Source organism: Gymnodraco acuticeps, unplaced genomic scaffold (assembly GCF_902827175.1).
Source record: "Gymnodraco acuticeps unplaced genomic scaffold, fGymAcu1.1, whole genome shotgun sequence".
Taxonomy (NCBI): domain Eukaryota; kingdom Metazoa; phylum Chordata; class Actinopteri; order Perciformes; family Bathydraconidae; genus Gymnodraco; species Gymnodraco acuticeps.
This window is the reverse complement of record NW_022990700.1, coordinates 1,771,701-1,913,524: the sequence shown is the minus strand read 5'-3', so window position 1 is coordinate 1,913,524 and position 141,824 is coordinate 1,771,701. Positions and strand designations below refer to the sequence as shown.

Here is a 141,824-nt window from a genome sequence, read left to right as displayed (position 1 = left end):
CAGCGTAAACTAGAGCTGTGTAGGTTGTCCGATTGCCCTTACAGACTGCCTACAGATGTATGGAAAAACGACTCTCGAAAGTGGCCTTCGGTCAATTTTGGCAGCATCTACGTCTATCTTCTGGAAACACCAGGTGAATACCCCACTTGTCACAATAATATTATCATGCCAATGCATATATGTGGTATTTTAGAGTTGACTATATTGATTAAGGCAATAGACTATGATATTCTGCTTGCACCTCGCGTGAAATGGCGGATACCGGAAGTACGGTGTCGCCCTCGGCCCAAAACCCGTATGTGTGTGTGAAAGAATATGGGACGGAAAACTTTTTCCAACTACCTGGAGAAAGAATATACAAAAATGGAAAGCCAGCTAATATCGATGCAATCCAGATTGCATATAATGCATGTCAAGTTGATCAACAGATTGTATTATTCTCCAATGCAATAACAGTACTGAAATGAAGGCTATTAGGGCATTAATGGGAGCCCTTTTTGTAAGTAACGAAAAAGTTACTTTTCACAGTAACGCATTACTTTTGGTGTAAGTAATCAGTAAAGTCACTCAGTTACTTTTGAAATGAAGTAACTAGTAATGGTAACTAGTTACTGGTTTTCAGTAACTAGCACAACACTGATCAAAACTAATCGGACAACAAACGGAGCCAGAAGGACTTCAAAAATCTTGTCCCGTTGCCAACAGTTAGTAAACCTTTTATTTATTTATTTTAAAGAGTACTTTATTAAAACGGGTTGCCGAAATTCAGCCTTGTTTAAAAATGGCAACTCTCAGTCAAACTCTGATGTTTCTAAAATCATCTTTGTAGTCACCTTAAAATGAAGGATTTGTAGAACTGGCTATTTCATTGGACTTTATTGTGCCTGTGGGAGAGGTTAAAGTCAATGTATATATCAAACAATAAACAGCTTCACATAGGCATTTTAAAATAAACGCTATTGGCCTTCACCGGTCCAGCACATAAAACACCTAAACAGTAGTTTTCATAAAGCACTCTGACTTCTCCTGCGTCAAAATAACTGACAATTATCTGCGGAGGTCAAGGTCCAAGGGTTCACTTCCAGTTTGCTCTGCTGCCAAACACTAACTCTATTAGTTCACACCTTGTAGTGCAATGAAACATGCTTGTGCTAGTTTTACGGGTTTTGGCCAATGGTGCTCTGTGTCCACACTGACCAGTAAAAGTCTCAGAGTGCACAGTGGAAAGACAAGGTAGTTGGCCCCGGTGTGCAATCAGACAAAGACAGCCGGGATGGGAGAGATACAGGCTCTCACAGCTCACAATAATGTCACACAGCGGAAAAATGAATCCATGGAAAAGACACATAATCCTCATTACAAAGGGTTTGGCGTGTCCTTTTATGACACATGTGACTGGCGAACAATTATGTATTCTCTAATCCCATCATCCAGTCAGAAGCCAGCCTTCTGGAGGCTTAACCTTTGCGGTAATAATGGAATCTCCCGATCAAAACAAGAACATGTCAGGTTCCTCTCTCTTGCTCCTGCTCACACCCGCTCCCCTTATTACGTTACATCAAGCAGCAGTCTGGCAAATTAGCACATGCATAGACCAGTACGTGGGGAACAATTCACGTGTCTATGTGAGTGCTCTACAACAGGATAATAGCGCTTTTCTTTTAAGCGCTTTGAGCACCAGGAAAAATGCTTTATAAATGTAATTGTAGCAGGATAGACTGTTCAGCCCTATCACCACACGGGGCAACCTTTATAAAGAGGGGTCAGTGTCGCTCTTGCTCCCTCTTGCTCCCTCTTGCTCTTTGGCACGAAGGCCACTTCCGGGTTCCGCTGACCTGCTTTCTCCGCTGGCACCGGTGAGTTTGCAGTGGCTGCCGTTTGTTGTACACCTAGCATGACAATTAGCCTAAATACTAAATGTTAGTGATGGTAAGATGAAGCTTTGAAGCTTTCCAGCCAATTGGTTCGCAAAAGGGTTCATCTCATGAGGCTTCATCATGGGCTTCATTTGAACACAAACCCCCCTGTTGGTCAAAGTGTGTAAAACAGGCAGATTGGACATCTCAACAGTGTGCTCTACTATCTCATACCGAGTTCTCATTGAGTAAAGCCTTAGAATACCTCTAAACAACGAACATAAAATCATATTTTCATGTTAACAATATTGTATTTATTCCAGTTTAATGATTGTGATTGAAAAGCCTAAGGAGGCTGGTAAACATTGCAAAGAGGGATTTGTATTCCTTAATAATATTCATAAACTTAACCATGTTGTAGCCTGAGAAAGGCTAAACCATATCAAAGAATACATTTATTAACTACATTATCTAATTTAGCTGTAGCTTTTATAAACAACAAAAAATACGTATTGTTCAGTCGTTGAACCAGGGACCCTGCGGTCATGAGTCAACTGCTTTCCAGCTGAGCCACAGCACACACACTAAAGCTCCCTGAAAACACTGCAACATATTTATTCCTGTATTTATTTGTTCATGTTTTTATTTCTACATTTATTTATGCTTGTATCTATTCATACTTATGACATGTTCCGACCTCTATATAAGTGAGGGTCTGAGCTCTCTTGATTCCATCGTGTCACCGGGCCCGGGTACAGGAGGGGTAATATGATTCTTATGGCGCATTTCCACTGCAGCGGGTAGCCCCGTTTAAGCGTCCTTAACCGTCCTCAAGCGGCCAGGTCAGTTTTTGGTGGCCTTTTCATATAGCCTAGCACCGGCTGGCGGGTACTTTTTCCCTCTTTTTCCGGCCCCATAAAATCGTGGTTCTATCAGGCCAGGCCAGGGCTGAACTAGTGACGTCAACACTCTCGACTGCTGATTGGTCAGAGAGAATCGTCACAAGATCGCGCGCGAGATCATCCCTAGCGTCGCATATATATCTAGACGCAAGCTTACAGCATTTTTATAAACAGCATTTTGTAAACGGAGGAGCTAAAAAAATGGCAACGTCGAAGAAAAGCACACCGTGGTCGACCGAAGAGGTGACGACGTTCCTTAATCTCATTGGGGATGATAAAATCCAGCGGGAGCTCGACCGAACAACGCGAAATGTGAAAGTGTTCCAGGATGTCTCTGCACAGATGTCCGAACGCGGATTTTCCTGCAGTGTAGGGAAAAACTCAAAAAGATGAAGAGTGAATATCGCCAAGTAAAGGACAACAATAACACGAGTGGTGCGGGTAGGAAACAATGGAAGTGGTTCGACTTGTTGGACCAGATTTACGGCCATAGACCGGCCAACGTTGGGAGGGAGGCCTGGACTCTGCAACGGCTTTACTGGAGTCCCTGCAAGGTACGCTCACTTCTAACAAAGAAGTCTATTTTATCCTTACATTAATGTTCGACAACCCATGCTTTTATGGAGCCCCGAAGAGCTACATAGCTAGCTAAGGCAAATAGCCTTAGCTAGAGCTTTTGTTTGCTAACACCATATGTGCCATTGTTTACGTTCAGTTTTTCTTTTCTATAGTTGTTGTTGCTATTTAGTATTGTGCTGCAGTAGTTTGTGGAATTAACAAGTCATTTTGCTGTTCTAGATGATTACATTGGGACTAGTGAGGAGGAACATTTCCGAACAACGGGTGATGGCAGTGTTCCGTCCACAACATCGTCATCGAATCCAGAACGGACCACAGACACCAGCCGAAGAACCGACACCAACTCAACCACCAACGCCGAGTGCCATCACGACACCGCAGCGTGTGGTTCTAGGTAAGAAATAGAAAAGGCAAAACGACTGGAATTGTGTTTTGTTTTTTTAAACCTTGGATCATCCATCGTCAGTAATTAAAATAAGCTATACCACTGTGTGGAAATGCTCTGTTACAAGTAAAGTCTTAGCTAGTAAGCAGCTAGTACAGTTGTGTGTGACATCCTATCATATACATATATTTATATTCATTATCAACAGGCTGGACATAATTTAATTCACTTTCACAATCATTGTAAACATCTAGGGCCAGAACTTTAGTTCACCTTACTGTTGTTCTGTTTATACATGTTATTCTTATATCCTTGTGTGACCCGTACCTGTCCTGTGTTTTTTCCTTATTGCTAATTATTATCTTATTGTCACCCAGGCAACAGGAAACGAGGAGGAGAGGATCGGGCCCAGCAGGAACGGCACCATGAACAGCACATGGCCCAGCAGGAACGGCACTTGGACTGGGCCAAAGCGTCTGCTGAGCGGAGATGGGAGTTGGATGCGGCCTTGAGAAGGGAGGAGGCCGTCTTGAGAAGGGAGGAGGCCGCTCAAGCAGAGACCTTCAACCTAGCCTTCCTGCGCACTCTTGGCGAGGTGCTAGGGGGACTGGGCAGCCGTGGCCCGTCTCCTCCGTGATACTTAAAATAACCTTAATAGTTATTGTACATATTATATTTTTTTTATCTAGTTAATTTTTAAATCCAACATTTGTACTTTCTTGTTTATTTATTTTCTTTAAAATGTTCATTTTATTTTTATTTTTACAATGCCATGTATATTTATGCTGGCTGCAATACAGTTTTACATTTTTTTATTTGTATTGTTTAATGGCATGCCTTTTTGATACAACATTTTTTTTGTATTTCTATACTGCCATCAATAAAGTACTTATTTTACTTATCTTATCTCTTGTTGATAATGAATTGCACCCAACAGAAAAAAATCAGATTCACATAATCTTGATTTAGAGAAGATATAAACATACATGAATTTATAAAGCAATAACAAACACCATCAGTTAGGAAAAAGCCCATAAGATAAGTTAGTTTTAAGAGATTTAAAGCAATAAATTGAGTTCGCTAGCTTGAGGTCCTCCTCTAAAACATTATTACATGTTTATTTTGTAATAGTATTAAGAATACATGATGAATACATAATACATGTAGAAATTGCTCAATTGTAATACCCTCGTTCTACTAGACTCAAACAACACATTCCTTATATATTTCAATGGTGGCTACCATTAGCAGCTAACTTTTGCTCTGCGATATTTACATAAAAATGGAATTATGGATTATAAATTAAATCATTTTTTTATACAGAGACGTTAAAAACCTATGGATTAACCGATTCAGCCGCGTTTTTTCTTTCTCGTTTTAATGCCATTGAACACGTCTTTTGATCAGATTGACAGCTACGGTGAGACATCTCCCCTCGAAGCTACGTAAAGGTACGTGTTGTGATGTCTGTGTTTGCTTCCCCTGTCCGAGTTCAGATCACTCAGTGATGATACTATATACCTAAATAATCTGTGGAACCTCAGCTTTAATCGGATATCTTGTAAGTGCAGCTACGATAAGTAATAATAAGGGTACTTTTATCTTGAGATCTGTGCCAAAGTGCGTTAGCATTTTTCGCTCAGGGGTCATTTAGATGCTTCTTATGAGACTTGTGTTTTGTTTTGGTATAAAATGGTTTGTATAGTCAGTTAGCTGAGATTATTTACGTTAATCTGGTATAACACATTAATAGGTTCTTAAATATTATGATCCCCTGAGACACTGTCGTGAAAAAAAAAAGTAAAGTACCCGCCGGGACTTTGGGGTTTAACAGGTTAAAAAAAACGCAATATATACCGCAGGGGGGGGAAAAACCGCGATGTCAGTTTTTTTCAATACCGTGCAGCCCTAATTCTTAGTATACATCCATGGGTATTATGAGCGTTGTGGTTCAACGGTTCAACCGATCTGAATGGCTTCCTGAAGCAGTCACGTGGTATCGACAGGCAGCGAGGCTTCGTTTGTCATCGATGACGTCACTGGCCCAAAACGATACAAGCCTCGATACATGCTTCACAAAAAGCTTCGGGGATTACTCGACACACGCTCCGACGCCTCGGCGCAATACGTAACATCACTACTAAATGTATCGCTGGTTATAGACCCTTGCAGGGATCCTGCAGCCCATGTCTGCTGCCGCTGTAAATGAAGCTCTCCTGCTGTTTGTCTGAACTTGGCCTGATCGGTAGGTAGAACTTCTGCTAGTATCCTTCTTCCTGAATGTTCTTAACCTAGTATTGTTATCGTAACATCACCTTAAACTTAATGTCTGCTAGGCTCTGCGCTGGAAGCGTGATAAAGGACTGCTGTTTTGCCTCCACGTCTGTTTTGCTAGTGATGGCAAAATGAAGCTTTGAATGAAGCATCGAACCACTTGGACAATTGTGTCGGAAATAGGTTCATTTCTCGAAGCTTCGGTTACAGCGATCTCTCCTGGCGAAGGGCAAGGCTGCAGTGGGTTTAACGTATCTTTGTCTTGAAAAATATTCGATGCACACACACACACTAAGACTGAATATCATGTTCTATTTGCAATTAAAGATTGATAATTGTGTGTATTGGGTTATTGAGAAGAGACTAGAGAGTGATGGAAATGTTTTTGGGAGGAGAGGGCCTTTTATCAGTTACTAAAGTATTAAAGTTGAAAAGCAATGATTAAAAGTACATCCATTCCGGGCTTTGAACCAGCTGCGCGGAGGACATCGCCGCATTCGGGCCGCCGGCTCTACCCACTGGGCTATCTATTCCTTAAAATATTGGACTGTTTTTATATTACTGATAATTGTCTTTTTGATAACAACTTCTCCACATTTCGAAGTGTTTCCCGAGCCAGAACGACCTATCGTTCTTCCTGGCTTGCTCTATAATGATACTACAATTCAAATGCAATACCAACAACAACTCAACAGCAACAACGCAAACTACGACAACAACCCACACATTGCGCATTGTTTAGAGCGGTCATAAAGTGTTGAAGCACTCAAATTTGAAACTGTTTCAACCTGTCACCTGTCAGAATCGAGACGAGGCAGTGCATTGAATCGCGTGAATGGACCGTGAACCAGTAGTGATTAATTCAGGAAATGAAGCAGTTGCTGGTTCGGACGTCACATGTCACGTGATTTGAAGCAGTTGCTGCTTCTGACGTCATATGTCACGTGATTTGAAGTAAGCTTCGAAGCACTGCTTCTATGAAATAGGAAGTCCAGGGTTGAAGCTCCGTTCGAAGCTTCAGTGTCAAACTGCCATCACTACCTTCTGCTAGTATCATTCTTCCTGAATGTTCTTAACCTAGTATTGTTATCGTAACATCACCTTAAACTTAATGTCTGCTAGGCTCTGCGCTGGAAGCGTGATAAAGGACTGCTGTTTTGCCTCCACGTCTGTTTTGCCTCCACGTCTGTTTTGCCTCTCCACGTCTGTTTTGCCTCCACGTCTGTGTTGCATCCATGACTGCTCTAAGTCTACGAGTGTCTTGCCTGCCTGACTGTTGCCTGGACGGCTGGTCTGCCCTCACGGCTGTGTCTGTCTGCACAGCCGGCTTGCCTGCCCTACTGTGCTTCACCGCTACACTACTGTCTGGCGGGTGTTGCTCTTGGCCTACATTGTCTGTACCAGCCTCTTGGTATCACTGTGCCTTTGCTCTTGATTACAGGGCCATATTTTAAACATTGTTATCGCGGACTGTTCGATTAATTTCTGTTCATGATTAGTTATTTCATTGAGTTAAGTTTGTTTTGTTTATTTAATTCAAAATTAAGTTGATTTTCGTTTCTTTGGTTTAGTTTTTGACCCTGTTTCTTTAAATTTGTTTTGTTTAATTCAGTTACTTGAAATCAGTATTTTGTAGTATTCTTGACTTTTTATTGTCTTATACTTATCTTATGTGTTGGTCTGTGTATTAATTTGTGTTTACTGTTTATCCCAGTAATTGTTTCTTGTTTGCCCCTCTTAGTTGCTGAGAGCCAAAGGTGTGGTGCTGTTGTCCCCGGTGGTGGCTTTCCCCTTTGTGTGTCGTGCTCCCCCCTGATTTGTGTTCCTTCGTGTGAGTGTGTAGTGATCACGGGTGCCTTAATTTACTTTGTTGGGATCCCTCTCACCCCTCGTCACCTCCATCCACTGGTAAGCCTCAGCATTCCTGAATTAAGAGTTCCCCCCTTTATTTTCAGTGTGTATAATGATCTTATGGTGTTTTTAATGATATTTTAATGCCAGAAATAAAACATTTGATAAATTGGAACCACGTCTCCTGCCCCTCAGTATCACGAACCTGAGTGCCTTGTTGGTACTTGGAATAATTATTTCCTTGGGTGCAATTCCCAAGGTGGCGTTGTCTGGCTTTTAGTTGAATAGGATTTCCAACAAACACCCCCCACGTGCCGCCACAAACTGGCGTTGTCGGCAGGATTTACTGTTTGAGGGCCGAGACGTGTGTTCCAATCTTCTTTGTTTTCTCCTATTATGGCCATTGCTAAAAACTATTGTTAGGCAGGCAGTAATTGTTTTATATTGTGTTCAGAGGCAAAACAGCAGTTGGTTTCTTGTGAATCTGTAGTGAGTTACATTGTTTTCCTGTCCACACTCATAGCCTTTTCTCCACTTTTATTGGTAAAGGTGTAGCTATGGAGGGAGAAATGCAAGAATTGAGGGATTTAGTCGCTCAATTGAGAGCAGACAATGAGAGGATGCGGCATGAACAGGCTGCGGCCGTGCCTGGCACTAGTGCTGCTCCTCTCCCTGCTGCTCTGCCACCTTCTGATCCTTCCAGTGCTAGTGCCCCTTTAGCGGAGAGACTGGTTTTTGTGCCCCGAGACCGAAAATGTCCCATGTTTAGGGGGAGGTCAGGCATAGGTTTGAATGATTGGATTGATGAAATTCAGGTTTGCATGAGAGCGCGCCGTTTGTCTGCCACCGATCAGGCCTTTTTCTTATTTGACCATCTTGAGGGAGAGGCGCGGGACGAGATAAAATATCGTTATAGTGCAGAGAGGGAAGCCCCAGATAAGATCATATCTGTGTTACAAGAGCTCTATGGCTGTTCTGAGTCCTATGTAGCCTTACAGGAAGCTTTCTTCTCTAGACGGCAGCAGGAGGGCGAGACCTTGCAGGAGTTCTCCCTGGCGTTGATGATACTCATGATGTCAGTAAAGCAACGTGCACCTAGTGACATGCAGAACGCTGAGGTTTTGCTGCGCGACCAATTTGTCGAGCATGTTATTGATGGTGCACTGCGTCGTGAGATTAAACAGGTTGTACGGCGACAGCCTACTGCTACGATACTTGAGGTCAGGGCGGAGGCAGTCCGGTGGGAACGGGAGGATCTGCCAGTGGGTGGGAGGGCGCGGAGTCACTCTGTCCCTTCGATTCTTGGTCTTCAGTATGGAGTCAAAAGTGGTCCTCCGGTGGTGACTAGTTCACCTCCAGTATCTGAGTGGAGCGAGATGAGAGAGATGTTAAAGCTCCAGCAAGAGCAGCTAAACCAACTGACCCAAAGCATTTCCCATTTACAGAGCTCTCAGTCTCATCAGCGTAGTTGGCGCCCTCGTAGTGGCCCCGTAATATGTAGACGTTGCCAGCAACCCGGTCATTTTGCCAAAGAGTGCAATGGGGTACTTACTGCTCCACATGATCGGCCCTCTTCCCCTGCTCAACACTTTAGCAGGCAGAATCGCTCTGATCTACCATCGGAAAACTAGCGCCCGCCGAATTGCAGAGCCATAGTTCGGAGGGTGTAGTCACAGGCTCATGGTTGGTTTCAGGCTATGCAGGAGAAGCATCGAAGCTCATATTTTCCTGTCCCCACTTCGATGTGAACATGTGTGGAGTCAACATTCCTTGCTTGGTAGACACCGGGTCCATGGTGTCTACAGTCACTGAAAGTTTCTTTACTCAGCATTTTGAGCCTCGGGGTCAAAAGAAACTCCAATCTTGCCATTGGTTGCAGCTCAGAGCAGCCAATGGGTTGGCCATTCCCTACGTCGGTTACTTGGAGCTAGACATTGAGCTCTGTGGAAAGAGGATGGCAAGCTGCAGGGTCATGGTGGTCAAGGACCCTCCTCATGGTGCCTCCGCTGCTGTCCCTGGTATCTTGGGGATGAATGTAATCCGCAGATGTTATCAGGAGCTCTTTGGCCAGCATGGTTTAGCCTTGTTCTCCTTGCCTCCTGTATCAGGTGCTCCAGAATCTATCATTCACGCGCTTCAAAAGTGCCACCAGGCCAGTGTGCAGGCCCCTCCTTATGTTGCTGGTAAGGTCAAAGTGCGTGGCCGGAAGGCTTGCCGAATTCCTGGTGGCATGATGAAAATGGCCACATGCTCACAACAGTACTCTAATGGCACTGTATTGTTCGAGCCCTTGGACTCAGGCCTTCTGGCTGGATTGCTCGCCTCTCCTGCTCTGGTTCGGGTGGAAGGAGGCACCGCATACATCCCCATTGTGAATGTAGGCTCCACAGATGTGTTGCTCTACTCCCGCACCGTGGTAGGCACCTTGGATGAGGTTAAGGTGGTGAACTTACCTGCTGGTGTCACAGAAGTTCCTTCAGTGGTGGCTACAGTGGCATCACAGGCTCTGTCTACGTCTGCACAGGACCATATAGATGACATGGACCTATCTGCCTTGCCTGCTGAGGAGCAGTTAGAGGTGTGGTCTCTCCTGACCAGGCACACCTCCATCTTTTCTGCCCACGATGGGGACTTGGGTTGCACCAACCAGATGGCTCATGACATTCCTCTCCTTGACGACATCCCAGTGAGGCAACGCTATAGGCGCATTCCTCCGTCTGAGTATGAGGTGGTCAAAGATCACATCAACCAACTCCTTGAAGCACAGGTCATAAGGGAGAGTAGCAGCCCCTATGCGTCCCCCATCGTGCTTGTTAAAAAGAAGGATGGCAGTATGCGCATGTGTGTGGACTACAGACAGCTGAACAACAAGACCAGGAAGGACGCTTTTCCTCTTCCTCGCATTGAGGAGTCTCTTGATGCACTGACCGGTGCCCGCTGGTTTTCCACTATGGATCTAGCCAGTGGGTATAACCAGGTTCCAGTTTCCGAGGCAGACCGGCCCAAAACTGCATTCTGCACTCCATTTGGCCTCTTTGAATGGAATCGAATGCCCTTTGGACTCTGCAATGCCCCCAGCACCTTCCAGAGGTTGATGCAGCGGATTTTTGGCGACCAACAATGCCAATCCCTGCTTCTGTATCTTGATGACATTGTGGTCTTCTCCTCTACTGTCAAACAACATCTAGAGAGGTTGGAGGTGGTGCTGGGGAGGCTGAAGCAGGAAGGTCTTAAGGCAAAGCTTTCAAAGTGTGCTTTCTTCCAACGAGAAGTGCTTTATTTGGGTTATGTGATTTCTGACCAGGGAGTCTCCACCGATCCCAGTAAGATAGAGGTGGTAGTCAATTGGCCGCCCCCCACTACCGTTTCCAGGCTGCGGTCATTTCTTGGCTTCGCCAGTTACTACCGGCGGTTTGTGGAGGGTTTTGCCAAATTGGCGGCCCCTCTACACAAACTGGTGGCTGAATTGGGAGGCACCAAGACAAGAAAGACGTCAGAGCGCCTCATTGATGAGAACTGGACTGAGGAGTGTCATGGGAGCTTTGAGGCACTCAAAAACAAGCTCACCACAGCACCTGTGCTTGCGTACGCCGACTTCTCCCTTCCTTTTATCTTGGAGGTGGACGCGAGCCACTGCGGCTTGGGGGAAGTCTTGTCACAGGAGCAGGGTGGTAAAGTGAGGCCCATCGCTTATGCCAGCCGAGGTCTGAGGCCCACGGAGCGCAACATGACTAACTACAGCTCCATGAAGTTGGAATTCTTGGTGCTTAAGTGGGCCATGACAGAAAAATTCAGGGAGTATCTCCTTGGCCAGAAGTGCGTAGTCTTTACAGACAACAATCCACTCAGCCACTTGTCATCTGCAAAGCTTGGGGCCACAGAACAACGTTGGGCATCCCAACTTGCCTCATTTGACTTTGAAATAAAGTATCGCTCCGGGAAAAGCAATGTTAATGCTGATGCCTTGTCCCGTCAGCTCCCGTCTGGGGTGCAAGACCTGGAAGCTATGCTCCTTAGTAGTCAATCCCCAGACCTCTACAGCAAGCACTGCTAGTGCCGCTGGGCAGAGCCACACAAATGACGGTCACAGCCTTGCCTCATCATACGCCATCAGACATCGGAGCACTCCAGCAAGCGGACCCTGTCCTCGAGGAGCTCTTGGTGTTCTGGAGGCGTAGGCAGCGCCCGAACCGCGATGAACGCAAGCAGATGTCTCGACCAGCCTTGGCACTTCTTCGTCAATGGGACCGACTAACTGAGACTAATGGGGTCCTCTATCGCCAGGTCTTCCGCCCTGATGGTGCTGAGACAGTGTTGCAGTTGCTTGTACCTGCTTCTCTGAGGGAGCAGGTGCTCACTGAAGTACATCAGAGGCATGGCCACCAAGGTGTTGAAAGAACCTTGGAGCTACTCAGGCAGCGGTGTTACTGGCCCGGCATGTCCTCAGAGGTTGTGCAATGGTGCCAGTCCTGGGAGAGGTGCCAGGTTGCCAAGGACAACCAATCAGGGTCTCGTGCTCTCATGGGACACTTGCTTGCTTCTCGACCCAATGAGATTCTAGCCATTGATTACACAGTTTTGGAACCCACTAGTCATGGATTAGAAAATGTTCTTGTGATGACTGATGTGTTTAGTAAATACACGTTAGCTTTCGCCACCCGTGATCAACGAGCTGCTACTGTGGCTCAAGTTTTGGTCACAGAATGGTTCTCAAAGTTCGGTGTCCCAGGCCGGATACATTTCGACCAGGGCCGAAACTTTGAGATTACACTGATTCAGCAGTTGTGTGGCCTCTATGGCATTGAAAAGTCCCGCACAACTCCATACCACCCAGCGGGCAACGGTCAATGTGAGCGGTTTAACCGGACCCTTCATAACCTGCTGCGTACTCTGCCTGTATCCCGGAAGCGGGAATGGAACTCCTGCTTGCCACATGTACTGTACTCTTATAACACCACCCCCCATCAGTCGACTGGGGAATCTCCATTCTTCTTGATGTTTGGGCAGGAACCGAGGCTCCCTGTTGACTTCCTGTCGGGCAGAGTCCAGGATCCAGTTGGTGGTACCGTCCATGAATGGATTCAGGAGCACCAGACCCACTTGCAGATTGCCTTCGAAGGGGCCAGAGAGAGGCTAAGAGTCGCAGCAGAGCGCAGAAAAAGGAGCCATGACCAACATGTCCGAGACACCCCATTGAAGGAGAGCCAGCTGGTGTTGTTGCGAGACTACAGTGCGAGAGGTCTCCATAAGATAAGGGATATTTGGAGCTCTGTCGTGTACAGAGTACTAAAACCACCAAAAGAGGGAGGCTGTGTGTACACAATTGCACCTGCAGATGACTTGAACAAAGTCAAACAGGTCCACCGAATGCTGTTAAAGGCACTGGTTGGAGCAGCCCCCTCAAGTAGTTATTCCCGCCCCGTCCCAACTCCTCATGACCAACCACTGTCAGAGGACGAGCTGTTATGCAATAGTGACCTGTTGGTATTGATGCCTTCACCCACCAGTACAGCGGTGCTCACCCGAAACACCCCTCGGTTGCCTGTCCCACCATCATATCCGGAAGTTGCTGAGGCCGTCCCTTCAGGGGTTCCTGCTGCAGTTCCAGAGTTACCATCTACCCGCTTGTCTTTTCCAGCAGCCTCTTACCCTGACGCTACCGAAGTGACAATACGACATACAACACGGTCAACCGCTGGTCAGCATCCCAATGTATATCATCTTCCAATGCCTCTAGGAGGTTTGGCACCTGCGGCTCGAAACCCTCCTGGTCCAACATCTAATGCGGTTTCTGTTATTTTTAGACCTTGGAACTAGGTTTGGTACATTTAGCACTAATTGGTCCATCGTCGGGGCGTCGATGCAAACAAGGGGGGTAGATTGTAGCAGGAGAGACTGTTCAGCCCTATCACCACACGGGGCAACCTTTATAAAGAGGGGTCAGTGTCGCTCTTGCTCCCTCTTGCTCTTTGGCACGAAGGCCACTTCCGGGTTCCGCTGACGTGCTTTCTCCGCTGGCACCGGTGAGTTTGCAGTGGCTGCCGTTTGTTGTACACCTAGCATGACAATTAGCCTAAATACTAGGGATGCACGATATTGTTTTTTTGAAACCGATACCGATAACTTCCTGCTTCTCAAGACCGATACGGATACCGATAACCGATAATAATATAATATATATATATTAAATGTACCTGTAGTTTTTGCACACCTGGTGGTAAAAAAAAGACTAGTAGTGAGCAAATGACATGAGCATTACTACTATGAACAAAACAAAGCCAAGAACAGTTTTGACTCTTCAAAGTGACCATATTTATTTTCCCAAATAAATATAATTGAGTATTTTTTTGAGTATTGCCTTTTTCAAAAGCCTCGTCGATAGGTAAAAGCCCCAGTGCCTTTGCAGCTGGCTTTGGATTCGCCGCTAGTTTAGCAGCGCAGGCGTCTTCGTACGCTTTTAACACACCATCGTAGCGATGGCGATGTTTCAGGTGACTAATCAGGTTGGAAGTATTATAGCTCGTTGCCTTTTTCCCTCCTCGTGGAACTTCTGCATTGCATTTGTTAATACAAATAGCAAGCGAACTATCTAACTCTGAAACTTTGAAATAGTCCCATACTACCGACGACATGTTTGTTTACTGTCCTGGCTTCACGGCTCAATTATCGGACCGATAATTATCGGGCCGATAATTATCGTGCACCACTACTAAATACTAAATGTATCGCTGGTTGTAGACCCTTGCAGGGATCCTGCAGCCCTTGTCTGCTGCCGCTGTAAATGAAGCTGTCCTACTGTGTGTTTGTCTGAACTTGGCCTGATCGGTAGGTAGACCTTCTGCTAGTATCATTCTTCCTGAATGTTCTTAACCTAGTATTGTTATCGTAACATCACCTTAAACTTAATGTCTGCTAGGCTCTGCGCTGGAAGCGTGATAAAGGACTGCTGTTTTGCCTCCACGTCTGTTTTGCCTCCACGTCTGTTTTGCCTCTCCACGTCTGTTTTGCCTCCACGTCTGTGTTGCATCCACGACTGCTCTAAGTCTAAGAGTGTCTTGCCTGCCTGACTGTTGCCTGGACGGCTGGTCTGCCCTCACGGCTGTGTCTGTCTGCACAGCCGGCTTGCCTGCCCTACTGTGCTTCACCGCTACACTACTGCCTGGCGGGTGTTGCTCTTGGCCTACATTGTCTGTACCAGCCTCTTGGTATCACTGTGCCTTTGCTCTTCATTACAGGGCCATATTTTAAACATTGTTATCGCGGACTGTTCGATTAATTTCTGTTCATGATTAGTTATTTCATTGAGTTAAGTTTGTTTTGTTTATTTAATTCAAGATTAAGTAGACTGTTAGGTTGATTTTCGTTTCTTTGGTTTAGTTTTCGACCCTGTTGCTTTAAATTTGTTTTGTTTAATTCAGTTACTTGAAATCAGTATTTTGTAGTATTCTTGACTTTTTATTGTCTTATACTTATCTTATGTGTTGGTCTGTGTATTAATTTGTGTTAACTGTTTATCCCAGTAATTGTTTCTTGTTTGCCCCTCTTAGTTGCTGAGAGCCAAAGGTGTGGTGCTGGTGTCCCCGGTGGTGGCTTCCCTCTTTGTGTGTCGTGCTCCCCCCTGATTTGTGTTCCTTCGTGTGAGTGTGTAGTGATCACGGGTGCCTTAATTTACTTTGTTGGGATCCCTCTCACCCCTCGTCACCTCCATCCACTGGTAAGCCTCAGCATTCCTGAATTAAGAGTTCCCCCCTTTATTTTCAGTGTGTTTAATGATCTTAGGGTGTTTTAATGATATTTTAATGCCAGAAATAAAACATTTCATAAATTGGAACCACGTCTCCTGCCCCTCAGTATCACGAACCTGAGTGCCTTGTTGGTACTTGGAATAATTATTTCCTTGGGTGCAATTCCCAAGGTGGCGTTGTCTGGCTTTTAGTTGAATAGGATTTCCAACAAACACCCCCCACGCCGCCACATAATGTATTATTATTATTATTAATAGTCGGGAAACAGCTTCCTATTTAATGTTGACTTGTTCCCAGCTTTCTGCTTTTTAATATTTGTTTGGTTACTATGGCCACAGATAAAACATATCTTGTCAGAGTAATGAGGGGACATCAGTGAGTGTGTTTTTTGGTTTTAAGGTGGAGTGAAGAGGACAGGAAGAAGAGGACAGACAGAAGTGGGGAGGTTGGCAACAATGGTGGAAAGAAGACACAGTCGCTGATGAGTCTCTGCACAAGATGACCAAGTGTACATGCAGGTATAAAGGCGAGTATTTTCTGAGAGGATGGGGTTCACTCAGTGACCCCTTGCAGGGCTCCTCCAGCAGCTTGTCAGGGTTGGCGGCTCCTTCCTTGGGACCTCTGGCTCTCTAATCCAAATTGCAGTCAAGCTTAAAAAATAAAGAGCCCCTGAGACCCATTCGCCTGAGCAGGCAAACCCTGCACCGACAATGCGTCACAAACTCCACACTTTCATGGAGGATTCTTTATTCTCTTTTTCAATCTCTCCCTCTTTTATATATACATATTTTACCAGTGCTTTGACCTTTGGAGAATTTTTTTTTACAATTGTTTCCTGCCTCATTCCCTGTTTTCTTTTTCTACATTTTCTCCCCATTACAGTTGTTTTGTTTTTGTGTTTCTCCCTCTTGATTTCTATGGTGACAGTGCACTTCCCAGGAATAATGGAGGCTGGGGGATTAGGAGGCGTGAAGGCGGATGGATGGCTTTCTCATAAATAGGTAGGAAACTCCTGGAGCTGGGTGGATGGGATCAGCAGATGTGTGACATGAGCTCAGGCTCTAATTGGAGACGTTTCTATCACTCAAAGGGAACCAGGAAACATTCATAGAGAAACCCTCTTACAGAACTTCATATCATCTCATCTGAACTGAGAGGCCACTATGAAACGCCACTTAATCCCTGCTATAACCAAACATGAGGAATACACGTATCACACACACATCTGCAGGCACACACACACACACAAATGCAAAAACATACACTAAGCTCATACAGGTGATGACATCATCAGATGCCTCTTGCAGGCTTCATCGTAGCGAGCCCCCATGCTGACAGGATCTCATCCAGTGCGGCTCCAAATGGCATGGGAGCCACACACACCGCAAAAGCCTCAAGTCAAAACACATCAAAACACTCAGCACACACACACAGGCAGCAGAACGGGAGGTCGAACAGAAACAAGCTCAGTGTGTTTACAGCCTGATTTGACTTGTTTGGAAGATAACTTTGGGCCAGTGGTGGGATGTTCTGCTGTGGCATTCAGCAATTCTAACACGGTGTAATGAGGGAGTTGAATTTCGACAAGTGGTTTCATCAAAGGAAATGCCAACACTCTTGGCCTTTAGAGAGTGAAAGAGAGAGTGTAGTTGCTGTGTGTGTGTGTGTGTGTGTGTGTGTGTGTGTGTGTGTGTGTGTGTGTGTGTGTGTGTGTGTGTGTGGTGTGTGTGTGTGTGTGTGTGTGTGTGTGTGTGTGTGTGTGTGTGTGTGTGTGTGTGTGTGTGTGTGTGTGTGTTGTGTGTGTGTGTGTGTGTGTGTGTGTGTGTGTGTGTGTGTGTGTGTGTGTGTGTGTGTGTGTGTGTGTGTGTGTGTGTGTGTGTGTGTGTGTGTGTGTGTGTGTGTGTGTGTGTGTGTGGTGTGTGTGGGGAAGCCTAAAACATCCAGTGGCTGCTGCGCTCCATACTTCCCTGACCGCGGTAACCACAGGCGAGCCACAGCTAAGCCTCCAAAGCCAATTAAAATGTTATGAAGTGGAGTTCCCTTTATTTATTTATGTATTCCTCCTGGCGGGGAATAGCCAGACACTTACTGTAACTGCACAAAACTGGCTGCGAGCGTCATGCCGCCTCCTCCTGCTGCTGCCTGTGGGAAACATGTGAATGGAGGTCCCTTTGCGGCTTTGCGGGGCAGACCAAACCTCCAGATTTTTGGAACAAGCCTTTTGACAGACTGACAGCACAAAGTGGAGAAGGCGTATGACGAGCCTGGCTGCCCTGATGCAGACATCAGAAGGCTCTACAGGAAAGGCCTCGCCGCTGCACTGAGGCCGACCTATGTGCTGCATACCAAAAATATTGCTCATTGACGCAAGGTGCAATGACCACGTAACCCTGCACAGTCACAGCTAAAGCTTCTACGCACATGTATGTGTGTGTGTGTGTATTGTGCAGAAGGGGATCGCCTCCCTTAAAAAAACATCCTGCAGGTCCAGCTGAACACACACCAGGGTCCCCAGCAGCCCTAAGCGCTGCACACTGGGCTGCATGGCAAACACCCCACCAACACACACTTCTTCAGGCCTCACACACATCCCCACCCTTGTCCCCCCAACTTCCCCACGGGAACCACAACCATGCTTTTCCCAGGCTTTGCTCATATCGTGTGTCACAGGTGTTTAAGTAGAGAAACAGCGGTGAGGCTTCGGAAATTCTCCCGCTGCCAGTCGCAGGCGTGAGGGAACACGCTTGATATCGCCTTGACAACATGTTTATTTCTTTGCCTCGACAGAATGCCTCTCCCCAGAGTTCGCCGCATAAGTCCGTGTACAACACTAACAGCCTGCAGATGACAAGGCATCACCTGAAGTAATACCCAACTCCTGGTGTAATCCACCTGGCCTCGCTCTGCTCTGCTGTGTGTGTGTGTGTGTGTGTGTGTGTGTGTGTGTGTGTGTGTGTGTGTGTGTGTGTGTGTGTGTGTGTGTGTGTGTGTGTGTGTGTGTGTGTGTGTGTGTGTGTGTGTGTGTGTGTGTGTGTGTGTGTGTGTGTGTGTGTGTGTGTGTGTGTGTGTGTGTGTGTGTGTGTGTGTGTGTGTGTGTGTGTGTGTGTGTGTGTGTGTGTGTGTGTGTGTGGTGTGTGTGTGTGTGTGTGTGGTGTGTGTGTGTGTGTGTGTGTGTGTGTGTGTGTGTGTGTGTGTGTGTGTGTGTGTGTGTGTGTGTGTGTGTGTGTGTGTGTGTGTGTGTGTGTGTCCTGAATTGCAACAGGACTATTTACAGCTCATTATGTCAGATGTCTTGTCAGGGAAAAAACTGCAGTGAAATTACTCCTTTGTCTCTATTATTTCTCTCACACACACACTCACACACTCTCTTTCAGGGCACCTCCACCTCCCGACTGAGGAATGTTTTTCTCGCTCACCCATCAACACAGGGGGAAATTGTTTGTGCACGCGCCTGTATGTGCAGTCTCGAGGGAGACAGCTTTTAGAATACCTGAGAGTGGGAAGACAATATCTCACGTCTTAGCAGAATGAGAAGACAAAGTAAACAGAGAGTAACATGACAAGCTGTTCCTACATCAGGCGGAAAGTTCCACGACACACGCATCATTTTCCATCGGCGACTCTAGATTGCTATCAGATTTTTCAGTCATTACCGTTCTACCTTGATATGGAAGATGCATGTCTTGGAAAACCTTTTTTCTACGTGTAATTGCTGAAAAAACAGTTCACATCACGTTATGTTGTCTGGTAACCACTAGAGGCCGTAGTTTGCTCTGAAGTAAAAATCTGTCAAAACAAAAACCACACGCCCAAGGACGAGGTTATGAGGGGGATGCTCTGAAAGGAATGAAGGAATTCAGATTGCATGTTCTGAAAGAAAAAATACAGCTTGAGCAATACGCTCTGGCCTCGGCTGGGTGAAGAATGACGGTGTTAATGGTGCTCTTGTGGGATGATGGATGTGTGAAGAGTTGTATTTCTCCAGGGTCCAAGAGGTGTGCTTCCACACTCACTAAACGTCCCCAGGCCTTTGATATCATGTCTTCCCTGCAGCGTGTTCAACCCTGGCAAGAACAGTAACACTTATCCTCCCCTCTGAAAGGAGAGGGAATACTTGTATTTGTCAAAATGCTGGAAACATAGAAGCCAGAGAAAGAATGATTGCCACAGATATGCAAGTTCATGGGCGTCACTTTGTTAGAAAAAGTGTTGGCGACACTTTTTACAGATTTAAAAAACACTACTGCATTAAGCATCCCCCGCAAACAAAACATACATATACACACATACATATGCTTACAATACTTTTTTGGACAACTACAGTAACTATGCTACGCTGCTGCAAAGCGGGAGCAACTATTGCTTTACTATTCTCTATTCAAGTATTGCTAATATTAAACATGTCGCAGGTTCAAATTGCACCACTTGGGTTACCAGAAATACACCCAAAAAGTGTGAACAGTCCTCGAGATTGTACAAGTTCTCTTGTGCAAATAAACGTTTCTCAAGGTTTAACATTCTTTGTGAAAGCTATATTTAAAACATTTTCACAAATTATCCCAATGGAAGGTGGTGGGGACAAACTTGGCCATTTCCAAAAGTGGTGGGGACATGTTCCCATATTTCCCAGTATAAATGTGTGCACGAGCAACCTTGTAGAAAAACTTCTGCAACATCTAAAATCATGCCTTAAAAATGATGGGAGTTCTTTGGGCTTTGGGAGGAATTAAAAGAGACTCATGTCCTCCAGAAGATAGCTAAGAGGAAATCCAACTAAGACATTTAGTAGTAAGAGGAGTTGAGAGGCTTCAAGTATTATTTACTCAAGCTTGTCCACTTTTGATTTAAAGTCCTTGAATGGAGGGAGTATCAAACAGAAGTTAGGTTTTTTTAACCGAATATAGGGTTAAACCGTACCTTTAAATAAAGACAGGCAACGCAGATATAACAGCTCGTATTTTCTTCACAATTATCAAGGGGCACACTGCATCAGGGAAACAGGGGGTCGACGTAATTCACTTCTCAAACGTTTCATGCAAGACCATGTCATATCGCAAAACCTCTTTGATCTCCAGTGGTAAAAGAGGAGGTTTTTTCCTTTGCTTGAAAAAATAAACAGTGGCATTCTTTCCAATCGGGTCTACTGTATGTGCAGGCACATATTTGTTTCCCCCTTTCCTTCTTTTTTCCCCCAATCCCAATCAATTCCTGTTGGAATTACTGCTTTATTCCATGGAAACTGCCTCACATGAGCAGGTGTTTCAGACTTGCGAGCTGATTGCCAGACTGAGCAGGCCGGGGTGCAGCTGACTGTTAGCACTAATGTGAAGTGACAGGGCCTCTGAAGCCGGGGAAAGAATAGAGCATCGTTCTACTTTCCAGAGTTATCAGGTTAAACACAAATCAGAGAAAACACTTAGATCAGGGATTAATTGTTTTTCGACTTGACAAGTTCAACTGCAACTGAATAAATGGCTCTGCATTTTATTGATGCTAAAATAAATTCTATCAACGCAATTACACTAATTATCATTGTATAGCCTCAACCGTATCATATTGTTTATTTGACACAGATTCAACATTTGAATGGGGTTGAATCATTAGGAGATGAAAGTACAACATTCTTGGTGGCTGAACTAATAAAGCTAAAATATATATTAGTGATAGTTCATCACTGAGTATTCTGTGCTGAAGATTGTATAATCTGTCAAGAAATATAACACTTTTAATAGGGCATAAATTAATGATGGATCTCCTTCATGTTTAATGTAACCTCTACTCTACCTCAAACACATTCATCTGTTTTAAGAGCGTTGCAAAACATTGACAAATCAACTCAGAGACATTTTTAACATCTTTCTTGTTATTCATATTTAGTTTTGACTTTTCTTTTTCTGCGCTGATTTAAGATACAAGAGAGAATAATATGATTTACCCTCCTCCCCAGTGCAGCAGGTGTTTTGAAAGCGGAGAGACACTCCATAAATCCAATGAAGAACATGTTCACAGGCAAACAAAATGTCATCAATCCGACCATCTACCAAGTTTTTCGATCAAAAACAGAAAGCGGCAGGAATCTCACTCACATCTGTTTCTTGTGACGCAAACGGACAAAAGTCATGAAATCACTCACTAGAGAGGCGAAGAGGGGTGGAGGGAGAGAAAGAAACGAGAGTCAAGGTGGTTTCAATTAGAGAGCTATAGATAACCCTTCATTTATTTGAGGCTTGGCCCCAAAGAACAAACGTTAAATTCACACCATTGGCTAATAGAGTCTTCCTTAATGAAAGCAGATACCTCCATCAGTCCTGGACATCATCAGCTGCTGGCTGTTTTTAGCCAAGTATCCAGCCATGCTGACAGGATGAAGGGTAAACACTGGGAAGGGCGCACGCAAGGCCCGAACCTGTACTCCCCGGCTGAACCTCTGACAGAAAATAACTGAACGACTGCCACGGCAGCCTGGACAAGGAACAGAGAGAGGGCCACATCTGTTAGGCTCATGACGGGCCTATCCACATCGCGTCTGTGCCCCTACGCAGGAGCCAAGACTAAAAGCAAAAGTCAGAGCCACCTTCAGACTTCTTCCACACCTCGCCCCCTCATCCAGATCAAATAATTCCCCAAAAACATGATATCTGCCAAAGAGGGCCATGCTTTTTTAACATCTTACTGACTGCTCACCCTGTCCGAACAATAGCACCTGATATTGTACCAGTCTGCTAAAAGACGACAGCACCACTCAGTTTAACTTTTTGTCAGAGTTTTAATATTCTAAGGCGGAGGATGTATGAGTGAAACCTCATGGGCCAGGTGCATCCGCAGAGCTGCCTCAGAGTTTCTGATTGAGACGCAAAGACAGGAGGCAGACAATAGACTGGCTTTGTGAGGACAATGAAAAAGCCATGTGTCCAAATGGGCATTTCCAGACCCCAGGGTCAGAGATGTAAAGTTTCATAATAAAGTGATCACTTGGCAAAACCTAAATAAGCCTGTGATTTTAACATCACTGCTCTCCACCTTCCCTGGAAAATGACTTACGTCTGGACCACTGGAATGTGTTTATAGACAGCCGTCCACCTGACAAAACCATCGCCGGATATATGAACTACTGTCACCAGTCACTTCAAAGGTTATGCTCATATCTTCCGAAGAAGCTGCCGCCGTGTGTGTTCTGTCTATCATCCTAATACTGACGTCAACAGAAGGAAAGGTACTTATTGCCACCAGCCCCATTTCCTGTTTCCAACAACATATTAAATGCACCCTCTTTCAGTACTTTATAATATACCTGACTGTCCATAAATGTCTTTCTCCAAACAGGAATTGTCCAATCACATCTTAGCAACTGTATCCTGGCATGGCAGGGCGAGCCTTTTTGGATTTCTCCACATGCTGAAGCCAGGGACAATTCCTGGATACTTGAAAGAGGTGGCACACGTTGGATAAAGAACCAGTCAGGGGCGGGATCCATGGGAAATCAAAAATGTCTATCATAAATAAATGCATAGTTGAAGATGTGCAGGCTCACAAGACCTGGAATGGCCCCTGTAACCCAGAGCTTGGTGGGGGGAACCAGACAGGGACAACAGATGTTCCCTTAGACACGGCCCTGGATGAAGAGATCTGAGTGTTGTGTACAGAGCTCTAGATTCCCATAGAAAAAAAATCTGTATATGAATGCACTAAATTCACAGATAACCATTGGGTTTCCTCCAATTAGACTTCAGGCTCATGAACAGTGTACTGTATGTACACTAATAATAATAACTTGTGTTTACAAGGGTTTGAGAAGTGGGGGGGACACAAAATAGGGGGTCCTCTGCAATGAAATATTGTTCTTGATTTAATTCCATTTCCTGCCTTTCTACAAATATATATTAGGGACTATGGTGTTAACTAATCCAAGAAAAATATGTAGTGTATATAATGAGTGTGCACACTTATCTAGTATCCTATCCATGTGAACCTGTTTTATTTGTGTTGACCTCACATCCTATAGGGGGGTCCGGGGGCATGCACCCCCGGGAAGATTTGTTTCTTTAAATTGAAGTTGAATGCATCAATCTGGTGCACAAATTAAGAGATGTATGGATACAGCTCTCAACACTCATATGAAACAGAACTGTATATATTTCAATACTCCAAAAACCATTAGAATATGCTCACAAGCAATAACACATCATTGACATAGCTGTCATTGGCTGAGATAAGTCCGGCCGTGCGTCACGCCTCCACCGTTCCCGGAAATGCATCCGTGGAGGAGCCGTGGAGGAACCATCAGTGTATCCTCGGTTAGAGCTCCTCCAGAGAGCCTCCTCGACGCTCGATACTCGGTCCTCGGTGTGCATTTAGAGAAATTAGATGTCCTTCAAAATGGCGCGCTGAAATTCATTTCCGGGTCACTACCGGAGGATCGAGGAGGGGAAATTTGAGTATTGAGAAGCCTCTCAAGTCTCTCTCTCTCTCTGTCTCTCTCTCTGTCTCTCACACAAAATGCGCTCCTGCCACACACACACACACCTCCTTGATGATGACCGCTTGCGTAAAAAATAAATAATAAACACATTTGAAAAGTGGGGGGGACACAAACGGGATTTTGAAAAGTGGGGGGGACATGTCCCCCCTGTCCCCAGTGGAAATGACACCCATGTGCGTTTAACTGGTTACGTTTTTCAGTTCTGGTTTGTTCATTGAAAGGATTAAGTCAAGTACTTGCCTGATTCATGGGAAAAGGAAGACCCCATTTCATTTTGGAGCAGATCCAAATCAAGGGGCATATACCAAATTATTTTACTTTTGTCAACATTGCGGGTTATTATATTTGGCCTTAGACTGCACTCTCTGAATACCATTCCAGTTGACTAATGTGTATAGTTTGTTTAATAATAAGGTTTGATTCCCTTAACCTGTTCTGTTGTGGAAAAACAAGATCAGTAAAAGTAGCCATACATCCAATAGTAATAAAGGTTTTTAGGATGTTGTGTGATGTTTATGCACATTGAAATACTAAAGAATGAGTAAATACAAGTAAATGTTTCAATCAATAAGGTGCTTAATCTAAATTGATTTTCACTTTTCTCTCATTCACATTCGCTCTCGGACGGCAGTTTGTAAGAAACACATCCCTCTGAAGGTCTATTTCTGTCCCTCTCTTTATATACACAACTGCCTGCAAGTCCTCTGTGAAATGCAGCTGTTGCCTTTACTAGAGCTGAGAAACTGTGATAATTAATAACCTCACTTGTGCCTCACACGCAAAAGCCAATTAGAGCATGTTTAAAGTCATAATATGCACAATGCCATAACAAATTGTTCCATATTTCATCCATGATGTTGCTGTTTTGTCTGTGATGGCCAGCAGAGTCTCATATCCAATTTGGTGTGGCTGGCAGGGGGCTCATGTTGTGTACTATTATATTGATTTGTTCTAGCTTTTTGGAAACATCAAATAAAGTCGATGATATCAGAGGATGATTTAAGCGAGATGTTGTCAGACCCCTGGAGACACAATGGAAAGTCAGAGTTAAGCTGCACATGACAAGCGGCAAAGCGGCTCTGCGCTGACGTTGCCTTTATGTTTCTATAGAGAGAGTGGGCCGCCCTGCTAGGCAGAAGCGCTACCCTCGCGGTCACAAAATTGTCGCTGGTTCAAGTTTTTTCAACTTTGACCTCATTTAAAGCCTTCGGACACGCAACCAATCAGATGACAGCTGTATGTAGCAGAGCAAGCTAGCAGCGGAGCTAACTATAGACCCTAAAGCAGCTTACACATGATAAGCGATTTGCTCTTTTCTAAACACAAGGTCGGGAGTAAAGACCTTTCAGTGAAAATAGCTAGTTTGTTTCGTTGCTATGGTTACCCACCCTGCCATGTGCTTCTTCTTAAGTGGTCATCTAGCTGATTGGTTGCACGCCATAAGGTCAGTGGCAATAAAGGTCAAAATAATATGAACTATAAGAGCAGTGCTCTGCGACAATTTCAAGCAGTGCACGAAGCCATGGATGTATAATAAGAACTGGATACAGCGTGGGAGGCGGGGCCTCATTCATTCCTATGAGAGTTGCTCATTAGCGCATGATGATAAAATGGCCCAACTTTTGAGAGAGTGAAACGTCACAGATTACCCGGCATGCCTGAGAAGTACCCGTATGTGAGCTCATAGCGCATGCGCAACTTTAACCAAAATGCTCGTTCACATCAAGCACGTCAATTTGCGTACACGTAACAGCACCGCACGTTCATGGCAGCATGGTAATGGTTTGTTATTATGATGGATTTGATATTAACGAGGCGGCAGTTAGCAGCTAGCGGCTAGCTAGTAATTATGCTAATATAACATCAATCGTTATGTACTTATATTACGCTGTAACAGGATCTAGTGATATCCAAGCAACAGAGCTTAATTTAGCATTAATGATTGCACTGTGTATATTTATATATATATACACTTATAATAATAAGTAATATTAACTTTATTTAATACAACATTTACGGTACAAGATTTAATCATACAGCCCATGTAGTATGATAATTAATTACAGCAAACATGTGCAATATATCCATTATTACAGCTCCGTGGGATGGCAGTAAGACGATATGGGTCCGTTCTTATTGTGCATCCATGGGTAAAGATAAACGCAACTCACATTGGTTTCTCAAACAGCATCTCTGTAAACTACGTGTATTCACTGAATTTCACTCTCTACCTTTAACGGCTCGTTGTAGCTCCAATAGCTCCAGTCCCCACCCTCCCTGTGAGCACAGTGTGCTCTGATTGGTCGGGACACGTAACATGAACTTGCCGGGCGGCGCGGTCGCGTGGGTTAGATGCGCGTTCATAATGCAGAGGGAAATAACTCTCAGAATAACGTTATTAGCACATTATTACAACTTGAGGAACGAATGTTTTTAATAAGGGCTATACAAGTGTTCATACTGGGTAGTTTATTTAGTTTTAAAAAAATTATCCAACGATTTACAGACCACTCTTTCCCCATGTAAGTCAATGGGAAAAAGTGTTTCCGGGCCTGGCAACCAAACGGAAGTGTAGTACCGCCGTTTGGCCAGCACGAATATTCGGCGCACTTCCTGGGGGCTTGCACGAACCCTCCACAGAGCCATTTTACTGCAAATAATGTGAAGGTAGCTTAAATTGTAAAAACAGATGTGAACATGCGTTTTTGACCACAGAGAAGAGGAGAAGAGGCCAAAGCTGTTTAAAACAGGCATTCACTCATTAACAACCCTAAATATTGACTTAAATATTACTTATGCATTGAGATGAGATGCAAACGTACCGTATGTAAAAAAACCACCTGTATGTAAATTGTAAATAAGCCATCTGTATGTCAAATATGTCTTATATGTCTTAAATGACATGATGAATTGGAAATGGGGGACCCTGATGTAAACAAGACGAAAGTCTTTCTCTGGTCTGCATCCCCTTAACAATTGTATGTTTTGAGCTGTACTGTACTGTACCCAATATACAAGCTGGTAATAAACTTTTCAATCAATCAATCAAACCCAGGTCAAACTACATTTGGTAAGTAAAAAATGTAAAAGCCAATCACCATCTTATAGCAAACACCAACACATGGAGACATGGAAACACACATGCAGGCAAAGAAACATGCTCACTTGACAGTACAGAGAACAAGAGTTAGCATTAGCAAAAGTAAAAGTTTTGCCAGCCAAAATAAAGAGTATGAAGTTTTAGATGTAAACTGGACACTAAAGCGTATTTACACGCAAATGTTTTTGCAACAAGATACCCTGTCAGCTACTGCCAGTTATTTATGCTAACTTAGAACATAAACAAACAAAATATATGTAATACACTTACCCAGTTACCCTTTAGAAACCTCTGCTAGTCGTCGATTTTGGTGCACTACAAGTTATCTGAGGCTCAGTGTCCATACTTGCCAACCCTCCCGATTTTCGCGGGAGACTCCCGATTTCATAGCCCTCTCCCGGTTTCCTCCCGGGGTCATATTTCTCACGCATTTCTCCCGATTTCTGACAAAATCAGATTTACTCAGGACTGTTTCCACTCGGACTTTAATACAACTACACCAGTGGTTCTCAAAGTGGGGGGCGTGCCCCCCCAGGTGGGCGCAGAGGCATGACAGGGGGGGCGCGAGAGACCAGGAGGAAAAATGTTTTTTATTATTATTAAATTTAAAAAAATCATATTTTGAAAAATTATTGATTCGAAAATAATATGATACAGTACTATTACGTCTGGGTCTCTGTGTTTCATTAAAGCTTGGCTCTGTGTGCGTGTGGAACGAGCCATTTTGTGTGCGTGCGCGAGAGAGAGAGAGAGAGAGAGAGAGAGAGAGAGAGAGAGAGAGAGAGAGAGAGAGAGAGAGAGAGAGAGAGAGAGAGAGAGAGAGAGAGAGAGAGAGAGAGAGAGAGAGAGAGAGAGCGCCGGAGATCGTTGTTGTTAGCTTCTGGTGCTAGCGAGCTACGCTAACAGATATAAGGAGTTTTTTCAACAACAAGGTGGAGGAGAGTCCTCTCCTGTCAGACTGAGGGACTCAGTGAACTAAAGGACTCTCTCAGTGTTATCTCAGTGGGTCTCAAATGTTTTGGTCACCATTAATGTAAACAATTATTTCCGAGGCACACGTTTATATGATCATTATAGTTATACAAAAATAAGAGAATAAATTAAAAACAGCTATGAAATACTATATGACATTAAAAAAAGAATAACGTTTAAAAGGGGAGTGATTTGTAAAATATCCATAAAGAAAAAGTAAATCTGTTTACAGTTCTGTTTCAAATGGGTGTTGAGAGATGTATCCTTAGATCTCTTCATTTTGCTCTCTAAATGCACCAGATTGATGCATTTAACTTCAATATTTAAAAATCTTCCCGGGAGAGCATGCCTCCGGACCCCCCTATGTGAGGTCCACACACCACCTATAAAAATAGCGCTTGACCCCTGCTTACACCTATATGCCGTGAGCTGATTATCGAGCCTTCATTGTAACAGTCGCGGGTACATTGTGTGTGTGTGTGGGGAGTGTTGCAGTAGAAAGTTCCACTGTAGCGCCCGGTACATGAATGGGAAACCCTAAATGTTTGAGCACCCTCTATGAAACGTCAAGCTACCCCACAGTACCCCCAAAATAAATCTCTGGCGCCGCCACTGAGCCTGACTATTTGTGTTGGGGGGGGGCCCGACTTTTTTTTTTCTCCAAAGGGGGGGCCTGACAGAAAAAGTTTGAGAACCACTGAGCTACACCATTGTTTGGTTTCCATGGTAGCGCGTCTCTTTAGTCACAGAAAGCAAACAGAACAAGAATCGACAACTCTATCCTCTGCTCACTCCTTTCCTGTAAAATACAGGTCCAGCCCACACATATGCTCCATCAATTCAATACACTTAGAACTACAATAAGCATGTTAATGTTAATCTAACAGCTCCGGCGATCCACTAGCACCCCCCCCCCCCCAATAGGGATTGTATTTATAAATAATTTTGTATTTTCTTATTCTCCGAAGCTCAGGTGTTGCTTTTTGTGTATGAATTGTCACCTGTGCAAAAATAATACAAAACTTGTATACAGTTAAGCATGACTTGATCCCAAATTGCATACATTTGAACCCTCTTTAACTATCAACTAAACCAATGGCGCACTATAAAGACACTGTACAACCTGCAGGTAAACCAAAGAGCCTTTGTTCAGCCACCCTGTGCCTGATAACATTTTTGCCTCTTAATCCGCTGCAAATCGACTAAAACAAGGAAATGAAAAACTCCTATTTGATTCGGTAAATCCGTTTGGCACGTAAACAAGGCCTTCTCTCATTGTGTGATACCAGAGAGAGGCAGCGTCTCATCAAATTACCAAAGCTATTCATATCTACCTCCCCTCTACTGGAAAGATTTAGGTAGAAACCAATCCCATCTTTCCGCAACAATCTTTAGTCTCTCTTAATTGTCCAGTGTTTAACTACTAGATTAAATAGCTTCAGACGTACAGCCAGTGCATGACATTAGGCATTCCAAATGTAAACTAACTCCAATAAAAATAACCTCAAAATAAAAACTTCCCTTTGACAGTCTTAAGACTTTTGTCTGACTTTTATCTTTATCCATCACTGTTGTTTTCTTTGTTGTCCTGTAAGCATTTTTTAGACCAGAGAGAGGGAGGCACAAAGTACAATCCTGGATTAAAACCCCCTGTTTATTGTGATACATGTTAATAATGGAAGTAGAAGAAAGACGCCCTTTTCAACTGTTCATGTACATATTTGCATATCCCCAACACAAGATGCTTTTACAAATTACCAAATGTTATGCTGTTTAATTCTTTTTTTTTTAAAGAAGAAATGTGGGTTCAATATGTTTGACTTTAACAAATGTTTAAAGGTTGGCCTTCAAGAGTTAGCGAACTGCTCCCCCGAGTAGAAACACGATCAACCAATGTTGTCCAAAGAAAATTAATGAATTATTGCGGGTGTCATTACAAGTAAGAAGTCATAGGGAGAAGTAGCCATGAACTAAACATAATAGTCTCTTTGCAATAGCAACGAGAGAACATATTTGCAGTCTAACTGAGAAATGAATTACCCGAAGAAATAAAACATCTCAGAGGTAAAATGCTTGCAATGGCAGAATATTTTGAAGTGCATATCATTCTTCATTTGGAAACATCCTTGGCCTGTTCAGTGTGGACCACAGGGACAGAGCAGCTAGAAGTTTTTGGAAGACTTTGTTTTCTTTGTGAGTAGCTCCAAGCTGCTGTAAGGACATGGCTCGTGCATCCTGGTGTCCTCCAGCGCTGACATGTTCTCTTTCTCTGATAAACTATTACCTCTCTATAGGCGACCTACAGCCACGCACTGAAATATTGTCTTCTTGATGGTGTGGACTGATTGTGAATGGATATTTATAACTGGTAGAAAAAGCATCACCATAAGATGTTGTGTAATCAGTGCTTTGGCATTGTTATCCAATTGCTGCAACATAGCCAAAAGCACAAACATGTACAGTTCTTGTTAAGTCTCATGCAACCTAACAAACTCAATACAAAATGGCATTTGTGTGTGTTTGGCTGCGAACACCTAGATTGATTAAGCCTTTGTATGAGAGTCGAACAACAGGTGTCTTTGTGCATATATGGCTGCAGCGAACAGAGAGCGCCCGGCGCTTAGGGTTTCACTCTTTGAAACTGATATGGGTGAGCTGCTTTTCTCAGGCCTAACCCCAAATCTGCCGTTGATGGACAGACCACCCAACTCTCGGCTCTTACAGGCGCACAGTGGGGCTGCTCGCAGCAAAGGCAGCCCCCTGTCATTCTCCTTTGGGAAGGAAATAGATCAGTCGACTGTTTGTCAAGCGCACTGTCAGGGTCTCCTTCGCAATCAAACAGCCAGATTTCCTAAACAACGGTATTACACAAATGGATACCTCTGGAATACATGCAGTGCTTTACAAACCCAAACCTCTACATCAGTCTTAAGATGGCTTAAATGTGACAGCAGCAGCACCGACAGAAAAAAAGGTCATGCCTTGCTCTTTGTTGACGTACAGAAAGGTATATTGTAGGAAAAATAAGACAATGTGATCAGTAAAAGTAAAATCCCGAAAGATAAATTACATTTTTATGGTGATCTTTCCTCTTCAACTCTCCAGTAAAGTCTCTGTTTCACTTTATTGTTGGACTTTATAGGAGGTTTCTGCTCTGTATTCTGATCAGAGAAAAGATTCCCGCAGGACGTCGCAGTGCCAGAGACGAGGATGCCAGAGCCATTGGTCAGAGGCGGAGGGGTTAGCCTCGCTGGGCTGCTCATCTGACAGCGCTCTGTGGCCAAAAGTGGACTCAAGACAAAAGATTCACACCCATCCTCTTCTCTCCAGAAGAATCCTTTCCATGAAGTCCTACTCATCAGGTACAAAGCCTCTAAGTACCAATTTACAATTTGTTATATATTTACAGCAAATGGTCACATATACTAGAGCTATAAACATAAATAGAGTGGGTATTTAGTTAAGGTTTCAAATCCTAAGCCAAAAGCAAGCAGACATATCTCTTTATCTCTTGTCATGGCACATCACACTCAATATCTTCTTGGACACAAACTCTACATCAATCTTTTTCCCAGTTTGTTTTCTTCTGTCAAAAGACATGCTGCTACATGGTTACCAATTTTTGCAAAAGGATACAAGTCATGTTTGGCTGGTGAGGAGGGCAACCCTGTACAAGTCAAAATCCTGAACATGTGTTCCCCCCCTCGCTGGATGAGATCTGAGATACTGATAATTACTTTCATGGCTTTTCTGGGTAGAGCTCTTTCTGAGGGAACCCCTCCCCAATTAAACTGGGGCCCCATGTGTCTCTCCAATCCATAAAATGGGAACCGGATCGAATACCTCGGCCAACAAACAACACTATGTAAGCCACACAAATTAAAACCTATTCTCAAGAGGGAACAAACTCAATAGCTGGCCTCTGTTCATGCAGTTCAAAAAACAAATAAAAATAAGTATAATCCATATTCTTCTAAAAGCGTGAAATGTTAGAAATATTTGTAGAGGCTGGAAGTCGTGACTTTCCAAGAGTAATCCAGCATCCCTGAAAGAAATCAATCCATTGTCACATAAATCATACAGCATATTAAACAATGTGGGTTGAGAAGAAATTAAGCCCATGATTAATTTTTCTTTGGACATTTTTGTCAAAACGCTTACTTCATCCTACACGTTGTTCATTACTCAAACACATCTGGCTGACAGGTGCCCCGTCTGTTAAATGTTTCATTCCAAAGAGGAGCAAATGGAGAGGAGTGGAGGATAAGGTACTCCATCTTGTATCTGTGATGACATCAGGGCTCTGAGAGCTTGTTAGAGGTGGAGAGCGGCATTGCTCCGTTTCTACAGACAGAAATCCAGCCCACCGCTGTCAGTGCCCTTTCAAAGCACTGATTACTCCATTTCCAAGGGCCTAATCTCTGTAAACAATCTCTGTTTTCATTATCTTTTAAACTGATTAGCCCTATGAATATAACTTTCCAGCGCTGGACGCAGACAGAAAAAAAGCCCTGCCATATTGATGCCAGCTGTAGCTGCATGACCTTACAAGAGGAATAACGCTGTGATACAAACACAGATATAGAGGAGTGGAATGGGGAAGAACATATGTGACTAAAACTAGCTCTAGAAGTATGACAGACATCGGATAAAAAACGGATTACTTGAGAACAAATCCTTAACCTGCTTGTGGTTTTACACAATTTGCAGCTGGATATAAAAGTCAAAACCTGAAAATAAACAAAGTCCCAACCATGTTCTATCACACACAGTTACAACACAGATTGGTAAAGAGGTTTTTGTGGTTTCTCTACTACTACATGTGATATGCAGGGTTTGGACTTGGAAATAATCTAATTAAATGTTGAGTGATTCTCTCTTATCTTTCTCTTTCTTTCGATCTCCATGTTCTTCGTGCCATTGGAAATTAAGCGTTGCTTTCCACCCCATCTTTTTCTCTCTCCCCTCTTTCTGGACAAAGTGATGTAACGTTTGCCAGCACATGTCTCCATCTGTTAACAAACACTTTCAATATGTTGAGAACAACATCTTGGCCCTCAACGTACTCCATCAGGATGTGATGAACGCTGTGCACCTGTCTCAGCCTCCAGCCTTGTTTCTGGCAGCGTAGACAGTGTCTCAACTTAACAACTATTCGCCCCCATGACATCAAAGACGGAGAAGTTGAAGACTTCAGATGAAAACAGTGGGTTTGTGTGCTTTCTTTTCCATTTTAGCCTCCCAATACAAATCATCAACAATGAACCCAATGCCCCCATTAATTCGTTTGGCGGTTTCTCATTTGCCAAAAATCACTTTAAGTCAATTAAAATGTCTCTGGTGGAGAAACTGTTTAATGTCAAGGAACACACGAGATACATGCCTTCTGTTAATCTTATTTGGTAAACAAACGTTAAGCGTTCACATGCACAGGCCCACACAATAACCCCAATCTGTAAATCACTCTAGACAGTAAATTACCTCCACTAATATACCAGAGTGTTCACTTAAGTCAACAATGTAGCAGAGTATAGCAGCAAAACTACGTCAGAAGCTGAGGCGGCCTTGATTACAGAAACTGAGAAAGAACTCATCCACTCACGTCAGCGAGTTGGACTCTGCCTTTGTTTCGTGACACGGAGGAATGTTTAAGAATGAAAGCAACAACAAAAAAAAAGGACGCCCTGTGTCACCCCGCTCTGAACTCCCCACTTTAATTAACTAATGTATCTCCATTTGTCATAGCGTGACATTGCATGATTCTGAGGCAATCTGAGATGTTGGCTGGGCTCTGAGAGGGGAAAACATCAGCACCCTCTACTGACAGGCCGGCCAGCTTCAGGGCCCCAGCGGACTTTGATTTCATATATTTCGCTTACATGAAGGTTGCTCGTTTAATTATCATCTTGCGGTAATGCTGCCACTGAGCTGCTAGCTAATGAGGACCAGATCCATCCTCTGAGAGAGAATAATCTGTGCTGCTTTAGTTTAAGTCATTATGAGCGTTATTAAACACTAAGGGTTACAAAAATGACAATAAAGTATAAAAGAAAAGTGTCAGAACCACACAAGGGGCTACACACTTAGCATCTGGCCCTATATAAGTGGATAACTACAGTCTATATACACTTCTTTTATGATAAAACAACTTGGCTCTTGTTTTTAGGGACCGTACACAAATTATTAGAGAGAGGGCAATATCTGTATCAAGCTAAATGTATCAATGTTATAATGTAATGTAAAAAATTACAAATGTTTAAAGACACTATGTTAAACTGATTCTGCCATTAGCATAGTATTACTTATCTTAGATTCATAATCCATTTTAAATGATGAAGCTGAATGTGTTGTACTTTTTCTCTCACTCAATAGTAGGTTTAAAAAAGTGTAACATTGGGAAGGGCCTTTTTTTATAAATAGAAACGTTCAGCCCCTCTCCCAACTCTTATCATTTCACTACAGTCCCTTAAGTACACTTGATAGATGAGCTAAAGCAAATAAAATCAATAACTTTAACAAATGTCTTTCCTGTATCTATGCACATATCAAAGGCTGACTAAAATAGAAGTGCAAAGCATTTTCTATCACATCACAAGATTAGTGAGAAAGCCAATATAAACTCTGATTCCAGGAAAGGTTGTCATTATAAATCCTTCCCTCCCACATCTGCTTGGACTATAGGGGACAATACGTCAGTAGGGCAGGTAGAATTTTTAGACATATTTGGCTTTTTCTTTAAAAGGGGAATGACTAAATATAAAGTGTGGGATAAAGGTTTGCGTCAGCACCGAGATATTCTGAGACACGGGACGCCTGGCCTTTTTCATCTCTGTTTAACTGAACTTGCATCGGTATGTCACTGTCTCCTCGGCTAAACAAATTAGTGTGTTTGATTGATCAAAGTTTATATGAGAGGGGGTATTTGATTTCAAACAGTGAGGGGAGAGAAGGAGGGAAGAAGAGAAAGAGGGGGAATGTAGATGTTAAGACACAGGCAGAGTGAGAGGGCAAGGGAGGGGTGAAAGAAAGAGAAGAAGAAGAAGAAAAAGAGAGACTGAGCAGCTGGATTGCCATGTAAATAGCTGTGCAGATAGGTAGGGTTGGGCTCCGTGCCAAAGGCTCTACAAAGGGCTCCTAACATCTGTTTGAGGGTAGATTCCTGCTCTGTGTTGTTGTAAGAATAATAGTCTCGCTCTGAGGGCCTGTTCCCTCATCAGACAGGATCATGATCACGCATATACAATCTCTAACATCAGACCGCAGCCCTGCAGAGCTGAGAAACATAAGTCGAGCTGTTATTGACGTTATTACACCGCAGCTCAGTCATCAGGCAGGATGGACAGGTGGAACATCGCTCAGATAGAGAGGGCTGCTTCCAGCTCATAGAGCGGGAGCAGAATAATGTGAGGCTGTAATTTATTAGACTCAATATGCAGCACAATCCTAAAGATGTAATTTCATAGATGAATCAGTAGCTTATGATTAGCTTAAAAACCCAACTCATAACATGGATAAGTAGGAAGTTCCCACCATCCAGCATTTAGTGTTCCAGTGTCTGCTTAAGTCAGCCGACTAATGGAAACAGCAAAACCACAAGTTTGGAGTACGGATAATTAACTGCTAAACCAAAGTGTTGGAGACAAACTTAAAATATTCCTACCAAGGTTTTCCCATCAAGCAAGAAAACATTTGGTGGGACATCTCTGTTGGTGTGTCATGACAAGAATCTTTTCCCCTCTCCCAAGAACATATGCAAGCAATTTGTATAACAAATGTTGGTTTTAGTCTGTGTTCCTTGCATACTAGTGGCTTCTCAAAAACCTGGAGGGCTTCATTCGTTAGTGCTTAAAAGCAAAGCAAACAAATTAATTAACACTATCTTCACATGGGGTGGCCAAAGTAAGCAGGCGCTGAAATGTTACACCATTACCTAAATTCACATGCATCTGTATGTGTCTTCCCCCCCTGCTTACCCTCCCACCCCTGCCCCAGCGCACACAGTGCCCTTGAACAAGGCCGAAGGACCACCTGCGTGAAAGAGGAGACCCTCTCTGTTATGTCTCTGCTCGGGAATGAAATAACACGGAATCCAGCTCTGCAAATAACTCACAGTGAAGATCATTTTCCACATGCTGCTTGACAAAAGGTAAAATAAGAACAGATGATGTCCTCTCTCCTCTCTCTCTCTCTGGGAGTGTGCTGCTCCACTCAACAACCCTTGCACTCGGTTGTGCTGCTTTGCTGGCCCGGGTACGCAGGGTCCTGACCCCTTTAGTCGCCTTGTTAACCGGGCAGTATGAAATACGAGGTCTCATTCCTCACAGCCGCTGACATTGAGTCAGCCGTTTTTCATGCCCTCACTGGGGTGAGGTTAAGAGAGGTTCGAGGAACTTGATCCCAGATCAGATGATTATGTGTGAGCCATCAGGAGCAGCAGGAGGCCTTCTTCGAAACTGGGCATCCATCACAGGAGAGGGAGGCTGCTCCAGTAGAGGGAGGGGGGGGAGGAGGCTCTGTTTCAGGACTTTCACATTCTTTATATGCAAGGCAGGGCCGTCCCTGGCCGATTTGAGGACTCACGGAAAGTTATATGATGAGGCCCTCTGTTTCGCGAATCGCGAGCGGCAACGGGGGGGGGGGGGGGAGTCGTGGAGCCTCGTAGCGGCGAAACCGTGCCGCGCCACACTAATTGCGCCGCATAAGCTCAGTTGAGGCTCCCTCCGCAAGATGAGGCCCCCTCCGCAAGATGAGGCCCCCTCCGCAAGGTGAGGCCCCCTCCGCAAGGTGAGGCCCCCTCCGCAAGGTGAGGCCCCCTCCGCAAGGTGAGGCCCCACGCAGTCTGCATGATCTTCCTGTAGGGAGGGACGGCAAGGAATGACATTTTTTGAGCATATTGTTGAGGAATTTGCCCAAATAAAATGCAGCATCAGAGAAGGAAATTGCTTGATATTTGGGGAAATGTGTTTAGAGATGCTTGTAGGAGGATTTTGTTACCTTTGGACTGAATCTGTTTTCTCCCTGTTTACAGTCTTAATGTTAAGCTAAGCTAACCAGCTGCTGGCTGTTGTTTTGTATAACTGTACAGAAATGAGTGGTATTCATGTTCTCATGTACCTCTCACCATGAAAGCATATTTCCCAAAAAACTGTTTCTTTAACTTTAACAATGACACTGCGAGATAGAGACAAGCACCTCAAGCGAGCTCCTTAATCGAATCAAACACACAACATACCGACCTTTGCTCACCCCTCTGAAGAGGACACATATGAAGTTTGTCTAATCAAATAAACAGGTGAGGCACTTATTAGCCTCCAATTCCCACTGCAAGTGTAACTTCATTTTCAATTTCTCCTCTCTGGCTGTGACTCATGGGAGAGCAACTTCAAAGCTGCAGCCATGCACTTGAGGTCATTATCTTCATTTCTAAATCCTCTGCAGGTTCTCAGCATATGGGAACATTTTAACTTTGGACTTTTTTCTGTGTCTGCAGCCATAAATCTGCCATGTCAACTATAAAATATAGCTGACCAGTAACAGATGTAGCTCAAATAGCTACCAAAAAAAGGAATGAAATCAAAATGTACCACCTCTAGATTTTGATTCTAAAGTTTAATAGCGTGTAAGATTGATTTCAGTTGTGTACACAAGAGATGGACAGTGAGCGAAAGTCGCCCAAGTTGAGGATAAGAAAAGGGAGTTGGTTGTTTCTTTTTTATTTTCTATTTCTCTGTTTTGCTCAATCTTTTCCTTTCTTTCTCCTCTTCTCTTTTCTTTAATCTCTCTCTTTCCACCCTTAAGCTGAGACGAATCCTCCTTTCATCCTCTTCTGCAGCGAGGGCCCTGGTGTCTGCTCACACAAAGCCTGACCATCCCTGACTCCTTGTCAACCCCTTGCCCAATTCATCAAGCAGAGGCCCATGGGCATTCATCACCCCCACCACCTTTCATATCCCGCACCAGCTGAAAGCCACTGTCCCTCCTCTGACTTCAATGCAGCCATGACACACCCCTAAGATTTATAGTGGCATAATTAGTAGCAGTGAAAAAGGCCTGCGTGCTTTGGAGGGTCAATCATACTGTATCCCACTCAGAGGAGCTCCCAAAGAAAGTCACATCTGTTTCTAAATAGATTTCACAGCCACCACAAAAGTTGATGAATTAGCCAAATAACAAGAAGCCGGGAAATGTATCAAAGGCTAACAGTGACATCAAAACAATCAAACATACTTTGGGTAATTCTAACATGCTATTTGTCACCATTCGTGGGAGTGGGACGCTGTCATATCTCCCCTTTCTCTCCAGGGAAGCTGCTGCTGCTTGTGATGAGCAGCTCTACGGAGAGAACTCCCCCTGAAGACGGGGTTTTCCAAAAACAGCTTGAAGGAGGTCTAAAATAACATGCCTAATAGTTAAACGGTGTTATTGATGTAATCATGCCCTGCCCTCCCACCCGTCCTGCTGTCACTGATATCTCAAGAACAGTGAACTAATTAAAACACTCCTGGAGTTTGTTTTCATTTCAATCCTCACACAGAAAGAAAGTCTTCTCTAAACAGCTGCCTCTCTCTTTTTTTCCCTGTGAAGACACAAGTTTGGACCCGTTGCCCCACTGTGCAGAGAAGAGATGCAAAATCCCCATTCAATCATAAATCACACCTATTATCCATTATTCCTGTTGTGGCTTTCTCTGTGTTCCCTTTCATGTGCATGGTTGCACAGTTCACTTTACACCTGAACAAAATTAAATAACTTGTGGTGTAGCTCACATATGATGTGAAGTAAGTACATTTATTTAACAGTGTTGTTAAGTACAGCTTTTGCCATATGAAAAATATGAACATAACAGATCAATGTTTATGATAACACAATAAAGCTAAAGTGTAACTTGTTATTTGAGTACATGTAAGGGTATGTTATTTATATTATAGCAACAGTAACTATACTTTTCAGATTATGTTTTTACATCGTTTTTTATGACACACTCTTTTATATATTTATTAGGTAAATTGTTGATTGTTGAATTGAATATTTTCTTTTTATTCCTACTTTTACAAAGTAAGTATATTATGTGAATGTTTCCCAAACCACAGCTGTTAAATCAGGGAGGACATTTGTTTTAAAGTAGTTAAATGTATACCGGTATATGTTTACTTTCTGTGTGTGGTTCTTCCGCTATACTGTTTCATCTAGCAACATAATTAGTAAGCAGCAACACTTTTGTGGAGAAGCAGTACTTATTTGAAACTTTAAATTACATCTTAAAGAAGACTCCAGAAGTGCATACAGTCTCTGCTGCAGTCAGATTTGATACTACACGTCATCAGCTTTTGGATTTTCCTTTTTTTCCCTTGCTTGCCAGTAGTACAAGTGGTTTAGCTGCTGCTTTGCTGGAGCACATTGCAACCGTTGAGCAGAGGGGCGAGGAAGCACCTGCTTCCAACGAGGAGGTGGAGAAAATGCTCTCATGAAAACGACCAGTGGTTGGCACTGACACTTCTGCACGAGGTTAGATGGCTCTGAGATTAAACTCAGGTTATTTTGATAATCTTCTGGGCGCGAAGCCTTCGCCTGATACTTTGTGGTTTTCCTTTTTTTTCTTCTCCAGGAGAGCCTATGGTGTGACCAAAAAGCAGTCACAGTAAATTATGGATTGCCTTTGTGGTGGAGTGGTTGTTGCAGTTTATGATAAATGTAGATGTTCGGCTTTGTGTCAGCTACCAGTTGTGTTCGAGCAATGATGATCTTCGCTACTGCCTCTGTGTCGCATTCAAACAAAAATAAAAGTGTTGGGCGATATGGTTTTATCAGACAGCCTCGGACCGCGTTCAGGAGCGCAGCAGGAGCTATGAGGAGACACTGCTGGACTCGGATTTGCTTGGTCGGAAGATAGTTAGATCTTTGTGAGAGCGCAGTGAAAAACGCGTAAAGACAGCGGCACCATCAGTGGTAAAAGTTGGACTGAAAGTTCACATTCAGTGAGGAAACTGATGCGCGTAAGAAGGGATGCCAGCCAGGCGTGGCTTGTGTTTGAATATCCAATGTGAGAATACGTGGGGAGTATGTATATAATAGAGTCTTTCCATCTGATAAACAGATATATCAAACTGATGATTATAGCAAAGGACGATCAATAAGCTGAAAGGACGCTGCTGGTTTTGGTGTCGCATGGCGCGCTGGGTACGCTTTGGACTTGTGTAAACTTTACTCTCTCCTTGAGGCACCGAACATTTTAAATGCCTTCGCTTAATTTGACAGCTGTGCACACAATGGCAGAGGTCGGGAGTTTTCTGGGGACAATCGACTTGGATTTACAAACCTTTCCTGCACTCGGGACTGTGCCCTTACCGGAGCCTCCAGTGGGCTTGAATGATAGGCTGGGGCAGATTGAAGGGAGGATGCAGCGGGGGTCGACGACGGATTTCGGGCACCTGAAGGGGATCTTGAGGCGACGGCAGCTGTACTGCAGGACCGGCTTCCAGTTGGAGATATTCCCCAATGGGACTGTGCATGGGACAAGACAGGACCACAGCAGATTTGGTGAGGATACTTTTCACTTGTTGTTACAATATTCGTTATATTGAAGATGTTGTCATATTATACTGCTGTCTCAACTGACAGAAATTGTTTATTTTGTCATCAACCATCAATTTATTGCAGCCAAACAATAATTGTGAAGGAGGTGTAAATTAAAAGGTGTGAATATGGCCTCGGGTAATCTCAAGGAAAGCAATTATCAATAGTTTATTACAAAATGTAATTACAATTGTGCCATGTAATATATCATGTTCCCTCACTTAAGATAATTTCCCCTGCTGTCACTCTGAAACTGGGTGAAGTGAGTTTAATTAGGAGCCTTTTTTTTCCTGCCGCGCTCCCCAGTGAATGCTCGTGCGTCACAGTCACCTGGCCACACACCTTTGCGCGTGGGGGGCAGGTGTCTCTCCTCAGCCACGCAAACAAGCAGCGCGTGCGTGAGTCACCCTAACAGCAACAGTGAGCGCGCGCACCGGCTCTGAAGATTTGGTATCATTAATGTAAATGGAGCGAGGTGCGGCTCGCGGGAGAATGATAAACAAGTGAGGTCAGATACGCACATGTCTCGCGCCTCATATCCATGCAGTCATCTCTCGCAGGTGCAGGCCGGCTCGCTCGTTGCGGGGGGAAAAAGCGGAATAACCCTAAATTAAAGCATGACCACTGCGGAATTCAGGGAAGTTTAATGTTCAGACTTGAGCCAAAACAAGCCGGTGTACAGGGATGGGTGGTCCGCGTGTTTGTTTCTGGCTTCACTTAGATTTAAAATGCAAGGTCTTTGTCAGAGCTGCATGGAAGACGTGGCTTTGATTAAAGGGATATGAAACACACTGTTCACCCCACAAAAAAATTAGAGGGATCTTCTCTGTCATTCTCTGGCATCAGATGAGGTCGGAGAGATGGGGACCAGGTGGCTGTAAGCCGGCCTCTGCCAGTCAGCTCAGCCAGCTGGATCCTCTCTGACTAACCTCTGCATCACAACAGCCAATAGCTTTTAATTGTACCACTTGTTTTCCTGCCTTTGAAGTACATGTTCACTTTACTGTAACCTTCAGTGAGTCAGGAGCCCACTAAACAACAAACCCACATCTCAGCTTCTCCGTCTGTATTAGTAGCCACTGGGAAATCCCAAAAGACAGGATGCACACTTTTATAGACACCACAACCTTTTAATGTAGTGAGTGATCTATGTGCCTCAGACCAGGAAGTTAGAACATCTAAGAAATCTTTATCTGGTGCATCCGCTCCGTACATGTGTCCTTTCAGCTGTAATCAATGTCAACATAAATTATGTAGTGGCCTTACAATTGCATTTATTTTCCAATTGTGGAAGGGAGATGCAAGCATGTTTATTTTTCTTTGAACCTGTTGGAACAAAAAGTCACATTTCAGGACATAATGTGACAATAAAGCAAAAGTAAAGCTTCCAAAATCAGTTCTCTGATGCATATTTTGACTGGTGTGATGTCACATAATTGGAGGCCACTTGTTGCTGGGGAGGGTCTTCTGTTTGTGGGCTTTCTTGACTGTTTTGTGCATTGTGTGTGCTCTGTTTGACCTCAGGTATCCTGGAGTTCATCAGTCTGGCAGTTGGTCTGGTCAGCATCAGAGGGGTGGACGCTGGACTCTACCTCGGCATGAATGAGAAAGGAGAGCTCTTTGGGTCGGTGAGTCAAAAGAAAACCCTTCTCCGTTCATTTCCAACCCCGCCCTCACTGTGCAGCCCGGGGTCTCATTCACAACAAGTCTGCCACTCGACAAACAAGACTTGTTTTACAGAATGCACTTGTTCACAGTGTCTCGTAGAGAGTTACACTTTTTCTTTTACAATATACGTCAGTAGGGAGCTATCAAAAATATGTTTTCAGGAGAAATCTGAGAGTTGGTTTGTTATCAAGGTTCCCTGTACGATAGGAAAACTTCAGTGAGACAAAACAAGCCTGTTTCTTTTATAGAGTCGCACACTCTGTCACACACTTCCCTCTCCTTTTTCTTCACAATAGGGACAGATACATTTATAAAGGAATTAGATCCCAAGTTGAACAGGAACACTAGCAAAGAAAAGAAAAACAGAAATGTATTATTCTTGTATTTCATGTGAAGTCTTTGAAGGAATTGCAGATTGTGCAGCTTTTGAGAGCAAATCTACCTCTTCCTTTAGTTTTGAGATGTGCAGAAATATTTACATATTTTCCCAGAGTGGAGACAGGAGTGTTTGGAGTCTCTTTGGATGTGTGCTGTGGGTGAATTTGCTGGAGATTACCTCTTTGTGCACAGCTGGACTCAAGTTTTGTCTGCAGTGTTCAGCATTAAAGACATCTCTTGTGCTTTGCTACAGTAAATGTAGCATCAAAAGGATATTCATTTAATCCTGGCAATCTTTCTCTCGTATGCAGTTGGTATCTGGAGACAGAAAGAGAGAAGAGATAAAGACAATGAAGGGGAAGTATGTGAGGGTTACCTGTATCAGGTGTCTCAGGGCATTACCTGGGGGCCCCTCAGGGCTCAGACTCCCCCCGGGCTCTGAGCATTTTGAACAGAGGCTACTTTTAAGCACGGCCATTATGTTGAAAGTGCAGATATTGTTACGGCGTGCTATCAGAGTCTGGCATCCTGGAGCCTTGACCCTGGGGTAAGGGGGGGGGGGTCGGGTGATGGTGGGAGGTGGTGATTTGAGGGGGGGTAATTGCACACCTGACTGAGTCACCTGACTGACAGAGGGATGTAGACACGTCTGTCTGTAGCTGAGAGGCCAGAAGGTGGAGGGGGGTGGGGGGACAGGTAAAAGGGTGCTTCCGCCCCACAACAGCAAGACCTCGGTGAGCTTTTGATTTGATGAGGCGTGTGTGTGTGTGTGTGTGTGTGTGTGTGTGTGTGTGTGTGTGTGTGTGTGTGTGTGTGTGTGTGTGTGTGTGTGTGTGTGTGTGTGTGTGTGTGTGTGTTGTGTGTGTGTGTGTGTGTGTGTGTGAGTGAGTGAGTGAGTGAGTGAGTGAGTGAGTGAGTGAGTGAGTGAGTGAGTGAGTGAGTGAGTGAGTGAGTGAGTGAGTGAGTGAGTGAGTGAGTGAGTGAGTGAGTGAGAGAGAGAGAGAGAGAGAGGTTGGAGCTGGCCCAGTCATGTGCCCTCAGGGCTGTGTTTACAGACAACAGTTTCACCACATAGCCGCAGCCAAGCAGAGCCTGACAGCCAATCAACAAAATTGCTGCTGGAATAAATACTTGCACAAACACTTGTTAGAACCGTACTGTGTGTTCAAAGAAGGGACTGGCCGTGTACAGAAACCACATGAAAGTTGTATTTAATTGGAAAAAAGGGGTGGGATAGTGACACCTTTAAAAAAAAGTGGTTTGCATTTTGCCCCCGATGATACCCCAAATTCAGCTGAGGTTGGACCCTCTTGCTGCATGACTGAATTGTCTTGGCAGGAGAGTAGCTCCAGCCCTGATGTCTCTTATTGTTCTCACACACTCACTCAGCCAGCACACTCTCACCTGCTGAACCCACAGCCATCGCTCATGCTGCACTGTCAGTGAAGACAGAGGCTGTGAGAGCTGCTGTGTGTGTGTGTGTGTGTGTGTGTGTGTGTGTGTGTGTGTGTGTGTGTGTGTGTGTGTGTGTGTGTGTGTGTGTGTGTGTGTGTGTGTGTGTGTATGTGTGTGTGTGTGGGTGTGTGTGTGTGTGTATGTGTGTGTGTGTGTGTGTGTGTGTGTGTGTGTGTGTGTGTGTGTGTGTGTGTGTGTGTGTGTGTGTGTGTGTGTGTGTGTGTGTGTGTGTGTGTGACAACATGAGAGAGCGAGGGAAGATTGTTGCATCACGGGGAGGGAAATAACTCCCCATGCACAAGGAGAGGTTAACAGGTCCGAGGAAAAAGTGTGGGGCGTAGAGTGGAAAGCAGCTCGTAATGACTTCCCCTCTTTTGTCATAATAAGCACCTGCCTTAATGAGTTTCTACCGGTTCATTTCAGCTTTCAAGTGCGCTCCTGAATAGGTTAATAAAATACATAAACTAGCACACTAGGAGGAGTGGCATCATCCATTTCAATCTCAGCTGCATTTCTTTCTGTTTAATCATGATTCTGTTGCAAATGTACCTTTCTTTTTCTCACTCAGCGGCGTGTATGCAGGCCTTTAGCACGTGACTAATGATTTGTTCTGTCCACCAGCAGAAGCTGACAGCGGAATGCGTGTTCAGGGAGCAGTTTGAGGAGAACTGGTACAACACCTACGCTTCGACGCTGTACAAGCACGCGGAGACGGGACGCTTGTACTACGTGGGCTTGAACAAAGACGGCTCGCCCCGGGAGGGCAACAGGACTAAAAAACACCAGAAACTCACCCACTTCTTACCCAGGCCGGTGGAGATAGAGAAGATCCCTCAGGCGTACAGGGACTTATTCCAGGACAGGTGACCAGTGCTTACGCTTGGAGAACTGCTTTCAGAAAGAGAGGAGCAGAGAGGGGGTGTTGTGGATATTTTGGACCTGGTACAGAACTGTTTACCCTCAGCTCCCCCTGAGGTCACTGTGTTTGCGCCTCGGCCCACCGCCAAGCACTGACATAAACATTGAATGTCGGCGGGAGATGTTATCTTGTAAAACCACTGCATGGATGGAGGAGGCCCACATGACTGCTCAGCTGTGGGGGGATCAAATCAGGTGCCATGTTTTCTCAATAACCACTTTTAAGAGGAAAAGGCATAGATACTGAAGGGAATGGTTTTGGCACTAAGATGGTGGGGGGGAAATTAATGGTGGGCTATGAGAACACCATTAGAGACTTTTAGGAGTTCAACGTGACGGGAAGCACCGCAGATGTAACTATGTGCATTTGTCATGCACTATATAGAGTTAAGGAAGGAAAGGGGCACATTCCACATACACAGGGATGGATATAAGAAGAAACTGTAAAGTGACAGGGTGGGATGGTCAGGTAGAAGAAGAATGTCTGTGAGGCAGAGAGCAAACTATTACAAGACAAACTGGACTTTTATTAAGTTGACTTTAAAATCAAAGATAAGAAAAAGGGGAATGATTGAATTCATTGAAGATGAATGCGTGATAGATGAAGAGCACTTACTGCACATCCCCTCCTCGATCTGTAGGCTCACTGGTAGTCAGAGTCTAATGATCTCTTTTACCACATTTTAAATATCAAATGGCGTCTTGTAGCATTTGTTTGCCATACAGGCTATCAAGAGTCGGGACAAAAGCACTTCTCTGACTGTGGTTGTAAACAATTGTGAGGGGATTTTTTTAAAGGATGGTGACTTGTAATGTTCATAGTGTCCGGAACATTACTAAAAATGCAAGCAGCAGAGGTGTACATATGGGTGATCCTATTTATGAGATGTACAATATATTTATTTTCTACATATAAAGTATAAATATATATATTTATTTATTGCAAAGACTTTATTTTGTAATGAACTCGGACTGTAGATTCTACTGAAATTACACATAAAAAACTGCAATGAACATGACAATAAAATTGTCCTGCTAGAACTCATTGTGAGAGACTATTTTTCCTTGGATGAAAATCTGATGTACCAATTAAAACCAGATATAGAATCGATGTGAATGTTGCATTTCTTTACTTTTGTTTTCAGCCATGCTAGCTGAATGATAATGTAGGCCAGCTGGACTTCGGTCCAGACTGAAATATCTCGACAACTGTTGGATGGATTGCCATAAAACATTCTACGAACATTCCCGGAGGACGAATTTAAATGACTTCGGTGATCCCCTGCCTTTCCTCCAACACCACCACGAGCAACACACTGATTTGTTTTACCTGATAATGAACACACCCATCTTAATATTACAAATATATTTTCTTTGTTCAGTCTAGAAGGTTAACGTTTTGCAGAAATGTAGATAAGTAAATCATTATTTGGTTGCTTTTTGTTAAAATACCTCAAAATGTTTTTATAGCACCAGTTGCATGACATGTTGTCCTGCTGTCCCAAAGATGGAGGTAAAAAGATACATGCAGATTTTTTTCCCAGAGGAGAACATGATACAATCCCATGCCAATTTGCCCTCATAAACCCTTTACCAAGTAATGTACACAGGCCCTCTCTGTCTCCATAAGGACTTAGTCCGCCTACATCCACCGTACAAAATCAGATTCCTTATGCAACTGGATCCTGGCTCCTAATTGGCTTTACACATCAGCATGGATTTAGAGCAGTGATTGGTTGTCCATTGTGGGGGCCTCACAGACCATAGTGTAGTCTACAGCCTACTCAACAGACAGAAACAGCTGCCTGCTGCTCACACAACCAGCAGGGATGTGCTGCAAACCTAGAGTGGTGGTAATCTGGGGCTGTGAGGGGATGGGATCAACATTTCAACATCTGCAATAGTTGTAATGTTTCTCTACTGGCAGATATCTGTAAGCTGTGAGAGCAAGCTCCCCTTGGGGGGAGGGAATGGAAAAGTCAAAGACATGCAGGGGAAAACCCTGGCAGACTGAGAAATGAAAACAATACCGGGAGAGGGAAAAATAGATGAAAGATTGAAGGGAGAAGAGAGGGGGACTAAAGGCACTTAGTGCAGTGGGTGTGAAATACAGGGACACTGCATTAGGATGCATCAGCTATCTGATAGAGAGCTCTGTATTTAGGGAAGTGGAGGGACTTAGCTTAGCTTCAGTTTAGCAAAAAGACTGGAATCCGTCAGAAAAGGCTCACCTGGCTTTGTTAGAAGGTTAAATACATCCGTCCATCTTACGTAGTCCCCTAAAAATGCCTGAAACTTATATTTTACCTTTCAAATTACCTGCCAATTAGACATCTTGGTTACAGTTCTTTAACACCTACATGTATGGGCCGCATATGAATAATAGTTTTTTTTTCTGGGTCCCATGAAAACCATGACATTCTATCATCCCCGTTACCTTTAGACACACATCTGCCTTCCTCAGCTCTCTCAGCTGTTAATGTCTAATAAGAGGAACATGTGTCATCAGATCTATTTTAGATATAACATAAATAATATAAAACACCACCAGTTCGGCTTCAGGTATGAAAACTCTTACCTGCATTCCCCTAAATGAATTCAGTCAAGTGTGGAAATCATTGGTCAGTCTTTAAGTCCTTTAACAGAAATGACTCAAACACAGGAGCTGCTCATCATTTTGGTCACTTTATTAAATGTTATATTAAATACTTATCAAGATAAAAGCAGATCAAACTCATGGCAAATCATGTCGGTGTATTTGCTAACATAAGAACATTCTTAGAGGAGGGCAAACAAGTTTCTCGACATTTATGAAATACAACTTGTGCAAACACAGGATCTGACTAGAGACAACATGTCTTTGAGAGAAATATATTCCTCTTGATTAACAGCTACACCAGTTTAAGCATTTAGAAGCAAAAATGTGCCAAAGTAATATACATTTTGGGCGCCTGGTGAGACTAGAGTCCAGAAGGCAACTCTCACAAAGCAGAGAAAACACATCAGCCAGATCTGTATTAACATTTCCTTCTTTACTTTATCAAATCCATGTGAAATACAGAATTAAAACTTTGACAAACAAGTAAAGGGAAACATTTTGGGCCCTCTGATGTCCAGCTGACGTGGCTGTGCTTTGTGAGACCCAGTCACTCACCCGAGCTCGGGATCAACACAAGTGGAACATAAACAATGAACAGGACGCACAGTGCTATGCTAGACAACACGTGACGATGAGCAAGATGTTACAAAAAGGTCATAGGAACCGGCAGGCAGTTTTTAACAACACAAGCATTCCATTATCATGTTCAGCAACAACTAATGTAAACACTTAAAAGCATAATAGAAAAGATACTCAACAAATCTCAAATCTTTACAGAGCTTTTTTTTCATTTTTTTTAGGAAATTAATAAGGCCATCATCTTTTTTTCGGTTTTAGTCAATTTCATGTCTCCCAAAAAAAAGCAGGACTTGGCAGCACCACCAGTTTCTGCTTTGCTAGATATTGGTGAAGGAATCTACAGAGGCTAATGATCTTGTAGAGCTTTAGATCAGAGTCACCAACGGCAATGGTCCCACTCAGGTTTAGTTTAATTGAAAACAGTATAAAAAAACTGAGTTTGAATAATAAGGAACCCTCCTTTTAGAGAAAAAAACAAAATGCTTAAAAGCACTGGGGGGTAACATGAGTTTGTCATTAAATACATGAAGGAAATTAAGATATAGAACTTGAATAACATTAAGGCGGTATATACATTTTTTCCTGTTGAAATTCCTCAGACCCATTTCACACAGTCATTTATAAATTATATTCCACCATGTCTCAGTGAACTACAGAATAAAGAACTGAGTGGGTCCCACTCGGGGCCCCAGTGGACAGCAGCCTCAAACTCCCCCGCCCTCCGCCTGCTGCACCGACTGCTCTGAGCTTGTGGCGATGTCACGGTGTGTAACAGGGACCCAGGCCCCGCTCCGACGGGCCCCCTGGGAGCCGGCTAGCTGAGATGGGCGGTGAGGAGCCGTCCCTCTGACCTACAGGCCCTTGGAGGGACCCGGGTTCTTGCCCATGCCCCCCAGGCCGTGGAGCTGCTGGTAGAGACCCACCAGGTCCATCTGGCTGAGCCCAGCGCCTCCCATCATGCCGTTCTGCATGGCCAGCTGCTGCAGGTAGTTGGCCTGGTTCTGCATGGCCAGCTGCTGCTCCTGCACCTTCCTGTTGGTGATCAGCTTCTGAACGTACATCATCAGCTGCGAGGAGACAGGGGAAATAAGAGTGTCAAGAACAAGAGCTATCATGTCAAACGTACAAGGCAAGATTAGAGTCATAAGAATATGTAAGAAGAGCCATTTACTTCTCCATTTCCTTTAAAGTCTGACCTGCAGATTCTTGCTGATGTAGTTTCTTTTTAAGAGCTATGATGGACAGCATACACAATTACATGTGTCTATTTGCAAATCAGTCGTTGGCGGGCCTACTGATCGGTGCATCTATACAGACGCTGCAGTCCTACCTTTCAACTTCTGAAGGTTAAAGTATTCAGTTTTGCAAACAGACATTATCAAAATGTCCCTTTTGCCCTTTCTTAGTGTAAAGGACTCTATTACATTAGGTTTAACAACTTTATGAACTTATTAAACTGTTCTTAAGGAATGAATGAACAAATGAATCCATAACATTAACGAGTAAGTGTCCTTTAAGCACCATTGTTTAAATATAATGTACAACATTTTGTCAATATCTTTGGACAATTCTTCCATTTACTTGTCATGATAAACAGCCTGCTATTAAAGAGCTGACAGCAGCTTGTCTCCGAGTCCTCAGAGCGGTCCTTACCGTCTGCTGCCTGGTCAGGACGTCCCGGTACACGGCCTCTCGGTGTTTAAACTCCAGCTCCACGGTGGACTGCCGGCCCAGAGCCATGGACTGCACCTGAGCTTCATTGAAGGAGGGGTTCTCCTTCCACTGGGGGCAGAGGGGACGGCTCACATGTTAACAAACACCATCCCAACCACATCATTCCTCCACTTCCATCACGTTTCAGACCAGAAACAGAAAAGTGACTTCTCAAGACAAATAAAGAATCATTTCGTCACACTCACCACTCTGCCGATGATGTCTTCCAGCGGCTCCCGTGTGATAGACTTCAATGAATTTGTTGCTTCGATGACTTTCTGGCGTCCCTGGTTTATCAGGTCCTGAACACAGATGAAGAAGACAGGTGAGCCTTCTTCTCATCTTCACCATAAGCATTGGTGACATAGCTGTGAGAAATAACTGGTGAATATTTAATAGGGGACGACCAATTTTCAGCCTGGCTGATTATGGTCTGCAATATACAGCAGTCTTATAATACTTATATTTGTCTGTATCCAATTACTCAAACAAGATATATTTACAGACCAACTTGACAAATATTCTCTATGTCTTTAGTTAACTCTCGCCACGCCAGCACTAGGGTTGACGCTGCTCCTTCAGGTGCAGCTTCAGTTATCCAAGTAAACAACTTAACACACATTAAAACATGGGGGCAGTTGGTAAATTATTTAAGATGTAACCAATTATTTGGATATTTAACAACATCAGAAAAAACACAACACCCTTCTCAACATTGTTATGACTTTTGAGCAGTGTTAACGCGTAACTGTAACGCCGTTATTTTGGGCAGTAACTAGTACTCTAACGCATTACTTTTTAAATGCAGTAACTCAGTTACCGTTACTACATGGTGCGTTACTCCGTTACTCCGTTAGTTTTTTTTATATAGTCAACAGCCAGGCGAACAGAGATGAGAACTGTACTTAAGTACAGTACTTGAGTAAATGTACTTAGATACTTCCTGTGTCACATGCGGAGACGGGCTGTGGGCGTGTTTGTGTTGTTTACTAACAAGACTATCATGGCGGCGGCGGAGCTCAAGTCTAGTTTCTCCACCTGGAGATATTCTCACTATTTCACTTTTGTCGAGTACAAAGAAAAGAACGTTTTAGTTAAATGTAAGTTGTGTCTTGGCGGGTTAAAGATCCTATCTACTGCCCAAACCAGTCATTCAAATCTCTTAAAACATCTGCAAAAACAACATGCTGGGACGAAGCTAGTAGCTAAGACCACAGAGACTCAGCCGACGCCACTCCACCTCCACCTAAGCAACAGCGGCTGGATTTTAACCAAGGGACTGCTAGCCAGGGAAAAGTCGATAAAGCCATTGCACGGTATGTTGTAGAACACATGCAGGCTATTGCTACAGTGGAGTCACCCGCTTTCAGGGAGCTAGTTAGCATGATAGCATGTCCGGGCGGCACACGGCATATGGGACGGAACACTTTTTCCAACTACCTGGAGAAAGAATATACAAAAATGGAAAGCCAGCTAATATCGATGCAATCCAGATTGCATATAATGCATGTCAAGTTGATCAACAGATTGTATTATTCTCCAATGCAATAACAGTACTGAAATGAAGGCTATACGGGCATTAATGGGAGCCCTTTTTTCAAGTAACCAAAACGTTACTTTTCACAGTAACGCATTACTTTTGTGTGTAAGTAATCAGTAAAGTAACTAAGTTACTTTTGAAATGAAGTAACTAGTAATGTTCAGGCATGAAAACAGGTCAGGGGTGAAAAAGGTGAGAAGGATATTATCCCTCTAGGGGGGTCCAGGGGCATGCTCCCCCGGAAGAAAATGTTGAATATTCCATATTTTAAAGCATCAATCTGATGCATTTTGAGATGCATTTTTTTTTGCCAACCTGGGGAGAGCTGGAGAAACTTAACTTCAGCCATGAGTCAAAAATATTATGGCCTCCTTACTAAGTATTATCAGGGATGCAAACTCATCAGGTATGGAAAAGGTGACAAGGACCCGAGCCCCCCGACCCCACGGAATATCGGCTTTAAAATGAGGAATAACAGGATGTTAGCAGTCAGAACAACTAAAGCAGCAGTTAGTAATAACAGAAACGCTAAAGAGTCACATCTAATAGAAATATATAAAAGCATTTATTTTAATTGTGTAGCTGTCAGTTTATAATTTTGGCAGCACTGTTGAGCATTTTGAAAATCTATTGTCATGCCTCTGTGCAAGGCTTAGTCTTTCTATCTTTATGGCATCTGGTGTAAAGTAAATAAATTCATAAACTCAAATACTATAGCCTACTTGGGTACATTTTTGAGATACTTGTACTTTATTTAAGTATTTCAATGTTTTGCTACTTTGTTCTTCTTCTCCTCTACAGTTCAGAGGTAAATGGTGTACTTTGACTCCACTACATGTATTAATACCTTTAGTTACTTTACAGGTGTGGATGAATGATGGTAAATCTAATCAAGTGTTGAATCAGACCTTAGTTCCACCTGGAGTAAATCCACAAGCTACCCTGCAGTATACAAAGTCATTCAAACTAGCTGCACCTTTACCAGCTTTGAGAACACTTTCATGATCAATCATTATAAAACATATCATATATATTATTCTGTAATGGACCAATCTGCACAACGACTGCTTTTACTGTCGCTACTTTCACTATATTTTGATGAGAATACCAGGGTTGCCAACTCTCACGCATCTGGCGTGTGACACACGCTTTCACTCTCAATCTCACGCTCTCACGCTGCCCAAACTATTCTCACGCCAAAAACAAGATGAACCAGCGATCGTTTTTGGTTGGTTATTTACAATGTTGAGTTGACAGCTGCTCAAGCTGTCGATCCGCTCCCTACCCGCCCCCACCACTCTTAACAACGTTAACAGACAGCAGAGCAGTGGGAGCCGGTTGGTCAATCCCCGACCCGTATTGCGCATGCGCAGATCTAAGATCCAGTAGAAATGATAACAAGTAAAAGTCTGCTGCTTATTGTTCTACTAGACCAAAATATAGTCAAAGAGTATATGAGAGTGAGACTGTGTTAATTAATATATTTGGACAATATATAATGGAAACAAACGTGTTTGACTTTCATTAGTGAATGAAACTGTGTGCCCTTTATAGTCTGTGTCCAATATTGTGTATTTGTATATATTGTATATTTATCCTATATATATGCTAAGGTCCCGCTGCTGACACGATAGCAGTCATTTAGTGCACATATGTAATTAAACCCATGATATCAAAATCTCACTCCAGCCAGGTACCCAAAGTTGGCAACCCTGGAATACTTTTCTACTTTTACTTGAGGAACATTTTGAATGCAGTACTTTTACTAACAGAGTATTCCTACACTCTGGTACTTCTACTTTGACTCAAGTACAAGACCTGAGTACTTCTACTTTTACTCAAGTACAAGATCTGAGTATTTCTGCTTTTAATCAAGTACAAGATCTGAGTACTTCTACTTTTAATCAAGTACAAGATCTGAGTACTTCTACTTTTAATCAAGTACAAGATCTGAGTACTTCTACTTTTACTCAAGTACAAGAGCTGAGTATTTCTGCTTTTAATGTCAAGTACAAGATCCGAGTACTTCTACTTTTACTCAAGTACAAGATCTGAGTATTTCTGCTTTTAATCAAGTACAAGATCTGAGTATTTCTGCTTTTAATCAAGTACAAGATCTGAGTACTTCTACTTTTAATCAAGTACAAGATCTGAGTATTTCTGCTTTTAATCAAGTACAAGATCTGAGTACTTCTACTTTTACTCAAGTACAAGATCTGAGTACTTCTACTTTTACTCAAGTACAAGATCTGAGTATTTCTGCTTTTAATCAAGTACAAGATCTGAGTACTTCTACTTTTAATCAAGTACAAGATCTGAGTATTTCTGCTTTTAATCAAGTACAAGATCTGAGTACTTCTACTTTTACTCAAGTACAAGATCCGAGTACTTCTACTTTTACTCTAGTACAAGATCTGAGTGCTTCTACTTTTACTCAAGTACAAGATCTGAGTACTTCTACTTTTAATCAAGTACAAGATCTGAGTACTTCTACTTTTAATCAAGTACAAGATCTGAGTACTTCTACTTTTAATCAAGTACAAGATCTGAGTACTTCTACTTTTACTCAAGTACAAGAGCTGAGTATTTCTGCTTTTAATGTCAAGTACAAGATCCGAGTACTTCTACTTTTACTCAAGTACAAGATCTGAGTATTTCTGCTTTTAATCAAGTACAAGATCTGAGTATTTCTGCTTTTAATCAAGTACAAGATCTGAGTACTTCTACTTTTAATCAAGTACAAGATCTGAGTATTTCTGCTTTTAATCAAGTACAAGATCTGAGTACTTCTACTTTTACTCAAGTACAAGATCTGAGTACTTCTACTTTTACTCAAGTACAAGATCTGAGTATTTCTGCTTTTAATCAAGTACAAGATCTGAGTACTTCTACTTTTAATCAAGTACAAGATCTGAGTATTTCTGCTTTTAATCAAGTACAAGATCTGAGTACTTCTACTTTTACTCAAGTACAAGATCCGAGTACTTCTACTTTTACTCTAGTACAAGATCTGAGTGCTTCTACTTTTACTCAAGTACAAGATCTATACTTATACCACCTCCGTTTATAGCCTATGAAAAAAAAACTATTAGAAAACGAAGGCTAAAGCTAACGTTAGCAGATAGTGACAATGTATGCTAGCTAGCTAGCTCAACGATGACAGGGAGCTCTGCTCTGAACACCTGAACGGCCCGTTCTAACAGCTGTTCACCAGCGGTCCAGTCTGTACCACAGTGACTCCGGACCGCACAGTTAATATTAACGAACGCACCCGTAGGTAATGTGGCTGCTGAAGCTAGACCATCATCGCGGAGCAGCAGAGCCGACAGGCAGGAAGACTCGAGCACACAGCTCGCGCTGCATTATAATATATAAAAAAAGAACACCATGCGTGTCATGATGGCACATAACAGCTCGCGGCCGCAGATTACTCCGGGTCCCAGACCCCCCCATACCCCAAAAATATTTTTATTGCAGATCTACATGAATCACACAAACGACCTATTTTGGATTCAAAACGGCGAATTTCGCCGAAAGGTGAGTGATTTTCATGCCTGAATGGAAACTAGTAACTAGCACAACACTGCTTTTGAGTGATTAAAAGACAATTCATTTCAATAACTTCTTATTCGATTACTGAACTCAATGCCTTTTATGACTATTTAAAGGGTCCGTGGGAGGATTTCTCACATGCCTTAATTACAAGAATTAAATCCACAGTATTTCTACATTGATTCGAAGTTGTGATTCAAAAACACAAGTTGCCTCTGAGAGGTTTTGTCCTTCATGTCTCTGAGATGGGCCACCGTGTATAAATAGTTGCCGTCCCAGACATGGAGCATTATGAAGCGTCGGCCGGAGGAGCGGGAGAGCCGGCTACTAGACTGTTGTCACAATTAGCAATGGGGTCTGAGGAATGTGGGGCGCCATGCCGTGGGGGAGGAGAGGGGCATGTGGAGCTCATTACTTACCTCCAGCTGCTGGTTGGACATGGAGGCCAAAGCCGCCATGTTGAAGGAGAAGTAGTTGGAGGCGCCCATGTCCATCTGAGGGTATCCCACCTGGTAGTTGGACTTCACGAAAACACCCTGAGAGAGGAGACAGTAAGAGCACCATTACAACTCTGCAATAAGGCAGGTTTGAAGAGCCACCAAGTGCATGATGGGAAACACTTGTGCAATCACTGTGGTTAACCAGGAACTAGGACTGTGTCTAACCACTCATTCATTTATCGTCGATTGTACTGATGAGTCCAAGCTAAACGATTCATATTTTTACAAACAAATAAACTTAGATCGCCTGTTATATATAAGGTCATTTTATTTTGACAGTTTGTCAGTTACACATCATAATTAATAAATAGATACAATAAATGAATAGCAATGTGCCCCATCGTTCTTTAACTTAAACCTTTCATTCATTTGATCACCCGATTTGTCATATCTATTATTTTTATTTCATTCTTTACACAACAAAATGTGCAACAAAAAAACCGGCAAGAACTAAATACAATTAGGTTTATGTTGCAAATTGAGTTTCTATATACATTTTTTTTAAACAGGCTTGGTTGAGCTCCTCCCTTTATGTTTTATCAGAAACAACAAAGCTCGAACTTAAACTGTGTGTGTGTGTGTGTGTGTGTGTGTGTGTGTGTGTGTGTGTGTGTGTGTGTGTGTGTGTGTGTGTGTGTGTGTGTGTGTGTGTGTGTGTGTGTGTGTGTGTGTGTGTGTGTCTTGTCTCAGTAAAGGACAGCAGGATGCCGATGTTTGTGTAATTGAGCGTCTGCTGCAGATGGTTTTCCTGTGCCCTGTAATCTGGCCATCCGGTATGTAGGTGTAAGTTTGTGTCAGTGTGTTTGGCTGTGTGTGTTTCTGTGTGTTGGGGGCCGGGGGGGGGGGGGGGTCTTTGGACCAGGTCAGAGAGACAGGTGTGCAGATTTAAACAGTACAAAACAACCACACTTCACTTTTGGGTTTGCTATTAACAAGCAGCCACTCAATGTAACTTGGGCTGCATTCTCAGATGCTCTGCAGACGTCATACTCCTCTCCAGACAGACACAACACACACCTGACTGCTTTTCAGACCTAACATTTATGACGAGTCTCTCTAGGCTTCATACCGAGCCGAAGTAATCCCGGTGAGGTTTAGTTTTGGGCACATGATCATGTTCTCGCAGTTTTTCCCCATTTCATGAGTTGCAAATCTGATATTTATACAAATATCTTTCCCTGGCCGCCACCGGCCTACCCTTAAGTTATGAAGACATTAGCAGAGGCCGGGTTTCCTTCCAGTTGTTTCTCCTACAAAGATCACAGTGTACAGCATCAAACCGACCAGCCTCTCGTGAGGGAAAGTGACTACTTGCTCATCTTTAGAGAACATCAAGATGCAGCGAATGCAAATGCAATTCTGAAATCCTCAACATGGTGCCATTGTTTTTGAATGGGAAACCCCCTGTTCTCTTAAAAATCACAGGAGCTCTGAGGGAAAAGCCGCTTAAGGCTCACAGAGGGCAGAGGAGGGAGAGCGTGTTGGAAAAATAATCATTAGGATGAATTAGAATCTAGGATTACACAGGGGGGGGGGGGGTGAGACCTACAACTCACCCCAACCATACACTTCTCCAAATAAACCCCACTAATTGCCCATTGATTTGTCCCACAAGAAACAAGAGGGAAGAGGAGGGGAGGTGCACGAGAAAAGAAGAGAAGGTCCCTAACCCTCTATGGACTAATCGTACTCACAGACTACTGACACTGCCTCTCAGGGGTTTATAGAGCAGAACACCAGCCGGGTGGTGGGCCAGAACAACCATCCCACTAATAGGGGCGTCGGCCCCGTCACCTGCTTACTCCAGGTGATGAAAGGATGCCACAGATCTAACGCTAAGTCACACTTCTTGAGAAATAACCGTGGGGCCTTACAAAACCTACCTTGCACTTTGGTTTCAATTTGGAGAGTGATGGACACAATGCTAAGTGCTGCCTGTGCTTGCCTATGATAATAGAACTGGTGGATATACCAGTGTAAAGTGTGTGTGTGTGTGTGTGTGTGTGTGTGTGTGTGTGTGTGTGTGTGTGTGTGTGTCTCCATGCCTACCTTTTTCTCTGCCTCGTACTCGGCCCAGGCAGCCTTGCGATCCTCCTCGCTCAGGGCTTCCTCCCCCTTGTGCTCCAGCAGGGAGTCGTGTTCATGGTAACACATGATCTGGTCCTTGTTATTCTGCAGCATCTCAGCCAGGAAGGGATCCTACAGCAGGCAAGATTAGATTACCTTTAATCGTTTGGTCAACAAAACATCAGAAATGACACCAATTTCATTTGTAGAATGACAATGTCCTTAGATTCAAAAAGTTATTTTACAATCATTCAGTAGTCACCGAGTTCCAAGTTGACAAGTTCCACGAAATTAACCAGAGACGTAGCAATCACATCATCCACCTAAACCATGATGCTCCTGAAGGATCACCCACAATGCAACACATTGAATCGTAAACACGGTCTGCTTGGATCTCCAGCCTCAGCGACAGGAAATCTGCACTGAAACTAGACATTGATTTTGTTGGAGGAGCAAGAAGACCTTTATTCTGTAGCTTATCCGCACCGAGCAAGATTTTTGGATCAAATTCTGCAAATTAGCTACAGTTAGCACCTGCTTTGGTATTTTGGAGAAAGAAATAGGTCTACAAAATAGAGTACAAATCCTAACCTCTTAGTTCTAATGGATTTTAGGCAGGGAGAAATGGGCTTGCCTGCAAAGAGGATTAAAAGAACATGTAAAAAGCCAAAAATAAATAAATAAATGAAGGTTTGGGGGGGGCTCTGGTTTCCATGACTACACTGTTATTGAAAACAATACCTGAGTAAAATGAAGAGAGCTGGGCCAGGCTATGCTCACACAAACATGGTTTAAATTACTCTCTGTGCAGCACGTTTGCTTTTCTTTGTCTTGACTTAGCTTTACATTAAGCTGGAACTTTGCAATCTGGAAACAACGTCATGCAGGGGTTGCATCATTGCCCCGCACACAGAGCCACTGAGAGGGGCTCAGCTTTCCTCTCCTGCCCTGCTCGGTCTCGCTTTGAACTGTGACAATGAGTGTGAAGTTGCAAACAAAATTAATCATAGATGTCACTGGTATTAAGGAGGAGAAAAGGAAACCCCAAACTATGAAATTAAGCAGTGATTGCAGACCTGCATTGAATAAACAGAAAATAAACACCAGACCAGACGGGGTGAAACTGGATCTCTGGAAGGGGGGGGGGGGGGAGCGGCATGAGAACGACACAAGAACCTATTTTTAGGCCTCACAACTCTGGAAGTGGACAGAAAAGGTGGCTGAAACAGGTAGGAGGCGCACACACAGATTCACACCCCCATACCCATCAACCCCAAACACTGAAAAGGGACTCTGCTACTCGAGACATGTTTATGTTTCCCAGCCATCGCACTCAATCAGGACCAAACCAGGCCACCCCTGAGCAACCAGACGTGTGGAGCAGCGGCACAGCCAGAGATTCAACTGCTGTTCTTCTCTCTAATTAGGACATAAAAGCACCGAAGAGCCTGTTGGCATGACTCTCGTAAAAAGGCATTCATTGGTTTTTTTCTGCTAACATAGGTGGGCACAAGGTCAAATGAAGGCCATGACAGCAAAGGCACAAGACACATATCTCAAAGTCCATATCGTCACTTGCATGTTCAAACCTGTCAAACTATTACAAAATGATGTGTGCTTAAAATATTTGAACAATGCGTCATCAAAGTTGTCAGTGTCTTTATATTTGCTCAGATATTTGCAGGTGTCATATAATCATTCATTCTGAAGAACACCGGTTGCTCCGCTCCTCAGAAAGAGACTGAGCCTAAATAAGATCGGCTTAAAATATTTGTGTATCTACTGAGGGTTAAACTATGAAAACACTGCAATATGTTGATCCCGTCTGTGGTGCATGCATGAAACACCAGGTAACGGGTCAGTGGAGCTGCACTGCAGGTTAAATGACAGTACAGACGCTCCTTCTGGAACCCAGTGCATTCTGGGATACCCAAGTAATCCCCACCAGCAACGGCTCTGGGGTGGTCCGGTCCATCTCCGACCCCAGTGCACTCAATGTGTGTGTCCCGAGCCAGCACTAATGATCGGAGGTAAACTGACCTGGGCTATTGTCATCCTTATGGAGCTGCATGGTGAGGCCTATCACTTTACTGCAGGGGAGCAGGTCTGAGACGCTGGGTGGGCAGATGCTCAGACAGAAAGGAGGGAAATTACCCCACTCAACTTCACTTGTATTTTTTCCCCCCCTTTAAAAAAAATATGAGCAGCAGGGGGAGGATTTGGGGGAGGAATTTTGGCATTTGGCATCATAGAGTGTTTGTGTTTTCAGATTTAATAATGGAGTTGGCTGTCCACATCTGAGGATAAGCTTAAGTAAGTTTAAACCAAAAGAATCTCAACACATTCAGCCTCAATCAGCGTGTGATAATCTGCCGTCTTGATTCTGAACAGCAGTGTTTACTTTTATTCAACAAAAGGTCTGCAAATGTGCCGCTAATGTAAAACAAGTTTGTAGCTGGAGGTATTGGCTTCATCTGACTGCTAAACAAAAACACAAAAAGGGTCAGCAGAGCAAAAACAACTTCATTAGTATACTTATCGCACAAGGCATCCAACATATGCATGACATTTACCATCACATGAAACCCTTTCCATCGAGAGAACAATGTATGCCCTCCTTAACACAAAGTCTTGTACATGTATAGATTACAAAAAGGGCTAAACGGCCAGCAGTCCATAAATGATGTAAAGTAGTTCTGTAACTCGGCAGCTCGCACATCAGAAAGAGGAACATTTGAGAGTCGACATAAGCGGGCCTCATGTGGACTTTACAACTTGGCACAGGCACCAACGCGTACTTTACCAATAGACTTTAGGTGGCGCTGAACTGTAAAAGCTCTGATGCAATTAAACACCCGCCTGCATTAATAGCTCTTGGTTCTATGCTACAGGATTCCTGGCCGCATGATCAGATATTTTCTCAAGCTGAGAACATTCGCAACCATGTTAACCCAATTTCCTGCCCCAAACGGCTGCCTATTATATAGAAGCCTTAAACTAGAAGCTTAAAGGAGGGTTCCACATTTATTTTATTTCTGTCATTGCCACAAAAATAAACCTCCACTTAACAGAGAAAAGACCTCACAGGAGGAATTTAATGTGCAGGAGAATGAATTTCATGGAGATATGAAGGGAATATAGATATTAGATCGTAAAACAAAAAGAGAACAATACAAAGATAAGGGGAAAGAAAAGACACATCAGGAGGAAAATAAGCCTAAAAGTGACAAAGGGAGATCTTTTGTTGTCAGGCTATAGAAGCCAGTTACTCGAGTTGTCCAGGAACTTTTGAATGTTTTCAAAGTGGCCGTCTCTGCCAGAAACTGCATTTGACACACAGGTGCGTTAACCATAGCAACAGAGGGGCCAAGATGGGATCCCGACAGCAGGAATGCGAGTGTCTGAGATATTTGTAATACCTAAACATAGCCAGTCCAAAGTGTCCGTCTCCCTCAGCAGCACACAAGTGATACACATCACTGGCCTGATGAACAGTTTCTCAGCTTTTAACTACCGGCGCTGTCCCTGACATCAGGAGGCAAGCCCTGCCCTCACGACCACGTCGTCTTTACACCCTGCAGGCTCTGCTCACAAGGCAGGTTTATCTAGCTGTCACTCAATTAACAAAGAAACAAAATCATGCATGTCACAAAGGGCTAAACAAAGACAATACACGTACCACATTCCTATAAAAACAAGCCTCGGCTAGCAGCAGTTTGCAACAAGGACCTGATCGAACAGCTGGACGGGCAAGTCGGGGGGGATTCACCACGAGTCCACTAAAGCATAATGGTGGGACTGTACTGGGAGGGGAGAAAGTCAAACAATGGAAATTGGTTTCTCAATAAATCCTAAGTGAGAAGCAGGCTGTGCACTAGTTGTGGTTGAGCACATAGTGTGGGAGTGGAGAAGTGGCGAGGATGCCAGGCTTGGCCGTTTCTCATGGGATGCTCTGCAGACTGAAGGCCAGGTTATGCTCCAAAGAAGAAGTGGTTCATAAGATGTGTTATCCAACCGTGTCCAAAATCACAAGTGTTTATGGCGGTTTAATCGGCCACACCGGAAGGCGGGGCGAAAGGACCGCAGCCATTGTGAGTAGTAGATGCAATATCGCTTAAAGTGGGGACAATGGTGCACACATTCCGTCTCTAATGGGAGGTATTAATTGTGTTGCACACGTTGTACATGTGAAAAGTGACCGAAACAGTTGTGTAAAGAAAAAAAAAGTTTGGCAGTTCAAACCCTGGCCCCCTTCTCACCTCCGCACAGCTGGCCAATTAAGGCGCAAAGTGGGTGTGAAAGTCGGATTGTCGGTTTCAGAGAAGTTACAGAAATTAGGGGACACAGACCCCGAAACGAATATTACAAAGATGTGAGGTAATGGTCATCGTTTAAAAATTGAATGTCCATCACTTTGATAATAAATTATTGGTTTCAATATTTTTTTAACAAAGGAAAAGTGAAATTCTGTGATTGCAGCTCAATTAAATGTGAACTTTTTCTGGTTTATTTACGAATCGGGGGGGAAAGAGATACGAGGACTTCTCTTTGGCTTATGGAAATGACAATTTCCTCTTATGTCAAATGACTAACTTAATTATACATTTAAAACAAAAATCAACACTGAACATGATTGTTAGTTACAGCCCTAGATGGGAGGGGCTTCATCATCTGTACGATTGTATGACACGTTTCTGTATGATGTTCCTTTCAAGACCTTCTGGCAAAATGAGGTCCCATTTCGTGTGTTCAGTGTTCTGTACATTTCTACGCTCATTGTTTTATCTGGTGATGGTTTTACAATGTCCTGCTCCCTAACACTGCAACACCACATCCTATTCAAAAGAAATTGGTTTCATTTTTTTTTAAAACAACCAACTTATTGCATGACAAAGTTCAACAACCACACAGCAATTCGTCATATAAAACGTCAGCAGCACTTCCATCTCCACGGAGAGTAACAGAGCAGAAAGCAGCAAACAAGGGCCACGGCTCTCGCTTTTTCTTCACCTGCACAACACGGTCTCTTGCTCTTACCATCATTAGTGTTCTCTCCACCTGCAATGCAACAAGCCCAGGCATGTGTTCTGAAGGCTGGCAAAAAAGCATTCTGGGAAGTATGACAAACCACTTACCCATGTAGACATAAAATGGGCAAACTGAGGTTGTCTACACCAGAACACTAATTTACAAAGATGTCAGCACAAAATAAACCCTGTACTTCAACCAACATCACTGACTGGTGATATTTAATGCTCAGGGGATTTTCCTTCAAGGTCAAAGTGACTTCCTACCCTTAATGAGACAAGCATGGTGTGGCTTATTGCACCAGTCTGCTCCTGTCTACACTGTAGTTCAAGTGCAGCCTCCCCACAGCCTCAGTGTACCTGACGGAGCCTAATGACCACTGCAGCCATAACCTGCTGAGAGCACAGACAGAGAGCGACGCCCACAGCCTGACCAACAACGTGCAGCAACTTTTGCAGAGAATGCCTCAAAAGAAAAGAAGTCAAAAACATTACTCTTTTTTTTAGATGGTGGAGACGAGTGCGATTAGCAAGAAATGGATGAGGGTGTCTTGGGACGGGTGGGGGGGGTCAAACTCATGTCTGGACTGTGAGGACCTTCTTTGTCATTAGGAGGAAGTGCCCTGCTTCCTTTGTCTCCAATTAGTTTCTCTGAAGAACGCAGAGACATCTTTAAGAGAGGGGTTTAAATAATGACCCTTCATCATGCAGGGTAGGCCAGAGGGAGAAAAAGAAAAACAACTTTACTCAGCTCGCTTTGAACATTTAGAGGCAGAGTGGCAAGTTAGGGCAACAGATGGTCATGAAGCGGGGTAGTGGGGTAATGGTGGACAGGAAAGAGAGAGCGAGGACATGGGGGGGGGGGGGGGGGGGGGGGGGGGTGTAGACTGAGGTGAGAGCGATGCAGGATATTAGCAGGTGGCAGCACAAAGGGAACTGAACCGTAGAGGAACTAGGGGGTCGTATTAACATTAAAAAGTCAACTCTTCAGTGAGTTTTTCCTTACAACAAGACTGTAAAGACGAGGCCAGAAATAAGTCAACTTAGCTTCTTATTCTTAATATCCAACACCGAGTGTGACCCGAGCTCTAAAGCAATATGCCCTTTCAGGCTGAGGAGAAACAGCAGTTCCCAGTGTGAAGAAGTACAGAACTCCCTGTGCCGTGGCGCGCTTCAGCCTCTCCTTCTGTGCAGAGCATTTTCTGGCTGAAACTGATGGAGGGTGTCTGACTCATCTTCAGATCATTCCAGACGGCAAATTCCTTCCGTAATACTGCAGTCCTGCTGCCACATCATAGTTAACCCCCTGGCCAAAACAGGTCAGCTTGTTAAAGAGCTTGTCAGCTTCTCCGTCTTTAATACTGTGTCACATGAATGTCAGTGGGCTCATTAAAGATCATACACATCTAACAGCTCAATGAACACATATTTCCTCTTGAAATCTCCAACTGTGCTGCGCTGCACTGTAATAGGCGACTTTAGAGGAATATGGAAGGTGAGAGCAATGATATCAGCTGCCGGCTGAGTGGATTCACGCAGCGCTCCTACCTGTTAATACCCATGAAGGGAATAGCGATAAAGATCTTTAGACAGTGTAAATGGAAAACAGATTTGCCATCAAAGCCTCTTGACTGTCCGCTGAAAGACCCAGCAACTCGGATGTACAGTGTTTCCTTAATGCACTGTGTTTACAGATACCCAGGTCAAACCAAAAACACGCAAGTACAACCACTTAAGGTGATCGGAATAAACCAAGAGACTGCATGAAGGGGGAAAGAGTGGGAACGGGTGGGAGTCATTCAAAAGATCAACAAAGAAGTAAAAGACGGCTGAATGAAAAAAGAGGAGTGAGGCTTTATAGCGGGGCAGAAGCAGTGTTGCAACGAGAAGACTATTTAGTAAATAGCAGTAAACACAGAAATCTGTGCAGCTGTGCGGGCTTGGATGGCCCATTTAAGGGCTGTGTGTTCGTATTAAACTCCGGGGGTCCCAAATAGTGACAGAGCACCTGCATCAAGGGGATTACGAAAGTAAACGAGAAGAAGAAGATGGATCCCGGAAAGGCCATGCAGGACACAAGCTGGCATCGTGTGTAAATACAAGTGCTAAACTTCAAAGGAGAAGAAACTGCTTGGTGCCGGTTTGGAAAACAAGCAAAGACGATTTGACCACTGTTAATAGGTTTCAGCCGGCTTCTCTGCATTTCCTCTAGGGATCAGTCTCAGGAAAACCAGGACATCTCAGTCCATGGTTCGTCAAAGCCCAATAAGATGTATGATTTATTCGAACGACAAAAGTATGTTTGGTACCACTTAGAAGCATATTTGAAAAAGCTAAGTGCATAGTTGGCATACATATCTGCGTGTTTACCTTAGGAAGCAAGGGCGTGGCTCTCTTGCTCTTCTTCTCCGAGGATTCTTCCAGCATGTCCGGGTCGAATATGTAGAGCTCCGTCAGCTCGTTGGTTGTGAAGTGCCTCTCGATCTGTTGCTGGTCCACCACCCGGAACGACAGAGACTGTTTGGTTACCTGCCGGTCGTAAATCTTGTCCTCCATTGTACCCTGGAAGAAGAGAATGAAATGGGAGACAGTCAAGAAAGAAGAACTACATGTTAACTTTAACAGGAAGTAGTAGATAACAGTTTCATGAGCTCACCTGCGCCAGGAACCTGTACACATAGACGGTCCTAATCTGGCCAAAGCGGTAAACCCTGAAGATACTCTGGACGTCGTAGGAGGGGTTCCAGGAGGCGTCGAAGATGATGACCCTGTTGGCTCCCACCAGGTTGATGCCGAGAGAGCCGGCTCGCGTTGAAATTAGGAACAAACGACCCCTGGGAGAGAAAGCATGGGAGATGTGCTGAGTTAGTGCTTTTAAATGCATCGTGGAACCATTTCAAAATCAGTCAAATGTCAAATGTCTACCTTGGGTTATTGATGTCATTAAACTCTTCAGCCCACTTCTTCCTGGTCAAGGCGTTGGTGGAGCCATCCAGGCGATAGTAGTCGATGTTCCTGAACCACTTGCCTTCACCTTCACAGACAATTGAGTTACAGTTAAGACATCTGCTCTGACTAACATCTACATGTGTCCTCTTAAAAACTTCAAAAACAAACTTGGCCCTTTCCTTGTCAAAAGGATTTAGTTTGGGTATTAACAGACAGCCGATAGATGGTTGTGTTGGTTAGAGGCCAGCCGTGTTTAGCCTTCAAGATGGCCAACCCCCTACCAGCCTTCATAACCAACATCTCAGTATGTTTCCAATTACGGCACTGTGATCTTTTCATTACAAATTACAAACCCTTGAGCAAACATTTTTTTGTGGAATAAAAAGTCAAGGTCTAATCATTTTCAAAATGAAAGTAAAAACAGCTGCTGAAGTTTAATTAGGAACATGACCTTACACCAGCGGCGGTGTGTGTGTGCGTGCGTCTGTGTGTGTTTAAGGGTAATAAGCACACCAGCGTTTACAAAAATACATGTTGCATGCGGGCTGTCTTACAAGTGTGAAACCTGCATCTCCATAAGAAAATACTTCAGCACAGTTGCGTCTGTTCAGAGACTTTACTGTAAAACCACAAAAATGAACTTTGTCAGACAGCTGCGCTATTTCACTCCATAAAGGCAGTAGCTGGATTCAAAAATAAGCATTGCTCTGAGATTTTAGCACATCGTGAAACTAAAAACAGCATTTTAAATCATGACATAAGGAGGCAAGCTGATCGTAGCCCACCTAAGGACCATTCACTAGGCAAGTCGAGGAAATGACAACTTCTTGAATTAGCGGCTTTGTCAGATTGGATGAAATAACTGTACCTTTGTATGGAGAAACCTTATTTTCGTCTTTAGCTCTGCAAGACAGCTCCAGGAAATCCTCAATCAGGTCCAGAGAGATGAGAGACTGACTGAACACCAACCTGAGGACCGATGAAGAAACACCAGAGTCAATTCACGGCATCTAACACTGCAAACCAGGGGTGTCAAACTCAATTTTATCTCGGGCCACATTAGCATCATGGTTGCACTCAAAGGGCCAGTTTTATATATAAGACTATATAAAAATACATATATAAATATGTAATATATATAAAATAATGTATTATATTGCCTCTGCATTGGATTATTATCTATTACGTCTGAAAGCAGAAGTCTAGGGCAAATAATTGCACGTCTCTTCAGTGAGAATGTCACAAAAGGATTTAAAAAGAAAAGCCAAATTCTGGAAATAAATAAATAACATTTTGAAAAAAAAGTAACATTTTGAAAAAAGTCAAATTCTGAGAGAAAAATAGTCAAATTTCAAGATGCATTGTGGGACATGTAGTTTATGGGCAACGTGCTTCTGTAAAGCGGCATGTAACCGTATAATAAACATATTATATTCTCTGCAAGCTCTTGTGGGGCCACATGAAACTAAATCACAGGCCTGATTTGGCCCCCGGGCCTTGAGTTTGACACCCCTGCTGCAAACCAACTGCAGAAAAGAAGAGGCCAAAAAGATTCTATGTGCACATTAGAGTAACCTCAAACACTTACACTTTCTCGTCAACTTCCTCTGCCATGCGCAGGATCTCAAAGAGTAGCGTCAGCTTTCCAGAGTGCTCCAGGATCTCAGCGTCAGCCTCTGTGACAAACTCCTTGTGCCAATCAGGAGAGCTGGCGTGCCGAGCTGCTCGTCATACACAAAGTAAGAGATTCATCTTAATGCTGTTGGTACAGTCTCACAACAACAAGCAGCAGCAAAGACATGAAGCTCACAATACAGAGCGTCACCACACGATTTGCCTCTGCTACGCTACAGCTGCAGTACGTGTGGATGTTATTTAAAAAGCACCAATGTCATCAATTGGTTTCAGTAAAGTTCCCAATGCTTGTCAGCTTTACAGTTGATTCTATTACCTTAAATCAGCCAGAACACAAACTCAATACACTGTTTCAAATTCAATTCAAAATGTATTGACATCATAATAAACTAAGAACAAAAGCTGAGCTTTTAATAATTAGGCTGGCTTATACAGAGCTAATATTCTTCATAATTAAACATGGAAATAAGTGTTAGAAGGCATCATTTGTTTTTAATTTACGAGTGAGAAAAAACATCCCCTTTATTCACACACCTCACTTACACATCCGACTACCCACAATGCACTCAAATGTTCAACAAACTTACGTTCTTCTACAGGTTCTGGTCGGACTCGACCTTCTCCGTTCTTGCCCCTGGTGCTGGTGTTCCACTCCTTGATGACCTCCACCTCGTCACTGTCCGAGTCCTCAGAGCCTTTCTTCTTTCCCTTGCCTCGCTTCTTTTTCCTATGAGGAAGGAGGAATGGGTGCAGGAGAGCAGGACCGTTAAATAAGGGTCATCTCCATGTGATTGTACAACAAGGGGGAAATGGAAGTGAATTCATGTTTTTACTTTTTTGCCTTTTCATCCTCAGAGGTCATACTCATGGAGGACTCTTCTTCCGTCTCAGAAGCGATGAACTCCTCCATACTGTCCTCGTCAAAGAAACCCTGAAAGAGAGATTGCATACCAAAGTTGGATTGTGGTACATAAATGATGTATAAGGACAATATGCATGTTGTTCTCCTCAGGTGCATGACCTGTGAGCACTACATTTGTATTGTTTTTTTTTGTATCGAGTGAATTCCAGTTTTATATTGCCGTGTAGTGTGGTTCAGTCTGGTCTTCCAGCCCTACCCTGTTTTCTTTACTGATGTAGTCCAGCTGAAGGCACCAGGGATGGGTCCAGATTCTGCTGAGCATCTGGAAATCACTGAAGAGTTTGGTCCCGGCGCGGCCCCGGCCCCCCTCCACAGCATTCCCTACACCTGCACACAAGGGAAAGAGTGTGAGGAGGCAGATGGATGTGTGTTTGCATTATGAACTGGACAGCATGCCATCAATCTCTTCATACATACGGATGTGGTGAATGTAGTGCAACAAAATGTAACGTTTGTGTGTTCACCTAACCACCTGTCTATGGAGTCCACACTTCCTACATCTTCAAAGAGTAATGTTCAAGTACATGAGCCAAAAATATCCAGCCTCTCATCAAATTGAAATTCCAATAGTAAAAAATAAAGCTTATTCCTTAATAACCACAGTAATCAGTTTCTATTGCCAATGTGTTTTTTGAACAAATGTTCCCAATAACTTTGATACTTCTACCTTGGATATTTAACGCTTAGCTAGCTCCGTGTATGGTGTGAGAAGCCAGGAGACAAAACAAACAAACTTGACGATGAGATCGTTTCATTTCAAGTATCAAAAGATTTCTGGTTTACATAAGAGAGTTCGTAGATGATAATGTGTTGAAAATAAATCATGTTCATGATATATATCAAATGCAACCATATACATTTATTATTTAAGCATTTCCCAAATGTTCAAGAACTCTCAAAACAAATGAAACATTGAAACAATTGTCAGCCAATATTTTGACGGCCGAATCTGTAAATAAAACGCGTCTAGTCCGATCTGTTCAATCAGCAGATTTATGATCCTAGTGGCAGCTGCTGAAAGATTCATGTTGTAACTGCCTTCATTGACCCCGAGAGGTCAGAGGTTACAGTAGATTTGACATAGGCAATGGTAAAAGGAAGGAACATTGGTGCCCCCCCCCCCCCCCTGATTGACCAACTGGTGGTCTTGGGTCCTAAAACATCACTGTGGAGGTCCAGAGCCACAACTCCTGCCCTGTGGACAGCCTGGCCTAATGAGCCACAGCACATACCACCACGCCACAGCACATACCACCACCCCACAGCACATACCACCACCCCCCATCACGCCTCTTCTCACATACCGGCTCTCCTGTTCTTTGTTTTTCGCTTTTGGTGTAAAACCTCTGCCCCCCCTCCCTCTAAAATTCTTTCCCTTTCCTTTATGCCCCCACATTCCCCCCTTTTACCCCCCCCACCCTCTGTTCCTTCTCTCCCAGAGCTCTTCATTAGGGAGACGTGGGAAACTGGGCTTAAACCCTGCCCGCGGCACTCTGCCAGCTGCGACACACACACACACTTCTGAGAGGAAAGTCCACTAAACGACTTAACAATGCAACACGAAAAAGTGGAAGACCAGAAAGACCTTTCATTTATCTAAAAGCCTCATCTGAGAAAAAGACATCCATGCAAGAGCGCCCTTTAAAGAGAAACACGACTCCTGCAGAAGGATTTAGCCTAGTCCTGCACTACATGTGTTTTCCAATTGAATTTCGTCCAAACTTCATCCCTGTCTGGGCGATCAGACGGGACACTGTAGAAGCCCGGCGAGCAGCCCCTAGAGGCATCAAGTGGCACTGTATTTCTCTCACTGGGTGCTCCTGGTTATAAGAGGACGCTTTTCAGCAGTGGACAAAGCATTTGGATATTTTACTTTAGTAACATTTGATTTACGAGTGTTCAAATATTCAGTTAGAACCCAAATTAATTCCAAATGTACTCAAGTTAAATGTTATAAAAGTATTAGCATCAATATGTACTTTAAGTATAAAATGTCCTATTTCAGAAAATGTAGTATTTTATGGAATTATACTTCCAGCATGAACAGGCAGAGTTGACTGATTGGTCAGTTTGTAGATTTCACAAAAGGATAAATAAGGTTTTATCACACTAAAACATCAGATACATCGAACAGGGTCAACATGTTTTCCTCCAAACTGTTAAGGAGTAGGAAACAATAAAGTAGAACAAAATGGAAATTAAAATAAGTACCTCAAAATGTGTAACTAAGCCCAGCATTTCAGTGGAAAGTACTAAGTTAATTTCCCCTAGTGTTTCTCACCTGTGAAGTTCTCCAGGTAGTATCTGTAGAGTTTACACTGGATCGGAGTCACTCGGACCGACAGCACATACTCGTGTTTGGGTGGGAGGAACTTGGTGAGTGCCGTGTAATCTTTCCTCTGTGGGAAGCAAAGATTCAGAAGGATTTCTTATGAAGCAAAGAGAACAAATTGTTCTAGCCAGTTGTTGTTGTTGTTGTTGTTGTTACCTGGACACAGCCGTTCAGCATCTCATAGAGGATGTGAGCCCTCTTCTTCATGATCCGGACATCTTGTAGTGTGGAGTCGGCACACTGACCGTTCTGGATGGGGTTAATGAAGCGGTTCCTGAACTCTTTCACTGAACCAAGCAGGTTCTCCTTGATGAAGTTCACCATGCAGTGGTCTGGTAAGGACACAAAGATCATACGTTTCACATCCAAAAATCTCACAAAATCCTCTGATCGACGTGCTCCACTCAAACCGGAAGTCTCACATTCAACGAGGTTGTTCTGCAGAGGCGTTCCCGTCAGCACCACCCTCCTTCTCGTCCGGATGGAGTTCATCGCTTTGGACACAGCAGACGCCTCATTCTTCAGGATGTGACCTTCATCACAGATCACCATGTCTGGACCTGGGGAAAGCACAACAAGGGAAATGTCATTCAAAAGGTGGAAGTACATCTGGAGCAGTTCGATCATTGCTTATGATGAACTAGTAACAACGTAGTGACTCCCTTTACACTCTTTAGACTTGTAACGTTATTGTTAACAAGGCTTTTAAAGGTTTCAGACCTGCTTTCTTTCATTATTTGTGTTGTTTCATAATCTTCTCAACCTCTGTGCTGCTGGTTTCTTAAACACAAACTATCCAAAATGAGGGAACATTTATATCAAAGTATATTTGCGGAGTCAGCATTAGAACATTTATACTCAAAATACTAAAAGATACTCCACTCAAACTATGACTCTACATCTTTCCATGTACTGGCAAAGTCAGAGGACTTAACAATAAAATAAAATTATATGTTTATTGGCTTTAACAAAGGGAATGAAAATTGGGTAAAGGTCTACAGGTGTTCTGGGACGAGCAGCCTGCCCGATGAAGGTTTAAAGGGAAGGGCATGTGATTCGCTCTCAGAGTGAGTAGTAACATCCCTCTGCAAACTGTATTCCAACGTGGATATAAGCAATACAGAATATCCCTTATGTTCACTGCTGTGTTGGTATTTAAACGCTTTTTCTCTTCTGAAATAAAAAGGTGACTCGTCATTTGTGATCTTTGAAGAAACCGAAAGCTGACAATCATTTGACATCTTGGCAAAATAGTTTTAAAATATGCACCATAGACACTGAACCAGTGAGGATACGATTGAGCTGCGACAGAGAATGAAGGTGATGAACCCGTTATACCGCCTATCCCCATATTTCACAAATAAATAAAAGAAATCCACATCTGAGCCTTTCTTAGCTATGAACAAAAACGATGGAATTGCTTTCCCTGAGGCAATAAGAGATGCAAGCTCTGTGAAAATGTTTAGCTTTTTTAATCCGCATTGCCTTTTACTAGCCGTCGCTCTTCCTTTGTTTTATACTGATCTTTTACAAGTGTTATTGTTGTTATGCCTTCTTTTGTTTTATTGCCTGGTTTTACAGCAGCACATGTTTAAATCTGTCTTTTTATTTGTTCGCTTGTTTCTTTACTTTTTTGCAAGGTACTTTGAACTACTCCCCCCTGTATGAAACAGGCTATATAAACTAAGTTTATCACCATTATTTAATGATCAATTTAGCTTCAATGCCAAAATCTTAGGCCAATTTCTGATCAGTCTCATATTGTTTTCTTGTCCATGTGTCAGCTGTCATGTTTTAGACAAAAGGGGCAAATGGCACAGCCTTTTTAAAAAGGGGCAAATGGCAGGGAAGATGTCATAAAAACATGTTCACTCCATCACAGCACTGTACCTGGGTCTACCAGAGTCTTCTGAAAGGTCTCTTTGAGCTTCTTGCTCTTGATGTTCCTGCCCTGCGTCAGGTTTCGATACATTTCATATCCAATGATCATAACGCCACCCATATCCTGCCATCGCTGAAGGGCGTATGCTCGGTCCTGTGGCCTCTTCACTGTGGCCAGCTCAATCACCTGGTTAACAAAACAGAGACATTGATCAACAAAAGAAGCCCCACATCAGGGGGGTGTTGAATGCACACACAAAAAAGTCAAATTGGAACTACTAGAAAGGTTAAAAACAAAGCAACTACTTACCTCTAAACTCTCATCATCCTTCATTCCCACTTGCCACTTCTCAAACTCATTGAGCCAATTGAGGACAGTGTTCAGGGGAGCAACCACCAGGGCTGTGGAGAAATCGAGCTTCTCACACAGCAGCAAAGTGTGAAGTAATGTCACCACCTACAGGGCAAAACGATAACTACAGTTAAACAGGCTTAAAGTGGCAGTTTATATATCAAATCACACACATACTTGCACTATTAAAGGATTGTGACCGCTAAACAGTTAATAGGCTTCAATTCTTTTGTTTGTTCAAGACTGTGGGAACCTGAAAGTAAAACCAGTGACCCCGACCCAAAAGGCTCTAAATCAGTACTTTCAAATCATTGTGTGTCAAGTGCTTTAATCCAATGGAGAAAATTCAGATGTTTTGCAGTTCAGATTAATAATGTTTGTGCTTTTCCATAAACAGATTTATATTTAGCTTTTTTTTTCTTCTTTTTTTTTTTTATAAATACAGGTTTAGTGTATTTTCCGCCCCGGACGGGCATGCTGCTCTCTTCTCCATACCTGCAGAGTTTTCCCCAGACCCATACAGTGGGCGAGGATGCAGCCGGAGCCAGAAGACTTCTCGATCTTCTTCACAGATTCACAGCAACAGTCCCACATGAACTGCACCCCTGAAACAAAACACAAAAACAATGGGGCCGACATTAATCCACAGAATCTCTGTGTTTCTTATGCGGGCTTAGATTGGCTTATATTCAGCCATGTTGATTTTGTGTGTCTGAATAAACGTCATTCTTACCGTCAACCTGATGAGGTTTGAGTTTTGTGACAAGTTGCCTGTGCACCTGCACAATCGGCTCCTTGGTCTCCTCATCCTCATCCAGCACCAGCTTGGTGGTGATGGGACAGGCCATCAGGGAAGACTCCTCCGCCACAATCACCTGAAAAAAGGATTGAATATACAGGGGAAGAAATGTCTATTAAATATTACCTCAAAAAAAGTATATCCACGGATCAAGTTAACATCTGCTATTTATCCAAGTGCATAATGCATAACATAGATCTCCTAACGAACACAAATAGAGACTTGGTGAACTGATTCATTTTCAATTGAATTAAAATAAATGATAAATTCAAAGCAAAACTACCAGAGCTTAATGCTGGTCTTTTAAGTGACTGTGCAACCAAGCTAGTACCATAACAGCACTACAAGCAATAATAGTATCATCACCGTCACCGGGTCAAAATCTTAGTTTTCACTTCCAAAAGAATTGTGCGTAATGTAAAAATTGATTCAAAAACAAACTTTGGAAATGTCCTGCTGAATCTGCGGGGGAAGCACCTGCAGATGAAGGACAAGAATTCAAAATGTTTGCAGACGGTTGAGTAAAGGTCCCTTTCCTTCACCCTCCTCCTGATCTCAGAGCAGGTGAGGGAGGTGTGTTTGGAGCCAGCAGTGATGTAAGCACACCTACTTTTTAGGAGGCCCAATCCAATGTGAATGATTCAGCTATCAAATGAACCGTTACACGGGTAGATGCATCACAGTACAGAAGCAAAAGACGTTCCAGCTTTCACTTAATAGCCACTTTAAGCAAACTGTGGACTATCAAACAGTTTGATCAGACAGAAGGAGAGCGATCAGCAGCAGGCTGACTCACAGTGCTATCCATCATTTACTTTAATATCTTCATGACAGTGCTGCTCAGCAAGCTTACCTCCAATAACTGGGGGAAATCCGCAAATTGTATCCAAGAACCTTTACAAGTATTAAATGAGGAGGCCCTGAACATTTTACCCGGCGTGAAATCTTTTTATCAGGAGACTTTAGTCCAAACAGTTCATTTTTACCTCTCGAAGTTTCTCCCTGAGTGCTTCTCTCTCAGCTATACGCTTCCTCCTATCCTCCTCTTCTTTCAGAGCATCTCTCGTCTCTGACCGCAGTTTGTCATTCTTCAGGATTTTGCGGAGCTTTTTGCGTCCTTTGCGGTCTTCGGCGTCTTCATCTCCACTCTGTGAAAATGAATGCATTAAAGTTCAGCCCTCTGATCTTTAACCCGCAGGGAAAGAATTGCACTTCCTATGATCAGAAGCAGAGCCAGCCTATGAGTAATGTGTGCCCTCAATAATCCTCACAACACACCCCAGGGGGAAGTTCAAATAACATTTTATGTGTCGTGCATGACTGGAATCGTAAACGTTATGTGGGTCCACCGTCTCCACTTGGCAAATCCTGCCTTGCAAGAAAGAAACTTTTGGACAGTTCAAGAAAAACTTTCAAGTGCTCTGCATGTTAAACACCTTCTCATTGCTGGAAGAGGATTCCTGAACTTTGATCCTGCGTCGCTTCTTCTTCTGCTGCTTGTAACTTCTCTGTTTCGCCTCATCCTTCTTCTTTGAAGATCTACAGACACAAAACAGAATCAATGTAAAAGAGCAGCAGGAGATCAATCCAGATCTAGTGGCAGAGATAAATAACTAGTGATTGATTGTGTCCATCTCTTCCCACCTGGTCTTTCTGCGTTTTCCTTCATTCTCCGATTCACTAAGCTCCTCGCTTACCCCCGACTGTTCACTTGACTCTGAGTTCTCAAAGTCCGAGTCCGAAGAGTCATCGCTGCTCACTGACACAGAAACAAAAGGCAATTGCCGGTATCGGAGTTAAGAACATCTGCACTCTTATTATTATGAAACGGGACAAATAGGGAACATTTAAAATTCAGAATCAACCTTTCTCCTTGTTCTTTTTGCCCTTTTTCTTCTCTTTACTGCCAGCTTTCTCCTCTCCTGATTCTCCCTCACTCAACGAGAGTTTGTGACGAAGCAATTTGTGTCGTCCACCACGCTTCTTCACTTCAATATCAGAATCCTCAGAGTCGCCTGTGTCCTCGTCTGAAAAGAGAGAGCAGATTGTTTAGGACTATACACACTGAAATGTTGTTTTACTAGGCTTAAGTAGCTAGTTTACACTACCTCCCTGCTCTTCTTCATCATCATCATCATCATCATCATCATCATCATCATCCTCTTTTTTAGCTTTCTTCGAGGACTTTGCTTCCTTATCGTCTTCATCATCAGAGGAGCTCTCCGCTCCAGAAGAATAGTTTGACTTTATTTGGGCAAGAAGCATTTTCTTTGCAATCCTTCAAGAGAATTGGGAAGGAGATTCACGTTAATTACATAATAAATAAGGGATTATACAGAATTATCTGGATGATGAACACAATACAGGGTCGTAATATCAAGTTCCCCTTGGAGCTTGTTCATGGTTTAAAGGTTATCTGACAGAAACATCTGCAGCCTATAAAAACATTAGGACATTACAACATTATGGGCAAAAACCACGCACAATTACAGATTGACAGACATAAACCAGAGAGAAAAGCTGCCCTGAACACATGTTGTATGTTTTACATTGTAAAGCAGTGTTTGCGCCAGACCGGGGCTGAGAGGGCGTCCACCCCGAGAGCGGGGGGGTTTGTGATGTCACATCGTGTCACTTGACTTGAATTATGAATTGAGCCGTCCTTTCATAGATACTATCTCTTTACGTGATGGGAGTTCCAGTTCTTTTTAGTGAGCCGGATAATTTCTCCAATAGCACCCCCCGCCAAGGCTCGCCGGCAATACACTTTCCGTCACAGGAACACGCTTTGCTAGCGGCGAAAAGAATCCCACCAGACTCCTTTGCCCCTCCAACAGAGGGATGTCCTTGTCCTTTTCAAGCTATAAAAAGTCTCGATCTTCTCTCGATCTATTTATTTTTTTGGACGCCCTCGGCTCGAGTTCAGGGCGTAAAATGATGGCAAGACGCCCCCCTGGCGGAAACGCTGTTGTAAAGTATTTCAAATGAAAACAAAACACTTCAGAGAACAAGGCTGTGAGATTTTGAACAATAGCCACTTTCACACCAAGGACTTTGCCGTACTTAGTTCCCAGCACTTAGTTGCCCAATGGAATTAAAGAGTAGATACTACTGAAGCCTTCCGAGTAAATCGCCAGAACGCCGACACCTCCTCATCTCCACCGCTCCCATGTTTTTTTTTTTGTTGCCATAAGTTATTCTCTCTCTGTTGGTTCGCGGGGCTAATGCTAATAATGCTAATAATGCTAATGCCAGCAAATACAATGGTTTGGCGTGGTTTGCAATTTGCCCAGCCAATCAGAAATTTGAACTTTTTTCTCCACAAGAAAGTACCTGCTCTCTAGCAGGCACTAAAAAGGGGGTAACAGTTCTCATGAACTAAGCTTTTTGGGGTGAACACAAAATCCCAGGAACTATCGGAACTAAAAGGGAAAAGTACGGGGAAAAGTACTCCGGTGTGAAAGCGCCTGTTTCTTGAGAAGTCAAGTATTGCAAGCACATCTAATCTATTGTCGAGCATGCACTGCAGCACTAATCTTTTCAATTAACAGTTAATGATAGGTTAGCAGGGAGGGCTAGCACTCAGGCATCTTTCTTATTAGGCATCCCTACTCTATATCGATTGTGTTTATCTTTACAATCTGTTGTTCTGCAAGTACCTGTTTTCAGGATCATCATCATCGTCATCTTCGAAAACCTGAGAGACCTTCTCTTTATCGTCATCTTCGTCACCTACAGAACAACAAGGGCACAAACCTTGTTAATGGCAGAAAGCTTAGGTCATTGATGGAATCATTTGACATGTTGCAATATTTGCTTTGTCTATACATTGGCTTTCTAGCAAAGAATGCCTTGCAAGTCTCTATGAAGTTACTTTATACTCTCTGGTGTTCAAGCCGCTTCCAAAATCTAGAAGACATGTTCATCAGTGAGCTTTAGAGTTGTTGGTAAGCCGATTGTTGCTTGGAAAAAGCATGGCTAGCTTGATGCTAAACTAGGCTTCAGCTACATATTTACTTTGATGTAAAGACATGAGTGGTATTATTTTTAAATCAAACGCGTGGAGTAAAAGTGAAAAAGAGCAGTTGACCTATAACTTGAACCCTAAACACTCTTTCAGACGAAATTACCTGAGGATTGTCGGAAAGCTCCACTGCCTCCCACCACGTTATCCTCCACGATGGGTTTGATCTTCTGTGCATCACTGTCATCTCCGGAGTCTCCATCAGCCTTCTCCTCCTCCTCCTCATCATCATCTTCACTGGACGACGACTGAAGCTTGGTGGATGCTTTTGGGCTCCCTCCCCTGCGCTTCTTTTCATAAGACCTCTTCAGCTTAGTTGCTTTCTTCTCTGTTGATCCTTTTCCTTCTTTTGCTTCGTCTTGTTTCTTCACACGGCTAGATCTCCTCTTCCCTAAGGCCACTTTACTCTTCGTCTCCTTCTCTTTTTCAGAGTCAGAGTCGGCGTTATCTGAGCCTTTTTGTTTCTTCTTCTTGGACGTCTTTTTACTTTTGTTTCCAGAGTCTGAATCGGAGCTTGCAGATTTCCTTTTGCGTTTGGATGCTTTGTCTGTGTCTTCTGTAGATGTGTTGTTTAGTTTGAATAAACACTTTTTAGCACTTGTGCTTCCCTGTTCCTCATCAGTGCTGCGGCCAGCTGCTGCTTTCTCCAACAGTACGTTTGGAACTTCGTCTGAGTCAGAATCCACTGGACTTTTCTCTGAATCCTTGGTCTCCTCCCCATCCTCTTTCTTGGCGTTTCTTGATGTCTTGGAGGACTTGGTTTTGCCCTTACGATCTTCCTCCAACTCTGAATCAGAGGACTCTTCCTTACCCCTTTTCTCAGTCTGCTTCCTCAATGGAGTGGTCTTCAACCTACTGGAGCGACGGCTTGGTGGTGGGCTTTCTGTCCCGTCTACAGCATTAGGGGCATCGCCTTTCTCCTTGTCACTTTCTTTTTTGGATTTTTTTTGCAGCTGTCCATCCTTTTCTTTGTTTTTGGACCAGGAGGGCGTGAACCCACGTGTCGTCACGACAGGCACAGGGGTCAGTTTGACTATGAGGTTCTTCACCTTGGGCTGGGAGGATTTATTTGTTGAGTTCTTATTTAACTTTGTATCAGCGTCTGTGACCATATCAGTGCCGGTCTGGGAGAGCATGGTAGAATCCGCAAGACTCTCCACCATCTGAAAAAGCTCCTCAGGAACAGATGGAGGTACAGACATGATGTCATGATCGAGGGACATTTCACCTGCTGTCACGAGCCCTTCATCACATACTTCAGTTTTAATTTTCTTTTTGTTGAGATCAGTTTCTGTTTGGCTGTCTTTAAGTTCAGTCTCAGTTGACACTTGATCCATGTCCATGGCTTTCTCATTATGCTGCTTCAGGTCTGCTTCTTCTGCGGCTACGTCAGCCTCTTCCTCATCCGCAACGCCAGGGTCATCTGCTTCGTCAGATTCATCTGCCAAGTCAGCATCCATCGCGACATCAGCTTCCTCTGCAACTACGTTAGCATCCTCCGCTACGTTAGCATCCTCCGCTACATTATCATCCTCCGCTATGTTATCATCCTCCGCCTCTATGTCAGCGTCCTCAGCTATGTCAGCGGTCTCCGCTACTTCAGCATCCTGCGTTGCCTCTACTTCAGCATCCTCCGCTACGTCAGCATCCTCTGCCTCTACATCAGCATCCTCAGCTACGTCAGCATCCTCCGCTACGTCAGCATCCTCTGCCTCTACATCAGCGTCCTCAGCTATGTCAGCGGTCTCCGCTACGTCAGCATCCTCCATTACGTCAGCACCCTCTGTTGCGTCTGCCACATTATCCACATGGTTGTTTTCTACAGAAGCAGCGACTTTAGAGTGCTCTCTTTCAATAAGCTGCCCTTCGTTACCATTCTGCAACTCCATGTTTTTTAATTCAGGCCCCAAAGCCTCCTCCAAAGCACTGTGAGCTTTTTTTAAATCAGCAAGCACGGCCTTGAAGGCTTTCAAATGCCGGTATCTGATAGACTTATCTTCCTGCTCGTTGGCTGCCTGCTGGATGAACTGGATGAACGTATTGTTCAGACCTGTTGTAGTCTCAACAAGCTTTTTTGTTTTCTTTAAAAATTCTTTGGGTACCTGCAGTTTTTTGTAGGAGAAAGTCATGGACCCTGAGCCTTCGCCGTGTTCTTTCCCATTGACAACCGGCTTGTGCTCCTTGACTTCTTTATTCTTGTGTCTCTTTTTCTCACGTTCCTCGCTTTTGTCTGGTTTTCGTTGCTTGGATTGAAGTTCTTGTTTTTCAAGGACACTGTGGCATTTGGAGACCAAATCCTGGAGGGGCTCTGACCTGCAGACATAGCAGTGCCACTTTGAGTTCTCATCAGTAATGACAGACAGCTCCTTCCTGCCCAGGTTGCGCAGGATGCACTTCTTGCAGAAAGCGTTGTTGCAGTAGTCACAACAGATGAGCTTGCCACCTTCAGCACACCACCTGGGGAGAAACAATTCAACACGTTTTAGGGCAGAAAGCACACAAGGTCTTTACTTACTTAATGTTAACAAAATTGTTAAAAAATAAATGTTTTAAAGTCTCAAACTGATATACATTTTAAAACACAAGAATGAAAGTCTACAATGTTAAACTTAATATCCAATTACTTCTATTGTGCACCTTCTTGATACTTTAGTAACACATAAATCATGATGTTTTGTTGGTTCTGTGTTAAATGCCTTACCTGCACTGCTCATCCATCCCATCGGAGTCTCTGTTAATGTCATCACTGGTGTAATAATTGTAGCATGACTAGAGGAAAAATAAATAAAATCAGACATTAAGAATGGAAAGACTGAACAATATCAGTGAAGAATGTCTTTAGAATGCTCACTACAAAATAATCTGAAATGTATATTTGAATTTACCTTGCAAATTAGTACTTTGAGCGCGGGATGCTCGTACACCGCATTACGCTGCAACTGCATTACTTGTTTTCCACAGGCAGTGCAGTTTATCTTCTTCTGCAATGTATCATCTGTGATAAAGAAAGGAAATAAAGCTGTTTTAGTCACTTTTTTTTACTGCTGCAACTAACAATTATCTTTATTTTATTTGTGTATTACTTTAAGGATGTGCAGTTTGTGTACATTAAAATCCTATGCATGTTCTCTCAGAACAACAAACACTAATCATGAGATTAAGTCACCTGTTGGTTTCTGTTTGAAATCCACTCTCAGCTTCATGGCGCCTTTATTTTCATTCCCAGATGGTCTCATCACTAAAGTGCCTAATCAGGCAAAAGCAAGAGAATCTCAAATTAGCCTCCTATTCAGCATCAACAATATCTTGATCAAAACCATCAAGCACCTCCATAGTTCACCTTTAGAAGCGCTGCTTGTGTTATTGTCTGAAGGATTGTCAGAAGTTGCACCTTCATTTTCACTCTCGGCTGACGAGTCGGATCCTTTTGCTCCAGTGTTCTTAGCCACAGAAGTGGGCTTCCTAAAATAAGTAAGAAGTCAGCTTTAATATTTCAAGCAGTGTTTTTATGATCTCTTTTGAAAAAACACAAAATCAGCCACATTTAACAATAACTGCTACTCACCTCCTGTTGCGAGAAGAGGAAGGCTTCATAGTTTCTGTTGAGCTACCAGGCTGATGACAATACAGGATTTATGTTAATAGCTTGACAACGTGACGGAGAAAACAAACGTAATATATATTTTCCTTTACTGATTAGTTTATTTTTTCAGTTAAGTAAACATAAGGGGGCCAAACACATCGTTTTGCAAGAAACTGCATACTGACCTCCTCTGCTTTTTCTGACATTTGGTCTTGATGTGATTCAGAAGATGCCAGACTCATTTTACCTGGAGAGACATTTTAACACATTTAGTTTCTCAAAGAACAAACTGATGCTGTACCATATTCGTTTTAAAGTACAGAACATTTAGTTGGTATATACATATGGATCACTTTTTTTTTTTTTACAGAGATGGTCAATGTAAACAACAAATGACAGAAAAAAAGTAGGCTGTATGTTGTCAGTACTTTATATAACAAATCCACTGTTTCTGTATGTTTCAACAGTTTGTGTATTATATTAATTTTGAAGGCAGCTGAACTTTAAAATGTGTTCAGATTTATTTATTTTCTTCAGGCTGCCTGGCACAAGAGTCAAAGCTAAATTATTCCACTGATGGACAAATACGGGTTTAGCACGATTGTAAAAGGAAACAAAGCTCAGATTTAAATGTAAAGGATCATGAAAATTAAACAGATTAAGATTACATTTATCACACATTTCTTTCTTTCTTAAATCAAAAACAATTTCATATTTCCATTACAAAACGATTGCATGGCTAAGTGAACATAGCTATTATGCATGTGATTTGTTCAAGAAAGATTGGTACAATTATAGATAGTATTATCCTCGGGTTGTGAGACCAGATGCACCTCTTTTTTCAGACAGTTATGGGCAAATTCAAAGATTGTAGACACTGTTTTGTTTGTGGTCAATCTACAGGGAATACAACCACACAAATGCAATGGTTACAGTTATCAAGCATTTAAACATTAACGACTGCAGCAGTTTTGTGATTAAACATTCATAAAATGTAAATCTGCGCGTTACCTACACGATTGTGAGTGCGTGTATTTTTGGAGACAGGGACTGTTATTGTTCCGTTTTGCGTCATCATAATGTGCTGATTAGATCACAGTGAGCTGAGCTATCACTCCGTGCTGCCAGCAGCATACAGGCCTAAAATGTATCCAAAATCCCGTGTCAGTCCTAGAGAAGGAGCCCACTCGCCTTTCAAGCAGCGCACACTCCTGAAGTGTAGCCATGAGCTGCCTCTTTATCCTCAGAGCAGTCTTTGCATGTTTTGACAACACAGGAACTTCTGCTTATCAGGGATGCCAAGTTTAAGCCAAGCTGACACTTGCAGGTCTAACAGTGGCCGTTAACGCAGAAGTCCTTATTCCCATCGCCCCACGCTGACTAAACAACATTGCAATCTCGGCAGTGCATTAAAAAGGTCCAATGCATGAAAATGCACCAGAAAAATGCAACGACCAGGCCTTCCCTAATCCTGACATAGTAGCAATGTAGCATATAGTAGCAATGTAGCGTATAAGTAGCAATGTAGTTCACATTTAGCTAGCTACAAAACAAACCAAGCAATTGCATTTTTACAAACAATGGCGTTTTGCTATTTTGATTTATTGACAAACGTTCTGTAATACTAATGCACACATCGGAATCTGCGAGTGCACGAATTTAAACATTGCCGGCTGCGTAGCTAACAGCTACTACTCAGCTAGCTTAGCAATGCTAACTAGCACTCATGGGCCGGCTCTCAGTTACAGTAACGTTAATCAATGCACAATTGACTTGTCTAAACAAACAGGATACACACTGTTCCTACCTGCTTTTTACCGTGGTCATTTCTTCACTCGGGGATACACGTATAGTTGTTGGTATAAGTGGCTAGGTTCAATCCAATTCGTAGGTTTTCGATGGTGCGGAAGCGAGAATAGCCTGAGAATACAGAAACAACTCCGGTCAGGGGAGACAAAGCAAGGGGACCATCTTGCCGGATGGCTGTGGACGCGGTAAAATGGCGCATCTAGACCTAAATCCTGTGCGTTTTCCTATTGGCTGAGCGCTCTCCCGCTCTGAATGGCCCAGGTTCAGCGGAGCTCAGTGATTGGTTCAGCCCGACGAGGGAACGACTTCTCTGGGATGTAAAGTGCTGCTGGCTCTACATTCAACTCATTCATTTGCTGAAACAGTGGAAGGCGCGCTGTTTTGCTTCTCTTATCCAAGCTCTTAAACACACACTTATGTCTTTCTTTCTATATGTTATAGTTTGGCATCTTCAGTAAGGTTTCTCAAAATGATGTAGCATTATTTATTATTAAATTTAACTATATAATTAACAGATGTGGAATAGGTAAACACTTACGGAAGTAGTCTAAAGTAGGCTACCAACAACAAGAGGTTAACAGGGTTACAAGTCCTCTTTAAAATCCAGGTTGCTAAAGCACAGATTCAAGTATCAAGCTTGAAAGTGTCTATGACTGATAGAAGGTAACTTACTGAAGATCTGTAATTTTGAAGTAGGCCTACTCGTATTTTAGGCTACTTGAGTATGCCCCTTATATGTTTCTTTATAGGCCTACTCCCCTTCTTTAGGTCCTGTGCAAATATTGAACTTCTTACTCCAATACATGTATTTCATGCCTTTGACTATCTTTCAGATACAGATTATTTACGCACAATATATAAACACATAACGTATGGATAAAGATTAGAATTGACTCAGAACTGGCAGAGGATATAGTTGAAAAAAGAAAAGAAAAACACTTACCAGCTTTAATATTGGTGGTATAAGTAAGGTACAGATTAATGCATACTGTACATGAGTATAGGATATATTATACACTCTGAAATGGACCATTCTGCATACTGAGTAATTTTACTTTCCTCTTTTTCTGTATATTTTTGATACTTTGGAGCTGAGTATTTCTGGTGGTATTGCTATATATTTTTTTTAAAGTAAAATATCTATTTACTCACACCACTGCATTTCACATTTGCTGGTTGACGGAGCTCCTTTTTCTACTTTTCATACAATAGTGAGGTCCAGTCATTTGCAAATGTTATTGATTGGGCTTCATAACCCGGCTTTTTCTTGAGATGATTAACAGGGCAATAAAGAGGAAAGATCATGCTGTAATGTATTGATTGTATGGTATTGAATCTTGACTACTTCGATTATTGTCTCTGCCCAGACTATGGCTCGGGTGCCTCTATAAATAAACTGCACTGTTGTGAAAATGTTCTTAATCTTTGACTAAATATCACCTGAAGATGGGGCTCTTCACCAAGGTTGTCAGTGTTTGTAATATCTGGCACATTTTGGTAAGAGTATGCAAATAACTCAAGATCAGTTTAGACTTCCAATCACTTTCCTACTCTGCAATCTTGTCAATAATTAATATTCAAACTGAGCTTTCAAACTTTTTTTTTGATCAGACAGTTTTTTGATCATACCAAGATATGTATAATAATATAATACTATTTCAGGAATGAGAGTAAATAAGGATACTTTAACTGGCAGTAATTGTTTCTATCAGTCACATGTTCCCCTTTATGTGTCGGGTAAAGCATTCAAAAATATTTCGGTGCCCACCCACCATAGTCATTTTGTCATATCGAACAAACACAAGTGTGTCTATAATAATAATAATAATCTTATTAACAGTGGATGCCTTCTGCCTCTCTGTCCCACACTTTAGTGAAAACAAGTCACTCTCATTTATTTCATCAGCTCCACCTGTGCCGTTCTGTTGCAACAAGTCTAAATGTGAAGCGTGGAAAATGTCTGTGAGCATCTATTTCAAGAGGACAGTCATTATAAAAATACTCTTCATAAAATGATATGAAATTTGGAATAATAGTATCAGATTTTACGTCATTTTCCATTGACTTAAGGACATCCTTCTAAATATGTTAAGACATAGTGATGACCTGCAATTCTTGCTGAGACATTTGACGATAAGGGATAAACAGGTAATTTCTTAGTAAGAGATAAGAGATAGTAACACTTTTCTAATTATTAAGAATATGTAGGCCTACACCTGACATTTGCAATGTTCACACTTTGGCATGGAACTTCTCAAGTTGAAGGTCAACTGGTTTCTTTATACTGATTCAGTCCTACCACCAGCTTTATAAAGACCATTACTAATTGTGCCTTTTTCTTTGCAGGATCAATTCCTCTGCTTGGCTGAGATGGCTCTAGCAAGCATCAATGATACAGAGTTGTTCAACAAAACAGACAAACTAATCCGTCAGTTGCTTCAATACAACTGGGTAAGGAGGAATTCAATGGGATTTATGTACTTTTTAATCATACATTAAATGAGAATTAGTGAATCAAGAGGCTCACAGTCTACAAATATGCTTTTTGATGTCCAACATGTTGTTTATCACTTTACTTCGTATTTAGTTTTGTTCTGCGCTTGAAACTAAAATTGTCCTGAACATTTTCTTTCAGAATCACACCACCTCTTGTGTCCTGGACACGAATGTTGAAATTACCCTGAAAGCTCTTCTGGACCAGATCAAGACCTGTGAAAAAAAATCTTGATTGTTGGGGGATCAAATGTATTATATTATTAACATGTCATATTTAAGTTATTTCTATTTATTGTAAGACTTGATATATTTATTTTCCTAAATATTGTATTTTTGTCGTTGTGTATTTATATAAATAAATTATGGCACAGTGGTTTGTTGGTAAAGTAATTTTTTTCCAGCTTCTCTGTTTATAATGCTTTTGGTATTAGCAATTCATCCTCATCATTGAAGTAAAACTGTTCAGTCCACCTGTAATAGCTGTTTGAGCAAATGCATTCAAAAATGTATTTACATTTCATCATAAACTTTTAAAAAGCACAATTAGGAATCAATGCAACCAAGAAGGAGTGACAAAGACCTGAGATGAAAGGTGTAAAATAATGTAATAAATAAAATATCCAGGGGTTTGATGGATGTAAACATTTGACATATATGATTGAAAATAAAAGTCAGTTATCAGGGGATCAGGGGAGACAAAGCAAGGGGACCATCTTGCCGGATGGCTGTGGACGCGGTAAAATGGCGCATCGAGACCTAAATCCTGTGCGTTTTCCTATTGGCTGAGCGCTCTCCCGCCCTGAGTGGCCCAGGTTCAGCGGAGCTCAGTGATTGGCTCAGCCCGACGAGGGAACGACTTCTCTGGGATGTAAAGTGCTGTTGGCTCTACATTCAACCCATTCAACTCATTCATTTGCTGAAACAGTGGAAGGCGCGCTGTTTTGCTTCTCTTATCCAAGCTCTTAAACACACACTTATGTCTTTCTATATTTTATAGTTGGGTAAGGTTTTTCAAAAACGATGTAGCAATATTTATTATTAGATTAAACTATATAATTAACAGATGTGGAATAGGTATTAAAAACATTTACGGAAGTAGTCTAAAGTAGGCTACCAACAACAAGAGGTTAACAGGGTTTAAAAGTCCTCTTTAAAATGCAGGTTGCTAAAGCACAGATTCAAGTATCAAGCTTGAAAGTGTCTATGACTGATAGAAGGTAACTAGTACACTTACTGAAGATCTGTCATTTTGAAGTAGGCCTACTCGTATTTTAGGCTACTTGAGTATGCCCTTATATGTTTCTTTATAGGCCTACTCCCCTTCTTTAGGTCCTGTGCACATATTGAACTTCTTACTCCAATACATGTATTTCATGCCTTTGACTATCTTTCAGATACAGATTATTTACGCACAATAGATAAACACATAACGTATGGATAAAGATTAGAATTGACTCAGACCTGGCAGAGGATATAGTTAAAAAAAGAAAAGAAAAACACTTACAAGCTTTAATATTGGTGGTATAAGTACAGATGAATGCATACTGTACATGAGTATAGGATATACACTCTGAAATTGACCATTCTGCATACTGAGTAATTTTACTTTCCTCTTTTTCTGTTAGGTATATTTTTGATACTTTGTAGCAGAGTATTTCTACTTGTGGTATTGCTATTTTTTAAAAGTAAAATATCTATTTACTCACACCATGGTCAACAGCATTTAACTTTTGCTGGTAGACGTGGAGCTCCTTTTTCTACTTGTCATACAGTAGTGAGGTCCAGTCATTTGCAAATGTTATTGATTGGGCTTCATAACCCATATGGCTTTTTCTTGAGATGATTAACAGGGGAATACAGAGGAAAAATCATGCTGTAATGTATTGATTGTATTGTATTGAATCTTGACTACTTCGATTATTGTCTCTGCCCATACTATGGCTCGGGTGCCTCTATAAATAAACTGCACTGTTGTGAAAATGTCCTTAAGCTTTGACTAAATATCACCTGAAGATGAGGCTCTTCCAGGCCCAGTTCTACAGGGGTGCATGGGCATGGATTTCTTTTTTTTCAAAAAAAGAAAAAAGGGAGCGAAATATATTAGAAATATAAAATCAATAATAGAATACAATACTGCGCGTGCATCATTTCCAAAGTGCTTCCACAGCAGTGACAGACATCTGTGGATAATCACGGATATGTGAAAATGGTTAAAGCAACCATCCTTAAACGCCAGCAACACTGGCCTACTGCAGACAATAGCAACAGGTCTGATGGGGACGTTACGTTACCCTCCGTCGTGGACACTAGCGACTCACCGCTCCCGGAGCAGCAGTCTTCGTCGCCCGAAACAACGCCGGCCCTCGGTGGCCCGCAGGTGCCTGCCAGGTATATCTAAGCGTACCCGCCTGTACAGTGGGGTAAGGCGGTCATTTTGCAGCTCGTGGTATAAAGATAGACAATGGCTAGAATATTCATGTGAAAATAGGGCCATATTCTGCCATGCCTGTAGAAATGTTGGGTCAAATAATGTATACAATAGCACAGATGCCTTCACCACGAATGGCTACAAAAATATCTCATATCCCAAGTTTATCATGAAGCTGATGTTGCAGCTGAAATGTTCTCCAGGTCACAAAGTCAACCTCACATGATGATGTGATACCAGTTTTCAAGCACAGTAAATATTCTCTTCCCAGAGTAGGCCTATGGGACCAAGGTCATGATGTAGCCTATGGTTTTTATAATACTTTTGCCTTTCAATGCCATTTCAAACCATGAGTTGGTTCAAATAATATTTGTATCAGTACAGTTTTGAAGCTTTTGTGCTTTTCTTTGCCATATTCCACTTTGGACTGGATGAATTATTTCAAGATTGCACTTTCAACACATGAAATGTTCTCACTTGCTTGTTTTCTAAACATACCATATTGCCATAATCTGTTCATTGGCTGAAATAACAAGGGGATGCAAATCCTGGCAGGTGGAAAAGCAGCGTTGCCAAATAATGCATCCATAGTAACTTTGTACCTAAGGACACTTCAAATCAAACTGTGAATCAAATGGTGTTATCAGCACATACTTAATTTGACAGAGTGGACGTTACATTATTTTTTTCACATTTCAAAACCTCATTTTAGAATAACAGTTTAGTAAAGCTGTCTGAAATGCTTAAATCTCTTTCATTTTTTGTAAAGCACTTGCCTTGTGTTGGAAAGTGCTATATAAATAAACTTGCCTTGCCTTGCCTTAAATACACAGCGAAAAGAACACAAGAGAATTCGCCCTGAGAAATAATGAAAGATTAATCAAACAAACCATGCAAACTTAGACCAATCATATCAAGGATATGCTACTAAAATAAAATATTAATGACTCTTAATGTTCATAAACTATAGACTTCACATTATTTATCACCATTGATGAACCAAAAAGGGAAATGATATCGTTTCCAAACTGTACTTTACCGTACAAGTCATTGAAATGTCTGGGACCAAGGTTGTCAGTGTTTGTAATATCTGGCACATTTTTTGTAACATGCAAATAACTCAAGATCAGTTTAGACTTCCAATCACTTTTCTAATCTGCAAAATGATGGTATGATCAATCAAAATCAGCCCTATTTTATTTAAATTATTTTTCATTTTTGGTAAAGTTCTATTTGTCAAACATGAGTTCATTTGTCTTAATTACATTATAACAACATAATCCCGTTGGCTATTTCAGGAATGAGAGTAAATAAGGATACTTTAACTGCCAGTAATTGTTTCTGTCAGTCACATGTATTTTAATGCTTTACCCGACACATAAAGGGGATTTATGTGTCGGGTAAAGCATTAAAAAATATTTCGGTGCCCACCCACCATAGTAATTTTGTCATATCGAAACACACAAGTGTGTCTAATAATAATAATCTTATTAACAGTGGATGCCTTCTGCCTCTCTGTCCCACACTTTAGTGAAAACAAGTCACTCTCATTTATTTCATCAGCTCCACCTGTGCCGTTCTGTTGCAACAAGTCTAAATGTGAAGCGTGGAAAATGTCTGTGAGCATCTATTTCAAGAGGACAGTCATTATAAAAATACTCTTCATAAAATGATATGAAATTTGGAATAATAGTATCAGATTTTACGTCATTTTCCATTGACTTAAGGACATCCTTCTAAATATGTTAAGACATAGTGATGACCTGCAATTCTTGCTGAGACATTTGACGATAAGGGATAAACAGGTAATTTCTTAGTAAGAGATGACTATGTACAAATAGTGGAAAGTGTGAAAGTAAAACAGATACAAATCTTCCTCTGATCCTTATTTGGTGTTTTCCGCTGACGTGTAGACTGTGGTCTAAGTGTTGTATGGTGACAATATATAAGTAGCAACACAGAGCGTGTAGTGTGTTCAACTTTTCTGTATGACCTAACAGTGCTAACTCAAAGTCTCTTTCAAAAACGGCATGAAGAACTTTAATACTCAATATCTCACGGTGCTGATGATGGCCGTGATGGTCTACGCAGCATCACTACATTCAACAGCCAATATGCTCAAAGAGATTCGACAAGAGGCTAGAAAGCTTTCAAATGATAACAAATCCCTGACTCAGGTATGATAACTGCACAAATAAATAGGATGGTTGTTTGTTTGTTGTTGTCCAATACTGACCTATTGATCTTATTCTTTCTTAGAGAGAATTGTTTTTCCAGGTGACAAAGATTGAACGCAAACAAACAGATGTGGTAAGTTAGAACACTTTTCTAATTATTAAGAATATGTAGGCCTACACCTGACATTTGTAATGTTCACACTTTGGCATGGAACTTCTCAAGTTGAAGGTCAACTGGTTTCTTTATACTGATTCAGTCCTACCACCAGCTTTATAAAGACCATTACTAATTGTGCCTTTTTCTTTGCAGGATCAATTCCTCTGCTTGGCTGAGATGGCTCTAGCAAGCATCAATGATACAGAGTTGTTCAACAAAACAGACAAACTAATCCGTCAGTTGCATCAATACAACTGGGTAAGGAGGAATTCAATGGGATTTATGTACTTTTTAATCATACATTAAATGAGAATTAGTGAATCAAGAGGCTCAGTCTAACAACGAATATGCTTTTTGATGTCCAACAGCTTTGTTCTGCGCTTGAAACTAAAATTGTCCTTAACATTTTCTTTCAGAATCACACCACCTCTTGTGACCCGAACAAGACAAATGTTACAATTACCCTGAAAGCTCTTCTGGACCTGATCGCGACCTGTAAAACAAAAATCTTGATTGTTGGGTGATCAAATGTATTATATTATTAACATGTAATATTTAAGTTATTTCTATTTATTGTAAGACTTGATATATTTATTTTCCTAAATATTTTTATTTTTGTCGTTGTGTATTTATATAAATAAATTATAAATAAATACGTTTGTTGGTAAAGTACATTTTTCCCAGCTTCTCGGTTTATAATGCTTTTGGTATTAGCAATTCATCCTCATCATTGAAGTATAACTGCCCAGTCCACCTGTAATAGCGGAATCAATGAAACCAAGAAGGAGCGACAAAGACCTGAGATAAAAGGTGTAAAATAATTTAATAAATAAAATATCCAGGGGTTTGATGGATGTAAACATTTGACATACAATATGATACAAAATAAAAGTCAGTTATCCTCCACTACAGAACATTATTAAATCAAATTATTTTCACAAAAACATCCTACTAGTGCATTTACCTAAGGCATACAATATGTAAAGTGTATTTCAATATAACACAAAGGGTTTTGACATTTGTTAATAAACAAAAAGATGACATGCTTGGATACGCAAATGGCACTAACTAAAGAGCTGGCATGCATGCCCCTATCCTTTAATGCAAAGGAAAATGTATAGAATGCACGTTTTAGTTTCATGATGCTAAATTCCCTCCTTCACTATTAGTGTTAATATAAGTTTCTCTCCATGTTTATGATTTCTTGTAGTCAATGGGAAAAAACACTAACGCTACAGCTTGTGCTCAGAGCAGAATCATTGCTTTACTTCAAGTGAAAATACGCCCTGAATTAGCAGGAATTCAGTAAGTCTTCATCACAAAAAGCAAAGTATGTTAAATACATTCAGCAAATGTCAGAAGATATGAATGCAGTTTATGTCCAATAAGTGTTTTCAAAACCAATGATGATGCAAGTGAAAAATGTTTATGGTTATTATTTTTTCTTTAATGTCGGAGGCTCTTAGGTAAAAGGTTTTTTTATTGAGGCTGATGCCGCAAAAATGCATATCAAAGCGTGATTGAAATGTTTAACATCCATAAAGAAACCTTACAGTATAATACAAATCGCATGTCCTTTTGGCCAAGGGGTCTTAATCCTATCATTGGTGCTGCTCCGTCACATTTAAACCATACCAGCTATACAGTGTATTCAGATAATCTTTTAAATAATGTTCAACAATACAATTCTTCAGACACTTGTTTTCCTAAGGTAACACGAAAGCTGCATGAAAACCAAGCTCCCCTCTGCTCCGTCTTCACTGCAGGAGGGATTCGATCACAGCGTCTGGCTTTGCAGATCTTTTCCTGTGTGAAGATAAGATTTATCAACAACTGCAGAGAGCTTTCAGCGCTCTCAATTCTCGGAATAACAGCGTATCATGATAACGGCAAATACCATTATGCTATTGCTTCGTATTGACATTCCATAAATGCACTAATTATACAGAGTGGGCAAACATCTGCCAACAAGGATTCTGTCTACTCGGGAGTAAATTGTGATTGTGAGTGTAATAGCTAGGTAAAGATGAAAAACCAAGGGACTGAGTTTCACATGCAAGTAAAGTTGCAGAAAACCAGCTGATCAACAGTTAAGACTGCAGTAAATTCCAATGAAGTATGAGAAGAAGAAATAGAGGTTTATTTAAATCTGGCATTGGAGTCATACTCTTGCCAGATGTTGAAAAGTGTTAAAGTGTCTAAAAAAGGCATTTACAGTCATTACACCTCCCTACTAAGCCTGTGACGGGTCTATGGAAGTTGAGGTTAACACAACCTTTTCCTGTGATAATGGAAGCTGAAGTGATAAAATGAAGCTGAAATCAGCTATCTCTCTTGCTGTCACACGATAAGTAACAGGAAATTCAGCTCACTATTTTTTATCTTGCACAGTCATACAGAAACCGATTAAGTGCTGTTTTTTTATATGAGCACTGATCTGAATGATCTGTAAGGGTCAGGGAGGGCCATCAACTCACTAAACGTTTATCCATGCGGGACATACGGTGTGTTTGTGTTGGATGGATCATTTTATTTAAAAAAGAAATCACAAAACAGTTTCAGGTTCATAACCCTCAAGTTGTGGGAAGGCATGACATCATCGAACACATAGACTGAGGAAGTGGATTCAATCACGTAAGAAATCTGAACATGTGATGCATATATGCGGCTCAGTGTATATAAAAATTAGGGCCGGGACTTTAACGCGTTAATTAAGATTAATTAATTACACAAAAATTAACGCGTTAAAAAAATTAACGCATTTTAATCGCACTTATTTTTACACCGCGGAACGTTTCTCACTGGATGAGTTTCAGGCCTACCGATTATACTGGAGCACCAACTAACGTTCATGACTTCAGACAACAACAAACCACAGTGAACAACAGTGGGAAATGTTGTTTTGAAAAACGGACGGATGGAAGCGTCGATAAGAGCACGGTTGTGTGCAAATTATGCAAAAAGGAATTCGCATATCACCGCAGCACATCAAGCCTCAAGTATCACCTCAATGCAAAACATATAGCAGCTAGCGTGGACGTTAGCCTATTTTATCGCGTTCACACCAAAAAGAGCCGGTACTAAAATTAGTTCATGAGAACCTTTTTACCCCCACGAAAGTCCCTGCTAGAGAGCAGAGAGCTGCAAGAGAGCAGGGACTTTCGTACGGCTCTCTTGTGAGAAAAGAGCTATATTTCTGATTGGCTGGGTGGATTGCAAACCACGCCCCGTAAAACTCCCAAACAGTTTTGTGAAGCCGCCATTTTATTATCCTCGCATTAGCATTATTAGCATTATTAGCATTAGCCCAGCGCAGAAACGCAGAGAGACTAACTTATGGCAACACAAAATAAAACATGGGAGCGGTGGAGATGAGGAGGTGTCGGCGTTCTGGCGATTTACTCGGAAGGCTGCTGGGACTCCCAGCAGCTTCTACTGAAGCCAGTCCCCAACTCCGGGGACTTCCGGCCGGGGACTTTGGGCGGCAGTATACGACGTGAAGTGGTTTGCGGCCTGCCAGTAAACCCAAAGCAGAAGAAGAAGAAGTGACGTCAGCGGCTTCATTTACCTAATCCACCCCCAGGTTCAAAGAGTTCTCATGAACTAAGTTCTCATGAACCTTTGTGGGAAAAGTACTGCGGTGTGAATGCGCCTAATGGTATACTAAAATCCATGTGAAAAAAATTGCTTCTCACTGTTCTCAGGTCAAATATTTATATGTGATTAAAAATGCGATTAATTTCGATTAATTAATTACAAAGCCTCTAATTAATTAGATTAATTTTTTTAATCGAGTCCCGGCCCTAATAAAAATGCATTAAATCACACCCGCATAAAAGGTTAGTCGAAATTGTCAAGTAAAATGTCTGATGAAAGAAACAACCTATGAGAATCCTGACAGTTCACTGGAGTATCAGTTATTAGTAGATTACCTGCGCCCCGTCTTGGGTCGGCCACTCTTGCCACTTTTAGAGGTTCTGGGTCTCTCTAGCTTCATCAGTGACTGCCGCATGCTCTCCTCTGTGTAGGCCAGATACACATGGGACAAATCCACCTCGAACGGCTACAGGACACAGGGAGAAGTCAACAATACATTGTCAAGGAGGGAAATTAGAAACAATATTAGCAACATATTTCACAAGACAAAGACAATCTCAGGTAGGAGCAGAAAAGTGCGAAAAACTCACATCTTTTTCTTTTTTGTCTGGAGCAGGGGTCTGTTTCCTCATGTTGTTGCCAGTGTATGCCACACATTTCTGAAAGACAAAAGAGACACACCTTACTATGGGTCTTTAACACAGAGTCTGCTTCTTTAAATGTATGTCCATCAAACCGCAAACCAGTGTGTGCATGAGTGAGCTCACCAGCTGCCATTCTCCAATGTCTTCATTCCAGTGCACATAATTCTCTATCATCTCCTACACAGGAAAGAGAGAACACATAAGGACTAGAAGCGAGGACATACATTACTCCCTAAAGAAGCTCATTGATCTAACCACAGAGGCGCACTGCAAGCAGGTTTATAAAGGTCTTACACTGGTGTCACCGGCAGGCATGACAAATCCAGTTTCTTTTTACATCTGCTGTTTCTGCAAAATCCCCAAAAGTATTTGTATACAACGCGTGCACCTGCTACATTTGCATGATTTTGTGCGTTAATTAAGTTGTCAGCGATGTACAAGCCAGGTCCATGAGTTTTTTTACATAAATGAAAATAAACCCATAGGCATATTTTAATCAGTTAATCTTATAATGCATTATTTTTTACTGATTGTCATTGGTTTTACTGTAATAGCTGCTTTTCAAGAGCAAGTTTGTTGCACAGAGAACAGAAACAAAACATAATCATGGATATTAAGCAAAAGCTAAATACTGAAAATGAGACAAAGTCGTAGTGCTATAAATGTTAGAGTACAAACACAGACACACCTGGTACTCCTGGGGGATGAAGTTGTCTATGATGAGCATCTGGAGCCGAAGCTCTCGGCTGAGCTGCCGGATGTTCTCCAGGAGGCCCTCGATCTCTCTGTGATGCTCCTGCTGCAGATCTGCCATCTAACACACAAAACAGCCATCCATTTGTTTTATTAAACTCAGCATTCAGTGTTTATGCTCCATTGATCTGGAACAAACTCCCAGACAATTTCTTTAAATCAAGGATAAAGACTTTTCTAGTTGTAATCAAATAATAATGTATATTTTACACAGCACTGTGAAATGTATTATGGTAGTGTAAACCTTCCTGATTTTATTTTAGCTTTTTTTTGAATACATATATATTTTCTTGCCTGATTTCACATGTATTTAAATGTATTTTGTATCATGTGTGTGTGCTATGTCCTGATGCTTTGATGTTGTAGAACACTTTCAATTGTCTTGTTGTTCAAATATGCTATATTTAAACGTGCCTTTCTTTGTCCCTAGTGTGACCTGGGGCCTCATTTATAACGGCGTGCGTAGGATTCACGTGGGAAGGTTGCTTACGTAGTAGAAATCCCAAAAATAGGTACAGACATTTTCCGATTCACCAAACATTGCGCACCGGCGAGGAAAGTGCGTACAGTACTTCCTACGCCGGTTTCCCTTTATAAATCACAACCGACTCGAAATGCGGTGCAGCTTTTGCGGGCTTCACGTAACGCCCATATTTGCCTATAAATAGTCAAAGAAACGCCCATTCATTCATTCATTCTGACTGACTTTATGAAGAAGATCGCAGGAAATGACGACAGAACAGCTAAAAAAGACATCTCACACCGTGTCAGATTTTGGTTCTTTTGGGGAGGTCGAGATAAATCATATTGTTTGGTGGATGCAGTTTGAACCAGAGTAGCAGCATGGAGGTCGGATCGTCACCAAAATAAATAAATAAGTGGTCCGAAAAAGGTTCATGACAAAAACAATACACATAGCCTTCCTCAGGCAGTGTGTTTGTACCGGGGACAGGAGACACCCCCTTGATGAGAAACTGTAAGAAATGATCGGGAAATCCCCCCGGTGTGGAGTCATGATGACTGGATCTGAATTATGTTTTCGTATTTGGTGGTTTGTGTCCCAGCTGTCGATCAGCTGTGCGCAGCGTCTCCACTGCAGCCCCCCCCCCCCCCCCTCCCGGCAGCAACTCTATATCCACCAGTTAGAGGAAATACAACTAATGTGTTGTGTTATATTAGCTGTACAATTTACCACACATGGTGTTCTTAGTTTCCATACCTCCTGTGTTTTACGAGCGACTTATCAAGTCTTAGCAAACGGCATAAAACATGATTAAACATGGTAGTATATAAAACCATGCTCGTATCTACAACCTATAGAAATGCAAAACCGCATCATTTATGAGAAAACATTTCATAACATTAACACAACATATTCGAGGTGGTTTTCAATAACATATCCGTATTTATTTATTTCTCCAAGTTATGTTTTTGTGTGCATTGAGGAGTCTGTTTGTTTAATCATTTTAAGATTGGCTTTAATCAATGTTTGAAAATGAATTCTTCATATATGATAAATGAGAGGTAACATTTTATTTATGGTATTATTTCCACATATTTCTCTCCATTCTTCCTTCTGCCAACGGCGTCGCAGTTTCTCGTCTCTCCCGTTTTTGTGCTTAGTGCGTACGCATGGGTTAGAAGTTAGTATTTTATAAATCGCAAACATTGCGTAGAAACTGGCGTACGCCATTTTTTGAGCGTATATCCCTTTATAAATGAGGCCCCAGGTACCCCGCTTTGTGCGGGACTGCAGAGCATTTTTTATAATATTATCACACAAACTTCCCGCATGTCGGTGATAGTCGCTCAGAAAGTTGAAACTTGGCTTTTATCCAATGGCTGTTAAGAAAGCAAGAGAGGGCTATCAGCATTAGCGGTGTCAGATGTCAATCTTTTTTGCTTTTTTTTTTCTCTTGGTGGAGTTTGATTTCCACAGAGTTTTGTGTGGCGCTTGCCAGAGTTTTTTTTCAATCTCGCATGAGGTGAATACGTCTTGAAGCGGCACTATATGAAAGACTCACAGGAAATGCCAGGCTCACAAAGAAAAACCAAAAGAGGATTACCAAACAGATAAGGCAGCAGCAGGTTTAGAGTTCACCACACCGAGCAGCACTAGCAGTCACAGCATTGAGAGAACTATGGTGGTCAGCTTAGGTCATTTTTCAAGACTCTGAGATTGCTTGGACGTGGACGATTGTTTGTGGGGAAAAAAGCCATTAACAATAAATAAATAAATGTAAGGTCTTCTTTGCATAGTTTTTGCAAACAAATCAACCTTTAGTAAAGCGTTGTAATTCATATTTATAGGCTATAGTTTAAATAGAAATTCTTATTTGTTAGGGTTGGATGGACATTATATTGAAAACTAAACTACTTGTTAGCATCGTAGTAACATGTCCCGCATTGTCCCACCCAAACACACTCTTTTCCCACATGTGACCTGGTCCCCCTACTTGTCCCCAAGACTTACTTTTACCATGCTTTGAGTTTCATGGTCGAATGTGCGCTCTGATTGAATTAGTTTTTTTATTTTGTATTCTGTCTCTCATGTTTGTTGGTCCCTACCCACACATGTATGATATCATTTATGTTTAGCTTACTTCTGATTTGGCAGCCATCAGCATGGTCCAGACTTTCTTCAGCTTCTTTGTCTTTCCTTGAGCCTCCTCCTGCAGAGAGGTGTACTTCTCTTCTATGTCCAGACGTTCTTGCTGTTTTAAGAGAGAGAGGGATCAGTGATGGTGCAGTAGCAAACAAGCTGTAGTCTGTGGTCTTTGAAGAGGCTCCAAAGACAAAAGGGCCGATATCAAAATAATTTCCCATTTCTGTGAATTCTTTTTACACAACGAAAATGAGGGGGCTTCCGACCTTATTCTCCAACCACAATGATGCAGTCACTTCAGTGATAATACAAATGGCACTGAAGTTGCCAACAATGTGGTCGTATTCTGCCGAGCAGGGTGGCAGAGATGTATGCGTCAGATGTTTGGCTGAAGACGATTGTGATGGCCACAGCCACACAGGGTAAAACAACTACACTGCATCCTCATCTTCAGTAGTTTTGCTTCAGTGCAGCTACAATAAAACATGCCAATTAACACCACACATTTGCTCTAGATGGTAAACTCTTTATTAGAATGTAATCTGACATTACTTCAAACATTTTAGCACAGCTAATACACAAGTATTTGTTTGTATTAATTACATTCTTTGTCTCTTGAGTTACCATGTCCATTGGGGGAGGTTACTTCCTGGTTCAGCAAAGGGCGTGGCCGAGCGCTGAGGGCTCATAAATACTGCAAGGAGCCAATTGGGACAGATTGGGACAAACCACCTGCTTCCATGTCAAAGGGGGGATTTGGGTTTTGTCAGTGTCCTTTGTGTATGATGTGACTATTAATTATCCCTTGGGTTCAACTTGGTTTGGCCAAGCCCCTATATAGGTTCCTTGGTTTTTCATTGTAGCAGGTCAGTTTTGTTGAGTTAACACCTGTTATGTGCCTTTGAGGTATTTTCTGTTGACCTCTTTTATAGGCCTTGTTATTATATGATGTTCTTGTGAACTTTTGGGGTAAATAAAAACCCTAGTTTATTTAAACCACTCCTGTGTCCTGTTGCCTTACTGCTTGGTCCCTGACAACGATACAATTCTAATAATCAGCTAAGACAGTGGGAGTGTTTTCATCTTGTTCGTCTGTGTGTCTGTGTGTGTGTGTGTGTCTTCAATAACTGCACAACCATGAAAGTATGACAGATGTGGAGTTGAGATCGTAATACAGGCAGAGATTGAAGATACGTGTGGTGACAGCGAGAGGCCTCAAGTAGTGAGGAAGGAAGTGGGGGGGGGAACTTTATGCACCTAGCCTGATTTGGCGTGTGATCATATCGCAATATTTTCTTTATTTATGGAAGTAAAACCATTAAACCAGTAAAAAAAACACCATATTTCCTTTAGATATCTTAAGAGTAAACACTAGAGACTAACTTCAGCTTTACTACAGTTACAGCAGGAAAGTGCAATATGATGAAACTGATGCACACATTGATGTCATCATTTCAGTTTACACTAACAAACGCATGGCGTGATCAGCTGATCTATACACTGTGTGAGGTATATGGCCGTGAAATCGTTTATGTTTCTTTACCTCTTTCTCCTCTAGCTCCCGCCGCAGCTTCTCCGCTCTCCTGCGACGTTCTTCCAGTTCGCTATTGGACTCCTGCAGAAGCTTCTCCTGCTCCTCAGCCTTGGCCAAGAGGTCCACCCCCCCCACGATCACCTTCTTCTCTAAGGCCGACAATTTATCCAGCAGAAGGTGATGCTCCTGCCTGAGTGATTAGAGGAGAATCATAGTATGTAATGAGCGGTTACCACATCATGAATACCACATTTCTAAAAAGTAATACTTATAGTTGTCTTTTCATGGACTTACTGAGCTTTAAGAAGGTCCTTCTCCCTCTTCTCCAGCTCTGCTCTTGCCTTGTTCCTCTCCTCCTCCTCCATATCCAGCTTGGCCTCCAAGACCTTTCTTTCCTCTTCGATCTTTGCCTGCATCTCCACCATCTTGTCCGGCGAAACCTTCTTCTTCCCTTCAGAGAGACAAACAGAAAACCATAGTGTCTTTAATGAACAAGCTGTTTTAGATGCATCTTCCTATATCAAGTTAGTGCATGGGTCACAATGATTTAAGTGCAGATTCATTCTTTCTATACTGTGGGTTTTAATCAGTATTAGTTTATTATGTGAGGATTTGGGAAAAATCAGAAGTCCTAACAATAAGTGCCAGTGAGTTTGAGCTACACAAAGCTGTGACTTGCTAATGATGCTGTTAGTGTAAGCAACATTTTAAATAAATAAATAAAGGGGGAACTATATCAAGTGCACATTGCTCTTAATGACAGCGTGGCAATGGAGGTGGGGAGCATGAGACACATGGGTGGACATATATGGACGGACAGAAAAATGTTAACAGAGATTATGCAAAAACCTCCATTATTAGATTAGTCAGTTAGTGAAAAAGCTACTGAAACACACGGCAGCCATCTGGATAGTTTGTGCGAGGAGAAACACCATTGCTACCGTACAGTAGGACCGTAGATTCTTACACCAACCTCTTTCTTCTTCAATTAAGAGGTGTATAGCAAGTCACACAGGCGGCATTTGCACCCGGACGAGGAAAGAGAAAGAGAGAGAGAGAGAGAGAGAGCAACAGGTTACAGAGTGATCTCGAAAGTCGTATAACTCGAAGTGCAGAACACCACATGTGGGTCAAGGAGGGGGAGAAAGGCAAGTCAACAAGAGAAAGAGACGTTTCAGTCATAACAAAATATCATAGAGGAGATGTGACAGTGACTAGACATGAGAAAAAAAAACTCAAAACCAAAAGCATCACTTTACATAATGATGTGGGTGAATTGCGTCTTTGAGGGACCTTTTTGTCAAATCATGATGCAGAACAAGACTTTGATGTACTGTAGATCAGTGGTTCTCAACTGGTCAGGCCTCGGGACCCACTTTTTCCTTTGTCAATAGATCGCGACCCGACATTTTGAACCACTCTATTCAACAAAAAAATCGTGCTGTAATATACGCTTTTCAGCATACAATATGAATTAAAGTGAAGTACAGTGCATATATCCCTTATATCCCTTCACAGAACTAAAGTATGCTTTTTAAATAAGGTTTAATGAGATGATGGAATCAAAGCTGAACTGTATAACATAAAAAGGCAGACATGCTGAAAACCCAACCCCAGCAGGGGGTCTGGGGGGATTCCGCCCCAGGAGATTTTTAAAAATACTAACATATAAACTACGCATTCTGGTACTCTGAGAAGAAAATAAGTAAATCTATCACTACCCGACATATTAATAATATTTTATGCCATTGTTTGTTTTTCACTTTGTTCTGACAGCTGAACTTGCTGCTCCTCACAGAGAGAAGAGCAAAGAGGAGAGAGTCTGTGTGAATTACTTGTTTTTAATTAAAATATAAATAATAATAATTACCCAATTAATTGTGGGTTAGGGTAGATAGCTCCCATTGTTCTGTGACCTGTCAATCATCAAACCGGGGGTCATATTTCATTATGTGTTCATTTCTATCTGAAGTTGTACCCATGGATGTATACAGAATAGTTCTACAAAGTATTGGTCAAAGTTATTCTCCGTGGGGACTTCCGGCAACAATCTTGATTCTGATTGGCCAGAAGACTCGAAAAAACATCAGCAAAGATGTTTTATTGAGAAAATGATCACTACGTGACAGAAGTTTTCAAAACCGTTTATTTATTTTTTCTTCACTCACACATCTGCGACCCACTCGAAACGGGTCCGCGACCCACTTTTGGGTCGCGACCCACCAGTTGAGAACCACTGCTGTAGATCATCCGTGGACATCAGATTGTGCCAATTCTTCTTTATCATCACGTGCACAAACACAATCATTTTCACGTAACATATTTGGAGGGAATCTGGGCTGTGAGCCTACAGGAGCGGAAAGAAAGCCCCTTTAGAAAGCCCCTTTCACACATGCACTGCCGCAAAGTATGATCCAGAGAGAGATCACATGCCTCATTCTACCTAAATGGCTCAACCTTTAAAAGTTGGTTATTTTAATAGAAAATGCAGAGCAATTTCAGTTTTCATTTGGTTCTGTATTATAACACAAAGGGATACAATTAAAAAGGGTGGTGGTTTAGGGGTCTCTCTTCATCTCTCTTCCCCTCATTTCGTGATGTAGATAATACATCAGGGAATCCATAAAATACTTCTTCAATGGCCAATAACTTTCATATGGGCGTGTTGTACTATAACATGAATGTTTTGGGTAAAAAGCAGCCAAATTGATGTAAGCACTGTCTGTGGTCAGCAATCAGGTGATCAGCTTTCTAACCATTTAAACAGCCTGTTCATTATGAGAGCTGATATGCTCTTAATCTTTGTTGGAATTTTTATTTTTGAAATGTAATATTATTCTGCAGTGATTCCCCAAAGCTGTGAAGAAAATCTGGTCATGAGCATTGCATGTTTACAAAAAGAGAAGCTTCGTTTACACACCAAAAACTATTTATATTTAAAAAATTGCTATTTTCATGTGTGAAAAGGGGCTCAAGTTTGTGGGCAGGGGGGTAGCCGGTTTGCAGAGCTGAAAGCAAAATGTGGGTGCAGCACGGCAACATATAGAGGCTGAATGGTTTGGTTATTAATAATTCAGAGTACCCTAATACTACAGTATTGAAAGGAAACTGGAACATGTTAAAGCATTGTGAAAGGTGACCTCAGAGGAACATTAGTGTAGCACTGTGATGTTTTGAGATGACTAATGATCTGTATTTTTAACACTTTACGCTTAAAAGGAGGAGGAAGGTGAGAATACGAGGGAAACTCCTAAATGATGTTATGTTTATAGAATCCTGTTCAAAGGTAGGACCTAAAAGCTGCTTCTGCTTGATTCTTATCTGATGAAGTGAATGCTGACTCATGTTACAGTTAATGACAAGAGATTAAACCACATACCCATTATACAGATGTTTATCTAACCATTTACAAACCCCCTATTGAAAGAATAACCCTTCTCACAGGTTTATGAAGGTCGCATAATCAGGTTTCAGTCATGTTGCTCTATTGCACACAGAGAGCATTAATTACAACTTCTTACCTCTTCTTCTCCTGCGGCATTCTCCTTCCCCCCTTCCTTCGTCATCACCTTCATCCATCTCTTCTGATCCACTGCCCTCTGAGCCAGAGATCTCTTCACCTACAATCGCACAAAACAACATTTGAAAAAGTCAGATTGGAAAAAAATACTGGAATTTAAATCCAAAAAGCTAGATATATTTTACTGGTTGGCTCGTTACCTTCCACTAGTTTCTTCTTTAGCTCCTCAATCTCCTTCTGAAACTGGCGTAACAGGGCATCCTTTGGATCCTCATTGATCCTGGCTTTGTTCTTGATGTTTTTAGCCCTGTTAGCGTAACGCAGGGTACTGATGGTCTCATCGTAGTTATAGTCCGCAGGGCCTATATTCGCACACTGGTGGGGAGAAGTGTGTCTTTTTAAAAGTGAGGCAACATCTGTTATGTATTTAAAACTTGATAGATTTATGATAGATAGTTTTGTGTGCAACTCTAACGAACACATGCTTCAAACATTCACTCTACCATCATGGTCTTGGAGTTTCCTCCCAGGGAATCCTGCAGCAGACGGGTTAGTTTGGAGTTTCTGTAGGGCACGTGTGTGCTTTTGCCATCCACCAGGGCAGAGATGACGTTACCCAGCGTGGAGAGAGAGAGATTGATCTTTGTCGCTTCCTTTAAACGCTGACCTGTGGCTCCAGTCTTGCCCTGTCTCTCTGAACCCTGTAGGGGATGGAAGACAGATGAATTGGTGGTGTTCCGATGGATAATTGCCAATAAGGCATATCCTAGAGGCATCTGTATGATCTTATTTTCCAGGAAGTAGTTTATTTTTACTCAGAACTTTTGGTCGGATGGTACATACTGCAAGATCAACCAGATGAAGTTTCCCCATGCGCACATGTTGGTTTCCATCTACTCCCTTCTCACTGCACTCGATGGTGATGGTGAAGATAGCGTGGGAGCGGGAGCTGTGTTCATTCATGTTGGTGGAACCGACAGACCCTGAACACAGTGAAATATTATTAAAATCAGACAAAATCATATACATATGTCGGTACCACTACAATAAGACTACCCTTATAAAGGGTTTACGAATAGTTTGTAATTCATTTATTAATTAGGCTGTGAACACTTTATAAATCATTAATAAGCTTTTATGAGACATGAGATAAACAGGGCAACTGTGACTGGTTGCTTGCCAAATAGTGAGCCCACATTTATCTGTACTGCTAAGCCTTATATTGGCTACTTAGCTTACTTCGTCTCCTTCATCAGCCAGCATTCTTGGTATCTGTTGCTCACTGAGTTGAATCTCGCTAAGTAGCCAATATAAGGCTTAGTCATCTTGCCAAATAGTGAGCCTGTGTTGATGTATGAAAACTATGTTAGAACTGGTTTATAAATGGTTCTTAATGATAAATAAAGTGTGTACAACCTAATTATAAACCCTTTATGGATCCTTTATAAGGGTAGTCTTATTGTAAAGTAGTACCCATATGTCTGATACACACTTGTGTACTTTCAAGCCTTTCATCTTTTTAATTATAATCCCTGCATTTTCTGATTATTAACAGCATAAGCCCATTGCTAGATAGAATACATGTATTGCATTTTAAATAAAGAATGAATTGAAGAGATTTGATTTGATGTACATAAATTAGCTAAATCCACACAGAGACATGTATCTAATGCAAGACTGAAAGATTTCTCAAGCCTGTTTAATGTTCGTCTTTACTTCGAGGGCTCGTTATTATTTGTTCTTGTATATGAGGTTTTACTATACTAGCCCACAGATACATATCTCTGTATTTCCGTTTAGGTATGTATTTCCTATTTCATGCTTTCAGTTATTTGCTTACGATTTTTGTGGCCCATAGTCATAATCCTGTCCATGTCGTCGGCATTGTTCACAACGTAACCAGAGAGGTCTTTTATGTACACGCCGACATCTGGTCTCTCTTTCACCTGTGATGAAATAATGTAGCATTATTATGAACTACTGCTATTAAGTGTCAAACACTAGTACAAGCAAATCTATTCAGGCATCATCTTCGTTTCCTGTTTGGAAAAATGACTATTGTGCCCTTTAGTACAAATCTTCCAAGACAGTTTTAATATGAGTCACTGAACTTTTAATGTTTGTTTTGAATATCCGTTTACCTCGAGCCTCTGCAACTGATCCTTTCCCAATAAGTCTCGCACTTCCTCATTGTAGATCTCCAGGTACGAAACACGAACCAAAAACCTGTGGAAGTTAAATGTTTATTTTTATATTAATTCAGAATACACTCTGTTCTGATGAGTCCACCAGCGTTACAGCGGAACATCAGTGATTATGTGTTACCATGGTGTTTGTTAGCAACCAGAAAATGACACCAGTAAGGACAAACAGATGAGAATGCTGCGTGGGGTCTGGGTGCCGTGTTGGCGGGACGTTGCGCGGCTCGCTGCTGCGAGGAGCGGACAGTGTGAGCTGGCTTACTGGTGTGGTTTCCTGCTTGCTACGTGGCCGTCTGCGAGACAGCGAGACACAGCGAAACCCAGCCCGAGCACACACACACACACACACACACACACACACACACACACACACACACACACACACACACACACACACACACACACACACACACACACACACACACACACACACACACACACACACACACACACACACACACACACACACACACACACACACACACACACACACACACACACACACACACACCACACACACACACACACACACACACACACACACACACACACACACCACACACACACACACACACACACACACACACACACACACACACACACACACACACACACACACACACACACACACACACACACACACACACACACACACACACACACACACACACACACACACACACACACACACGCACACACGCAGCCTGGCTGTGAGTCTGTGTGTGTGTGGACTCACAGCCTCGCCACGTCCCGCCGTCTCAGGGAGGAGAAATCCGCGGAGCTGCAACTGAGAAAAGATTGAGTGTGTGTGTCCGCGGACTTAACATAACGGCTCCATGGGGTCGTCGTTACGTCATTTGGTTCCCGGAAGAAAAAAAGAGAAATCTCCAACGAGGCGTTCTGGGGCAGCATAGACAGGTATTTTCTGTGTTAGAGTTTTACTCGCTACAGGGTGTACTTTGAGGGTTTGTGACTGCAGACCGTTTACATGCAGAAAACCTTCATAACACACAAGGGGACGGGTAACCGGAAAAGCATGACATGGGACCTTAAAAAGCTACAAATGGAAAAATAAAGCATGTTAATTAGGGCTGTCAAGTTAACGCGTTAATAATGCGTTAACGCAAAAAAAGATTAACGCCACTAATTATTTTAACGCGATTAACGCATGTGTATTTTTTTTCCTCGGCCGCCCCGTAGTTTCAGAGCGCATCGAGTTTAAAATACCATCTACAAGCTGATGCTGACAGCCCCACTCCTGCCGCCCGCTTGTGGCAGACCACACTTCCACGCTCACCGCCTGGCTATTGGGAGGACTGGGAGGGTGTGTGTATGTGTGGCCCGAGCGAGCGAGAGAGAGACCTTACGTGCATTGTTGTTGTTAGCATCTGGTGCTAGCTAGCTGCGCTAACGGCTATAAGGAGCAGTTCAAATGAAAACAGAGGAGCGACATTTCGCCACAACTGCGCCGAGCACTTGACTTTGCAGGAAGCCAGACAGTGGGACATTGTACGAAAAGTCAGCACACTCAGCACGGATAGTGCGCAACATGATTGCAGCGTCCAGGCAGCTCCCGTTCGAGCATATGCCTCGCTGTCACCACACGTATCTTCAATCTCTGCCTGTATTACGATCTCAACTTCACATCTGTCATACTTTCATGGTTGTGCAGTTATTGCACACACACACACACACACACACACACACACACACACACACACACACACACACACACACACACACACACACACACACACACACACACACACACACACACACCACACACACACACACACACACACACACACACACACACACACACACACACACACACACACACACACACACACACACACACACACACACACACACACACACACACACACACACACACACACACACACACACACACACACACACACACACACACACACACACACACACACACACACACACACACACACACACACACACACACACACACAAGTTGTATTGTATTATTGTATGAGAGAGGTTCCAGATTGAATTGAGGCGAATATTTGTAATGTTCAGAGGTTGTTGTGTTTAATATTATGAGAATATTTGTCATTGTTCAAATGATAATAAACATTAGCATAAAGCATATTTGTCCACTCATATGTTGATAAGAGTATTAAAAACTTGAAAAATATTCCTCTAAGGTACATTTAGAACAGATCAAAAATGTGCGATTAATTTGCGATTAATCGCGATTAACTATGGACAATCATGCGATTAATCGCGATTAAATATTTTAATCGACTGACAGCCCTAATGTTAATACATATTTCACTATTAACACCTTTGCAAGAACCTTTACTTACATGGAGCCTTTTTATTTCAATATAAGAACCAAATCAGAAAAAAACTGTCCCATAAGCAGCCTTATCTCATAAGTTATTAAAATAGTTCAATCCATGTTTAAGGCATGGGCTAAACTTTCATAATCAGTTTAGCTTAAAAGAGAATAAGTTGTTCATTAAATAATTTGTCTAAATACTTAGTATTTTCTGAGTATGCTAACACACTTGTTAGTCTTTTTCTATGAAAACCTCTTTGAATCAGATTTCATTCAAATAAAATGATTGTTTCAGTACAAACCAAGGCCAATAAAAGTATCTAGCTCAGACCACACCAAACTTTCTTTCAAAAGATTAAGTCTTGTTGAGTGTGCTTATTAGAAAACTAAAAAAGAAGCCAAGGTTTTGACCCAATTTGGCTCTGATGTTCAAACTTGTCAGATGGACTTATGTGTTTAGCCAAGATTTATTTTGCTGATTTTACTGAATGTCTGCCGAGAGAATGCTTTCCTACCTCGTGTCACCCTCTGCCTTGGCAATGTGACCAAAAACATGAGCAAAGGAGTTTGGGATTATCCCTCTGAGCTCTGGCACTGCTCTCACACCCTCCATGGTGAAGGTTTTTCCTGTGCCAGTTTGCCCATATGCGAAAATGGTGCCTGAAATGGATAGAAGAGCATAAAATCACGGTGTCAATTTAGAAATGAAGAATAAATGAAAAACAATGTTTATCATATCACATTACAGTTAATATTGAAAAAACGAATTCAAAATATACCATTGTAACCCTCTAATACTGAGTCAACGATGGGGCGTGCAGTGAGGTTGTAGACATCCAGCTGTTTGCTGTCTGGTCCAAACACAGTGTCAAATGTGAAAGTCTTAGGGGGCTCATGGGGGGTCTCCAGTTTGTTAACCTCTATGGTCCCACGGATCTCGTCAACAAGGACGGCCTGTTTGTGGTTCATCATCTTCTCTTTCTGGTTGAAGGGACGACATCGCACCACCACCTTGACATTATCATTGCCCTCAGGCTTGTCATGCTTATTGCTCTGAAAAAAGAAACAACCCATGATGAGAGATGGTTATGGCATAAGATGTAATGTAACCATCAAATATTATGTAGTGGCAATTAAGGAAACCTACAATTTTGGTTCATATTGACATGGACATAAGGGCCTAGCTGTCAAGTTGATTACAATATAATACAAAGCATAGCACCTAGCATTCTGCCAGGGTGTGGTATTTCAATCATTCGTGTGTGTGTGTATGTGTGTGTTGTGTTTGTTAGCTCATTTATCTAACTTTGCCTATGACATGTGGATACAGTGTTACTTGCAGCTAATTGAAAAGTGTCAGTAGCTTTGGGAGGAGAGAATAATTTGAAGTATGTCTAACTTTAAGATTGTGTTGTACAGTACTGTATGTTCACAACAGCAAAGGGACACACATGAGGGGGTCCGCTGAATAGTCTCTTTCTTAACGTGTGTCCTTGGTTGAAAAACAAATGATAACCTCTGTCTAAGGTGTGACTCGGTCAAAACGAAGCTAGCAAGCGTTAGCAACCGTTGATGGGTTGCTAGGCAGGCAAACGTTGATGACGTTAGCTAGTTAGCTGGCTAGCTTAATAAATGGACAATGGCAGATTTTGGAAACAGTTTTATTTAAAACCCCCACAATGTTAACAATTTGTGCTAATGGTACGGGCAAAACCCGGCGTTGAGAACAGTGTATCGTGTCCTTGTTACAGGAACGTAAGCTATCGGTGCTAGCCGGTTAGCATCACATCAGTGGGTCGGAGGAAGGGAGGAACCCCTTTGCAACAAAACAATACAATCGCAGTGCAAAGGCGTGTCGACTTACCGGCATGGTGAGAGGGCAGGGAAGCAACTATGGTGTACACTTAATGATAATGAAATGTGCGTAGGTTTTGTTAATTTGCCTCTTAGTTAACCGAATCATTTAAATGCCAGCGCAGTGCCCATATCAAAGGCTCACATCCGATAGCTTGTTGTCAGGTCTGGGTCAGACTGCGCATGCGTTGCACGATTCAGGGGGGGGGGGGGGGGGGGGGGGGGGGGGGGGGGGGGGGGGGGGGGGTCTTTCTTCAGTTGTCTGGTTACACAAGTCTGACTTCTGCACTAACTAGCATGAACATAGCATCGTTGTGTACATAAAAGGAAATGGCGAATTGTTGGATTGGTAGTATCAATGTGCATAAAGTGTAGCATTGAAGGTGATTCAGAGCAGTGCAGTGGCATAAAAGTACAGTAAGACCAGAAATTAGTTGCTGGGCCCCCATTAACTCCCCATTCCTCCCACTCTTTGTGCATTGTATGACATTCCTGTGCTAGAATAGGCCTACTGATTGGCCAAAAGTTTTCTCTGTGTTAATTTGATTATAATCACATTCATTTGGCCTACTTCATGTGTACTAAAATATAGATGGTCTTTATAATTGGTCTTGGCAAACACTGGACTGAAATTAAACAGCTAATACCTTGGTCGAGTCCGAATAAAGCTTACTGAAGATATTTTAATATATTGTTTTAAAGAAATGCTTGAGGTTTTTTGCTAAAAGTTATATTATTCAACATTATATTAAAAGATACATTTTTATTTCAGCCAGAATAAGTCCATCTAAGTGCATGTAAACCCTTTAGACGCCATATTCAAGGAATCCCTATCAAAAAAATATGTGAAAACCTTTCTTGACATCTAGTTCAAGAGTCTTAGGGTGAGAGTATTTGATTGTAGTTGGCGATTTGTTATTTTAGACTACCTCACAGGATGGCTGATGCACTGTAGTGTATTTTTAACGATCTAAGATGCTGTAGATATGTGGGCTTTTGGCTTTGATAAACATATAAGGCTGTACAAATCAAAAACGTTGACATTATGTTTTCAGGTAGTGTGGTTAAGGGGAATCTTAAAAATACAAACAAAAAGTGAGAGTAATCAAATGTATCACATAACCACTATTGCACCTTTCCTTCAATACATACAGTGGGGCAAAAAAGTATTTAGTCAGCCACCAATTGTGCAAGTTCTCCCACTTAAAAAGACGAGGCCTGTAAATTTCTAGGTAGGCTATACCTCAACTATGAGAGACAAAATGAGACAAAAAAAAAATCCAGAAAATCACATTGTCTGATTTTTAAAGAATTTATTTGCAAATTATGGTGGAAAATAAGTATTTGGTCAATAACAAAAGTTCATCTCAATACTTTGTTATATACCCTTTGTTGGCAATGACAGAGGTCAAACGTTTTCTGTAAGTCTTCACAAGGTTTTCACACACTGTTGCTGGTATTTTGGCCCATTCCTCCATGCAGATCTCCTCTAGAGCAGTGATGTTTTGGGGCTGTCGCTGGGCAACACAGACTTTCAACTCCCTCCAAAGATTTTATATGGGGTTGAGATCTGGAGACTGGCTAGGCCACTCCAGGACCTTGAAATGCTTCTTACGAAGCAACTCCTTTGTTGCCCGGGCGGTGTGTTTGGGATCATTGTCATGCTGAAAGACCCAGCCACGTTTCATCTTCAATGCCCTTGCTGATGGAAGGAGGTTGTCACTCAAAATCTCACGATACATGGCCCCATTCATTCTTTCCTTTACACGGATCAGTCGTCCTGGTCCCTTTGCAGAAAAACAGCCCCAAAGCATGATGTTTCCACCCCCATGTTTCACAGTAGGTATGGTGTTCTTTGGATGCAACTCAGCATTCTTTCTCCTCCAAACACGTCTAGTTGAGTTTTTACCAAAAAGTTCTATTTTGGTTTAATCTGACCATATGACATTCTCCCAATCCTCTTCTGGATCATCTAAATGCTCTCAGCAAACTTCAGACGGGCCTGGACATGTACTGGCTTAAGCAGGGGGACACGTCTGGCACTGCAGGATTTGAGTCCCTGGCGGCGTAGTGTGTTACTGATGGTAGCCTTTGTTACTTTGGTCCCAGCTCTCTGCAGGTCATTGACGGTCCCCCCGTGTGGTTCTGGGATTTTTGCTCACCGTTCTTGTGATCATTTTGACCCCATGGGGTGAGATCTTGCGTGGAGCCCCAGATCGAGGGAGATTATCAGTGGTCTTGTATGTCTTCCATTTTCTAATAATTGCTCCCACAGTTGATTTCTTCACACCAACCTGCTTACCTATTGCAGATTCAGTCTTCCCAGCCTGGTGCAGGACTACAATTTTGTTTCTGGTGTCCTTTGACAGCTCTTTGGTCTTGGCCATAGTGGAGTTTGGAGTGTGACTGTTTGAGGTTGTGGACAGGTGTCTTTTATACTGATAACGAGTTCAAACAGGTTCCATTAATACAGTTAACAAGTGGAGGACAGAGGAGGCTCTTAAAGAAGAAGTTACAGGTCTGTGAGAGCCAGAAATCTTGTTTGTTTGTAGGTGACCAAATACTTATTTTACAGAGGAATTTACCAATTAATTCAATAAAATTCCTACAATGTGATTTCCTGGATTCTTTCCCCCCATTCTGTCTCTCATAGTTGAAGTGTACCTAGAATGAAAATTACAGGCCTCTCTCATCTTTTTAAGTGGGAGAACTTGCACAATTTGTGGCTGACTAAATACATTTTTGCCCCACTGTACATATTTAAAAGTAAAACATGTATTACAAATAATTACCACAAAGCAGTTGCTACACAGTGAACCAGTGGGATCCCTAGGGTTGCAGGTAACCCAGTAATTTTTTACTTGTGGAACATCCCAAAACCTAATAGCGAGTGTTAACCTTGGCTTAATACTTCTTGCAAAAGTAATTTAAGTTGCTTCAAGATAAGGTAGGCCTACTCTTGCTTTACTTATGTAATTACTTAAGTTGCACTTAAAGTTATTAATGCAGAACTTTTGAATTTCAGCAACAACTTCTCCATTATGGTATTGTTAGTTAAAGGATTATAGGTTACACATGTAAGACAACAAACCACAATCAACTTGGAAGTATAGTTTATTTCCATATAAGCGGTACGTACTTTTTAATTTACTTCATAGTTCTCTAAATATAATCTTTTAAAATATAGTTTGTTTCTTTGTGGGTTTTGACAAAGGCACTCACCAATGCGTGTAACATGGGTATTAAACAAGGAACAGTCAGTAGGTGGGATTTTGTGCAAATGTTAAATAGTACATGTGTAACAAACATGCACATACATTGAAGAACACAGAATATATGTCTGGAGAATTTAACCACACTCATATGCACTCAGGACCAAAACAAACACCTTTTTGAAAGGATTGTCAATGGCAGCATTCATCTTTTAACACGCATGTTGTTGTTCAGCAGGTAAGTCAAGTATGTTGGCAGTTTGAACACATGGCATATAGAAATATACACAACAGTAGTACTACAGTCAACTGAGTCTCTCAAGGGCTTGAAGAATAACACTGTGGAAGAGGCCTGTCTGCCCGTTGCTTTCCTGAGTAACCAGAACTCGTCCATCAGGTCGAGGTCTGTGGACGAGGACCATCTCTCCTTGAAGCAGACTTAGTTCTGAGTCAGTCTGGGCTAAATACGTTGTGGTCACTCTGTGTCTGGAAAGAGAAAAGGAATAGAGGCCAGGGGTTTTCTTCCAGTATTTGAAATCAATAAAAAAAAACTTTCAAGCCTACCTCATCTTTCCCTGAAATCATAAAGCATATTGATTATAAGTCAAGCAGAACAATTAAACGTACCTGCTGGGGCTGAACTGAGCTGACACGGCTGATAGCGACGGGTGGGACATTATAGGTTTATGCAGGTTAGAGTTTAGATCTGAGGTGATGTTTTCCAGGCCTTTCCTGAGAATAGGAGCTTTTCCTTCTTTGAGAATGATCCCTGGTCCGTCTCTTCCCAACGTGAGCGATGGGGCCCATACTTCTAACGCAGGGGGGCCAGAGTTGTAGTTGGAGGAAACATGATTTCCTGGCGACCAAGAGGAGGTCCTGCGTCTGGGATGCGGGGAGTCTTCTTCTGTGTAAAACCGCACTGACTTTGCCGGCTAGGGGAGAAAAATATCTACAGTAAGGTGCATGTGGAACAGTAATCATCTAATTATTTTAGAACAGTTAGTTAACAGAGACACCACTATTATACAACAAATTGCTGCTTTTCTTACGGTGCAAGAGGGAAATTAAATTATGCGATGCCTTTATCAGCTATAGATCCAAGTATTTTCATTCATGTTCACGTTTTTCTTCTTTAAAAATGGCATGATGCTTTACGATTTTTATCTGATTCAGGTTTCAGCAGCAAGCTTTGCAGTCTATATGAGAAAGTTTGCATTCCCTACACATCAGTAGAATCGAACACTGAAGCAATTTTTCTTTATGAGGCCATTTTACACAAACTGCCTCAATTTATATTCTGTACCGACTTCTAAAATGATGACTAGTTGCAACCTAGAGTCACCAGACAAATGATGTTCCTCATTCCTCTAAACCACACTGCCTTTGGCTTTTAAATTTTTTTTTAACCCTTTTCTCATTTTCATAATTTTAAACTAAATTATAGTATATAATTATGGATTTAAAAAACAGTAAACGACTATTTGACCACTGAATGCACATATCCTATGACTGAAATTCGCTGTTCATCTTAAGTCTGTAGCTTTTCTCTTTTATGCAGTTTTTGTATGCCGTTTGAGTCTCAATGCGAGTATTTCCATTTTCAATACAAAATAAAATACTCATGCCTCTTGGCAGAAATCCTAAGTATGACATTACCTTGTCTGTATTATTCTTGTATGAGTCGGGTCTGACTAGAATTGAGTGGGGTCCATTGGCAGGCTGTCTGTCATGTGAGGCAGTGAAGTCTCTGTCCTTAAAGAGCGCAGCAGCAGAGGGCGCTGCTGGCTCAGTCATCCAGCTCCGGCCTCTGCCAGGGGTGGAGAAGATAATGCTGTTTTTCTTCCTGTGGAGGGCAGGTGAGTAGCCGGATGCTTGAACTTGTGCAAAGTGCTGTGAGTTGGACGGGTTGTTTAGGTTGGAAATATGGGAGAAATGATGTGAGCCTGAAAAAACATTGAAGGCATTAATTGAAAACGTTTTATTAAATGGAGTAATCAGAATGTGGATGTGGTTGCTTATCACTCACCTCTATGAGGGTTAAAGATGCGCCTCACAGTGTCCCAACCTTGCGATGTCCCATAGAGGGACGGTTTTCCGGCGCCAGTGGATGACATTGCATGCTGTGCACCGTTTGGCACAGATGGAACCTGTCCTTTTGAGTAAATCGCTCCATCAGAGTTTACCCTATCCAGCGCGAGGACCACAGCAGGATTCTTGGCAGCTGTGGCTTTCTTTCCAGTTAGTGTGTTGTACTGAGAAGACGCATTAGCTGCTTTGGTCTCCAGTAGTCTGGCTGAGGTTCTGCAGTGAGGCAATGAGACACTTTAGGACATAAGCACCTACTGAATATCACTTGTAATACTGTGAAGTTTATTTGCACAAAGCACCAGCCTCAGTGTTTTATTACTGTTTCATAATTCATTGAGTTCATGATGACATGTCGTCCTGCCCACATTAAATTACTGTCTGAATCCAAATGTCATTCAGCTCCCACCCTCTGAAGTCAGGGACCACAGCCTCTTACCTTAGCACAGGCGTGATGTAGTTGCTGGGCAGAATGCCCACTTTTCCCGTTCTGAGCGATAACCCACGCAGCCAGCCTTCCTTGAAGTTTCCGTACACTCCCACCATCTCTCCTTTCCTCAGCTCCAGCTCCTCAGGCCGTCGGGGTTTGTAGGAGTATAGGACGGCACACCTGAGGAGTCAAATGGGGGAGTTGTCTTTGTTATCTTCCAAGAGTATATCAAGATCATACCACAGTTTTCATCAGTATTTGAGGGGTTCTTGGTATATTTTTTTCCATCCCATTATCATATAAGTAATGTACTGCTTAAAACAATGACTCACACACTGATGGAGAGCTGCTGCGTGGAGGAGTTCTTGCTGTCTGCAGAGGCAGAGGACATTTGGGGGTTCAGCAGAGCCATGGAGACGGTGGGTGGAGTCTCACTGGTCATCTTCTTCTCACTCTGTAATGGGATGGATTTGAAAGTATAATCAAATGTAAAGCAGTGTTCTGCATGGCACATAGTTAAAGAATATCTTGAATTTTAGCTTGACCAATTGCTTTCCTTCAATTTCCCCTTTAAGGACATTTAAAGTGTTTAAAGTGTAATCCTACATGTTGCAACGGCCGTGCTTTGAGTGCTAACGTCAACATGCTAACATGCCTAGTAGACTCACAAAGGATTAACAAAGCTATTAGCATTAAGCATCTCGTAGCTGTTGAGATATTTCAACAGCTAAACTGACCAGAGAAGTCTGTACTTTAAATACAGTAACTTTAGAAGATAGGATCCACTTGATTTATCCAACTCAGACTAGTAAAGCCTTATACTAACTATATCAGGAAAAGACGTTTGAATTGCATGTATAATAACAACAAGCAAAGACTGTTTTAAGATGAATGTGTGTATTGTTTCAAGACAGATACAAATGTGGGAACCTATCCTTTTCATCAAGTCAAATAAAAGAACTAAACCATAATCCTGGTGTTTTAACGATGATGGTCATGACCCTGTCTTAACCTGACGCTCCAACATCTACCAAAGGTGTTCAATTATATTTAGTTGTGGTGACTGTCAATCCCACAGTGTAAGATTTGCGTAATTTTCTTCCAAGTAATTTTGTCTATTTAAGTGTATTGTTCACATTCCTTATTTGATTTATGTTGTTCAATATGTTTTGTTCTTTTTCCATTTAAATTGTTTATGTGTGTACAAATACACCAAAGCAATTTCCTTGTATGTTAAAACCTACTGTGGTTATTCTGAACCTGATCAATAAAGGAGTTATGGTTTATACATTTTAAGGTATGTAAAATACAGTGCCAGTTGAAATATTTATAATGGCCAGGCAGACTTCTTTTTACAGACCAAAACTGCTCTTTTTAAAACTGAAACTGACAGGCTTGAAGTCATGAGGCTGTGAGTCAGTCCGTGTCTCAGAACCGTTAACAACACATTATGAAACTAAATTACTTGATTACCAAACTAAAAAAGGAGATCAAGTGAGTGCTTTTTACATTTAGACCCACCCAACCACCCCACCCACAGAATGTTTGAGTTTTGTTCTGATTACAGAGAGGCGGAGATAACTTTCCCGGTGCCTATTATCTCTGCAGTCACGTCTTCAGAGTGCTGCTGCTATTTACAGCCCTACCACTCAACTACTGCTTAAAACATTAATGCTGGCCTGTGGGCCTGGGGCTTCCTCTGTACAGCATGTGCCTGTATCCTGCAGCTCAGCCACCATTAAGCTGCAATGCATTCACACTGAACCTCAAAGAAGCACAATAGAAGCTCTAATTGAGAGGCAGCCATTGCTATAAGCACAGGCTGACTTGTCAAAGGCAGTGCTGTGAGGCATCTGTAAAGCTATAAAGTTATGATATATTATCCTGAAGACATGTCCAGCCTAATATATCAGAGTTGATGTATGAGCAATCCTGTCATCTAAAGTTTTCTTTGCTTATTTTTTGACATTCAAATGCCATTTTTACTGCTTCCCTACTACTTTGCTGTGACTTCTCTGTTTCACTTTTTGTTGAGAGATGGGGGAAAGCAGCAGGATGGACGGAAACCATTAGACAGTTTTATGTGCAATGAATCACTGTCTTTTAACAGCCAAGTTATCTCCTCAAATTGTTGCGTAAAGCAAAGAGAAAAAGCTCTGCAACTCTTTTATCCTGCATTCAATTATTTACTTATTTTCATTACTCTATGTCCTTTTTCTATTCTTGTGTTTTATCGCATCCTTCTTCAGTCACGCAATGGCCAGGTGCACTGACCCATCAGTGAAAGAGGCTATATTTACATGGAGAGATTAATTCTGAGGTTGGTCATGCAGTGAAACAAGGTCTTATTTGGTTTAAATGCTTGCTCCTGCTGGTAGAATCACTGCTAACATAAATACATAAATTGACAAAATACTAATGTCCACATTATGGTGACTTCCTACCAGCAAGAATGGTTCACGAGCAATTTTTTATCTCACATATTTAAGTAAGAAAGATGAGAGGATTTCATAGTTTTGTTGGATTTTGATATATATCTTTTTTTTTATATAGTTTCATAAATTTGGTAATTTCAGCTGAATGATTTCTTAAAGTTCATCAGCTGATACCCAGGTTCCTTAATTATCTTTTTGTACGCATAACAAATTTGCTGTATCAAAAACTCGGAGATGTTAAGTTTCAATTGCTACAAAAAACTTAAACACACTTTACTATTATACATATTTTTTACATTTGTGAATCATCTTATCACACAGACAGATATCAGAAATGTTTCCTGTTGGAAAGAATGGATAAAGAATCCCCCCAAAACAGATACATTTTATGGATATATTTGCACAGCTCAAAACTAGCTCATAAAGTGTGTTTATGTATTAAATGCAGACAAGGTTTTGAAAAGTAAAGTTTTGGACACACGGGATAACCAACACTGTTTGGTGTAAATGTGAAGGCCCTGCACTACTCAGTTGCCATGGTCAATTAGACTTTCATTTGTGATTTCAACAAACTTAAATAAATAATTACATTGTCCAGAAGCAATCTCAAAACAAGTATGATGGATACGCCTGGTTGTACACTGCTCTCAAAGATCAGGCTCAGATGACTGAAAAGCAACATGATGTCGTTTGGAAAGTCTTCATTTTCCGTCTATAGTGTTTTATTTTTATATACAACACATTTTAGTTGCTGTTGTAGTGTTTTCGATTTGAAATTGATCGATGAAGCTGGGTTGTGCAACAATTACAGATACACTGCATTCATAATACAATTATATTTTCAAATAAAAGGTTAATTGACTTACTTTTTGTTACCTAAACATTTTACGTGGGACTAGGATTTGAACTTAAATAGGAAACATTAATACAGCTTTTTGTAATGTATACTAAGATAACATATTTTCATAGAAAGCTAATACAAATTATTTCATTAAAAAAAGAATGCAAGGTTTTATTTTTGCCAATTGATTTTCAAGGATCATGTTTTCTTTGCTTATTCCTGGCTAGAGACCTACAACTAAAGGAGACAGTGCTTGTTGAAGTCTCTCACTGTAGACAGTAAAATGTTTGGACATGCTTTGTTTTATTTCTAACCGTGATGTTGTTCCCCTTCTTCAATCATTTGTTTGTACTCGTTGGCTTAACTTTATATTCAGCACTTTGTAGAGTTATGCACTTTGGATATGTTATATAAATAAACCACTTACTCACTAATCAAAGACCAAGATAATTGCTGATTCATCTCCAATCAATCAACTTAAGAGTATTTCCGGTCTCTTATATGGTCTATTAAACTCAATTATTGGACTCCTAGGAGAACAAAATAAGTATTTCTTAACAACAATACAAGGGATTTTTGTGTAGCAGTTAAGTATGATAGTCTATCTTACATTTGAAGATGTTTTTGGTGTTTGGCTCATTTCCATCCTTAATGTTGCTCTTACATAACCATGCCAATATTCATATTAATATGCATCTTGCAAACACAGTCAGTAGGAAGAAGAAGCGTCACTGGGAAACAGTGGAGCCAGAGGTGAGAGCTGATGATGGGATGCAGCAGCACTAAGAATAGCCCACATGCTGCCTCGGTCTGTGGGGAGCGCAGCCTCGGCTTTAGGGACAGAGCCCCCCGCTCCTTTAAAAAGGGTGCGTGGCTTGTCTGCTATTACTGGCCTACTGATGTGAGAGTGAGTGCTACCTGCTTAGTGAAGAGGAAAGAGTTTGAAGGCAGGGGAGAGAGGAGTCTGTTATGTAACCAACTTCAGCAGTGACTCACCATCATCAGTATGAGAGAGATAAGCAGACACACTCAGGGAGTCTCCAAGCCTCCCACTCGCTGCATCTATCTCTCATTTCTCCTCCTCCTTCTTCCAACTTCTTGTGTTTTGCCTCTTTGCAGCTCAAACATTTAGCTCTTTTTCTGTTTCTCTACACAGCTCTACACAATGTATTCTCTCTATCACCAATCCATTCACCTTTTCCTGTCCCATTTCCTCTTATTTGTTCTTGTTCTCAAGTCTCCCAAACCTCCCTTCCTCTACTGGTTTTTCTCCAACCTGCATATGGTTTAGCATTTTTCCTGCTATGTATAATTGGGTAGAGGTGTGACATTGAAACTGAATCAAAGGAAATCGTTATCTCAGGGGGTCGGGCAACTTGGTTACATTATTAAGCAGAGGCACTGGCTGGCTATGACTTCAGGCAGCATTCACAGTATCGTATTACATTGTTTCTTAAGTAAACGAATACATGGGATGAAATAATGACTCATCCAAACTTTAAGTAAAGGTGATGAGAACATAATAAGTACAATGTCTATTTTAGGGGGTTGCTGTCATGATTCTCCTGATGGTTATCTTAAAAATTGACACAAATTGTTGTTGTTCATCATCTATCCATAACGCGGCCTTACAATATAGGCTGTATCAAATATACAGCAGGTGTCTTGTTGTTGGCGTCATGTAAACCGTGGGTTAGCAATAGCTTGAGAACTAGGCAGTCCTAAATTATAATTAGATATATGATTAATAGATGTCAAAGGTGACGCTCAAAGATCTTCAAAAACATGAAAAAGCATAAATTGTTGGTTTCAAGAGCATTAGAGACTACTTTACAGTTTACACACACTCTACTTGGGAGTAATTTAGATGCCATGATGGCTGTAAAGACAAGCTCACAGTTTGCCGCATAGTGCTTCATAAAAGTTAGAGCTGGGGTGGGTAAAACTTTTAATTGGTGAAATTCTCTCTATATCCCGACAGCAATCAATCAATTAAAAAGGTCCAACAAAAAAGAGAAACTAAATCTGGTACCTGGGGATTTTGCAGGACTGTAATAAATCCCTTTAGTCATTACATTTGGCTGCAAATTAATAAAAAAAGAGAAAAGATTAGACGTTGGACCTCCCTGTGAAACTGCCTGCGTGTCTATCTCATGGGATGCCTGCCTTGATAGCTTGACAGCTTTGAGTACTAAAAACAACCATTTTTGTAGTTTATGTTAATGTATCATTGTTTGATACATAATGATAACTTTGGGGGAATGGCTTTGGGTGGAGGCCTAATGGGACAGGGTGTCAGTTTTGCCAACTTAGTGCCTTTCTCACTCGGTTTAGCAACGTTTGCTTTAGTGCTGCTGGCTACACTCTCTGCTAGAGAATTAGCAATATTGGGCTGGGTTTTTCCTAATTGGATCTTCTTAAAAACATCTCCTTACTCGTGCTGGCTTCTCCAACGTTACCCACCCAAGCTTTGATTGTTGTTTAGCCCGCTTTGTGTTTTACACTCAAATATCAGCATTATTTCAAACGTTAGAGTCAAAGAAGCTTTAAGAATTAGAATAGAATAGAATTGGGAAGGATGAAACCCTCTTTAATGGTCACACATGCAGAGCACACAGCACACACAGTGACATGTGTTCTCTGCTTTTAACCCATCCTAGTACCAGGAGTCTAGTACTAGGAGCAGTGGGCAGCTATTGTACAGCGCCCGGGGAGCAATGGGAGTGAGGGGGGAAGGGGGGTGTCCGGTGCCTTGCTCAAGGGACAGTTCACCACAAAATAATATGTATCAATCTAGATGGTTTTGGTATGAGTTGCCAGGTGTTGGAGATGTCAGCCATGGACATGTCTACCTCCTTTCAAATTAGATATAACTTGAAGGTACTCGTCAACTAGGAACTACTTTCTTTTTTCTAAACTACATCAATTGAGTGTATCACTGCACAGAAATGAGCATGGAGGAAAGGCTTTTCTGAGCTAGCTTAATTTACAGCTTAGCCCAGTGGGACGCCATTTACAAGTCACAAGCACAACCTTCTCGTCCATGAGTGGGTGCACGCTTCTTTCTGCGTGGTGATACCGTTGGTGGATATAGTTCAGTAGAAATAAAGAAGTTCCTACCTGAAACTGATCACAAAAAGATATGTAGAATATCTTGATTGACAAGGTCAAGATTTCTGGAAATCTATTAATTACTGTTTAGTTTCCAATTGTATTATCTGGATGTTTCGAGCACCACCAATAGAGCGCCATCTAGTTCCATTGTGTTGGAGAGAAGGCAGACATCTCTACGGGCCGATATCTCCAACACTCATCATACCAAAACAATCTAGATTGAACTGTTAATACAATACAGACAATTCTACAAGTTTTGTCAAGTACTGTATCTCCCTGAACTGTACAAAGACAAAGGACACACACCATGCTAAACAGCTTTTATAGATGGGGGGGAAGCCTTGGCTTTTGTCCCAGGACTCTTGATTAAACATCTTTCAAAGTTTCGGTCCATTCACCTCCAGACCTCACTCCTTTCATTCCTCACTCCTTACATATCTAACCCCTCATACACATCTGTGTTGTCTTACTTACAGCCGTTTAATCATGCAGCAGCCAACATCAAGAGGACTCCTCTTTCTCATTCATTCCTAAGCTGAGTGTCACGGTTCCCTCCCTGCATCCCTGAGGACAACTTGATTCCTCAGTGACTCAAATAACAATCTACTATCTCACAGAAAACCGTCATGCCTTTTGCCAACCACATGCTTTCTGTTAAAACAAATCACTGAAAACTAAACAAAACCAAACAAAGTTTAGCTCAAATATTATGAGAAAGAGGAATCTGATAAAACTGAGACATCTTATAACATCACTACAGCATTCATAGAGGCAGATGTCTTGGCCCATGACTCACCTGTAAGAGGTGTCTGTGTGTACTGTCAGAGTGCCGTCTAATTCGCTGAGAGCTCACTCTCGAAGAATGAGAGTGGCCCCGGGCACTGAGAGACACAGAGAGGTGGTGCGGCGGACCCTGACGCCCGTTGTAGGTGCTGATGTTGGTCGGCTCTCCTTTGGTAGTCGGATAAAAGTTGATGCTGCTGTCTGCGGGCTGCTTCCTCTGGCTGGGGGGCAAAGCATTGATGATGGGTGTCTTTGTTGGGATTTGAGGGACTCCGTAGTGGGTGGTCCTAATAGATACGTCAGTGGCCTTGTCTTTGCCCCCACTCCCAGTCCGATGATGAAATTCTGCTGAGTCACTCCCTTTTCGATTCTTTCCCTCTAGCAGTTTGGCAGCCACTGAGTTTGGCTGAAAGAGATGAACACATAAAGAGAAACCATGGAGATGAATCCTAACACAGAGAATATTCAATCCCCAATCAAGAGAATGATCTCCAACTCGCTCCTACCTGCTAACAGTGATGTCAACCTTTGCTTCAGCTAAAAATATTTCTGTGTAAATACGGCCACCTATCAATACTGCACTCACCCCTACAACTTGTTGGCCCGGCAGGAACATAAGTACCAGCCATACGGTAGGAAGGGTTGACTGGTGCTGAGAGAGCAGCTGCACAGATAGGCAGGCAGGCAGGCAGACAGACAGGCACGCCAGGGTTAATGCTTTCACTCCCTATGTGATGTGCTGTTATGCCACCCAAGCAGAGAAAGCATTACTGTGTCTACTCTTTACGCCTGGATGAACGACACGAGGAGAGGCAGTCTCAGAAAGGAGAGGGGAGAGGAGAAAAGAGGAGGATGAAAGAATACAGTACAGAGGTAGAAAAAGAAAACAACTGAGGCGGGGCTTGAGGAAAAGACACGTGGACAGAAAAACCTAAAAGAAAGAACTCATAAGAGGAGGGGAATAGGAACACAATATGAGGACATACTATAGCAAAACACATCATAAGTGAGGGGAGTAAACAAGAACTGATAAAGCATCCCATTAACCCCACTGTGTCGTATTGTCTAAACAATTTTCCCCAGCACTGACAAAGTTAATTCCCGGAGGCAGAAAGTACTAAGGAAAACAAATGACAGCTAGCTAAGCACCGCTGCCAACCTGAGTAAGGCACATAGTCACACACTAATGAGCAGCTGCAGACAAAGCACGGCTTCACACACTGGCTCTCTGCCTCAGCACTTTGCAGGAGCGACATTTACGGGTGAATCGCAGATATGAATGAAAATTAAGGTAAGCGCCCTGGCAATGAGCATTGCCAGGGCTCAATGACATCCAGCGAAGACATCTATGGTTCAATTCATTACTACACCTTCAGACCAATTGCCAAACGGCAGGTATCAACTTCGATCACGCTGAAGAGGCAACGACCCACATTTAAACAATGAAGGACAAGGGAAGACCAAGGAGAACTCACCTCTATGAACTGCAGAGGGCAAATTCCAACTTTCTCCCCAAGCTTGGCTTCAATCCAGTGTTCATCCAAACGCCTGATGACAGTAAGAACTTCTCCCTGCAAAACACAAATAATTAACAGACCCAAAACTTCATTTGGAGAAAGTGGCAAAAAGGTGAGAGGCTTAAAACCCGCTAAAAAAACAAACAAACAGGATGCTAGGTGCTTTCAACAGAGTGCGCTCGCCCTGAAGACGGAGCACTCAGAATCTCTCTATGTTTCTCCTGCAGCATGTGACATCCACTGCCTTTGTGTCTCCAGGCCCGGTCCTTTCTATGGCCAGCCTCACTCTAAAAACCATTTGACCATCTGCATTAAAGCAAGCAAGCAAGTGTGCTTTAATGGAGAGCACACAAGTACTGAGGCCTTTATATAACCGACTCAGAAATCCTTCAGGTCTGCGCCTCAAGATCAAACCAGTGAAAAGAGCAAAAAACACATTTTAATTTGGAAAGAAAGGTCATTTATTTTACAATTAAAAAAAATGTTGAAGGCATTTAATTTGACTGTAAAAAGTAAATCTTTTAGATTTGCAATGATTAGTCAATTGACACATAATGTATCTGCAACAGCTTTTAAAGTAAAATAAGTGATTACAGTATAAGCAAATATCGTACAACTTACAACTGGTTGCAGATTTGCACATAATATAATATTATAAATAATATTTTATGATTTTCCTACTCTTCCTTCGGGGTGAGTTGAATATCTTCAGCCATGTTGACTGTTCCTCAAAAAGAAAACCAATCTGTGAAGATTACTCACGTATAAACCCAATGATGGGTCATAGACCAAACTCTTTTCCCCTGAAGGTCAAACTTTGATATTCCCTGAAGGTTGAAGTTACGTGTAATACCCGTCTTTTATTTTATTTTTGTTCTACCTGTGTTATTTATATTCTCAGTGTTATTATTGATTTTATTTCTATAAATTTAGTTTTTCATAATCTCATGTTGAATTTCTTGGATTTAAGACCTTCCCCTTGTTAAATAAACTGTTCATCTAAATTGGAGTACTAATGGATGTAAAGGGGAATGTGAGAAAATAACTAATAAAGAACAAGTAAAAAATGTTTTACGTGTAATCATTTTCTTTGTGCATTAATTAAAACGTAGAAAACCCCTGTGAGTATTTTAAAAGATCAAGTGTACAAAAACAGAAGGCTGTGACAGTAAGTATGTTTTCCTGCGTGCTAAGTCAGTAGTATGAGAGTCAGACCTTGAGAAAGCTGAGACAATATTTACTGTCTTCCAGAGTCCTCTCTTCGGGGTTAAAGTCGTACAGCGCCCTGCAGAGAGCCGGAGGTTGGGACTGCAGCTGAGGCATCTGGCTGACAGGCGCTCCGCTACCGTCACCGCCGTTTCCGCGGTGCCAGCTCTCATCCACTCTGTGTTTCGGAGTGATACAGTTAGCAGGCGTGAGGAACAGCTCTCCAGACAAATCACTTTGTTGGTTACGCATCAAGGCTCTGAAAGAAAGCTGAGGAACAAACAAAAAGAGAAAATCACAAATCAGTTATTGTATGCTCAAAGTGTGTTACACAGGATGGTATTCATTTTTGAAAATCGATTCTTTTTAAAGATTTTGGTCTGTGTGGAGGAAAACCAATCTGCACATTAGGAGGGTAAACATGACACAGTTTATTTTGCCCTTTACTTTTACTGGGACAAACAATGATTAGGGACTTTGCTGGGCAACAGGCTAAACTATGTGTAAAATGCTGCGCTCCAGACACGTTACAGCCGCTCAGTGTGTGTGTCATAAAGCACAGATTTTTCCCTTTTAAGATGATATCAAGTATTGTCTCGTACTGTAGCTTTACTTTAATGTCTTTTTTCGGTTACACGTTTTAGTGGTGAAGAAAGAAAACAGCACAAGAATGGCCAGAGACACTAAATTATTTTATGCATATATAATACAAAAAAAGTGAATAACTTGTACCACTTTCTGCAAACCCAATTGTAATTCCACTACTCACTAGATTGTTATATCATTATTTTAAATAGTGTTTTTTGGGGGCAATTTAAAATGATCTGCATAAAATAGGACATATTCTAATAAATTGTCAACTTCATTCCACATTTTCTTTTTAGTATCACGCTCAGTTCACTTTTTAATAACGCTCCTGCTCATAAATGTGCCTGCATAATGTGAATTGTGGTTTTATTGAGATAAACACTCTGACATTAACTGTTGATACCTAGCCAGTTAAAAGATTACTGTTTTGCACAGCACAGAAAAGTAAGCAATTAAACATCTTAATGATCACTAGCAACGTTATGAACCTGGCTGCAGATTTTGAACTCTGGCTGAACTCAAGCTACAGACTAAAACTCTCACACACTCAGAGCAGTTAATGCAGACTAAAGATGAAGCAGGTATCGGTGTTTCTCATCACCTCAGAGAATAAAACATCAGCATCAAATGCAAACTTTGATTATTTACAGACTGTGAAGTATTTTTTTTAATCTCTTTTCTGTTTAAATTAGGTAACGTTGCAAGATGTGTGGCATAGACTTTGAAACATATTAAAGACTTTCTTGAGTTTTCTGAGGATTGTTTACACTTGAAAAGAGAAGTACTGAAGAATAATAAGCTTTAGGCATTATTAGGTATGATTCATTTGAAGTTATTATTAATCCAATTCAAAGTTCAGATCTACCAGCCTCTGAGCACTTAGCTGAGTCTCTTATGTTATAAACGTTACAATTTAGCTTCTCTTGGTCATTACTTTCATTTTGACTTTTAACATTTGAATCTTGTATGTACATACATTGCCCTGGAGATTTAACGTGTTTATATAGATATAGAGCGCACCTCTGAGAATAAAGTTAAAAACAAAGCGGATTTTGTTCTTTATGATATGAAAAACCAAATCATCCTTGGTGTTAAAGACGGACACTTCTCTTACAGGCTTTAGTGGACTCCATCAATGTAGGCACTGATGAACACAGACTCACACACGTCAGGGAAAACATTTTGGTAGCTCTGATCCCACTTCAGCTTCTTAAGCATTGTATTGTTTTATTCTCTCTCATTTAAAAGTCCAGTTTAAGATGGTGAGCAAAGTGGTGAGAAAGTAATCCAATAGGTCAGAGATGAGACCCCAGGTCCTTTTCCAAAAACAAGGAGAAAGAATAAATCAATGAGCCACCATAGGGTTGGATGACAAGTCAATAAATGCCATTAGGAAACGTATATTTCTCAACAGTCAGGAGATTTTTCCACAATGTCAATACTGAGATAGCTCTTCTTATTTAAATGGATGGGCGCATTCGTGGGCTATGTTGCAAATCAATGAGCAGGATGCAACATTAGATTTTTTTAAGGATGTTTAATGTGATTTGCCTTTTTAAGCCAATAACACACATTCATGTCTGGTAATTATAAGATTCTCAATTGATTTTACCTATCACAATAACCCTAGTCATGTCTGAAATTCAGAGTAGGGAGCAGCGATTGTATTTCACATCTAAGGATTATGGGCTTTGGGAATTGGTCATCATTTGATCCTTGCAGTAAATAGGCCAAACCCATACACAAACACTAGTTGAGGAAACTAATGAGACAGCATTTTTATTTTTAGGGTTACACAATGTATTTTTCTTCTTCTGGTGAACTAATTACCACAAATACACTATAGGTTATGGCCACCAACAGGTTGTGCTAGTAAATTAGAGAAGCTAGGAAAAAGAGATTACTTGGAGCTCAAGCGTAGATTTGAAATGTGTCAAATGTGCTTAGAAAACGCGGGTGAAACAGGATAAACAGGATGGTAATCCACTCTAATTCTTTGCCAAGGTTTTCAAAATTAAGTATCCTGACAAATACCTATGGTGGTCAGAAACATTGACTTTATTCAACTTAAAAAGTCACCAAAATGAAGGCTTTTTAATATTTCCATACTGTTTCTTATATTATGGATAGCCTGGTTTGCTTTCCTATTTAGAGACAAGGTTACGTTATATTTCAAATGGTTTTGCAGAGGTTTAGGCAGGGGTCGTGCACTGACCTCACTGTGGCCTTGCGTCTCTCTGTGTTGATCCTCCTGCTGCTGCTGACTCTCCTTTACTGCCAAGCCTCCACTGACCATGGGCACTGTGTAGTGGGATGTGTATCTGTCCCTGCTGGGCCCATGGGAGCCCTGAAGCCCCTCCAGGAGCTGCACTAGCAGGAGGTTTGCAGGGAGCTCCTCCACTGTCCTGGCCGCCACAGGAGCCCCACACTCAGGGCAGCGCAGCAGGGAGTGGGCTGCCTCCTGTCTCTGCAGGCAGGAAGTACAGAAAGTGTGCTGGCAGGGCAGGACCTTGGCTGACACATCCAGTGGCTCACAACACATTGGACATTCCAGCAGGGCACTCAGAGCCAGCTCCTCCATTTTAAAAGGGCCCCCTCTCTTTGAGGCTCCTGCTGCATCCGAGACACTGAAATCCACCATACTGAAAGAGAGAAGAATGAGAGGCTCATTCAAGCTATTGTCAGAAATCTTACAATGAATGAGTAACAACATATTTGAGCCCTCGTCTGCTGTAAAACAGTATAATGTCAATAACACGCGAATGTACTGCCATAACTTCAAACACTTTGATAAGAGGAAATACTAAGATAAGACGCGTTTTAGTTCACAGTAAACACTATACGCGCTTACAGGTGTTAGCTTACCTGGCTGCACAGGTATTACAACAACTACAACAGGAAATAACCGCCGAAGAAGAGATATCTCCACACTAGCATCACAAACACAGCGTACAGAAACAATTACGACTTACATGTGTGTCTGCTGACAGCCACAGGAATATTCCTCACACTCCGTTTAGGAAATGCGTAACTTTTCCACCACTGTCGCCATGACGCAGTGCGCGGAGGACGGGAGTGCGCGACCAGAGGACGACGCAGCACAGACAGGCGCGGGAGGCTTGCATCTCACACACACACACACACACACACACACACACACACACACACACACACACACACACACACACACACACACACACACACACACACACACACACACACACACACGCACGCACACACGCACACACACACACACGCCAAAATATATGACGACACGAAACCCACCTGTGTGATTGAGACTGAAAACAGAGAGGTTGCTAGGGATCAACAACAGCCAGGCAGAGCACAAATAACTGATCAGTGTCATATCCGATTCAGTTTAACTCTCAACAGCTGATCAAAGTTACATTTACAACGTCATTAACTTTATTGCCTGGGAAATTTGTGTGATCAAAATAAAATACACATAGGTAAAATAATCATTATAATGACAACATTTAAGGGGTTGATAGAATAGTTTGAGTATTACAAGTATTAAGATTGAAGGGCTAATTTACATTAAATAAAAACCTACATTAGTCTGTCCTTTTAAGGTTTATGGACATTTATATCTCCCTTTTTCTGTAATTGTTCCGTGAATACCACTTTAATTTATTACAACGTGAAGAAGAGGGGGAAATAGAAGCAGAGCAGTGTTCACACTACTGTCATGTGACATGGTCTCCCTCTGCTGGTGCATTCACTGACCAGCTCTCCAGCTTCACCTGCAGGTGCCAGCAGCACAGTGCACATCAGTGCTGCTGAAAACAACTGAGCTGGAGAAAATGAAATAGACATGAACTCTACACGACGGCCATTGTTTTAGCTTCGCTTTACATACAAAGCATTTACTGTTATTGCTGTAGAGATGATAATGATGATTCACACAAGTCATAATATTATCCATTTGGTTTATTGTTTGGATTTCATTTGTGCAACCCAATCCTCACAATCCCTTTCTGGCATCCTATCACTAAATAATGTATTCATATTGGCTATGTACTGAAAGTTCAGGGCATCTGTTTCAATTTTGTAAATCCTTTTTTTTTTACGTCAGCAGAACTCGGGGAATACTAAAAATGTGCATTCGGCTTTTACAGAGAGACTAAGAGCAACAGAAAAGGAGAGAGATTAACCATGATTTATTTACATGTTCATATCAATGTTGATACAGGCCCTTCCTCTCAAGCCTCGTAATGTCTATGGCAGAGGAAAGGGAAGAAGTGGAACTTGATTTTCGCTCGTGTCTGGATAACTTTATTTCTTTCTCCATTGAAAGTTAACTTCTTGATGACTGTTATGCTTCCATCTGTGATTGGTGGATCTCCTGTCCTCAAGTCAAACACACAGAGGGAGTGCACAGAGGAAGTGAGTGCATAAGTGCTCCATCCGTCAGTCTGGCCTCCACTGAGGAGCCTCGGATGGTGTGTGAGGCCTGTGTTTGATGGTTCTGATACATCGTCTATCTGATGGAGAGGGAAGGGTTTCCCCGGGGAAGGCTCTGAGCTTGGTGTGCTGTCTCTCAGAATATCATGACTTGTCACAAGTCACTGCATAAGGAGGAGTGCCTTCTTCTCCAGCTTTCATGTGTTATTGAAAATGCTGTCTTACTCAGAGAGTGCTGCTAACTCATTGAATGTGATCTGTCTCAGCATTTGCTTTGCCTCTTTCCTTTTTCCCCCGGTTCTCCTTCTCCCACAATGTCGGCGGCTGTGCTTGATCATTTGACTGTGGCATACATGCAGATGCACTTTTAAGTGTATGAAGAAGCGTTTTAGCACTTTAATTTGAATCAGGTGTCAGTCAAAAAAGCATAATCCTTGTGTTGCAGTTTGATGAGGATTAACCACAAATCGAACTGCACTTTAGGTGGCATCAAAGCCGTTTAATTAACTTCTCTCTTTCAGTGGGACCTTCACAATAAACTTCAGCAGTTCCCAGGTGCTGATTAGGTGAATCATTAGTGTTGTTTCTCTTTTGTTTTATGAAAGATGTATTGAGCTTCAATAGAAGCCTGCTTTCTCTCTGTGAGGTTTGGCTTTTGTGTGTGTGTTGAGAAAAAACAGTACTCCAGTCAAACAGGCTGAACAGGAACATCAGCAGCTTGTTCTATTTGCAGACACCTTTCATGCAGGCGAAGTGTCCATTCCCATTGTCTGACAGATAAAGTTAGTCTGTGGTATGCAGTGTGCTGTCAGTCCAGGTAAGCTGTTTGCTTGAAAGCCTGTAATGTAATTTAGGTTGAACATGTATGCAGAGCAGCAGGCAGCCGCCACCAGATGCTACATTAACATCCATCCATAAAGCAACTTAGTGAGTCTTTCAACCCACAGTTTGTTCTGCCTGGTCCTCCTCTGCCAGCAGATTGAAACCCATACATATTTTATATTTGATAAATAAATGAAACCACCTCTTTTTTTCTTCTTTCTGTGTAGCGCTCTAAGTTGCTCCCCTACCTACGTATGCAGCAGCTTATTATCACAGTTCTGACATTGTTTCCATCATTGCCTAAAAAATGAGGTTTGGCTCAGGGACATTTTCAATTATTTTTTCAAACATGCATCAGATGCATCCGTTCTCCTGATAACAAATGTCTTTATTATAGTAGGAATTTATTCTGGAGCCATTATCGATGTATATTTTAAGATTTCTTTAAGCATTTCATGAATGCAATATTTTGTTACCATAAGTGTCAAAGTGTCTCACTGTGTCTTAGAATAAATATGCGATTCTGTCTTTTCCCTACAGCCTAAATACAACTTCATACATTTATAATTTTTCAGGAGACACCAGACTGACATCTCAGTCCTCCCTGGTGTCATTAATGACCTCCTTTGGCGGCTCTCTCAGCCTGCTGGGGCCCTCCATACATACTCACATGGGACCTAAGCTATTTACAGCTGTCTTACTTGTCAGACTGCAGGGGGAGTGCATCAGCAGCAATCTGGGTCCTGCGACTTTACGCTAGACCTCACCTTTTTGTGTAAAAGTAGCTCAACCTTACTAAAAAAAAAGACCTGAGGGAAGTAGGGCTGAAGAACGGGCCCCTAGCTTTGAGCAGAAACACCTGAGCCAGAGTGAAGTTTAAGCTTTGGGTTTTTTTGTCTGCAGAAATGAAGGGGCTGAATTATTTTGGTGTGCAAATGCTCCAGCAGCTGTTTGAGTCAGAGATGTGCATGAGGGAAACTAAAAATAGGACGAGTACACCTCTGAGCCAGCTGCCTCTTCACCGCCTATGGGACCTACTTTGCGTCTCCCCTCTCTCCTCTTTCAGGCCTCTTGCTCTTCTCCGTCTCTCTGGTTACCCCTCTCTCTCTCTCTCGACTTTCCTCCTTTTCTTAGTCCCTGAATCAGGCCTTGTGTGTCTGTCCAGTCCTGTTCTGGCATGAAAGACCTGAAATTGGACACTGCTTCCTCTCACTGTGGTCCAATATCCAACTTGATGGGAAACTAGAACACTGAAGCAAAGTACTGACATTTTGAAGTTGCTGTCCCATGTCCAAATATTTGAGATGCCTCCAGAAGTGTATATCTAGAAGATACGTCCCCAGCTGACTCAGAAAGCGACTCAGGTTCTGGTCCAGGCTCTCGTCATCTCACGCCTAGACTACTGCAACTCCCTCCTGGCTGGTCTACCTGCATGTGCCATCCGACCTCTGCAGCTCATCCAGAATGCAGCGGCTCGTCTGGTTTTCAACCTTCCTAAATTCTCCCACACCACTCCGCTCCTCCGCTCCCTTCACTGGCTTCCGGTAACTGCTAGAATCCACTTCAAGACACTGGTACTTGCTTACCATGCTGCGAATGGATCTGGCCCTTCCTACATCCAGGACATGGTTAAACCGTACATCCCAGCGTGTGCACTACGCTCTGCATCAGCCAAACGACTCGTTGCGCCCTCGCTGCGAGGGGGACCCAAGTTCCCATCGGCGAAAACACGTGGGTTTGCTGTCCTGGCTCCAAGATGGTGGAATGAGCTCCCCATTGACATCAGGACGGCAGATAGCTTGCACATCTTCCGGCGCAAACTGAAAACTCATCTCTTTCGACTCCACTTCGAGCGTTAGAACTATTAACGAAGCACTTTTATACTAATAAAGGACTGGCTTACCTAAAGCCAGTTGAGTAGCACTTGAAATGTTTGGCTCTATGAAACCTGATGTACTTATATGATTCTGTTTTCTTCAAGGTTGTGTCTTCCTGGTCGAATGTACTTATTGTAAGTCGCTTTGGATAAAAGCGTCAGCTAAATGCAATGTAATGTAATATCTATTCCAAAAGAAAAGAGAGTTGGTGGTGACAAGAATATGAATATAAAAAATGTGAAAAGTAAAAAATGCCAAAAACATTTGTTGTATTCCAAGGTTGGCAGGACATCAAGCATGCTTTGGTGCAGCTTCACCTTTGAAGTCTTTTCCCACTGAACAATACAACATATATTTGGGTCTAAAAAGACACACCTTTTATCTGACATCTGACGATGGTCATTTTGGCATAACATAACATTGTGAAAGAAAAATGCTGGCAATGATATAATCTACTTCTAGTTCGTCTTGTCTGTCTAGCAGGAAGTGCTCCAAGATACTCTCCTAAAGTAAGCTATAGTTTTAGCTGTTTAGCGTTTGTATCAACTTAGTTGGTTGCTTTTCGTTGCTTCCAGTCTGTACATTTTTTGATCTTTGCCTGTATTATTTTGCCTTTTGGATTAAATGCTTGACTAAAACCTTTTTTGCCTGGTTGTGCTCTTGAGTCCTATTTTTTGCTCGTGCTCGTACTTGTGTTTGATAGGTCCACACCATAGACTGTATATAGGTCCACACCATAGACTGTATATAGGTCCACACCATAGACTGTATATAGGTCCACACCATAGACTGTATATAGGTCCACACCTTTGTTTTACTCTTCCTGCATTGGTACTGAATGCTGCCATTGAGAGTACATTTTAGGTAGCAGAAATAGCTCATTTTTTATAGACCATCCTCCACCAAAGTGTATTAAAGGGATAGTTTTTTTTAAGCAGGGTTGTAGGAAGTATAGTCAATGAATTACCTACAGCCTATGGCGGCCGGCAGTTTGGAGTGGAGAACAAAAATAAAGGATGAACAATGTACAGCTCTTTATGGGCAAAACATATTTAACCATCTTAACGAAACATCCACTCATAACAATCTATATTTGTTTAAGCATGCACTACACTATTATTTTACATTGTTGCTGTTATTTACGCTCTCTTCAAAGCCACTAGACTCCATTGACAAAAACAGTGATTTTACCTCTCAGTATAAGGTTGCACGGCTGTTTAAAAAAAGAAACCATAGATTTGTGACCCATTTTTACAGATTCATGTCAGGAGGAACAAATGGGCTTACTGAGCCCCAAAGACTGGATAGAGAGTTGGACTAGTGTTGTTTTTTTGTGTGCTTTGTCTTTTAAGTAGAGCAACACACCTAAAGGCTTTTGTACTTGTAATGTTGCAGAGCATCAATTGAAAGGTGAGGGAGCATTGCAGAAAAATATTGTTTTTGTTTCCATGAGGGACAAAAAACCGGCAGGCCTGTATGCATGTATGCTGCGTGTCCTATCAATGAGAAGGTGGCCTCTGTTTATCGCCGCTCCAGACTCCGCCAACAGGAACACTCTCTTTCACAAAGTAAACGCACTAACATGATTATTATGGCCTGCAATGTGTGTGCGGGTGATGAAAGTAATTCACATCTGAAATGACTGGCCGAGTTTCTTTCACTCATCTCCTGTGGAACAAACCCCCTCAATTCTCTTTGATGTGCTTTTGTGTGTAACTAATTTCACTAGGCAGATACATGTGTCACACTGTTTGCTTGGTATCAATTTTGGAGGAAGACTCAGAGCATTCAAAATAGGTGATGCAACGTCTTCCTTTCTCTCTCTGCCTCATCTTTTATGCATCTTTTATTCATGCACGTCCATTACAAAAACACATCCGCGATATACTAAATTATTGTTCAAGTAATTACCCATTGGACCAACCCACAGTGGCTAATTGAAAAAAAAAAATGAAGGTTAGAGAATCAAGAAAAGGCGTCTGAAAACATTTTTTGGTAGACAGTGAGAGGCGGTCATGTCGGTGATGAGCGTCAGAAGTGATTTAGGTGAATGCCATCTAGATGCCAGATCACGACTCCTGTTAAACCGTGAATATAATTTGTATGGCGCACAAAACCGAGAAATGTCACCAGTCCCTTGGAGGCTTTCTCATACAAGCTCCAGGCTCATGCAGCATGCTGTCACACACACACACACACACACACACACACACACACACACACACACACACACACACACACACACACACACACACACACACGCACACACACACACACACACACACACACACACACACACACACACACACACACACAAACATATCATATGCACACTTTCTGTCATGAGTTACTGACAGCTCTGCAAAAAAGTCTACCATGTAAATTCAATTTTTGGTTGTGTTATTTTTCCAAAGAAGATCCTGTGGAGAGCTCGTTCTGCATGAGAGTCTCGTCTCTATTTCCTCAAGGATCTCTGATCCCGCCCATCCAGGCCTGGAGTCTCCTTTATCTAAAGTTAATCACTCAGCAGACCTATTCCTGACTCATGGCTGGCACCTAACTGTGGATTTATCTCACACACACACACACACACACACACACACACACACACACACACACACACACACACACACACACACACACACACACACACACACACACACACACACACACACACACACACACACACACACACACACACACACACTCACACAGCTCAGTATCACCCAGCACTTGCACCCTGCCCTTTACGCGCTCAACTTTCCTCCTCTCTCACCTTGACTTCTTCACTCTCTCGAACATGACCTCTTGTAACTTTTAAAAAACGACTGTCCAGATGTTCACATTTCATCCAGCAGAAAGAGACTTGAGGCCCTAAAGCACAGGATAGAAAGAACTGCAGATGTAATCAGTGATACTTTGGAGGCTTTGGTTCAGCCGTGTAAGAAGCTTGTAGGTTAAAACCACACGAGTAAGCTCTTTGATTGTGTGATAGACTGTGATAGACCCGGGCTTCATGAGGGTGTCTAATTAACAGTGCCCTAATTTAGAAATCAGTCATTCTTTGGTGTAGAAGCAGACTGTGATTTAATACCACAATCAAAATCAAACCCAATCACCCATGCTTTCAGGGTCTGCTGGATTATTTTTGAGTTTGTTGCCATGGCAATCAAATCCATCCCATCGTGGCGTTCCCAGCGTGCAGTGAAGGATTAGATGGTGATGTCAGACATCTGTGTCAAATCCTTCTCTAGCTCATTTCAGCCATTTGTCATGTTTTCAGATGACAGCCTGACACTGGCTGAGGGAGTGAGGCTGCTGCAGCTCCATGATGAGTTTCTAACTCTTGTTTACACCCCCTCCTCTTCACGTCTCTCCGCTTCCCAGCTCCTTATCCCTCCCTCCCCCTGAGGTAATATGGCCTTTGAGGTAAATACCATTTGTTTTGTTGCTTTCCTATGATGGCTGAATAATGGCTTGAAGTATGTGGCTAAATGAGAGTCTGAGGCCGGGGATGGGAGTAATCTCGCTTTTCTCTCTGAGGTGACATAGGCCAATAGAGATGAATGAGAGAGCAGGGGTCTTAACACTTTCACTGCTACAAGAGAAACAGAATCTGCTCGGCTCTGGGTTGTTTACGCTTTTATTCGGATAAACATTTGCTTGCCCTATATATTGTGTCACTATAATAGCATCACTGCAGCAAGTCTTGATAGAATAAGAACAGATACTACTGAAGTCAAAGCCAAGATTTAAAAAATACTTGGTTGTGAATCCAAGCCTTACCACTCCCACCCAAGAAAGTATGTAAAATATTATAAGTAGTGTATTTTAATTCATGATATAAGGCTATAAGAATGGTACTGTTTCTGTGTTTGTCCTGACATATTATTTGTTTTACATTCATTGTGTGCAGAAGATTAATCTACTGACTTTTCCTGTTCTGTAAGCAAGTCAATGTTTTCAAGTTCAGATGTATGACCTTTATTCCCAAATGAGCAACTAATACCCAACAATTTAACAACAAAGAACAGGACACACAAGATAAAAAAGCGACATGTAGATAATAACACCTAATAAAAACACAAATAAACACCAGAAATACTTTTGCTGCTAGTGCGTGGTTAAGCACTCAATGTGCATTTTATCACCTATTATCATAGTTATCTAGATTTAGACGTCTACTGGAAGGTCTTTCACAACATTTTGTTCAAACAATATTGTTTCCTAAATGTGTCCTAATAGCTTTGGGGATCATCTCACTTTTACTTTACAACCAAGAGTAGGTTGATACTTATATTTTTGAGTGAAAGGTCTCCACCACAACTGACCGCCATTTGTTCCAGACATTCATGTTCTCTCATGATGAATTGTAAAAACGTTGGCTATCTCTTAACGTTTTCTCTCGCACCCCTATCAGGAAAGACAGTTCAAATGTCCAATACTTTGGTTTATGGATCAAATATCCCTATAAGCTCTTGTTTTTAGTAAATGTTGCTGATATTTAGGATGCTTAACTGGGACGGTAGACATGATAAATATTAGAATACCGGCTTAATATTATCACATTATGATTGTGACAATGTTACTGCTTAAAGCCTACTAGCATGGCTGACTGATTACTTTTGTTACTTAATTATTGAATTACATTTTCTCTATACAATGTATTTCTCTAGAGTCTAACAGTTGTTTTTTTTCAGGTGTGGGAATACAAAAATACTCTACATTTTTTCTTTGTATTTAAATTGACATAAACACTGAAACAAGTCTGTCAAATGTACCACAAGTGTGATTGGCATGACCTCTCAAACGTAATTGTTTGCAAGTGTTTATGTTAAATAATATTTCTTTTTAACCACAGGCTCTGTTTTTAGTTTAAGCCTGTATCTTTATTTGGCAATGTTTTTTTTTTAATCTGTTCTAAACATTAATGCTTTATATTTTGAACACAGTCAACATTAGAATATTCATGTGCAGCATTATTTCCCTGAACGTCATCTTTTCAGGATATGCTTTTAAGTAATCTGTGCAGCAATGTTGAGTGTGCAGCTGAAGATCACAGGGCAATAGTAGCAGGTCAGATGATGTGAACATGCCCAACATCTGTGTGCTACATTTAATCTCTGTGAGGATTAATCTGGTGTCCGTGGGTAACATCGGGAGTTTCTTACGGGCATAAAGCACTCAGCTTTGTACATATACTTCATGATATCCCTCAAAAACACATGCTGCATTCCTGCACTTGAAGGTAATAATATGAATATTACTTCCCCGGGGAAAATAAATAATGATTATGAGTGTAACTGGGAAGGAAATGTATTGGGTATTAAAGTGCGTCTGCTTCTGGCGTGTAATGCTAAACCTCCCATCCTTTCAAAACAACAGATTAAACTGAAAATAGATTGGATTACATTCAAGGAATGGTGACAGAGATAGCAAACCATCCTCACTGCGTAACATAATCACCTCCCAGTCAACATGAAACAGCTTTCAAAATTCAGCAGACCTAACCTCAAACAATGTTTTTTCAGTCACTTTAAAGCTCAGATTTGTAATAATAAACCTGAAGCCTTGAAGTCAAATCGAAAGCTTACATTTAATACAGAGAGTATTTGCTTATACAGTAATGGCTCTGTAATGCATTCCGAGCAGAGTTTCTCCCTAGGCCCTCGTTAAAAGGCATGAAATAAATTAACGGCGAACAGAGTCTTTATCACGCTTATATGCTAAAAAGGGTTACACATACATGGAAAAGAGCTCTGAAGCTATTTGAGGATGTTTTATAAAGCAAAGACACCTCAAGGTATGGTTCGGGCATGCAAGTCTAATTGCACTGGGAAAATGTTGGGAGGAATTAAGACAATGTTCCCCCACTGATTATTTAATAGGCCGACACATTAGCTGAGCACAGCACATTTAGAGTGTGCAAAATCTGCCTCAACAGAAAAGTGAAATTCTAAGTTTTTTTTCTGCTGCATAAAAGAACTCCATCATAACATTTAAATTATAAAAGGCATTCATTTCAGCCTCCTAACAGTCATTAGGATGTGTTGTCCCGTAGCCTCTTAACTGTTTACCTGTCCTGCTGTATTCATTGTCTGATATCACATCTCACACAGAATCGGGATTATATTACAGATTTACGGTACCTCATCCTACGGTATTTTATCCTCTGCAATACTCTGTACTCTTACTTTGATTTATAATACCCTCTGTCCTGCTCAGCGGCGCACACAGGGGTGAGCTGCTTATACGCTGTGGTGGAGCAGTGCTGATCAGTAGCCCTTGGCGGTGATTTATGAGCAATGGGATTTCCGGTCAGAACAGCTTAATTGAGCCTGTATATTCTCCACAGCAGTGCAGTCCTTGAGAAAGGGATAAGGTAATGAGGGGGAAAATGACGAGGGGAAGACACTTTGGCAGTAAATCAGGCTCCTTAAAGCTGCCAACAGGAACAGTGAAAGAAAAAAAACCTTAAGTACACCTGCATGTGGAGCTTCAAGTTCACTTCACTGACCTCATAACAAGGCAGCAGAGTGGCCTCTATAAACCCTAATTTTTCTCTTTGTCTTCAAACCCCGGTAGACTCTCTGTCCCAGGGGGGGTTCAGGTGAGCATTGGCAGGTACCATACTCGCTCTCCACTCCAGTCACCCGTTCATACTTCTCAGGACGCCTGGATATTTTTGCCTAATTAGGAGCTTTGCACCCAGATCCTGAATATTGTTTTTTGTGCAGTGCAAAAGGCACGCTGGATCCCAGAGGATCTAAAATGGTGTCAAGCTACACAGATAACACATAGAACTAACTTGCTGACAGTGGTTGTCTATGGAGATGAATGATTATGGCTCTGTTGTTCAGTGCTGGCGCCAGAGCAGGGAGCTGAGAGCTGAGGGCGCCAAAGGAGTGCAGGAGGAGACTCAGTGTGCACTCAATGGCTGCTGAAGTCAGCACTATTGACGGACACCTGTCACTGCAGTATTTGTGTGTGTGTGTGTGTGTGTGTGTGTGTGTGTGTGTGTGTGTGTGTGTGTGTGTGTGTGTGTGTGTGTGTGTGTGTGTGTGTGTGTGTGTGTGTGTGTGTGTGTGTGTGTGTGGCCTAGCATTACTATACTTGTGGGGACCTAAATCTGTCTACACAGTCACGTGTGGGGACATTATGGGGACAACATGGAGGTCCCCATGAGGGGAATCATTAATTTTAGGGTGAAGACTTGGTTAGGTTTAGGGTTAGGATTAGGGTAAGGGTTAGGGTAAGGGTTAGGGTTAGGGTTAGGGTTAGGCATGTGTTGGTTATGGTTAAGGTTAGGATAAGTCTCCAGGAAATGCATGTAAGTCAATGTAATGTCCCCTGAAGTGATGTATACATGGTATGTGTGTGTGTGTGTGTGTGTGTGTGTGTGTGTGTGTGTGTGTGTGTGTGTGTGTGTGTGTGTGTGTGTGTGTGTGTGTGTGTGTGTGTGTGTGTGTGTGTGTGTGTGTGTGTGTGTGTGTGTCTAGTCTACTGTTTATAGTTGCCTCAAGAAAGTCACACTATGCAGGATATATTTTCCAATTGTCCTGCAGCGGGGGTTGGTGATGACATTCACCGTGATTTTGTAATTGATTCCCCTGGACTCATTTGTTATGAGTTCCATTGGTATTTACACACACTGGACTTGGCAGAATCAGGCCAGTGTAAGACCTTACATGTACTCTATCGCTGTAAATTGACTCCAAGTTCTCTAACTACATCCCTGCAGGCTCCGCATGAAAGAGCACAAAATATGTATAGTATACCCACAGCTTAGAGCACAATGTGGCTTTAACAGATTGACCCTGTGCAGTCATAAAGTATATGCAATATGTGTTTAACACACAAATAAATGACGTGACAGTAATGTGAAAACTTGGCCCCAGGGTTATGAGGCAAGAAGGTAAATGTTTTGCTGTGACACAACCATCTCCTAATTTAAAAGGGAAATATTATGCACAAAGTAGTTTAACTGTAAGATGAAAAAGGGCCAAAAGCATTTGTACAGGTTCATATTTTTCTATTTTATGATCAGCAAATTCGTGGGAATCTCCTTATTTCGCCATTATTATGAACATATAAGCAAATAACAACAATGTGAAGCTCAGGAAAAAGATCATAAGTCTCCCTTTTAGTCACTTTTCCATGCACTTCCTGAGATGTCATCTAAAATTAGATGAGTGAGCAGAAAAAAACATGTTGGTCTTTGATAGATATGGAGACGGGCTGCAGGCAACAAAACCTCTACCAGTATCAGTCTGTTAATCATTTTGAAAAGATGGAGATACATTGTATGTTTCATCTTTCTATTGCAGTTTTTTCCTGCAGTGCCTGCTTTTGTGCATTGATCCTGACATCTTGCACATTTACACAAAAACACAATTCATCACCTCAGATGTATGCAATTACAACAAATGACAGTCTCTTCCAAACCTTTTGCAATACAGAGTCTAATCCTTATATTCATTGTATGAGAAATGAAATCCTGTTTGCTTGGTTTTACATCATGCTTCTATTATCCCATGTGTGAATAGCAGTCCTTTCTGGTCACCTGTAATATCTGATAAGCAGGGTAATTCTCCCACTCTCAGGCTTTGCAGTCATTTTCTAATACAAGGGCTGTAATCACTCTGTGAGACCTGTCTCATGCTAAAGAAAGCTGTTGTGGGAAATGAAAGGCCTACAGGCAACCCTGCCGGATAATTGAGGGCTGTTAGCGGTGGCAGTGATGTTTTTTTTTATTGAAGATTTAATGTTACTCTGCATCCTAGAGGAGGATGTTGGATATCGACCGACAATAAAGGCTATAAGGCCAGGGCAGGATCTGAGGCTATTGATCTGTGAGGAAAGCAGAGCGGCAACTGCTACGTTCAGGTGGTTCTGTGGGATAGGCCAGCAAGGTCAACTGGGCCAGGCCAGGCAACGCTGTGACGTGGTGTATATTTGATATGTAAAAATAGATTCATTGATTTTTTCATTGGGGTATTAGAATTCAGATCGTGCTAAGTGCGAGACGAAACTCCACCCAAAGCGGATCTGGTTTTCAAAGTCGAGGAAAGGGGCATTTGATTTTCAACTGAGAGATTCCATGCTGTGTTCCTATTGACCGGAGGTTGAGAGGAAGAGATCAGTCCAGGTGCACAGTGAAGGAGAGGCCACTGTATCCCTGAAAAATGTATTATGTTACAGTCCTCTT

At 42.1% G+C, this 141,824-nt stretch overlaps 4 protein-coding genes across 9 annotated transcripts; 1 reads left to right on the top strand and 3 right to left on the bottom strand.

Annotated features, from left to right (window-relative positions):
* Nucleotides 1–39,547: 39,547 nt before the first annotated feature.
* On the top strand, nt 39,548–46,162 carry fgf16 (fibroblast growth factor 16). Its single transcript, XM_034231184.1, has 4 exons — nt 39,548–39,648; nt 40,399–40,680; nt 42,241–42,344; nt 44,842–46,162. The coding sequence occupies exons 2-4, from the start codon at nt 40,410–40,412 to the stop codon at nt 45,082–45,084; spliced, it is 618 nt and encodes a 205-aa protein (XP_034087075.1). The 5' UTR covers nt 39,548–39,648; nt 40,399–40,409; the 3' UTR covers nt 45,085–46,162.
* A 1,639-nt stretch (nt 46,163–47,801) lies between these two features.
* On the bottom strand, nt 47,802–83,219 carry atrx (ATRX chromatin remodeler). Of its 3 annotated transcripts, none has more exons than XM_034231060.1 (35): nt 82,997–83,219; nt 81,375–81,436; nt 81,172–81,221; nt 80,947–81,068; nt 80,773–80,853; nt 80,492–80,601; nt 80,308–80,375; nt 77,713–80,063; nt 77,242–77,314; nt 75,691–75,860; nt 75,448–75,609; nt 75,227–75,341; nt 75,019–75,121; nt 74,569–74,730; nt 74,024–74,059; nt 73,517–73,658; nt 73,279–73,388; nt 72,742–72,888; nt 72,441–72,618; nt 70,973–71,110; nt 70,707–70,882; nt 70,500–70,617; nt 68,415–68,545; nt 68,130–68,227; nt 67,884–68,023; nt 67,250–67,382; nt 66,530–66,630; nt 65,638–65,746; nt 65,369–65,546; nt 65,083–65,274; nt 57,668–57,817; nt 55,538–55,654; nt 50,233–50,328; nt 49,967–50,095; nt 47,802–49,380 (listed from the first exon to the last, which is right to left on the bottom strand). In XM_034231060.1, exons 2-35 carry the CDS (start codon nt 81,429–81,431, stop codon nt 49,165–49,167), a joined length of 6,459 nt encoding a protein of 2,152 aa, XP_034086951.1. In that variant the 5' UTR covers nt 81,432–81,436; nt 82,997–83,219; the 3' UTR covers nt 47,802–49,164. The 3 variants fall into 3 exon arrangements, with proteins under 3 accessions (XP_034086951.1, XP_034086952.1, XP_034086953.1); XM_034231061.1 differs by having other exon boundaries at nt 83,008–83,197; XM_034231062.1 differs by lacking the exon at nt 74,024–74,059.
* Nucleotides 83,220–91,062: 7,843 nt separating this feature from the next.
* kif3a (kinesin family member 3A) lies at nt 91,063–109,447 on the bottom strand. Of its 3 annotated transcripts, none has more exons than XM_034231165.1 (18): nt 109,292–109,447; nt 108,207–108,480; nt 107,943–108,087; nt 105,051–105,135; nt 104,750–104,855; nt 103,753–103,892; nt 103,413–103,610; nt 103,110–103,284; nt 102,911–103,009; nt 100,363–100,371; nt 99,684–99,840; nt 99,399–99,579; nt 97,854–97,964; nt 95,186–95,311; nt 94,621–94,674; nt 94,444–94,512; nt 94,189–94,319; nt 91,063–92,062 (listed from the first exon to the last, which is right to left on the bottom strand). In XM_034231165.1, the coding sequence occupies exons 1-18, from the start codon at nt 109,295–109,297 to the stop codon at nt 92,014–92,016; spliced, it is 2,115 nt and encodes a 704-aa protein (XP_034087056.1). In that variant the 5' UTR covers nt 109,298–109,447; the 3' UTR covers nt 91,063–92,013. The 3 variants fall into 3 exon arrangements, 2 of the variants coding, with proteins under 2 accessions (XP_034087056.1, XP_034087057.1); XR_004570485.1 differs by lacking the exon at nt 91,063–92,062 and adding an exon at nt 92,134–92,942 and having other exon boundaries at nt 94,071–94,319; XM_034231166.1 differs by lacking the exon at nt 100,363–100,371.
* A 2,930-nt stretch (nt 109,448–112,377) lies between these two features.
* On the bottom strand, nt 112,378–128,707 carry sh3rf2 (SH3 domain containing ring finger 2). Of its 2 annotated transcripts, none has more exons than XM_034231048.1 (11): nt 128,465–128,707; nt 127,708–128,134; nt 124,914–125,174; nt 123,657–123,752; nt 122,195–122,587; nt 115,341–115,462; nt 115,018–115,188; nt 114,520–114,794; nt 114,150–114,436; nt 113,121–113,425; nt 112,378–112,979 (listed from the first exon to the last, which is right to left on the bottom strand). In XM_034231048.1, exons 2-11 carry the CDS (start codon nt 128,131–128,133, stop codon nt 112,799–112,801), a joined length of 2,517 nt encoding a protein of 838 aa, XP_034086939.1. In that variant the 5' UTR covers nt 128,134; nt 128,465–128,707; the 3' UTR covers nt 112,378–112,798. The 2 variants fall into 2 exon arrangements, with proteins under 2 accessions (XP_034086939.1, XP_034086940.1); XM_034231049.1 differs by having other exon boundaries at nt 128,358–128,477.
* Between the last annotated feature and the right edge of the window lie 13,117 nt (nt 128,708–141,824).

What these genes read in the sequence shown, in the direction of transcription:
- kif3a (XM_034231165.1), bottom strand. An exon ending in TGATGGCTGCCAAATCAGAA is followed by an intron (nt 95,312 to 97,853) that starts GTAAGCTAAACA and finishes TTTGTGTGTTAG; the next exon opens with ATGGCAGATCTGCAGCAGGA. An exon ending in TCATCCCCCAGGAGTACCAG is followed by an intron (nt 94,675 to 95,185) that starts GTGTGTCTGTGT and finishes TTTCCTGTGTAG; the next exon opens with GAGATGATAGAGAATTATGT.
- atrx (XM_034231060.1), bottom strand. Translation starts at nt 81,431, where the DNA reads ATGAGTCTGGCATCTTCTGAATCACATCAAGACCAAATGTCAGAAAAA. An exon ending in TGCTGAACGGCTGTGTCCAG is followed by an intron (nt 70,618 to 70,706) that starts GTAACAACAACA and finishes TGCTTCCCACAG; the next exon opens with AGGAAAGATTACACGGCACT. An exon ending in GAGGAAGTTGACGAGAAAGT is followed by an intron (nt 66,631 to 67,249) that starts GTAAGTGTTTGA and finishes ATCGGTCCTCAG; the next exon opens with GTTGGTGTTCAGTCAGTCTC.
- fgf16 (XM_034231184.1), top strand. Translation starts at nt 40,410, where the DNA reads ATGGCAGAGGTCGGGAGTTTTCTGGGGACAATCGACTTGGATTTACAA. An exon ending in ACAGGACCACAGCAGATTTG is followed by an intron (nt 40,681 to 42,240) that starts GTGAGGATACTT and finishes GTTTGACCTCAG; the next exon opens with GTATCCTGGAGTTCATCAGT. An exon ending in AAGGAGAGCTCTTTGGGTCG is followed by an intron (nt 42,345 to 44,841) that starts GTGAGTCAAAAG and finishes GTCCACCAGCAG; the next exon opens with AAGCTGACAGCGGAATGCGT.
- sh3rf2 (XM_034231048.1), bottom strand. Translation starts at nt 128,133, where the DNA reads ATGGTGGATTTCAGTGTCTCGGATGCAGCAGGAGCCTCAAAGAGAGGG. An exon ending in CAGCAGCTCTCCATCAGTGT is followed by an intron (nt 115,189 to 115,340) that starts GTGAGTCATTGT and finishes TTGACTCCTCAG; the next exon opens with GTGTGCCGTCCTATACTCCT. An exon ending in TACATCACGCCTGTGCTAAG is followed by an intron (nt 114,795 to 115,017) that starts GTAAGAGGCTGT and finishes GCCTCACTGCAG; the next exon opens with AACCTCAGCCAGACTACTGG.